The sequence below is a fragment of the Echiichthys vipera genome (assembly GCF_963691815.1).
Source record: "Echiichthys vipera genome assembly, chromosome: 9".
Classification (NCBI taxonomy): Eukaryota; Metazoa; Chordata; class Actinopteri; order Perciformes; family Trachinidae; genus Echiichthys; species Echiichthys vipera.
The window spans coordinates 11,112,432-11,256,610 of record NC_139834.1 but is presented as its reverse complement, the minus strand read 5'-3'; the positions used below and the strand labels follow the sequence as shown (position 1 = coordinate 11,256,610).

General features: G+C 40.1%; 7 protein-coding genes across 10 annotated transcripts in view; 3 read left to right on the top strand and 4 right to left on the bottom strand.

Moving 5' to 3' along the window:
* The window catches only part of LOC310951647 (adenylate cyclase type 6-like), a 28,585-nt gene extending 1,366 nt beyond the window's left edge, over positions 1–27,219 (top strand). The window contains exons 3-23 of the mRNA XM_083919969.1: positions 15,224–15,373; positions 16,827–16,948; positions 18,093–18,204; positions 18,505–18,632; positions 18,743–18,901; positions 19,351–19,492; positions 19,921–20,049; positions 20,144–20,172; positions 20,252–20,399; positions 20,498–20,595; positions 21,475–21,562; positions 21,667–21,783; positions 21,892–22,050; positions 22,197–22,372; positions 23,734–23,760; positions 23,881–23,910; positions 24,000–24,132; positions 24,318–24,581; positions 24,673–24,877; positions 25,032–25,156; positions 25,846–27,219. Of these exons, the coding sequence (XP_083776095.1) occupies positions 15,224–15,373; positions 16,827–16,948; positions 18,093–18,204; positions 18,505–18,632; positions 18,743–18,901; positions 19,351–19,492; positions 19,921–20,049; positions 20,144–20,172; positions 20,252–20,399; positions 20,498–20,595; positions 21,475–21,562; positions 21,667–21,783; positions 21,892–22,050; positions 22,197–22,372; positions 23,734–23,760; positions 23,881–23,910; positions 24,000–24,132; positions 24,318–24,581; positions 24,673–24,877; positions 25,032–25,156; positions 25,846–25,974 (2,670 nt within the window). The 3' untranslated portion in view covers positions 25,975–27,219. The remainder of the gene's footprint in view (positions 1–15,223; positions 15,374–16,826; positions 16,949–18,092; positions 18,205–18,504; positions 18,633–18,742; positions 18,902–19,350; positions 19,493–19,920; positions 20,050–20,143; positions 20,173–20,251; positions 20,400–20,497; positions 20,596–21,474; positions 21,563–21,666; positions 21,784–21,891; positions 22,051–22,196; positions 22,373–23,733; positions 23,761–23,880; positions 23,911–23,999; positions 24,133–24,317; positions 24,582–24,672; positions 24,878–25,031; positions 25,157–25,845) is intronic.
* A 3,069-nt stretch (positions 27,220–30,288) lies between these two features.
* spmip11 (sperm microtubule inner protein 11) lies at positions 30,289–32,070 on the bottom strand (the record flags this gene model as incomplete). The annotated part of the gene is made up of 4 exons (XM_083919617.1): positions 31,966–32,070; positions 30,642–30,818; positions 30,430–30,553; positions 30,289–30,337 (listed from the first exon to the last, which is right to left on the bottom strand). The coding sequence occupies exons 1-4, from the start codon at positions 32,054–32,056 to the stop codon at positions 30,289–30,291; spliced, it is 441 nt and encodes a 146-aa protein (XP_083775743.1). The 5' UTR covers positions 32,057–32,070.
* Positions 32,071–35,770: 3,700 nt separating this feature from the next.
* Positions 35,771–49,824, top strand: LOC310952188 (glucose-6-phosphate 1-dehydrogenase; the record flags this gene model as incomplete). Of its 4 annotated transcripts, XM_083920715.1 has the most annotated exons (14): positions 35,871–35,998; positions 38,976–39,050; positions 40,058–40,176; positions 42,755–42,792; positions 42,923–43,031; positions 43,683–43,900; positions 44,049–44,207; positions 44,855–44,980; positions 46,004–46,097; positions 46,709–46,895; positions 46,985–47,220; positions 47,365–47,441; positions 48,590–48,682; positions 48,763–49,824. In XM_083920715.1, 12 exons carry the CDS (start codon positions 40,063–40,065, stop codon positions 48,851–48,853), a joined length of 1,542 nt encoding a protein of 513 aa, XP_083776841.1. In that variant the 3' UTR covers positions 48,854–49,824. The 4 variants fall into 4 exon arrangements, with proteins under 4 accessions (XP_083776838.1, XP_083776839.1, XP_083776841.1 ...); XM_083920712.1 differs by lacking the exons at positions 35,871–35,998; positions 38,976–39,050 and adding an exon at positions 35,771–35,792; XM_083920713.1 differs by lacking the exon at positions 38,976–39,050 and having other exon boundaries at positions 35,858–35,998.
* A 322-nt stretch (positions 49,825–50,146) lies between these two features.
* Positions 50,147–56,949, bottom strand: LOC310952237 (glycerol-3-phosphate dehydrogenase [NAD(+)], cytoplasmic). The gene is made up of 8 exons (XM_083920794.1): positions 56,856–56,949; positions 55,346–55,523; positions 55,046–55,186; positions 54,699–54,837; positions 53,396–53,508; positions 52,394–52,630; positions 51,268–51,374; positions 50,147–51,174 (listed from the first exon to the last, which is right to left on the bottom strand). Exons 1-8 carry the CDS (start codon positions 56,897–56,899, stop codon positions 51,078–51,080), a joined length of 1,056 nt encoding a protein of 351 aa, XP_083776920.1. The 5' UTR covers positions 56,900–56,949; the 3' UTR covers positions 50,147–51,077.
* A 4,743-nt stretch (positions 56,950–61,692) lies between these two features.
* On the bottom strand, positions 61,693–113,201 carry LOC310951575 (acid-sensing ion channel 1-like; the record flags this gene model as incomplete). Its single annotated transcript, XM_083919871.1, has 10 exons — positions 112,834–113,201; positions 106,980–107,175; positions 65,486–65,636; positions 64,686–64,813; positions 64,119–64,269; positions 63,964–64,020; positions 63,476–63,629; positions 62,339–62,430; positions 62,167–62,246; positions 61,693–61,812 (listed from the first exon to the last, which is right to left on the bottom strand). Exons 1-10 carry the CDS (start codon positions 113,193–113,195, stop codon positions 61,693–61,695), a joined length of 1,491 nt encoding a protein of 496 aa, XP_083775997.1. The 5' UTR covers positions 113,196–113,201.
* A 4,815-nt stretch (positions 113,202–118,016) lies between these two features.
* spryd4 (SPRY domain containing 4) lies at positions 118,017–120,026 on the top strand (the record flags this gene model as incomplete). The annotated part of the gene is made up of 2 exons (XM_083920855.1): positions 118,017–118,149; positions 119,094–120,026. 2 exons carry the CDS (start codon positions 118,017–118,019, stop codon positions 119,633–119,635), a joined length of 675 nt encoding a protein of 224 aa, XP_083776981.1. The 3' UTR covers positions 119,636–120,026.
* Positions 120,027–120,062: 36 nt separating this feature from the next.
* On the bottom strand, positions 120,063–137,506 carry LOC310952146 (glutaminase liver isoform, mitochondrial-like). Its single transcript, XM_083920651.1, has 18 exons — positions 137,199–137,506; positions 135,805–135,892; positions 133,597–133,718; positions 130,108–130,237; positions 129,949–130,028; positions 129,646–129,809; positions 129,165–129,223; positions 125,956–125,988; positions 125,813–125,871; positions 125,664–125,730; positions 125,509–125,559; positions 124,379–124,555; positions 124,148–124,279; positions 123,955–124,047; positions 123,790–123,851; positions 121,510–121,586; positions 121,339–121,402; positions 120,063–121,207 (listed from the first exon to the last, which is right to left on the bottom strand). Exons 1-18 carry the CDS (start codon positions 137,411–137,413, stop codon positions 121,051–121,053), a joined length of 1,830 nt encoding a protein of 609 aa, XP_083776777.1. The 5' UTR covers positions 137,414–137,506; the 3' UTR covers positions 120,063–121,050.
* Positions 137,507–144,179: the final 6,673 nt, after the last annotated feature.

Below are 144,179 nucleotides of genomic sequence, written 5' to 3'. Positions count from 1 at the left end.
TAACCTTTTTACATTTCACACATAACTCAATCATATCAATGAGTATCCATAATCCTGTTAATTACTTCAGTACCAGTTTATATAGCCTACACTTCTAAACCCTGCAGAACCATTATCACTTGGTAAAACTCAACATGCACACAGTGAAGCTGACAGCAACCGCACGCTACAAAGATGGAGTCTGTGTTGCAGGTAAAAAGAAAACTGCTGCACCCCACCCTCATCACACCGTGCACCCATTCCCCATGTATTTTGGGTGCAACCGTAGTCTTTTTTTTCTATTGTTATTGTAGAAATTATGAGTAGTGCAGCTTTAAATCCCAAGGTTTTCTAAAATACCAAAAAAGTCATGCATTTTTCACTTAAAGTAACTTCTAACTTGATGTAGTCTCCAAACGGATAAAAAATATAGTGCATTGTATTGTTGCAATGTGGTTGAAAATGTGGAGCGGAAAAGATTAGTCAATTCATGGACAGGTATGTTATCTGCAACTGTTTTGATAATCATTGTTAAGTCATCAGGTCAGCAAAAATACCAATTACTTACTCTAACCTTACATTTGTGAGAATTTGCTGCTCGATCGAAAACAACACCTTTGAAGACCTTACGTTGGGCATTTTCTGACACTATTTTCTTTCAACAGATAATTGATGTAAACAAAACTAAATTGGGTTAAACAATAATGAAGATAATAATAAATAAAATAGGTGCACGCCTAAAAGAATTTTTCATCATATTTGAGGCTACTTAATTTGGAAAATTAGAAATATTAAAGTTAAAGTAGTTAAGTACGTCAGGTAACTAAAAATTGTGCTATATATGGATAAGTTATCACGGTATCACTACATGTCCTGGGGCTTTAAAAATGTCTTCTCTGTCACAATGTTTATCGTAGGGTGGTGTTATACTATGTGAACAGGAGTGGCTCTACTGTGTTGTATGTGCATATTTACATGTATTCTGGGGTTTATGGGTCTTTCTGTAAAGTGTGGTGTTAGTGCGTCATGCCATGGACCTAGGGGCTCTCTGAAGGTCAGTGGGCTGAATGAGTCGCCCCCGCTAGACAGCTGTATGTGTGTGAATGTGTGCTGTTGTGTGACAGTTGGAGAATACCATGATATAAAGCAGTATCACTCCGGTCTCTGTGCTCTCACACAAGGGACGCTTTGTACTCTTCTCCAAGGGTGGGGTGGCGAGGGTGAGGCTGACTGGTGGGCGGGGGGGCAGTATGGTGGCTTCTCGCGTAGCTGTTTAACAGACATTCTTCTCCTTGGGGAAAAGTTTTGGAAAACATAATAGGAAGGCCATTAAATTAAAAACAATAGGGGGATATAGGACTTATGGATGAATCACTGATTGTCACTTTAATGTCTCTACCATAACTGTGAGGTATGCATTCAGTAACATATCCTCTCAGTGAGAGCCGGACAACAGCAACAAAAACAAGACACTTAAAGACAGATTGCTTTGTTATAATATTTAGTGGTTTCTTGTAAATTAATTACAGAAGTACAGGACTAGGTTAGGGATTCGTGGGAACTGCTGTGTGCTCTGTATTATCCTGCATGATATACTATAGTACAACAATCCATCACAGGCTCCAACAGTGTTTGCCGTGATTAAGTGAATGAATGTCATGAGATAGCTGCAGCCTCGCAATGCTGTTTATTCCTAAGGTCGCCCGTGTTCTATATGTGACACAGTAAAACAGTATCATCAATCACTGCTTCACGCTTCTGTGCAAGTATTTCCTCTTTCTCCAATAACTCATTAACCTCACTGGGTTTCTGTTGGTGTTGAAAGGTAGAGATAATGATAAAGTTGTGTATGAGGAATGATGTGAATGCATACCTTCTTTTATGTCTGTCTTTTTGTTTGGTGGCGCTGCAGATTTAAACAGGGAACTGAGAAGGAATCTGTGCAGATGAGTTGGGTTTCTCCTCTGTCATGAGTGCAAGTCGATTCTGAAAAAGCAGCCGACTAATCTTATCATCCATGGAGTAAATGATATTTGTATTATTTGCATTCTTGAGTCCAATATGGATTTTTAGAGGGGAAATATTCACTGATTACTGATAAGAGTGAATTTTTGAGCTGGAAAATAGAACTTGTCTTTGTGAATTATATACTGATTTTATAATCAAAGCACACTCACACACTCCTGATGAAGCAGACTGGCTGAGTTTCTGACTCTTAAACACTGCCCCTTTAAAGGTAAACTACTACGACCATAATAAACATACAAAACATCTTTCACAAAATGGCTTGACGGGCCAGTTATTCATGTAGGACCATAAAGTCTTATTTTTAGAAACACAAAAGAAAAGACCAACTTCATTCATGACATCTGCAAAGAATATAACCTGAAAACCGAATAGTAGTAAAAGCAGTTTACTTTAGAACTATTAAAAAACCCAATGTCATATATTCTTGGTCAAAATATACCGTGATATCATAGACTTATTTTCGGGGTTCAGACCAGAGTTTACTGAGGCTCTCGCCTGCTACATGTCAACTATTTCATGTTGGCCTCTTGAAATTCATGGTCCTTAATCCCTTCAAACCTTTCAAAACACATGCAGTCCATCTGGTTGTTTCCTAAACTCTATTGCTCTTGGCGTCGGTTGGCATGTGTGTTTTTACAGCTGCATACAGTAGAGTCAAGGTGTTTGTTCTTAGCTTCACTTTGAGCGTCTTATAGTACACACTCACACCATGAAGTACAATACAGTATATAAGAGTTTGAACCACCTTGTTATACACAGGACTTAAGCTTTAAGATGTAAAAGTGGGGTTGTAATGGAGACGTCCTATTACATGTGAGCTTCACTGTGCTGTTATTCCTCACGTTTTTTGTGTCGCCATGTCTGTGATCCACAGACTCCTCAGCTGAAATCAATTAGCCATGGCAGTACATACACATGTGCATGTCCCACCCATCTATGCACACACACACACACGCACACACACACACACACACGCACACGCACGCACACGCACACACACACACACACACACACACACACACACACACACGCACACACACACACACGCACACACACACGCACGCACACGCACACACACACACACACACACACACACACACACACACACACACACACCAGCTCATGCTTTGTTATGGTTGTCACCTTCCCTTCGAGTCTCTATTGAATGTTTGTCAGAATTGCTGCTGTTTGTTTTTCTTTGTGAAGCACCATCACAAAACTATTGTCCTGCCTGTGTGTGTGGGTGTCTATTTGAGTGTGAACACTAACATGCACAGTGCGTGCTTTTGTTGAGGAATAAATAAAAAAAAAAAGCACCAGTAGAGCCCAAGCTTGTTTCATACACGCCACTCTGCTGCTTTGCACGCACACAGCATCGCTGCATACATGTTTGTCAATTGACTTTTTCAAATTTTGTCACTGAAACTCCTCATAATTCATACGTTCTTCATCCCAGCATTATTTGCTTTATTGTCCCCGACTAAGGCTAACATTGTTGTGTGGATGTTGTTGACACAAGTGCTGTGAGAGGTCAAAGACTGGTTCCTAAAAATATCCAGCCCTTGGCGTTTCTGTTAACTGTTGCGTCACATTGGACAGTCTTATCAGAGCCTGCGTCAGAGCAACAGGCAGGTCACTCTAACCCCCTTTTCTCTGCATACACATGGGCCTGCGTTTTCACACACCCTGAAGGCTGATGCTGTATATTCAGCTAGTCTAACCATTTCTTTATCTTCGTCTGCTGCAAGTTAATGAAGCGTAAGCTGCGATGGATCTTTGATCTTTGACCACAGCAGATTCGGTGGGTTAAGCCCCTAAAAGCTCATTAAACAGCACAGAGGGCAAATCAGGCCTCTTTGTGGACTCTGGGTCAGAGGACAGTCAATATGTTTCACAGGTCTCCTTGTCAAGCTTCCACTAAGTGTTTTGAGTGTGTTTTTTTTATTCAGCAAATAAGATAAGGGAATATAGTTTAAATAATAACGTGATGCTTGATGTCATAATGTGCTTAATCCACTCTAGTCTCACGTCAGACTTTCCAAATGGTTGTTTACTCTCAAATTTCCAGGATGTTACACCAAGGAAAAAATAATGCATTTTAATCAGAGCAAATCTCACACTGTATCAGCTGTTCACAGTTTCACAGCAGCTCCCAGGGCTGGAATAACCTTGAGTGCATCGTGCATCGAGATGTGGGAGTACTTGGATCCCAGTGGAGGAGCTGTCAGTGTGATGTGATCACCTGTGCAAAGCTGCAGCTATAGAATAAGACACCCTGTACAGGTGAAGGAGAAGGCAGAAAGACGTGCGATCGGAGGAGAATCCGATATTCTCTCCACGCAGTCCTTTTCCACTGCCTCCTTGATAAATAATTTGCGTGTTTAACGCGGCAGCAGCATTTTAACGAGGTTACCTGTCACATGTACACTTTGCTCATTGCCAGGACGGGTGCTGCTGACCGATGGGATCTTACACACACACACACACACACGCACGCACACACACACACACACACACACACACACACACACACACACACACACACACACACACACACACACACACACACACACACACACACACACACACACACACACACACACACACACACACACACACACACACACACAGCTTTACTCAGAGGTTCCAGATACAGTGTCAAATGTAAGCATTTATACACCTGATTGTGTAGTTGTTTCTCCATATAAATACATTTTACTTTGTTGTAGATTTACTTTGATACAGATTTATACACACACACACACACAACACTCAAGACACCCATACCACCACCAATCTGTGGACCAATAAGAGCGCTGGAAAACGAGTTATCAGTTTAGCATCACTTCTGAGAATGATGGGGAATAAACAGCATTGCTAAGTGTCTCCCTCAGTGCTTGTGATCAGTCGGTCCAGCGGTTGCTATGGAAACAACTACGACTCAAGCAGCCAGCAGAACCCAGTTCAGCCTGCTGTTGTAACCGTTGCTTCAAGTAAAAAATCAGGTCAAAATTGATTTCTGCTGTTTCTCCTTCTGAGAAGCCGGAGGCTCGGGGACCCTCAATGTTGGAGAGGGGTCCGAGCTTTCTAGACACGCTGCTGTTTGGCTGCTCGAATCGATTAATGCCGTGTGCCCCCCCGCTCTCGAAATGAGACAGTCCATAATTAAACATGGCGATGACAGAGGAGAGGTCATATGAGTGGAGGTGGTGTGGAGTCGAGAGGGAGGGATACACAGGATGTTGTTTGCCAGTTGTGCGGTTCAGGGAAGCTTATCTCTGGTGATGGTGCATGTCTGTAGCCACAGTGCAGGATGTGCTTTTAGGCCTTGAAGATGCACACTTTTCTAAAGAAAGCTCTCTGGCTTGAATAATTGACCTTGTACGGGTTTGTTTCTTTTTCTGTCACAGATAAATGTTGTTGTTTTTCTTTGTTATTACCACGCCTTTACATTCCTTTCCAGTCTTTTTGTTTAATCACCTATCATTTGTCCATATCATGAAAACTAGATATTGGGAACGTTGTGAACCCCCTACATTTTATGAAGATACAATTCAAAACGCTTTTGCATCTCCAAAACCCAAGTACTTTAATAGGCTCTCCACAGAAGTCACACCCTCCCGGTTGCCAACAGTAATGTGTGTGGTGTTTAGTTTTTCAGTGTTAGGACCCCCAGCATGTCCCTGCCCGTGTTTACAGAAACATGACGAAGGAAAAGCAAAAGGAGTTTGAACATGGTCAGAATGATCAGGATAACTGGCTTTACATTACAAGTAATTGTTCCAGATAAGGCTCTACGTTATTTATGTATCGTGTATTGTCTTGTGTTTCAGTGCACAGCCTCTAATATGCTCTTAAGATGTCTAAAACCATACAAGGAAATGCAGAAAAGACAACAACTACAACTATTTATAGAAATCCTTTTGTCATCAGTCATACTATTATGTTGATAAAACAATGACAAGTGTTGCAGTGTAATAAGTGTTTTTTTTTAGCTTAAAAAACACATTTGTTGTAATAAAATATATTATGACTGGCCTAAAATACACTTTGGGGAGAAGAAAAAATTGCTGAATATTTTCACCATTTCCTGTTTTAAAGGAAAATGGATACCAGCCACCAACTTTCTGCTCTTTCATGATTTATCTTATGCATCACATGTTTGTATGGACCCCTATCTTTAACTCAAATGCACACAAAATACACTACTTCCTCCCCAGGCTTCAAGCTCCCAGCTGCTAATGTAGCTTATAGTAAACTGCATATACTATATGAGTTGACAATACAATTAAATAAAGACGTTTTACTACTACTTTTTTTTTTCTACCGTTGGAACACATTTCTGTGTAGATTATTTCTGAATTTACAGTAAAGGAAAAGTCTGGCTCTGAAGTGCACTATAGTACTCTCTGTTTGAGTGTGAAATGTATACTCCATATAGTGCTTTTATGATGAAATGAAAAAAAGGTATTTATCCCACAATGCAAATCTCAATTTACTCATTATAAAATAAACTACTGTACAGAGTGAACTGTTTATTACAGGAAAAGGTTAATGTGTTGAAGCCGTGTTGGACACAGATCTGATAAATTTAATGAAACGTTTCCATGTTAACCTTTTTTTATTTGTTTATTTACCATAAATCAAAAGAAAGTTGTTTATTCACTGTAGTGGAAACAACTTATAAGTTTAATTGAAAGGAATAGCATATTCAAATATGTTGGAGTAAAAGTGATTTCATTTTGAGGCCTCACATCTGTGCAGTGCAGTTTTTTGTTTGAAAACACTGCTTCATCATGTCACTCGCAATGATGATAGATTTTAGAAACTAAGAATACCTTTAAATAGTTTGATTGATGTTATCCTGGAAATGATTTCCTGAGAAAGGAAAAAACGTTGCCCTGCAGTTCATCACAAATAACAGAAATGACAAGACTCTAAAGGTGCTTCGGCTCTAAATTATCTTTTCATCCGCAGCTTGAGAGTATTTTTTTTTTTTATGTGAAGTTTTTCCACTGTAAAACACAAATTTTTGATTGTAGTGCGACTCAGTTAGCAACATCCAGACAGAGTATAGAGTACAGACCACCCGGCAGAGCGAACCGGCGGGGCTTGACTCTTTATCTGTTGATGTGGTTCTGGTCATTTCAGATAAGGGCAGTGCGAGCCGTGTGTAGACATGAGGCTCAGGCTGAGTACACAAACCCAGCAGCTGCCTGGCACAGCACGCACACACACACACACACACACACACACACGGACGGACAGACTCTTTCACAAAGGCTAAAAGTGACAGTGAGAGCGAGTCACTGAACAGGAGGCAGCAAGAAAGAATAAATGAAATGAAAGGATATGGAAATAAATAACCAACGCTTTCAAGGAAAGATAAGGGGCAACCTACGGAGGAGACTCTTATGCTTTGTCACGAGTAAAGCACTGTCATTGTGTTTGGGGTGCTGCAGTGTGTTTTACAGAGCCTGATCTAACACAGATGTTCTAAGGAGTTCCAGATGCTCCTCAAAGGCCCATACGCTCTGGCTTGCGCTCTCCCTGGCTTCGTTTCAACAACAATATGCCGTCAGTCACTGCGTCCTCTGGGAAGAGGTCTTATTAATTCAGCGTCTTGTTCTCCACACAGTTTTCTGGACAATCATTCTTTCCATGTGAGCGTGAAATATTGTTATCAGTGAATTTAAGTGACCCCAGTAGTCCAAGACGGCGCCAAACCACTTGAAGCAAAAGCAGTGCTGAAAGGATTAGAAAATGAATTGACAGAACAGCGATTGTCCAATCATAGGTTAGCAACTTTAACTAGGCACAGCAGTCCTGTCAAGTTTTGAATTTCTCCACATGTTGAAGCGTTGAACCATGTGTTCATGGGTTTTAGTATGAGCGGTATTTGATATTTAAAGAGTTTAAAAAGGTGCTATATTTTTTTGCTGGTCCTGGATGCTAACAGTGTTAAGTGGCTCTATAACGTCTCCAGCAACCCCAGCCAATGAATGTTACCTGAGATAGCAATACGCTTGAGTAACACATTGGTTAGTTATCGTAGATATTTCCCTCTGCATACTGATGATGCAAGGATTATCTAGCTCAATACAAACACAAACACAGTGTTGTTTCTTAATTTCCATGTCATCTACATGGAACATCGACAGGTCGACATGCTGCCTTAGTCTTTGAGCACTGTCATCCATGTAGCCCATGCATTTACTGTTTTAAAATGAGTGGGCATTAAACATTAAGAAGTGCACATGGGAGAAGTTAGCCTTCAGAGCTTTCTGCCAAAGGTCTTAAGTTTAGGAAAAGTTCCTGTCAAGGAGCCAAAACATGTGTTAAACTGCCCTCTAGGAGCCAAAACATGTGCTAAAGTGCCCTCTTCAGTGTCGAGGACACAAATATAAGCAGCACAGCAGTAGTGCTGAGGTAAGTCGAGCAACAGGGCAGTTTAGCAGCAAACAAATTGTTTCAAAACGATGAAGGCGTCCAAACTAGTGCTGACAGATGTGGTGGCTTGTAAGCCATGTTTGAACTGTCTAGAAGAAGACCTGTAAGCGGTGAGTTCCCTGATGTGTATCCATTGATGTGCTGTTTTAATTGAAAAGGCAGATTGTTTGAAAGCAGATTTTCTTAGTGGGATAATGCAGTTCGCCTTTTGTGACTCCTCTTGTAATCTGATTTGTATTTGATCATTGCCTAACGAAGCAGTAGAGTGGAGGAGGAATAGTTTTATAGAAAAGACTAATATTTGCATGTTTAATCAGGTTTTCCCAGCTCAGGTAATGTTCTTCCGGTATGTTACAGTAGTGAAAACTACTAATTTTCTTATCAAGGGTTTTTTAATGGTTTGTTTATTTTAGTGGCCTCAAGGTTGAACTACTTGCCTGTGACCAGCTTGTTAAACAGTAGGATAGATGTGATAGGATCATGGCATTCATGTACATTCTAGCAGCCTCGGTTCACATGAAATCCCCTATGGTTCAGAAATTTGCTAGGTTGTACTTGACCCTGTTAGGAACCTTCCTAACCTGAGATTTGAAGGAGAGATTTGAGTCTATCCCCATCCCAAGATATCTGAATTCTTTGACCACTTATAATCTTTCTCCAAGTACAAGCATGTGTCCCTCAACAGTATCACTAGCTGTCTTTGTGAAATACATACTAGTGGTTTTCGACACACTTGCCTCTACCCCTATCCCCCTCTCCTCCTCAGCTGGTCCCCCACACTGCCCCCTCCCTGAACCTGGGTGTGGGACTGCAGGTCTTTGGAGGCAGGCTGTGGAATGTGGGTGATAGTTGCTAAGTGAAAAGCTGCGCTGCCATCTCTGATAATTCACAGTCTCCGTGGGTGTGAGTCTCGGGCCAACACTAAGCAGAACCTTTCACAAGACTGAGAAAGAAGCACAGAAAGAGAGAGAGAGAGGGAGAGAGACACCATAACAACATTGAGTTATATATATAATTACCACCATCACCACAGCAACATCTTCCACGCATAAGAGGTCTATGATGACGGCTGGCTTCAACATGAGCTCTCTGACAGGAATATTAAGTCAGAAAGGTGAACATAATACCTGCATACACATTAAACTGCATACACAGTTTGTTTTTGCACATAAACAACTTTTAATGCCTGGTGCACACTAGAGGATTTTAAAGTCTTAACTGATTATTAAAAGCCTGGGAGATCAGATCAGATTTTTAATATTCTTATTTTAAGAACACACACACTAGACGGTCAGCTGGGATCGGCTCCAGCCCCCCGCGACCCCGACAGGGACAAGTGGTTGAAGATGAATGAATGAACACACTAGCCGACTCAAGTCAAGATCCAGGACATAGACTCACAATCCAACATGGCGGCGCCCTTATTTGTGTCTCTATCCCACACACGGTACTGTCCATTTTCCATCCGTGGACATGTTGCTACAGCACAAAATACAGCATAATGCATTGTTATCAGCTGGTGTTGCTATCAAAGGCTAACCCAAATAAAAATAATGGTTGTTCGACTTTGTAACTGGAACGCAGTCGACTCTGGTGTGACGTCATTCCCAGTTCCGACTTCTGAGCTAAATGAGATATCACAGAAACTTGTGCGATGAAACGTAATTTCAGAAAGAAAAAAACGGTCTGCTCGCTCTCATCAGCTATTGCAGCTTTCTGCTCAATATTTCATAGCTGTTCCTTTTACACTACAATGATTTGAAATCGGGGAGACTCGATCTAGTCCGTAAGATTATGATTATGTCTGTTAAACGCCTCACACTGCAGGATCATTTGGGCAGATAATCTGTTCAGACCAGCCGCCAATCGTGAACACACCTGCGATTGTCGTGAGGGGTTAATTGGATCCAAAATCTGCCCAATTATCCTCTATTCCGGGACCAACATGAACTGACTTTCCAAATGATTGACGAGATAAAGTATGTGCAGATTCATTTCATTTCAGCCTCTGAACCTTTCATTCTGTCAACTGACTTGTAAGGGGTCAGAGAAAATGAAGCGTGCAGTCGTAATACCAGGCGCCTGGGGAAAATGTTAAGATCTTCCATGACCTGCTAATTTTGTGAATTTGCATGTATGCACACACACATACATACAAACCTTCCTGTGGTCGGTGCTGGGTGTTGGCTGAGTATTGTTAAGTGGGATGGAGAGCATTAAAGGCATGGCCAGGTCACCTACTGAACACGATGAGAAAAAAGTAAAGAGATACTTGGCTGACATTCTACAAGAAGGGCTGTGCACCATCGGGTAACCTCAGCCAGTGTGATTAAGACTGTTTGAAGTGAAATTGGACTATGAGTGCTGACTATTAGTCACATCCTACTGTCTGTTTTTAGAGAGGCTTGGTTAATTATTTCATTGCACGAACGGATTATATTTGGGACTTTATTTGTTTTTGCTGTTGATCATTTTTCCGTTTTGTTGGCCCTTTAACCTGCAATAACAGATTCTTTGGGGGGCCAGTTCGGGGCAGCGCAAACAAAATTGAGAACACAACATTGACCTATAAGAAACTTGGCGTTAGCAAACAGTTGTTTATTTATACATCCAACACTTACACAGCAACATTAGCATTCATGTAGCCACGTGACTCAAATAGTCACTCTCTTTTAACTCTTTTACTCCACTGGTCTCCACTAACTCCAGTGAAAAATATTTGGCTCTTTAGTTGCTAAATGCTTCACTGTGTTCACCTGCTGGACACTAACTTTGCCTGTCATTGAAACAGTTTCCTGCGGTGGCTAAAAAACAGTGAAGTTGTGGGCCACAAAACCAAAAGCAATGAGTTGAAAATATTGATCATAGCTGCTTTTAATAATCTTATCCAGTTACATTAGTGTCCGACACTTGTAGGATGCTGTTAAATGTCCCATTTGTCCACATTCTCCCGCATGGCTCACTCCTGCTCAGAGAGCACTCTTTCTCTGTCCTGATGGCCTTAAAAGTCAATGTTTATAGACTCACTGTCAGGACCAGAGACTTCCTGCTAAAGTAAATGGCAGCTGTGCTAAATCCATCATAAAAAGGGGGAAAAATTATAAATAAAGTTTCTGAATGTTCCATTAGCGCCTTCTCATCCTCGCTTGCTCGTCCAACACTGAGACAGCAGTTTCAGAGGGGTTTCATTAAGCGTAGTGGTGAAGCGTGTTGGGTATGGATGTGGAGAGAAGTTGCAGTGTTGCTGCTGAGGCATTACCATTGACAGGCAGGTGGATATCATTATTGCACTTGTTTGCTTAGACACCTGTATTTTCTTCTTACCTCACCACTAGCCACATTGGCAACGTGATTCTGGGGATTTACAAGTGGAAAGCATAAATATCTCAGATGATGATGTCTGACAGTAAAATAATGTGGGTTGTAGAAAAAAAAGTACATTGTTGGAGGTTTTTTTTTTACTTCGTTGTGGAGGTATTTCAGGTATGCAGCAGGACCTGCATTCCGGGGAGGTCATTTATTTAGCAATGCATCCATAGAGTCACGTTGATCATTTATTGATTAAACCGGCATATCCTCCCTAAGCTGTCGATGGCTTTTTGTGGAAAAATGAATTTTAATCTACGTTGTGTGCACTCCTGGGTTTTGCCTGTCCTTTCTAGATCAGAGCAGCTCTTACATAATGCCATTTTGATATCCTGGGATTAGGCCGAGGTCCTCTCCAAAGACTGGCCGGCTGCTTTTATGGCAAAAAACAAACAAACTATGTGATGTTACGCTGACGTGACGTTCAATTCCTGGTTTATTTTAGGCTCTGCAAACCGAATATAACCCTTTTTAGTCAGTCGTAATGCATAGTGCCATAATATGTACTGGTATGATCTTAACGGTGCTTGACCAAACCAGCACAGGAGAGGCTGGGCAGGTAATAAGTGATGAGTTTAGACAAATGAGTGTGTTGTTGAGCACAGAGGAGCAGGTGCAGTGGCCCTGCACTGGGAGCGTGGCAGCGTGTACAGGTAGCAGGTAAACGCTGCCAAGCAGAGCTCCTAAAGAGGTGGAGTGCTGCTGCGTAAACACAGGACCTTACTGTGTACTCTGTAAACCCACTAGCCCTTGCCCTCTTGAGAAAAGCAAGCAATTAGTTTGAGCCTGTGAGCTCAGACACATGGAGTGTGATACACACGTTGAGTGAATCTCAACAGATAAATAGTTGCAGTAGCTGCAGCTTATTGCATTTGAAGAAAACACATTAAAGTCTTGACTGCACACGCACACACACACACACACACACACACTGACAGGAGTCGTTCACCTTCAGACACCGTGCTGCAGGTTTCACTTGTGTCTCGTGGCTGTTTTTGCTTGATCAGTGAGAGTAATGTAAACAGAGCTGAGCGCTCTGAGCCATCTGCCTAATGTCACTGTGGCCCATATCTGTCTCTCTCTCTCTCTCTCTCTCTCTCTCTCTCTCTCTCTCTCTCTCTCTCTCTCCCCCTCTCTCTTTCTACTTTTTCATACTCTTGTCATCCTCACATTGTCTTTTTCCTTTCTCATCCTGCTCCTCTCCACTTATTTCCTTCCCAACATCAACACCTGTCAGTCTTCCATTTTATCTGTAGTGTCCTTTATGCTGATGGTCTATTATTTACCCCACGTCTTGTTTGCTTTTTTTTTTTTAAACTCATCTATCCATTACCCATCTGTTTCTATTCTTTTGTCTGTGAAACTCTGGAAACTTTGACATCTTGGGTCACCTTTAACCCTTTGTTGTTATTGTCATTATTCTCTTTGTAGCATACATTTCCATTCATTCATGCTCTTCTGTTCCATTTCCCCTTACACAACCTTAATATTGGTTCTTGTCATGGGCGATTTCAAGTTTGCACCATATTTTCTTTTTAGAAAGTATTTTGAATCATCACTTTTATACCATAAACACGATAATAACAGTAAGATGATTGATATTTGCAAAAGGAATGTAAAAGTGCAGGAAATCCACTGCACAAACAAGGACAAAACACAGACAAAGCTTATGCAAAGATATGCAGATCATTTCCAAAAACTGCTCAAACTGCTTCACGCACCTTAGGAATAACTTTAACTTTACTATTAAATTAATTAACTTCACTTGATTCTGATTGGAACATTCACTGAACCCCTGTGGTCTTTTGTGTATTTCCATTTGTCCCCAGGAGATGTCAGTGTGTAGGCGATGTGTGTATAAGTATGGCTCATAAATACTGGAGAACGAAAAGAAGTAGAACGATTCAAAAGGGAATTTTCTTTGTAAACTAATCTGGTGGAATAACTGCAGGGTAAAATAACGCCACCCTTCTCGAATTAAGTCTTCAAAGCCTTTTTCTTAGCTTCTCGTTGGTGTTTGATACGAGATGCATCATCTCTGGGCTTCCTTCTGCTGCACACTCGACTTGACATGTAATAATGTAACCATGGACTCTGAGTTTAATAGATTCATTATTAAGACGTGTTGTGTGACAAAGCACATTAAACTGGTGTGTTTAAAAGAGTGTGATTAATATTTTGTATAGAAAACTTTGACACAAATATTTGGATCAACATGTTTTCTCTCAGTAACTGACCTACAGCTGAATATACGTTGTCTTCTAATCCTGTTGATAGTGGATATGGTTTAAAGGCCTTTAGAGTGTGAAACAACAGTGTGTACATTTATTGCGTGTCACACTGTGTGAGTTATGTCAGACAGATGTTCTGAACACAATAATTTAACATGATTGACTTTGGAAACATTCAGTTGAATTTTAAAATAATTGAACTGATAAACAAACTGAGAAATTAAAGTAAAAAGAGGCGCACTGGATTTACAACACAGGACCAAAAAAAGAGCGTCACTGCGACAGAATGCACCACAATAATCTTTGTATCTCAACGATCTTGTTTTCATATTTGTTGGGAGACAAAATTGTAATTGTTAAATAATTATTATTAAATAAAATTTTAATAATCACCCAGCCCTAAGAGCTATGGTGAATATAAAAAGTACGAGAGCAGAGGCACGCCATCAGCTTACGTTAATCCATCTGAATATAAAGCAAAACAATAAACAAGATTTATCTCATTTCTCCTCCATCATTCCCCTAAATTTCATCAAAATAACTCTTATGAAATGTTGCACCGACCAGTGTCTTTCTGTCTTCCTGCCAAAACTCCAGACCGACAGTCGGTGGACGTGTCTCACAGTGTGATCTAGGACCGACGACCAAAGCTTTTACCATGTTTCTCTTACAATTGTCAGCTTTTGTCTCAGACGGCCTGAAATTACACAGTGTGAAGGGGCCTTAATGCACATACTGTTTGTCTTGAGAACAGAAATGTTTGAGAAAAAAGGTAAGCAGGACTGAAACTTAACACTTAAAAAGAGGGCAATAATAACCGGTCCCCAGATAAGGTTTTTATGTACTTTCATGTAAAGTTATTCAAGTAAAGTCATGCTCTTAATATGTACTGTATCTGTTTCTCTGTCAGCTGCTGTCAACAGACAGTTTTATGATTTAAACCTAATCCTTACACTATTTTACCTCTCAGTGAGGTTGATGCATGAACCCATTTTTCCTGGAAGCAATAAAAACAACATTGGTACACGAGAAATTAATTTGTACCTACTTAATTTGATGCTTAAATCATGATTCATTCACTCCCTCGGTTTTCCCTCACACGCATCCTCCTTTCTTCCTTGTATCTTAAGCTTGACGACCTCTTTCTCCCTCCTCTCTCGTCTCTCCAGGTGAGCGCTAATGTCCTGATCTTCCTGTGCACTAACATCATTGGTATCTGTACCCACTACCCCGCTGAGGTTTCCCAGAGACAAGCCTTCCAGGAGACCAGAGGATACATCCAGGCCAGACTACACCTGCAGCGGGAGAATCAACAACAGGTTGGCCTGTACACACACATGGACACGCATATTTATAGGATATAAGCTCTTTCCCGACACGTAGAAATCCCTCATTTGTGTAGCTCGTCCAAGTATGTTTTCAAGTGAAGCTAATTCTGCACATCAGTCTCATATCCGCACACTTTCCTGTCAGGCTCTTTGAGGCAGTTACTGGCAGTTGTCTGTTTGAGCTATTCGTCATGGCATTCAGTGATATATTTGGCTGTTGGACAGATGATTCAGTCCCTGGTAGGTTTCTGCAGTAAAGACATCAGGATTTATATTTCCTTCCTGGCAGCAAACATGACCACAAGCTGTCAGAAACTCTGGATTCATTTAAGAGACACACTTTTAAAACGACTTGAATTAACTAGCTAGCCTAGCAACATTAATGCTAAAAAATGACCCATAATGCAACACACAAAAACAATATCTGGTGTTGTTAGTTAGACCCTAACTTTTGCAAACATTCTTTATGGAACAAATATCATCATGTATTTGTAGATATTCTCTCCAGATCCCTAAATTCATAATACATGCAGAGTATATTCTCTCTTTTCCCCACTTCACTGCCTGAAAACTCCCAGGAATCATTTTAACCTGAGGGCAGGGATTGTTGCAGCACTAAACACTCAGTCACCGGCTCAACATCACTGAATGACTTTGATACTAGATCTGCTTTATAAGGTCATTTCAGTCAGCTCACTTAGAAACGTTTATTTATCTGTGAAAACAGCACAGCAAACATACTTTCTGACTTGCCTTTGCTGTCTGCTGCTCTCAAGCCCATCAATTCCTACAGAAGATTTGGATCTTGAATCTTTGAATCTGAATCACTGTTTAAAAATTGGTCAAAATAAAGTAACTTATTTTCAGTAATTTTCTGAAACAATGGGGCCAAAGTAAACTGAAAACAGAGAGAAGTAAATGGTGCTTCTGCTGTATTTTCAGCCACAAAGTAATTCACATCTGGTGAATTCAGAGCAGCAGCAGGACGGTATATTTTTAATCAAAATACAGCGCTAATGTTTATCAAAGTGAAGGAACATGTCAGCCAGTGCAACAGTGTGACTCACTGATGTGTTTTTAATAGTTTCTCAACAACAGTGGAGCTCTACGGCGCAGAGGAATAATATCAGGCTTTAGATACAGTACTTTGTTAGAGGATCAATTCATTGTTTTTTTTTATTTATTGACACAAATATAAATAAAGAAAAGCACCAAACTTATCCTTTTAACTTTTGCTTAAAACTAAACTTCATCCTAATTCTATATTCAGCCCAAAACACAATTTTTGAACTAGAAATAAGAAGAATTGTTCTAATAACTAAAGTTTAAAACTTTTTGTTTTGTGATTCAAATAAAAACAAACACACTTCACATATTGCACATAGACAATAATATTGTGAATGTCACAAACATTTTGTGTCTTTTTTCATGCTTTTTTCCCCAGGAACGTCTGTTGCTTTCAGTGTTGCCAAGACACGTTGCCATGGAGATGAAGGCTGACATCAATGCCAAGAAGGAAGACATGATGTTCCATAAAATCTATATCCAGAAACACGACAATGTCAGGTCAGCCGGGACACTTGGCCTCAGTGCTTTGTATTACGTCCCCCCATGAATTAAAATGTCACTTTCTGTATTTTGGTAGAAGTAGTATTTGTTTGTTAACATACCCCTAGAGTATCATGTCATGTCATCCTCAAAACATAAGAATACATGTGTCGCTTAATCCCATAAAAATAAACACCAAACAACAATTTTTTTTTTTGAGAATGATTCACAACATAATTAAGTACACACACATACGCACACGCGCACTCACAGAGTCATAAGAGGCTAGAGTGGTTTGGCAGAGTGAAGGCTAATTAACACTAGTGAGGGAATACTTAATCACCAGCAGCCAAGATAAGATAATCCCCAAAGATGGAGAGCTTCAGCACAAATTCAATTACAGCACTGAGCAAACACACTGCACACAGTCCCTCTGTCTGTCCCTCACACAAACACACACACACACACACACACACACACACACACACACACACACACACACACACACACACACACACACACACACACTGGCACAGATCTCCTTCAGAAGACTTTAAGGTCAAACTTCCCGCCTCGCTCAAGGTCAGCAGATAGTAACATACTGCAGTATAGTGCTGCCGCTGCTGTGAAGTGATGAAAATATTATCAGTTGCTGATGCTAAAACTTCAATACTGAACCTAAATGAAGAAGCTTGATGGGTTTAATCAAGATTAAAGGGATATTTCAGGGTTTTTCAAGTGGGGTTGGATGAGGTAGTTATTCAAACACAGTGCATCACAATAAATGATGATTTGGAGAAGCAGACAGGAGTCCCGGCACAGGAGCTAAGCAATGTACTGAACGGGGGCAGCAGCAAAAAACGTATTTAAGCCATCTAAAAAAAAAAAGACTCACCTAAAATAATCTATATCAGTGTACATGCTATAATTACAGTAGAATATTTTCAATGCTTTACCTTGCCACCAGACAGTCCTTTCCTTTGGGACTACATTTCCTCAGCCATAGAAATTTCGTGTTCCTATGCACAAGCACCACAGTCGATCTGTGGCGGTGCACAGCATAATTATGGAAGTACTGTAACTCATATAACTTGAAATTCCAAAAATATTCTGAAACATCCCTTTAAATCGTTTTTCTTTCCGGCTTGTATCTCGTCCTCAGTATTCTGTTTGCAGACATCGAGGGATTCACCAGCCTGGCGTCTCAGTGCACAGCTCAGGAGCTGGTCATGACACTCAATGAACTCTTCGCCCGCTTCGACAAACTGGCATCGGTAAGTGTCCACAGCATCCTTCCTCTGTTGTGTCGGTTGCGTTTTATCAGAGGAGTAGTTTGACATTTTGGGACGTGGCTTCAGAGGTGCTGTCAATCAGACTCTGTTATCAGACCCATGTTAACGGTTTCCCCTCTCTTCCAGTCTTTAGCTAATCTTGGCTGTAGCGTCATTCTTGACATACAGATGTGACCGTTCCCGAAAAGTCAAACAAATCCTTTTTTCTTTTTGGTACTCAGATACCTTTTGGACACTTCCAACTTGTAATCTTTTGTACTCCCTTTTCTCTCTTTTCCTCAGGAGAACCACTGTCTGCGTATCAAAATTTTGGGTGATTGTTATTATTGTGTGTCCGGGCTGCCTGAACCGCGGGCGGACCACGCCCACTGCTGTGTGGAGATGGGTGTCGACATGATAGAAGCGATCTCGTGAGTAGAAATAGTGTTTGCATATGTGTTTGTTTTGGAGTTGGTTTGTTTGTAGTCTTTTGCAAAGTTTTTTTGTCCTGGAGGAGAAGCTGATCTCCTGTTTTCTGCAGGCTGGTGCGCGAGGTGACGGGGGTCAACGTTAACATGCGCGTTGGGATTCACAGTGGGCGCGTGCACTGTGGTGTGCTTGGACTCAGGAAGTGGCAGTTTGACGTGTGGTCAAACGATGTCACGCTGGCCAATCACATGGAGGCAGGAGGCAAAGCAGGGTGAGGAAAATAAACACAGATTCAGACACACATGTGCAGTTTGCACATTAGAAATAAAACAGCACAATGGGGAAGAGCTGACAACCCAACACCATTTACTGGGGGTTAACAGAATTTCCTTTATTTTATGAAAAAATAAAAAGACTTTAAGATTCTTTATAATCAATTAAGTATACAGATAATATAAAGTTACTTCTCTGTATTCGAACAAAGCAAAAAATGTGAATCAGATATTATTTTTTATTATAATTCATGCAGTTTCTTCTTATAATGCCCTTTAATGACATGTTATATGGTAGGTTTTTCAGAAAAGAGTCTGGCATTCCCAAGTTCTGCTTATACCAATTAAGTAAAAAAACAAAACACACACCCACTTGCAGACTAAATAAATGACACTCACACACACACACACATGCTGGTTTTTAATCAAATCCTTTGTGTCTTTGTAGGCGGATCCACATCACTAAAGCCACCTTGCAGTATCTTAATGGAGACTATGAGGTGGAACCAGGTTTTGGAGGTGAGAGGAACGCGTATCTGAAGGAGAACAGCATCGAGACCTTCCTGGTCCTCGGCTGCAGCCAGAAACGGGTCAGTGCACTAAAACACACACAGCTAATTAAACATATGATAGGTTTATTATGGTCAGGGTAAAGGAGCTGACATTCTAGACTTATATCCACCAAAAAAGCCCCTTAAATTTGTGACCTCCCTATTTCCCACTGAGTAACTAAGCGGGGGCCTAGAGGCTTGAAGCTGGATGTGTTCATGTGCAGGACAACACTTAGATTAACGGCAATAAAAAGAATTGAGAAGGACGCATAACCTAAAGAAAGTGAGTGGACGGATTTGTGAATTAAGTAATATTTCTGGATACTGAACTGACTTTACGCTTCCCTCGTGGGCGTAATAAAAGAATGAAAGACCTCTTCTTCTAGTGTACTTAGTCACTTATATTGTCATTGACTGCATTGCATGAGAAAAGTTGGTCAAGCCATCATGTTCTTCCCTCTGAGCAGAAGGAGGAGAAGGCGGTGATGGCTAAGATGCAACGGACGAGAGCCAACTCTAATGAGGGGCTGATGCCACGCTGGGTCCCTGACAGAACTTTCTCCAGGACCAAAGACTCCAAAGTCTTCAGACAAATGGTGAGATTCAACACCGACACACTCCTGGGGATCGAGCCGGGCTGCAGCTTTTCTGTGAAAGTCATATTTTGCTTCTGCTTTCTTTCTTCTTCAGGGGATTGATGAGACCTCCAGTAAAGACAAGTGAGTACTGATTGTTGATGCTTCAAAATGCTGCCTCAGTACTTTACCTGATCTCATTAACACCTTTCTCTTTTTGCAGCCGTGGTGTTCAGGAGGCAATGAACCCGGAGGACGAGGTGGATGAATTTCTGGGGCGAGCCATTGATGCTCGCAGCATTGACCAGCTAAGAAAAGACCACGTTAAAAAGTTCCTGCTCACCTTCCAGACGTCTAGCCTGGAGAAAAAGGTTCACAATAAGACCCCTGAATATCGTCCATGCTTCTTCAGCTTAAATATAACTCTTGTATGGAGGACTGACTCTTCTTCTGCTGTTTCCTGTTGCAGTATTCCAAGAAGGTGGACGATCGTTTTGGAGGCTATGTTGCTTGCACTCTACTAGTATTCTGCTTCATATCCTTCATACAGATTGTTGTCTTTCCACAGTGAGTACTTCAGACATTCACATACTGTAAAGTATGCCCAGTATGTTTTTATGGTTGCTTTCACACCTTTGGTCTGGACTAGAGCTAAAAACCAGTGTGTGTGTGTGTGTTTATTTATTTTTAAAGAGATATAAGTTGATAATTATAAACTCAGACTGTTGATAATTATAAACTCAGACTCTTATTTATCTGTGTGTCCTCATAGAAACAGAACTAAACTAGGACACTCAAAGAGCGTAGACCTTCGCCAAGGCCATGCTCTATCTCGCAATGTCAACAAAACTGAAAAATAATTTGTGTATCCGCCTTGTGATTCAGATCAGTTCTTGGCTCATTCTACACCCTTCCACCGGGTTTCACGTAAAATTATAGATTTCTGTAATCCTGCTGACAGACAGACAAACCGAACCGAAAACAAAACCTACTTAGCAAAGGTAAAAGGGCGTCTTGTTCCATATAATTACAGGAGGAAATTTACCGTTTCTTACTGTTTCAACTGGTCCAGTCCCATCCTGGTCAGATGTGTACATGAACTGATGAAGCCTCTTGGATGAGAGGTGAAATGTCTTCCTAGACAAATAACCAAGTCCAGTTGCTTTTGACTTAAATTGCTTTGGGGATAACAATGACCTGGACAAATGAGAACATTCACAGACCTAACTCCTTTTCACTTTTAGAAAATAATCTTGCATAAATATACACATCACCTACATAGAAAACCTGCAAGATCTTAACATTTCACAACAGATGGATAAATATATGAAAATCATCTGCTCTAACACATTCACACGCAAAACCGTGTGATAGACAGCTTAGGGTTTGATGTGAAATCACCCTAAATGTTTCTCTATAACTGTGTTGATGTATTCTCCCTTGCAGCACGCCAGTCATGCTGGGAATCTACATCAGTATCTTCGTCATACTCGCCAACATCCTTTTCATCTGTGCCATATATTCGTGCATCAAGGTAGCGGAGCTTTTCAAAACAAACAGACAGACATTTTGCTAATATGTTTCCACTGTATGTTCAATTTGCAAATCATTTACCTTCCCTCTCCTTCCCTGCTGAAGCTCTTTCCAGCTGCAATGCAGACTGTTTCAAAGAAGATTGTCCAGTCTCGCACCAACAGCACCCTGGTGGGAGTATTTACCATTATCCTCGTTTTCATCTCTGCCTTTGTTAATATGGTAAGATTAAAGAGACAGAGTATGCACACAGTACTTTACACAAACCATACATGTTGAGAATCATGCTTAATGTGTGTGTGTGTGTGTGTGTGTGTGGTGTCACTGCAGTTTGCCTGTGAAACCCGGAGCTTGGAACAATGTGTTGCAGAGAAGCTGAACACCTCTACAGATCTGGTGACGCCCTGTTTGATCCGCAGCTTGAATGTGTCCATTGAAGGGGGTCTCGAGATCTGTCCTGACCAAGGCCCCTCCTGCCCCTTTCCTGAGGTGAGTGTATTGTTATGTCGTCACTTCACCGCCCGGGCTCCCTACGCAACGCGTCCAACCATTTCAAAAGTGAAAATGTCACATTAGCATTTGTGTTTTTCCGAGATCTATTGTTGATAATACCTCTTTGTGATGCTGCTCTCCAGTATTTCAGCTACAGTGTGCTGCTGACGCTGCTGGCCTGCTCAGTGTTCCTGCAGATCAGCAGCATAGGGAAGCTGGCCCTCATGCTGCTCATCCAGCTCACCTTCCTGCTGCTGGTGGAGTGGCCACAAGTAGCACTATTCGACAACGCAGACCTCTTTGTCACCTCCAATGCCATGTAAGTGGATGCTAATACAGGATAATTTTGTATGTAGAAAACCACACAGCTTTTTTTCATGTCTTGAATGTAGGGCTGGCTCAATACTTATTGAATACCTGACTGACTATCTGGATTATTTGTTTTTGCCATCATTGGAGTTGCATAATGTCCAAATTTCATAACTGCACAAATTTTAGAAGCTATGATATGTGTATATCATGTCCTGATTCCTGCATTGTTGCCCTGTGAAAACGTGTTTCCAAGTCACGTTGTTTGCGTCATGTATCTGCCAGAGGTGCCTTAAAGCCCCTGAACACCCACACAGGTGTTTTCAGTTAACTAGTTGATTCGACCTCTTCTCAGGACTGTGTGGGTGTGTCTACTGGGAATGATTGACATCCTCCAGAGTCTCCTGTTCGCCTTGTTTCACCTGTTAAGGCAGGACAAAGTGCACCTGTATCATTCTTAGTGGTGGATGGACATTTATGATCTCATAAATCCCCATCAAATTCTCATCAAAGCCCCGCCCACCTTCAACCCAAGCAGAGGTCTAATCAGCCAGAATAACTAAAAACACCTGTGTGGGTGTTCAGGGGCTTTACATTTACACTGTTGGAGCATTTTGGATATCTACAAAATGAGCAGGGAGTTGTTTTAAAAGATGTATATCCAATTTGCAAAGCGTGTCATCTGAAAGTGACTGTAAAGAGTCCAACACTTGGAATATGTTCCAACAAATTTGAGATGACCGACCATCCCTATATGCTCAAGTCAAGGTAAAGTCGTAACTGGAGAATGTGGCGTTACTGAGCTGGAACAAAACAGTTTAAAACAATCTGGTGTAGTTCACGTGTTCCTGTTTACTTTCTGAATCTTGCAGCATATGTAGTAGTTACCTGGGTGTAACTCCAATGAGTATGTGCGGATTCCTCTACTTTCAGTATGAAGCAGGCTGACATGTTTTATCTGCAGGACCAAAAGAATGTTTGTGTGTATTTTTTTCTTTCATAGCGATAAATAAATAATAACCTGGTTAATAATCGTGAAACGTGATATTTCCTCTGACAGCAATGGTGATATGAAATCTCATGTTGTGACATCCCTAATCAGGGGTATTGAAATTCTATTTTCACATATTTCCTCATTTAAATGAGTGAACTTTTTCAACTTTAGTCTTTATTTGAAGAAGTTTTCTTAATTGGCAGTGATTTGTTGATGGGTTTCGCGTATTTTGTTAAATAAAAAAACAGTATCAGTATTGAATCACATTGAAACCAATATCAAATGTTTTGAAACAATACCCAGCCTGGATGTTAAAGAATATATGTAGTTTTGTATATTTCATTATTGGTTCTAATGTTATTTTTTTTCCTTTTTAGTGATTTAAATGAAACCAGTGCTCAGTGGTAAGCATTTTAATTTGTATTTAGATTAAAAAGAAACATTTAATGAATTAATATTATAAGTATTATTTTCTATATTTGTATTGACCAGAATGTTTTGTTGTTTTATATCTGTACTTTTAGGTCCAGTTTAAATGAAACTTCAAACCAGTGGTAAGATTACATTCAGTGTCCCTTTCCCTATTCTGTCATTTCAAGGCTTTTTTTTCCATTAATGTGACCGTGTCTTCGTCACTTTGCAGCCCATTTGCTGTGACCAAAGTGTCCCTGAGGGTCATGACTCCAGTGATTCTCACAGTCTTTGTCCTGGCACTGTACCTGCACGCCCAGCAGGTTGAATCTACTGCACGCCTCGACTTCCTGTGGAAATTACAGGTAAGTGCAGCGTCCACTAGAGGGCGTCACCTCCCCATGTTAAATACACAATCTCTCCATATGTCTGCAAAAGCTGATGAAGATGATGAGCGGTCTAGTTTACTAACGTCTTCTAATAGAATAGCTGCAGTATTCTTCCAGACGTTCAAAACAGCTAGTATTTAATAAAGAACCTTCACTCACAGGCCACAGAGGAGAAGGAGGAGATGGAGGAACTGCAAGCCTACAATCGTCGCCTGCTCCACAATATTCTGCCTAAGGACGTGGCCGCTCACTTTTTGGCGCGTGAACGGCGTAACGATGAGCTGTACTACCAGTCGTGTGAGTGTGTGGCCGTCATGTTCGCCTCCATCAGCAATTTCTCTGAATTCTACGTGGAGCTGGAGGCCAACAACGAAGGAGTGGAGTGTCTCCGGTTGCTCAACGAGATCATTGCTGACTTTGACGAGGTAAAGTTTGTTTGTTAAGCACAGTGTGTCGTCTCCTTGACCTTTTGCTTACACCTGAAGTTGAACAAATGTCGTCACTATATGTTCTCAGATCATCAGTGAAGAGAAGTACAGGCAGCTAGAGAAGATCAAGACCATTGGTTCCACCTACATGGCGGCCTCCGGCCTCAACGACTCCACCTACGACAAGGAGGGTCGTTCACACATTCTTGCACTGGCTGACTACGCTATGAGACTGAGGGAGCAGATGAAGTACATCAACGAGCATTCCTTCAACAACTTCCAGATGAAGATAGGTAAGTGAAAGTAACAGAGACAGCATGCTCAATTGACTAAAACGATAGCTTTTCTTTTCCTGCTCATGATTCATATGTTTGTAAAGTTATTTAATATGGTAACTGGGTAACAGTGTTAGCTTTGTTGATGCAGTGAAGTGTCTTTAATTCCCAGGTCTCAACATTGGGCCGGTGGTAGCGGGGGTTATTGGTGCGCGGAAGCCTCAATATGATATTTGGGGAAACACAGTCAACGTGGCCAGTCGCATGGACAGCACAGGTGTACCTGACTGCATACAGGTAGGTGTCATGTGACATAATTCATGGGTTTTAGTATGTTTATATTTATTATGAATACATTTCAGAATCAAAATAAGATTGAAACAACAATATTTATGAAACATGCAGTAGTTGAATTAACATTGCACTCAGTGGCCTTTTTATTAGGTAAACCTGTTCAGTATATTGCAACTCAATACAACATAAATAAAATCTTCATGTAGTTTATAATGTTGATTTTTTTATTGTTGGAAAACTGTAAAACTGATATAATTTACCCTTTTTCTAAACTACCCAAGCAGTCAAAATATTGTGAAAATAGGCAGCAGCTGAGGACGTCTTCTGAATAACCATTTGTACTTTTGATGATGAATTTATCATAGAAATTAATCCCAATGACTTTATGTAAATATTGATTAGAGCAGCTTTTTACTATCATTATTTTGGAATAAAGGTTACTTTTCTAACCAAACTACAGGGGGAACTGTAGCTTCATCAGAGCTGAAATTAGCAGCCTTCTGTCAGCAAACTTTAAATGAAGATGAGGAAACGAAAAACATTTAAATAACGACCAGTCTCTAGGTTAAGACCGACCCTAAATTTGTGATATTTTCTTAATTTAAAAAAATGCATTGTGTTCCTTAATGTGATCAGATAATTATTTGCATCTTATATTACATATAAATGTATCTTTTCCGTTCTGCCCTCAGGTGACTACAGACCTCTACCAGGTGCTTGCAAACAAAGGGTACGTACTGGAGTGTCGTGGGGTGGTTAAGGTCAAAGGTAAAGGGGAGATGACAACCTACTTCCTGAACGAAGGACCGCCCAACAGTTAGCAGCTGTGACAGCAGCAGATGTCGGGATGATCCCAACTGCAAGGACACAGCACCACTGAGCGAGGACTCACAGTGTGAGCGAATGGCTAAAAAAACTAGAGACGCCATCACTTGAATCGAAAAGTAAAGAGGATAAAAACTTTAAAGACTTCAAAAGAAAAATGTTCTTGATGAGAGGAAAATGTTCTCGTTTGACAGCCACTTTGGCTCAAGTACATGTTGAAGGACACGTGTTTTTCTCATGTCTAGCCTCTCTCTCAGGCTTCTTGAAAGATGCAAAGTCTGTTTATTTAAAACAACGCCTTTTAGCCTGTGTCAAAAGAAGATTAACGCTGTACATAAGGCTACTTTTATTTTTGGGGGGGTCTGGTAATTTTTTATTTCACATGAATTATGAACAGGTACTCATATTTTGTTTCTTGATTAATTATTTATTTTGATCTTGATGTTTTGTGCAAAAGGTCCTTTATGAAATAGTGTGAATACATACGTGCACAAATATCCAGTTTATTACACGTTTATAAGTGTGTATGTACATGCATATTTGTGTGTGTATGAATATATGTATAAACTGAGGAGGGATATATTGACCAAAGACTAAAGTATTTACTAAAAGCAAGGCAAGACATGTTTGATATGTTCTCGCTAAAGTCAGCAATGATAACCGCCTCTGTTTTTAGGCAGAGGGCCTGAACCCTCTGTCTTTGTGGCCAACTGCTGGCAGCACAGGCTGCTTCATTGTTTTCATAAAATATGTACAATTAATTTATTTTGTCTGTCATTCAGGCAGTAAAGAGCTGATCACTTTAACTCTGAATTATGGTGTTGCCCTCAACCTCTTAACAAAATGACTAAAGACGACTAAGGATGTTACTAGAAGGCGATATCTGAAATCTATATTTTTATCTGTGAGGAGTAGCAGTAGCTTCAGCTGGGAATGGGATCCTCTTCATCCTCACTTCATGTCAGATTGGTTACTTGGAGCTTGAGCAGCCAGTGTTTAGCAGGTTTCAGCCATTACAGTATATTGTCATCGACGGCTCCTTTCCTTTCAGAGAAGTATTTTTTGGTGCAAACGGAAATGAAGGAACTTAGATCCAGAGCCATCAGGGGGAGAAACCCCGGATTTCAGCGCAGTGGTACCACACAGCCTGATTCTTCTATGAAGAAGAAATAGACGAAGGAAAGAAATATATATTGATTTTGACTGAAAACTGTGCTTTGTAATCCTGAAGGGGCATAACTATTTTCACTGTGAGGTTTTTATGATACAACAAAAACTGCTTTCTTGCCAAACATAACTGCTTTGAAGCATGTCTGATTGTGGTATCTTGTTTTCATTTTTGTTTGTTTGATCAGAGGGTATTTTGTATCACTTCTGTATCCATCATTTGTATATTCTTAATGTTGTTGTTATTATTATTATGATGATGATTATTCTGATTAATTATTATGCTTATTATGATCATTCCATTCCAATGAAAAGGATCAAAGACCAGCACGCTTTTCTTGCAAAATGCCAGTTGTAAAGCTCAAGCTCACTGGTACCAACTGATCAACTGCAGCCAATGAATTCTGCTGTTCAATCTTCATGTACAATACAGTATTTCAACTGGCGATAGGTGTGATCATGTATAGCAAGTAATAACCATTAGCTGCCTTTGCAGCAGAGCCCGAGTGGTGTATGCTCACATAAGCATAGCAGTAAACACACACACATACGGATGATTCACTGTGCTTTTTTTTATGCCACTACTGCAGTATTGTAAATCTGTCAGGCTTTAAGGTGACCTCTCCCTCCCACACACTCACTTCTCAGCAGAAACAAATGACATGTGGTGTTACACTAGGTGAAGAGGGAAGTACAAATAAACCTACATATATATTTATTGTATTATTTACCCTACACTCAGTAAAAGTACTAATAGCTGAGTTCAATTGCCTTAAGTTAATATAAAACAAATCATAGAATAACACCGAACAGGAACAGTGCCTGGACTGCTGATGTTTGGACGGAGAGAAATGGACGAGGGGTCGTCCAGAAGGATTTCCAGTGAGCATTTTCATCATAGCAACAATCTTGGCTTCTCCAGCTTCAGCTTTTTGTAATTGGGAGAATGAGCCCTGATTTAGCTCTTCCGCCACACTAAACAATGGCAGCCAACAGTTGATCATGTTTGTACCAAAGCGAGCTCACGCAACCTGTTGCTATCGGTCCCCCCTCCTGTGCAACGATATTTGGCCTCGGGGCGTGGTGGGAGCACCAGGGGACAGTAAAATAACGGAGCTCACCAACTATAAGTGAACTGTGACCAATGAAGAGTGATTCATATAAGCAAAGAGTTTATAGGACGGACATGAGTTTATAAAAATGTGCATTGTATGTATTCTATTTCTATTGGCTGTCCATAGACTTGTGTTGATTGTTAACTCTTGGGATGTTTTGGGGGGAACAGCAGAAGGGCGGAAGGTTGTCCCCCATACTACTGAAACAGTGTTTTGCTCAGGCCTGATGAATCCTTCCGTATTTGTTTTTGTTTTATTTGTATTTTCCCTGAGTTGGAGGAGTTGAAAGGGGAGTGGGTTTTTTTGCAAGTTGAAGGACGAGAAGAGTTGAGGACTATGACAAAGAGAAAAATAACATTTCCCCTTGAAGAAAAAAAAAATTAAAAAAAATCAATGGCTGCTTTGCGTGTTCATGTTTACCAATGTGGTCAGATGTACTGCATATATACATATTACCTGTGGCCACCAATCCGGCTGCCAAGTCTGACGTAACACCCTTTCAAAATACGATTTCATAGTCCAAAAGCTCCGTTGAAACAAAACAGACACAGCGGCCGAACATGTGAACAATTTCGATCACCTCTAACGTCAATTAGACACCTTTTTCATCCATAAGAAAGAGGCAAAATGACGATTACGTTTTTTTTTTCAAAAACTCAGATCCGTTTAAACAACGGGGAACACGGCACTGCTGCATTGTAGAAATACAAAGCTTGGACCGGCTATCATATTTTGAAAGGGCGTTACGTCACGACTTAACAGCCGGACACGAACAGAGGCTCATCATACATTAACATGCCATTACATAGTTATTTAACACTACTAGGAAGCAGTTTACTGGTAAATAGACACATTCTTAATAACTACATTTAGACTCTTCTTTAAATAATATTGTTTCATTAGTATATTCTAATACTGACTGTACCCAATGACCCCTAACTGGAAACAACTGCCCTGCTTTGGATGTTTACCCACAAACCACTAAGTTTCACTTATTTCATAGAATCGAACCTTAGCAACAACACTGGTAATTTGCTCTTATCCAGTCGCCTTTTTTTTTTTTTTTTTTACTGTGAAATAGATTGCTTAAGAATGCTTCAGTTGAGTTTTTTGCAGTGACCACCCTGTTTGGACTCACAGGGTCTGGACTACTCTGGACTACCTTTAAAACAAGGACATTGTCACTGATGGAAAACACATGAAACCATTATCATCCAGATGCAGAGCTGCAGTGCCACTTTGCACCATCCACAGGTAGGTTATGGTAGGTATCAGTCTTTGGAATTTAGACACTAATCTTACATCTCTGTAGAACTGAAAGCCATTCACAAAATGTATCCCCTCTCTATAATAAACACATTTTACCTGAAAACCGAGTGTTTTCACTTCAGATTATGCAAAATAATCGTGGTGACTATGGAGTAGTTTCTTCTTTCCTGACAATAGTTAGAAGCAGGATGAAAATTCTGTCGGACTCCCCTCCACAATAAAAAATAGTAGGATTTTTTAGGATAGAAGTCATGAGCTAAAAAAGAAAGTGAAAATATATTGTTCTAGATAGGCAGTTACTCATAGTCTGTGTTTAAAAGTATTTCTATATCCTGGACATATCTAGAATGGACATCATATAATTTCAATGTATACTCTATTTAAATAGTATTGGTTTATATTTGCTGTCATTTTGTTTTTTGCGATAAAAATTTTTATTTACTTTTTTTGTTTGTTTTTTATAACATTTATCAAAAAACAAAAGTACATATTCAGTATCCAAAAGATAAACTGACAACCAAAAAAACAATCATCCCACTTAAGGGTCACCTCCCTTATTTTACTTAAAAGTCAATCAAAGAACTTGTGAAGGAAAAGAAAAGCCTCTATCATAACACAAGATTTAAAAGAAAAAAACACAAGTGAAACAACCAAAAAGTGGATCTATTATCAGTTTAATCTCAAAAATTCACACAGCAAGTAATATTGCCTCTGGTGTGTGTGTGTGTGTGTGTGTGGGCATCTGTAGTAGAAAGGCTGTCAGAACAGGCTGAACTCCCGATCTGTTGCTGACATTTCTTTAACAAACCTGGGAAAGCAACACGTGGATTACACTCACAGATGTCTATTTTATATGTAAAAACAAAAAAATCCAGTATCAGATTTGGAAGCATGACCTACTTTGTCATCTCACTGTTCTTTCGGGGAAACCGTTTGACTTGGGTCCATGGTTCAGGGTTCCTGGACATCACCCATCCATACTGCTGGCTGTCAGTTAGAGGCATTATGTACAGCTGGTTAGGGGCTGAAGAAGAGAGGAGACAGACACTTGAATACATCTGTGATTCCAGCGAAGTACATCAGACACTTCTAATTCTTCTACGTCTGCTCACATCTCGGTGTTTGAACCCGTTTGACCATCTCCTTGTATTGCTTATGGCTCCCATGGTGTATGTCAGTGCTGTAGGGAACAGGCTGGTGGTAACTGTCGCATGTGTCTGTACATCTCAGGGCCCCTTGTTGTTCTTGAAGAGATGGAGGCAGTCCTGCTCTGACGTTAATCTCACCATCTGTAAAGAGATATGTTGCTATAGTGTCGACTGATCATAAAATGAATAAACCTGAGGCTATTATAAAAACCACGAGACTTATTAAAAAAAATGTCATTTAAAAATGCTAGAACATAGCATGTTTATACAGTATCAAGCGCCCTAAAGGCATGCATTCGTAGTATTTGATTGGTAAGCTAAATTGTTTCCTCCCCTTTACGAGTTTAAATCGTTACTATTTTTTTCACTTAATTGTTGGCCTTATACGTGTTGTTGTTTTATGGTGAAAGAAGTATTCAGATCGTTTACTTAAGCAAAAGTACAACAGTATGAGTAAAAGTTATCATTATATAGAATGTCTCACTTCAGAATCATATCATATTACTGCATATTAATGCATTAATGTGTGTTCATCACTTTAATGTGGCAGCTGATATATCAGAATTAATTAATTTGGATTTTTTTTTTTTAGATTTACATTTTCTATTAATATTCTAAATCTTAAAAATAACTTGTAACTAAAGATATAAAATAAACACAGTGGAGTAAAGAAAGTATTGCAATATTTGCCTTAGAGTGAAGCGCAGAAGTATGCTTTAATGTAACATACAATGGAAATACTCAAAGCCTACCTCAAAATGAGTAACTAGTACCTAAATTTGACAAAATACTAGCATATATCTATAAAATGATTTGGCTTAACAAAATACTCTCCTTTTATATTTTTAAAGATTCAGATTTGACCACTATGAAAAACTCAAAAATAATAAATTGGCTAAAACTACTACATTATTTTAACCTATTTTATAATTGTCTCAACATTTTTCTTTGGTATTGTGTGTAACTCTGGAACGTGGAAGAAAAGAAATGTTCATATTGAATCTTTTTTTAAAAAAACAATTATAAACGTTAATATATTTGAGTAAATGTACTTAGGAACGTTTCACCACAGCTTGTCTTACTAACGTTATATGATAATTGATTATTGTTCTCAGATGTCTCTTGAAAAAATATCTCAATGAGACCAATGTTACCTGAGTAAATATTATAAGTAACAGTTAGGATTTAAAGTCGGATTGAAGCTAGCAGCTAACATTAGCTACAGGTTCTGTTTTCACTGTGGGTAACGTTAGCTAACTTAGACCAGGTGAAGTCCAGCTCCTCTTACCCTGGGGTTGGGACGCTCCTCTGGCATTCACTAGCATTTTATCACCTATCGGGTTTTGGTAACCCAGGTGTGTAACACCGAAAAAGGCCATAATGTTGGACCGAGATTAACGCTACACCGAAAAACAAGTTTAGAGGTAACCATGGCAACAAACCCAGCCCTCTCGCGAGGTATCCTAACGGGAAAGTTGAAAACATAGAAATAAATGAATAAATCCTTCCTTACGGTATTTCTATTGTTGAAACACAGCTAAGCTAGAAATAAATACATTTATTAGTAAATAAATAAATAGTCTAAAACAATCAAGACAACAAATATATAAGTGTTTAATCACCCAAGTTACCATGGAAACACAATAAGATCAGTTCCAATCGGGCTGATTTCAATCATGGTAGTCCCCTGTTGACTAACGTTACTACTAGGAAATCTTACCTTTTACTATGTGAACTCGTTATTATGATTATGTGGGGTCATTTTAATTGATTATGCATAAATATGTTTATAAATGTAATTAATAAATGTGACCAGCTTATTATAGCTGCAGTGCTTTGAGTTTATTTATAGATTTCATGTCAAATATTACTATTATTTATAATTATAAGGCCTACACATAGGCCTGTCTACACACAGCTTGCAAACAGTAAGAAAGGGTCTTTAATCATGTAAAGTGAAAATACACTAACAAAGTTTTGTAAGTCATATAGATAATGTATGAATTTAACATTTTCCAAGATTGTTGGTGTAGCAGGATATATGTTCAGTTTTAGCAGGAAAGTTTATATATTAGCTTTATATTCATTCATTCATCTTCAACCGCTCAAGTTTCTTAATTTTTGTTAATTTTACAATATATATAATGTAACTTTCATAGAGATGTTTTTTAATTCTGTCTTTCTATATTGATGTATTTTATGTGGTCTCTTTTCACCTTTGTTACAGGCTGCTTCCCTGTGCATACCACTGACTCACCCTTCATGGAAAGGTTGGAGTTTCCTGCTTTGTATTCATACTTTTTATGCTACCATATGAGAAACATAGGATTCCTACAACCATCACGCCTACCTTTCCTGTACCTGTAACACCTGTAGACCTGCACCATGTGTGTTGAGTCAGGAGTCACCCTGCAGCATGCCGTCCCATATCACAACTGTCCTGCTTTTAACACTGAAGAGGAGTTCAAGCCTCACCTTAAGAGCCTTCTCAAGATCCCAGGGGACCAGGCACAAATGTTGAACTCTTTGTGTCACGTTGAATGACTCTTGAAGAAAATGACACATGGGTTTGATTAAAAAAAAAAAAACAGTTTTCCAGTGATCATATTTTCCTGCTCTGATCTGGGTAATAACACGTAAGCATGGCCAGTTCATTACCTCAGTACAGGGTCACTAACACTGACTTATGGATTTTAAGTTTCTAAACAGTGGAGTTAAAGGATGTAAAGTGTCATAAAATGGACATACTCAAGTACAGGTATTTGTAGTTAAAGTAGCTATAATTATTCATTTTTATTAATCTGTTGGCCGATTAATCGGTCTACCGCTAAAATGTATCATGCAATTTGGGATTCCTTTTTCCCATCTTAAACATACTATTGTACTATTGTTATTGTAGTGTTTTGAATAGACATTCCAGCAAGAGGTATGACTCATTGCTGGCATTGTTGTGTTGAGTTAACATGCAACCTCTGGAAAGCTCTGGTGTCTCTTGAACACTGCCAGTTGTGACCACAGCAGCACATGAGCAAGTTTGGATCTACACACAGGTCCAACATGTATTTCTACATCGACACAGCTGCAGCAATTCACGTTTCAACACTGACTCAAGCTAGAAAAGGAAATACTTGTCCATTTCCTCTTTCTTTTCACTCTACCTCTAAGTTTGTTTGATCTGAATGTAACCATGGGAAGTGTTTGACATTATCAGAAGGAATCAGGACCAGTGGGTCTTCATCTGATGCTCGTCATGCATCTGAATATGTAGATATTTAACTTACCATTCTCACATTACCTAATGTACATTCAAAGTGTTATTGTTCCTCCTGTCCGTACTGGCGGTGTGACCCTGCAGCAGATGCTGAGCCAAACTTGAACAAATCATGAAGTAAAGAAATAAATAGGTCTCTCACTGCAGGGCTCAAATGATCTACTTACACCTGGGTGAAGTTTCAAGCAAAGCTGTGTCAGTTGTACTCAAATCGACACCTAGGTGCAATAAGTCAGAGATAATTGGAGCTATTCATTTTGCTACTTTACTGTATAGAAAATACCACTTGGATTTGGTGAAATCATTTTAGCGACAGCTGAACTTTACAAGGCACTTGCATAACAACTTTGCAGAACCCCTGCTAATATATTTTTGCTTATCCTGCACAAAACTGCACAGCTTCTTGTTGTTGAACTGAATGATAATCACCTGCATTTTCCTTTAATATGTACCTTTTCTTTTTAAAAAAAAAAAGTTTTTCTGTTACAGGAAAATGCTTCAATAACTGAGAGATGGCATTTAAAGAAAGAAATAGATTGAAGATTGAATTTTCCCTTGTTTTTCTTGCTCACTTCTTCCTTTGTTTCCTCATGTTCACCCAAATTGCTGCGAAGAATGAGCTGCATTTTTGGAATGATTTTGAGTCTTTCCTAATTATTCATAGGAAAAGTATTTATACGGCTGATATACTACAAGATATTTTCAAAGAAATGTGATAATAAATCCTACCTATTTATTTCTTTTTTATATTGTGTATTTGATCACTCACTCTTTCTTTTTAAATGTCATCATAATGTAAGATTGCAATATTCATTGAAAGAAAAATGGCTGCCATATATAAGGTAGTCATCATCTACAACTGTTTCTGTCACATGATGTTTATGACAATTTGCAAATAAAGTTGTGGGGGAAAAAAGAACAGAAGAAGGATGAACTGCATTTCTTTCTACCTTTCATTTTATTATCGAAGTTCAAAGTTTTTATTAGTCACATTTGTAAAAAGAGAATTTACATACAGTGAAATTAAAAAAGGGTAATCACTCTGTCTGTCAAACAATGTGCAAATGACTCACATAGTAATTTGTGAGAAGAAATACTATTTATTTGTGTTTATTTAGCCTTTATATAACCAGGTAAGTCCCATATAGATCATAGATCTCCTTTACAGGGGAGACCAGGCCAAGACAGCAGCAATACAGTTACAGTATATATCAGAAGTGAAATAAAACACAAAAACATACTTACTTAAAACACTGGCATACAGAGATCCAGAGTTTTCACCAGAATTTTAAAATCAGTCAAGGGCACAAGGTTTTGAAGATGTAGTTCAGCTTAAAGACAGGACAGGTAGAAAGAAATGCAGTTCATTCTTTTTCTTTTCTTTTTTTTGATAGAATTTAAAAACATTGGAACCAGGATACAAGTACAGTACTAAAACCTCCTTGTACTACTGTACTATAAAAACGCTCAATAAAATCTGTATAATATAACAACAAAATGCATAGAAAATTTGATTAGGAGTCAAATTTTGAGATCAGAGTGCCAAAATCGTGTGTGTGTATGCGTGTGTGTGTGCGTGTTAGTGTGTGAGTGTCAGCGCGTGCGTGCGTGTGTGTGTGTTCACGTGTTGGTGTGTGTGTTAGTGTGCGTGCGTGCGTGTGTGTGTGTGTGTTCGCGTGTTAGTGTGTGTGTGTTGGCGTATTAGTGTGTGTGTTGGTTTGTGTTAGTGTGTGTGTTAGTGTGCGTGCGTGTGTGCGCGCAGGCTGTTCTGTTAAACCGCGCCCACCCGGCAGAGTCGATGACGTCAGCGCACCCTACAGTGATGGGAACTCGAGCGAGCGCTGGTGAGTTTTTCTCAAACCAATAAAATCTCTCAGTTTCTTTTTTGTGTCGCTTGAACAGGGAAGTAGGCAGGACTCAGACTAACGCGCAACACTCAAGCCTCGACTGTTGTGTCCTCTGTCGGGCGTGTTTGTGTGTGAAGTCCGTACCCTGTCGTCGGGTATCGCCAGGGTCTTAACTGCCCGGTTATCATCCCGTTAACGGCCGTGTGAGTAGCAGCAGTTTGACTCCCGTAGCGCCAACTGAACCGTTTGTTGGTGTTGCATGTAAGTTAGCTATGTCGTTAGCTAGGTGCTGTCTGCTAGCTGTTACTGTTGTTAAAGAGGCACTTTTGGATTTGTTGCTTGTCAGGTCATGTTGTAACAACAGCATGCGAAGCTAAGGGCTGTTGACAGGGCGGTTTAGTTAGCCCAGCATGCACTTAGCAAGACAAAAAAAACTATGTAACGTAAGTTTATAGCAGCATATTCCCGTAGTAGCTAACGTTAACTGTCCCAGCAACACAGTGTCAGCCGGTGTTATCTGGATGTGTTCTGTATCCAGCTTTATGACGGTGCTCTGCAGTAACGTTTAGCCTTGTAAATAGGGGATTTGGTGGAGGATTTTACTAATATCATTATAGTTTGTTGTGTGGCAGGTCAAGCCAGGGAGTAAGTGACCATCAGATAGAAATCCAGGCAAAGTATGTCAAGTGGTTTTAACATTTAATCAAACCACACTCCTATCTGTCATTTTAGATATCCATAAAACCATTTGTCCTTGTCAAAAATGAATTATTATCAGTCAGAATGATAATTTCAGATATCCATAACGTCATTTTTACTAGTACAAATGACGTGTGACCCTTTCTATTCATGTTTTGGGCTTTCAATTCTAGATATACACAATTACATTTTAGATATCTGAAATTAACATCCTGGATATCTGTGATGTAATCCATATCTGTAATGACATATTTACTAGCCAGAATTAATTTTGGAAAATCAAAATTACATTATGGAAATCTAAAGTGTTTTTTTGTAGATATCTGAAATGGGAGCTTTCTTTGTTAGTTAGAATTACATGACAGATGTTCATTTTAGATATCTAAAATGTAATTGTAGATGTCTAAAATTGAAGCCCAAAACACACGAATAGTGACGTCATTTGTACTAGTAAGAATGTCATTGTGGATATCTGAAATATACTTTATGAACAGGAAGAACTTAGTTACAAATATCTGCAACACATATCCAGTCTAGCTATTATATGTTAAAATTTCTTGCCATAAACAGTGTTTTTGTAGATGTCAGGGATGATGTGCAAATCTAACCTTACAATAAGTTACTGTTGATGTTTGTTAGTTGGGCTTTTCAGAAATGCGTTGCAAATTCATCATTATCAATGCAGCCTGAAGGGTTGTGAGACTAAAGAAGTCAATTGTGAAATGACTGAAAGAAAAAGAAGTACTTCCTGATTTGGCTCGTTAACCACATTAAATGAGTCACAAGGAAATCCAAGTTTGGCCTTTCTCTCACATATGTTGCTCCTTATCTTCAAATGTTGGCTAATGGAGGAAGTAAAGGACCAGTGTTTTTCCTGTTAGAGTCCATTTAGTTAAAAATACACCACAGATGACCATTTTTAATCAATAAAGCCGTTTTAATCTTTTATTTTCTACTGTTTCAGGTATCCATTGGTTTCTAGAGCTGCAACTAATCATTAGGATAGATATTCAGTTTGCAATCTTATACTTAAGGAAACCAGCAAATACTCACTTTGAAAAGTTGGAACAGAGTTTTTTTCTTTCTAAATTTCGTGTAAAAATTGATCCCGATTAATTTTCAATTGACTAATAATTGCAGCTCTAGATTAATCACGCAATTATAATTTTTATTCATGAATTGAAATTAATTGAATGAATGTGTATTTTGGGTCTGTGTACATTTTGACCGTTTGTTTGTTTGTTTGTTTGTTTAAACCAATGAACAAGAAACAGTGAAACAGAAGTACCATGTTTTTTTTTGCTATTTCGTTTTGAACTACAGACGAACAAAATCAAAATATGAGAAAACCAAAGTCAAAAAAAGGCCTAATATTGGTTTTAGATTATTTGTTTTGTCGTTACAACTATTGAAAAATGAAAAGAATTAACAGTAGACCTGGAAGTGGGTCACTCGTATTACAAAATAAAGGCAGAGGATATGTCCATACCAAATAGCCAATAAATAGATAAGATGTTCAGTTCTGCTGTCAGCTTGTTATCAGCTCTGACAGCTCACAAGTGTAAGAACGACTGAACATTGTCAAATGTAGACTTACTGGTTAAAAATGATTTACCGCTGTGCTATACTGAGTGAAGTTAACTGTATGAGATTGTATCAGTCTGAAACACGAGAGCAAATATTAGCAGAAAATACAGTCTTGCCTTTATTTGCCAAACTTCAAGCAAGTCATGAATATGTAGCTCAACAGAGACACCGCATATTGACTACTGTGTTTCATATCTAAACTTAGGTTGTTGTGAGTTGTTCGACATAATTCGAACCAGCCAGCTATAGGCTCAGGGCCTACTTTTACAAAAAAGAGACTTTTACACGTCTCAGGCCTCAGCCTCCAGGGTGACAGTTTTGTACTTGACCCATTCATCCACCATAACTTCTTCCAGCTTCCTATACTGTCACATTTCAGGAGGCGGGGGGGCATTTGATAGAAGCTGCTGTGTGAGTGTCCTCATCGGGGTACACAAGACTCTCACTGTCTTCATTCTCAATCATCAAACTAAGATCTCATCCAAGTCACTGAGGCCTTTTGAACTCTGAAACTTTACTGAGTGACAACACAAACTGACAGCACTCTTTAAACTCACTGTCAAAATCTCACGGCTATGACAGAGAAGTCAGTCAGTCATCCAGTCAGTCAGGAGTAATGATTAATATGCTGAAAACACATTAAGGGTTAAATTATGACCCTTATGTTTTTGGCTTGAGGGGATGAATGTGATACATTAAATGTGTTTCCTTGTTTATTCAAGGTTTCAGTCCTATATAACAGTTTTTCATTTAAATATATAACGGTAGTGAATATAGCGTGGCTGTTGATGTGATAAGGTGCTTTAAGTTTGGCAAGTGAGGGAATGCGTTTAACTTCTGTGGTTTGTATTTATTTTTTAAAGATCATTGTTGGGGCCTTTTTGCCTTTATTAGTTAGTACAGCTGAAGATCAACAGGAAATTGGGAGAGAGAGATGGGACAAGCATGACATTCAGCAAAGGACAGCAGGTGGGAGTCTTAACTTTTAGCCTCTGTATATGGGGCACCCACTCTACTACTGACCCCAACCTCTTTGTTTTTAGTTGTAGTGCCTAGATGTAATCGTGCTATTGTACAATATCAGCAAGAGTCAATAAAATGTCGGCATAAAGGCCTGGTTGATGTAACGTGAAGGCATTTTTATTTATTTTTATCGTTGAAAGCCCCTTTTATTTTATTTTAGACCTGTTGGTCATGAAGATGTTGTAAAATATTCTTCGCTTTTAGCATTCAAGTCAATGTTCTGCAGCCAAAGTAGTCCCTTAATTTATGTTAGTTTGTAGTAGGCTGTAATTATGTTGATATTATGAAATGCTAGAAAGTATGTCTACTGTATATATGTTGAATATGTTTTAGATCTGCATTCACCCACACAATGAAAGACAAATTACAGTTTAAACACAGTCAAAAAGCATTGCTTACAGTAACAACTCTGTACACAATAATTACTTGAATTTAACATAGTAAGATCTGTATTCCATCAAATATATATAAAGATAAACGCTATATATCTATCTTATCTATTTATTTGCTCTTTGGTATGGACATGTCCTCTAGGCTTTTATTTTGTAATACGAGTGACCCACTTACTTTCATTCTTCAGAAGTTGTTACGACAAAACAAATAATCAAAAAACAATATTAGGCCGTTTATTTAAATTTGGTTATCTCATTTCTTGTATTTTGATTTTGAAAAAAACGTTTTTTTTCCATTTCTAGTTTAAAACATGGTATCTAGTTTGCTCGTTCATTGGTTTGATCAAAGAAACAGATGGTCAAAATGTGCGCGGACCATTTTGTTACATTCAGTCTTCAAAATGTCACAAAATGGGGAAAAGTTCTGAGGTGGCAAAATGTTTTCAATTAATTGTTATGCAAGCCTGGAGGCACTGGTTCATTCCTGTTACGAAGAACAGTCTGAATACATTCTTGAAGGTTGTGTAATTTTTAATTAACTGGACTTTGTATTCTTTTTAGAGAAAATGACCATCCCCCTGTCTCGCTCCGAGGTGTTCGGGGAGCTGAGGAAGGAGCTGCACGAAGATGAAAAGTTCCATCAGTCCGACGCTCACATCTTCATCATCATGGGAGCATCGGTGAGAGTGATTTTATAAATAACACACCCAAATGGGAACTGATAATGCAGTGTACACTTGTGAAATGAACCAGAAGAGCTAATGACACACACTTTACTGTCTGATCAGAATAATGATGCTTTTGGAAGCATCCAGAAGCCTATAACGTTCTCTGTGTTCCCTTATTTTTATCTTTTGGCACATTTACAATGCAGGCCAATTAGGCAAGAATTGTTGGCAATTATTACAAAGAATTGTGTCGAAACCTTTACAAATGCTGCAATGTAATTGCACATAACGTGATTAGGGAAATGTTGAAACTGATTTCACCAAGCTTATGCAAACAAGCACCACACAGTCATCCAAGCTTTTCAAAGTATAAAATCACACAGGCAAAAGCCTCAATGTTCCTCTTTTCTTATTATTTTAATAGAGCGTGTGATATTTATGACTGGGATTTTTTTTTTAATTGTTTAAACGGCATCAATATGATACCTGAGTTTTGGTCCTGAAACTAATTTTCCTAATTAATTTCCTTCAAAAAAGTTTTTATTTATTCATCTAATGCACCATCAAATTCATAAATGTGTATTTATTGTATTAACACAAACTCTTTTGCACACATGAAATTCAACAACATTTTTATTGATATTGTGCAATTTTGCAACCATTAAGTAAACCGAGCGAACAATCTGACCGAGCACAAAATAGTACAGTGCAGTTAACAGTTGGTCTTAATTTGGGGTATTTTAAAATGATAGGAGTTTAATGCATGTCCAATCACGATCACTGATAATTTATTTTATTGCTAAAATAAATTGACTATTAAGTTTATCCATTCGAATAATTTGTTAAGAAATGTCCTCTTTTCACTCTTTCATTGTCTCCTCATACTTGTCAGGTGTTTAGTTCAGGAAGTAAAAAAACTTTTTAGACTTGTTTCCTCATTTCTTTGTTACATGATCTCCATTCTCCTTCTCTATCTGGGCTTCAGTCTATCCGCATATGTCTCTGAGAGTTAAATAAGACACGCCTAACACTATTGTAAATGAGAGTTTTACTGAAACATGGTTGTATCTATGAGGAAATGTTTGCTTTCACTGCTCAGATGGTATTTTCTGCTAAATGTTTTTTTTTTTTAAAGAACCTTTTTCATATCCTTTTGTTGACATGATGTGTGAAAAAAGATCTTTGTTCAGTATTTTGAACGTTGAGTTATTCATTGGCTGTGCCTGTTTGCTCAGAACAGAGTGGCGCTGTTGCTGATTTTTGCAGTGTCACTGACAGTCAGCATTTTTCTTTCAACGGGATACACAGACAAGACAGGGGGAGGGGAAGGCAGTGTGCAGTCACAATCTGGTTGTGCATGTTTTAAAGACGTGTTGCTGCAGCTGTTTGAAAGCTATTTTTTATGTTTATCACCAACTGAATACATAAAGTCACACCAAACATCTACTTACGGCTACTAATTCAATAGTTAAGGCAGTTCAGCTTTGTGACGATATGAAATGTTTGTTCAACAGGTTTGCCCTTTGCTAATGTTGAAGGACATTGTGCATGTCAGTTCATATGAATGACCAACTTCTTAACCCAAGTGTGTCATTAAAGACACCTAAATTTATTTTAAACAGAAAAGCAGGGTTACACGTTGAGTTGAATTCCCAGCTGAGAGATAGTGGCTTTAAAGGGAGATGTCAGATTGTGATTTAGGCCAACAGTATACTGTTATGGGAATTATTTTTTTGAAAGAAGTTTACTTCTAATGTCCTGACCTGTCTTGCCCTTGTATTGATTTGAGGTTTGGCTCTGGTCATCTCAGATTTCTGAGCGCCTTTTGTCAATGTCTCTGACACTGGAATACAAGTTGTTTATCTAGTGTACAGTAAAGAAAGGGACAGGCCGAGCCGACGATCGGCCGTTGATCAAAGTCAGTTTAGTTTTGCACTGTGTCCTACACCGTCGGCCTTCGTCTGCTGATTTTCGGCCAGTTGAGCATGTTGAATTGGCTGCGGAGCCATCTGCGCCCTTCTGTAAAAAAAAAAAATCACTCTGATTGACAGTTCAATCAGTGCACGAGAACAGAAATGGAAGTGAGAAAAGTAAACTAACTGAAGTCAAGAGGCTTTTCAATTACATCACAAACTTGTTATATCAGGTAGGATTATGTTTGTTAGCCAATCAGCTCTTTAGCAAAAAATGTTCATAATTGTTTGTTGTGTTTCACAAGACAACACAAGGCCTTTAAGGCAGAGTCTGACTGTTGAACAACAACACAGACACTATACAGTTTTACTCGTTAGCTTGAGTTAAACCAGTGAGCAACAGGTTCTTTAGCAGCAGGACGGTCTTCTGTCTCACAGTCACAGTCAGCGGTTGGCTCTCGTGCTCTCTGGGATTACTCAAGTTGCACAATTCTTAAATAAGCCAAAGCAGCCTACTTACCTGTTGCCAGACAGTGAGACATGTAGTCTTCTTTTGTCTTTAAAAAAATATTACCACTGAGACGAGTTCAATAAGCTGCACAGTAACTTAATGATTGTGATGTTGACCTACATTTTTAAGGTGAATCATATTTGTGATTGTGTGTTTGCACCTGTAGGGGGATCTGGCTAAGAAGAAAATCTACCCAACTCTATGGTGAGTGAACTTCTGACCCCAGTGAAAGGCTTTTACATCAGTAACTCAGCAGAGTCTGAGGAAAGACACTCTTCTTAAGTGGACTGGAGCGTTTGACGTTTAAACCATATGTTTCTCTGTTCCCTCCCAGGTGGCTGTACAGAGATGGCCTCCTCCCTGAGCAGACGTATTTTGTGGGCTTTGCCCGCTCTGACTTGACAGTTGATGCCATTCGGGCTAATTGCTTGCCGTACCTGAAGGTAAAACTTTAAAAAAAAGCTGTTATTTGAATTTTTTTTTGAGTGAACATTTACATCAGGTAGAAGAAAATTAATATACCAACCCATGTAAATAAAACCTTTCAAAGTAAAAGTAATGTGTGCATCTTCCCCTCTGTTCTTCTTCTCTGGCTTAATCCTTAAACTGATTAACCTATAGATGATTATCACCTTAATCTGTTGTTCCACTCGGTATTACGGAGCTATATAATTACTTTTAGCTCATTAGCATTTAGCTGTCGACCGTCAATTTTACTGTTTTTGTTCCCTCATTTCCTCTCATAGCATCGTTTTCGGCCATAGCAGAGCAGCCGTTTTTAACAAAAAAGCTCTTAAAAAACCCAGTTATAAGTTTGCTTAAAAAATGTCAGTGTTGTGTTAACAGATTGTTTCTGCTGCCACCAAGTGGCCATACTAGTTCAGCTCCTAGTGGAATAATATAATCAGTCCATTTAGACCACATGTCTTTTTAGAAACACAATAAATATTTCCATTCTATGCATTTCATGCATGGTCCAGTATTCAGTTCCTGGTGCCTTTTAGATGAAACCATTGATTCAAACAACTGACTGTGTTTTTTAAATATCCTTATTAAATCCATTCACATGTAAATGTTCCCACCCTCTGACCCAGGTGACCGATAAAGACGCAGAGCGCTTGTCAGCCTTCTTCAGCAGGAACACGTACATCAGTGGGAAATACACAGATGACGCTTCCTTCTCCAAACTTGACACACACATCCTGTCTTTGCCCGGAGGAACCGAGGCCAACCGTCTCTTCTACCTGGCGCTGCCACCCACCGTCTACCACGATGTTACCAAGAACATCAAGCACTGCTGTATGAGCAGAAAGTCAGTACACACGTTGTACGCTGTTTACTTGTTGTTTTGCACGTGTCTGTTTTTCCTGTTATGTCTGAATGTATGTACACACATAGAAGTGAAACTCAGCATGCAGTGATCTCTAATTTTGGTGTGTGTGCGTGTGTGTGTGTGATAGAGGCTGGACCAGGGTGATCGTAGAGAAGCCATTTGGACACGACCTTCAGAGCTCTGAGGAGCTGTCCACTCACCTCTCCTCCCTCTTCACTGAAGATCAGATCTACCGTATAGATCACTATCTGGGCAAAGAAATGGTGCAGAACCTCATGGTGCTCAGGTGAGGAAACTCTGGATAAGGTTGCTTTTTTTTCTACTTGCATTTATGTTTTATCCGATGCCTTGTTAAGATTGTCGGCTAGGATATTGTCAAATAATGTAGAGGAAGTAGGGAGAGTTAAGGAGCTACACTCACTAATAGGTTATATAATGAGACGGTCCAGTAGAGTGAGAAAACAATTAGATGGGGCAAATTGTCAAACCAAAGCATGTATCAGTTGGGAAAAAGAACTAAATGTTACATTTCCACCAGAAATATAGATAGGTAGTTGTTCGGATTTTCTTCGATTTCTTAGAAAGAACTTATGTTAATGTGGTTTAAACTGAGTGTCTAATATAGCATCCTAATGAATAAAACTCAAAATCCACAATACTTACAGCATATCTTTCTTGAGTTGGTGTGGACAAAAGAGAGAGAGAGAACTTAAAAAAAAAAAAGTAGTTTGAACAACACTTCAGTTTCAGCTGGTCTGTGGTTTGGAAAAGCCTCTGTGAATATCATACAAAAAAAAACATAAGTCGTTCTCTAACCAACAACAAAACAGAAGAAAACTGTTCACGCATGTTGTCACGAACAGCCGTCTTTTCTCTGTGTGTGTGTTTGTGTGTGTGTGTGTGTGTGTAATAATTTTGTGATGCTCGTTGCAGGTTTGGGAACCGAATCTTTGGGCCGATCTGGAACAGGGACAGCCTGGCCTGTGTTGTTCTGACTTTTAAGGAACCGTTTGGTACTCAAGGACGAGGAGGCTACTTCGATGATTTTGGCATCATCCGGTGAGTGCAGAAAAAAACCCCCAGAATCTCGTCTCTGTACTGTAATATTAAAGCTTCATGCTTTAGTACCCAGGTTTAAAGTGACTTGTATAAGAATGAGCAGAGAGCAGTAACTGGAGCTTTTATACTCAAACACTGCATTTTTAGTTTAACTGTATATAGTAAACAGTACGTTCATCGTAAATAATTTTACTTTAACACCCCCCATATAAGCGGTATATAACATGTAATAAATGGTTTATAACTAGCTAGGACTGCAACTATTTACTTTATGAGCTCTCTGGGTTTGTTTAGTTGCCTCCAACTAAGCTTCATTCCCTTTTGTTTACACATTTTCTCCAGGTTTATTGAAGTTACTTTCATTATCGATTCATCTGCTGATTATTTTCTAGATGAATCTTAATTCATAAAATGTTGGAAAATGGAAAATGTCTATAAAGTCCAAGTCTTTAAAATGTTTTGTTTTGTCGTTCAGACATTCCGTTTAGTTGGATAAAAAACAGAAAGGAAGAAATTCTCCATGTTTGAGGCTGAAAACAGCCTTTTCTGACATGTTTGCATGAAAATTACTGAAACGATTAATTGATTATGAAAAAAGATGATGACGTTTTGATAAATCAAACAATCATTGCACTCTTTGTAAGCAGCAACTATAACTCCTCCTGTGTGCACGGATATGTGGGGGTTAGTTTATAAACAGTTCTAATAATATAAAATAAGTCTTTGAGACTTTAAAATGGTTGAAAATTACTGTTCATTAAGAAGCACTTAAAAATGTCCTTATCTATGTACAACTGCATTATAGAGGGTTATAAACAAAGCAAGAACACACCTGACACCACTTATTCTATCAACTGAATTGCCTTAACACAGTTGATTTGTTGGATCAGGTGTCTTCTTTGTTGGTTGGAATGAAAACCTGCAGCCCAGACAACTGCTTTAGAGGATGGATAGATTTTAACGCATCAGTTGTAATTTTAATGACCATGATCACATTCTCCTCTGTGTCTCTTGTGTGACCAGTGATGTTATGCAGAACCACTTGCTCCAGATGCTCTGCCTGGTTGCCATGGAAAAACCAGCTTCCACCAGCTCTGATGATGTCCGGGATGAAAAGGTACAAAATTGTCTCCCAGAGACCTCAACACTCATACCTGAGATCAGACACAATTGCTTACCAGTTGCATTCCGGTTCCACCTTCGGTCTGACATTGCCTACACTCTTAAACTGACTTTTCATGGGTGAGAGGATTTAATTTCCCCGAACCAATCACAAGAGATGTCCGGCCCAAGTCGAATGGGGATAAAATAATTCAATCATGAGACTCTTCTAGACTTTCCAAATGTTATCGGACCAAAACGAACTGATTCTGACAGTGAAACGAGTCTTTTCACAGAGGTCGCAACACTCAAGCCATCATTTTACAGCCACAGCAGTACTGACCATAGCTTGTAAGGTAGTGACGGAGTTAGCTACAGCGGAGCCTATTACCAGTGAGTGCTGTCTATATAAACACACAGCATGGCAACGGCCTTAGACCCACCCGTGGTGCTGATTGTCTTCAATCAAAACACAGCAGTTTTATGACACGATGCTAGATGAATTGGTCAACTTGGTGGAGGTTGGAGGATTCAAAGACCTGGACCCCAAAACAGCTGCTCCTCAAACACTACTACAAACAAGGAGAGATATGGTTAATCTTTCTAATGGAGGATCTGTTCTTGTAGGTGAAGGTGCTGAAGTGCATCGCTCCCGTGTCCATGTCAGACGTGGTGCTGGGTCAGTACGTGGGGGATCCAGAGGGTGAGGGAGACGCCAAACTGGGTTATCTTGATGATCCCACAGTTCCTAAAGGGTCGACTCAGGCCACCTTCACCGCCGCTGTACTCTATGTTCACAACGAACGCTGGGATGGTAAACACAACAAGACCCAAATCCTACTGATCTCTCATTTTCCCTGGCTCCTTTGTAAAGCATTGGTATTAAAATGTTTCGCTCCTCAGGTGTTCCTTTCATCCTTCGCTGCGGAAAAGCTCTGAATGAGAGGAAAGCTGAGGTGCGGCTGCAGTTCACAGATGTCCCAGGGGACATTTTTGGAAATCAGTGCCGCAGAAACGAGCTAGTGGTGCGCGTGCAGCCCAACGAGGCCGTCTACGCCAAGATGATGAGCAAGAAACCTGGCGTCTACTTCAGCCCTGAAGAAACTGAGCTGGACCTAACCTACAAGAGTAGATACAAGGCAGGTTCAAGAAAGAGTAAAATTGCATAGAGCTAGTGATTTAAATAACACAACAAAGAAAAATAGCAAAACTTTGTATATAACGTTTTCAATTTCTTAAATTCATAAAAAAGCAACGATGTAAAATCTGTGTCTTGTTATCAGGATGTGAAGCTTCCTGACGCCTACGAACGTCTCATCCTGGACGTCTTCTGTGGGAGTCAGATGCACTTTGTACGCAGGTTCGTCTTTGTTTTTCACTACTAAACTATACTGACATAGCATCCTAAAACAATTTCCAGCAAAATTGTATATATTTAGGTTTTAAAATACAGGAAAACCCGACCCCCCCCCCCCCCCCCCTTCTTATTGCCTGTAGACGAGACCTGTTTGTTTATTTTTTTAAGCACTGAATCAGGGTTCCTACGCAGTCTGGAATTTAATTTGAGTAATTTCCAGGTCTGGATAAGTATAGAAAAAGGGAAAATAGTATGGAAAAATGTTTGTGTTGTTTCCAAACTAGTATCTCACTTTCTAAAATAAAATATATTCATATATACAAATCAATATAAGTTTACTAACACAATATAGCCGACCTGTGATATGAAATTAATCAAGCTGGCTGTAGAATGGTGTCAAGTTACCATGGATACCAGTATGTTCACCGTGTGACTTTGATTCTCATTTATTGATTTTTTTCCATACGTGTCGTCATTTTATTCATGATTTATTAGACGTGTGTTTTCTTTTGTAGTTCCTGGTTAATTGTTCATACCTACTGTTTCTGTCTGTAGGGGTTACAGGTTCGCAGTTATTAATTGAATTATTTTAGCATTAGTTTGAATAAAATGCTGTGCATTGAACATGTCTTGGTTTGGAGTTCATTCACTTATGAGCTACAGTACGTATGTAAAAATGTCTTGTCATGACTTGGCAACATAATGGCATAGTCAGAATTTAACAAATTTGTTAAAAGTTGGATTTTAAAAACATTTATTTACATCAGCACCTAACAATTGGTATTCAGATGTTTAATATCGACTGAAAAATCCTCAGAGAAGTCTGGAAATTTGAGTCTGGAAAAGTCTTGAATTTTGAAATGGAAAATTTGAAGGAACCCTGCTGAATGATTTAATGTGGATTGGTACCCTGTAGTACAGACCTAAGTTCGGTATCCAACCTAGTTGTTAGTGGATTTTTTTTATCCGGTGTGAAAGGAGGTACCAGTTTTTCACACTAGATGGCGACATTTAGTGTGATGAAGTCTGGCTGCATTTTCTCTGCCTCAGCAAAGGGAAACATTGGTTTCCTTTTCCATATTTCGTTTTTACGTGACATCTGACTCTGTTGTCATGTCCTCCTTCACATGTTGAATTGTTTGTCTCTGCAGTGATGAACTAAGGGAAGCATGGAGGATCTTCACACCTCTTCTTCATCACATAGACAAAGAGAAGCCCAAACCTATTCCTTACAAATATGGAAGGTAGGAAATGTTGTTCAGTATTCCCTCAATTGTAAGAGGAGTTTATGATTGAGTATTGATTGTTTGTCTTTTCTTCTCAGCCGGGGTCCAGCTGAAGCAGACGACCTTGCAAAGAGAGTTGGATTTCGCTATGAAGGCACTTATAAATGGGTCAACCCTCACAGACTGTGAATTGTGATGAGATGAGGGAGAAGTAGAGGTAGCATAGTAGGAGGGGTGCAGCCGGGTAAGTGAGCCCTGTTCCAATACTGGAGTGTCTTTTGAGGAAGCAGAGGTTTCCACCATGTGGATCCATCGCAGTAGCACAAACAAGCTATTATTTCTCAGGTATGGCAATTATTCCTCGAAGCCAGTTCATCAGATATTCAAAAAAGAATTATGAATTTATGCGGACATCATGAGCTTATACCAGATATATTGGTAGTGTATTTTTCTTTCTTCATACATTCACAGAAACTTTTTGTTTCAGTGAAAGTCAGAAAATGATATTTATGTGAACAAAATAACTGTCTGATGAACTCGCTCCATGTCCCTGTCTCTGTTAATTAGGTTTTAATTTGTAAGGATGTTAAATGGAATAACTGAGGAGCAGAGTAACAACAAAACACTCAGCTGAGTCATTCTCACTCAGCGTAAGCAGCACTGTACCAAAGATGGTAACTGAGCGCAGCAGAGACGAGGAACAACAGGAATGACCACCAGCTGTCACTCTTAATAACCATTGTGATTGTAATACCATTATGCTTTGACTGCAGTTCTTAATCACACTTAGTGGAACTTCCTTTTATATCTTCCATACTCTCTTTAGGACAAATAGACTCTGTGGTTTACTAAAGGTGATGCAGTCGGTTTCTCTTCAAAGCTTTCATACTGGAATAGTCTTAAGTGTCCTTATTGACACAAACAATTCCCTATCTTGTTTAGTAGCCTCCAACTGAGCTTCATTCCCTTTTGTTTACATTTTTCAAGTTTATTTGAGTTACTGATGTTCATTCCATATTTCAAAATATTCAGACAGCAGCGGTGTCTACCACAGGTCAACAGTGAATGTCTTTTGTTATGACGTACTGAATACAGCTGCCAACTGCACACTTGCATGTAAAGCAAGCTACATTTCCACTTCTTGTAATAAACTAGTTTTGCTTCTGTTAACACGTTTCATGCTTTGTGATTATGTTGTCATAGGTGTATCAGCATTTAAATAAAGAATCTTAAAAGCAGGGTTCCTAGGGGTGCTGGAAATCCTTGAAAACACTTCTCATGTAAGCAAGAACACGGACATAAAGTAAAGGGCAAAATTTGGGGTATTTAGTCGACAAAGAAAATTGATCATAAACAGAATAGGCAATGGCATTATCAATAAAAACGATTGCCTTCCTAATGCCTAATTGAGTGAAAAATGATTCCAGCGATGATTTGATGACAGAATTAGTTTATTCACAGACAAATGTTTATACAATTCCCAACAATCATTAGCCATAACTAAGGAAAAACGGGCTCAGGCAGGGTCACACTACCAAATGGAAAAGTGGACAGGCGTTAAGTAGTTAAGTCTTTGGTTTTACAAAACAAAACAAAAAAGACAATGGACAAGACAAGCAACCGTGCGTTCTAAGGCACTTGCATTTTGTTTGTTAAAAACAGTTGCTGTGTGATCGACTGTTTTAATATACAGTACAAGACAGGAAATATCATAGGGAATTATGTGAGACACTGAACAGAGAAAATTAAATGAGGTATTACATCTATAATTAAATAACTTGTCACGATGGACAGGCATTCACCGGACGGTCACATTAATGTCAAGATAGCGATAATTCCCTCTACAGAAGGCTGTCAATAGGTCTTTGCCCTGAGTGGTTGGCTCAGCCAAAATCTGAATGCATGATGTAGTGTCATAAACATTGTGCAAACATTTTACTTACTTACTAAACTTTTTTTATAAATATTGAGCTCTGATCATTTTGATGTCCAGTAAAGTCTGGATTTCTTTATCAGCTGCTGTCTAGAAAACTGACACCATGCACTCTGATTTTGAAAAAAGAAATAATAATAAAAAATAACTCCGGCATAAAGAGCTATCTGACCGTCACACAGGGGGAATTAAAACCATACAAGAGTTATCCTTCAAGTTTCATGTATGTGTCAGGAAATTAACGAAAGCACTTAAAATAAACTGAGTGTTAAGGACAAAGTGGTAAAACTGGAGCACACAAACGTTATGCGCCCTCTCCAAAGAGTGAACATGGATTGCACTCACTGGCTGGAGCAGTTTAGTATCATAACAGCTGTGGAGTGAATGGTCGTCGCCCCCGTCTATTTCTGATGGTTAACAGGCGAGAAATGGTAGTGTTCTCCATTTAGTAGGCACTTGGTCAGTTTGTCAGGTTTTTTTTTACATGTGCTCTGGGTGGTTCTGCAAGCAGCCTATGAACTCTGTGACTGGATGGTCCTTATAGCAGATCTCATACACAGCATTGAACAGGGGGAACCTGGGAGGAAGGAGGAGGTTTTGTTGAGTGTAAAAAGTATTTTCTAACGAGTGCACATGACGACGGCGTTTGCTTTGTTGCTGCTTAACTTACTTGTCGAGGAGGTTTTTGTGCCTGAGGATTTGATGGACTTCAGCTGCTGTCGCTGGTCCCTGCAGCTTCTGGCCGTTCAGCATCTCCTTCTCCAGCTCCTCAATGGACTGACGAGAAACATGACATGCAGGCGTGTGTGTGGGAGACTCTAAATTACCTTTAGTATTGTCCAGCGTGCTTAAATAATTTACTATTTTTCACCTTTATCCATTTCATAAATATTTTTCTCAGGGCAGGGTTATTACTGCTCCTTTAGTTATGAAACAACAGTTGAAGCTTTTATTTTGAAAGTTACGCCAGAAGAAAGCGAGTGTCTTCATGATAAAATAGTCTCCAAAGCGAAGGAAAATGTACCTTTTCCTTATTTAGCACCTTGCTGATAAAGGCACAAGCTTTGTCAGTATTTCTTTAATATTGTATTTAATAAGTCACATAATATATATTTGTGTGTTTAACTGAGTTTGAAAGTTACAAGACTGATATATTAGCCTTATTCACAGCAATGTTGCTGTTCAGAAGCAGTCGTTACATGTTTCAGTCTCAAGACATAGTGTAAATGTACTATTTACAGTTAAGTGTTAAGTGCAAAACAAATGCAGTATAAAAAAAGGTGAAATGCGTTTAGACTTTGTGGGCTTAGGATAGAATAGAAATACTTTATTGCAGTTTTAAGCTGCATTTCATGTGATTTTGTAGTATGTTCTAATGTTTGATAGTGATTGTAGCCTAAAGAGGTGACAAAGACATTCACTTGAAAGGTTGCAATTCCTAATTGGAATATAAGGATTCATTTAGGTTATTTTACCTAGTTTAATGTTTTATATTTGAGATGTTATTTATTCTTTTTATTTCTTTACTTTGACTATTTCCTTTATTGAAGGAAATATTGAATACTGAAGTTTCTATTTTCAATTTGAGGAATAATATTGAAAGAAGGACTAATCTCAGCGCTCATGGACCTAGAAAAGTGTATTTTGCTCTGCGATAAAGCTTTTGTGAGTAAACAAATCAAGAGCAATCCTCAGTTTTGCCTGCTGAATCTGAATGTTTCTTAAAACCAAAAATAGTGGGACATATATCCTTTTCTTAAAAAGGGGTAAAAGTATTTGAAAATCGAGGCTCTTACCTTCCCCGTCTTCACAAAAGCTTCGGCTACTTTGCGGTTGCGGCCGCCGTAGCAGGTTGTGATGAGGTCAGCCACGCCGCAGCTCTCCAGGAAGGTTGCAGAGGACACGGGACCAGCAGTACAGAAAATGCGGGCGAAGGCGATCATCTCCATCAGGCCCAACCTGATCACTGCTGCCTTCGTGTTGTCTCCGAAGCCCAGACCGTCACAGAAACCGGCTCCGACCGCAACAATGTTCTGAAGGACGGACGTGGAGGGAAAGGAAATTCAACTTGTTTCCCAAAGTAACTGAGCTGGAACTATGTTAAATTTGCTTTATTGAACCAGAATCAGTAGGAATCAGGATATTTTGGCAGTTTTGCTTAAAAAAAAAAGAAGGATTTATCAATTATTACATTACAGTTTCAGCTCTAATTCGATCCACGCACATTACCGATAAATTACATCTTATAACACTAATTGGTATTAAAATGTGTGAAGCCTATGAGAGGATAAGTGTCTAATGTTTTTTTAACTCACAAGCTAACACCAAGTAAAAAATATCCCATCTTTAATATGCACGCCAAATTAAATATGAATCTGTTAATGCTGGAGTTTTAAAAATTGAAAGTACACCGCTTTATGTTTTATTAAATATTTAGAGCTTGCTGTGTTTCTTATTTATTCAGTCGAAGTTGCTGCTTAGAAGATAAATTACACGTCACTTTCTGTGAATGTCAGCACTCTTTTAATGGCGGTATATTCTTGTATATAATCAACTAGTTTTACCGTCACAAGGATGCATTATATTTGACAAGACTGCAGTAACGGGTGTAATTAAGTAGTTTCTGTCTGACTCCTGCTCAGCTGCAGAGAGCTGTCATGCTCTTCGAATGGACACTTGTTAAACTTGGTTAAACTAGTTTCCATGTGGCCTAATGGTAATTTAGCAAGATGATACAGTGTAAGACAGAACAGTTATTATCTCCACTTTTGCAGCTTTGTTTTGTAATAAAAGCTCACCTTCAGGGCGCCACAGATTTCCACCACGTCATACTCCTCTACTACAGTGACTCGGAAGTTGTTGGTCTGCATGAGTTCCTTCAGGAGAGCGCCGTGGTTTTTATTCTTACACCCTGTAAAACGGGAAAAAAGAAAGAACCTGGTCTTTTTTTGGAATCTGTACAAAATGAATTATTCTCACCAGTATTCAAATTGGTAGACTTATCATCTACCTACTGTATAAAGCAAAAAAGTGTGTGTGTGTGTGTGTGTGTGTGTGTGTGTGTGTGTGTATGTGTGTGTGTGAGTGAGATTTGGATATCTTGCGAAACATTCATCTAATCTACTTCACATACGCTGACATCCTTTATGTCAAATTTGGCCAGATGGTGGTGCTATAACAACAAACTTTACCTAGTACCCTGTCACTTTTGATCTTAAGTCACAGAAACAATTTTCCCCTGGATTTGTTCAGACAACATCTATGATCCATGTAAGCCACGCCCATTCAGAGCGATTTTCCACCCCCTTGATTTGTGTTTGAATGGTTTTTGTTTTTTTCTATTCCTTCTACGAATTTTGAGCACCAAATTGCAGTACAGAACATCTCTGGACCAAGCTGGAAGAAGTGCCTTTTTTGGGCACGCCCCCCCTGACAACGCTGCAAGCAGAAATACCAGGGGCCTGTTCCATAAAGCGAGTTTACTAATTAAGTCAGTATTATTTCCGTTAGTCTCTTATTTTCAGTTGTTTCGGTTCCATTGAGCAAATTCAACAAGTTTCCCAGCATAAGTTGCCATAGTAACTGAGCTTTAACAATGTTGAATTTGCTTTGATTTTCAACCAGCCAGTTCTGACACACACGCACTGGAGCACAGCACTAGTCATTAAAGCACAGTGACTTTGCATCTTTTAGAGTGCAGCTGTAATGCTCAAAGGCCTCAAACATTTGCAAGCACTGATCCAACAAATATTAATCCTGTCACACACTAATAAAAATGAAGTCATGTGGTGCATACAAAAATGTGAAGAAAGCAAATGTCAAACTGAACCAGCCCAGTCTGTTGTTTACACAGCAACTACAAGGCGAGTAAACTGTCAGCCTCCTTCTGCTGATAATGCACAAAGCTGGAGAACACAGACCACAACAAACACGCTTCCTGTTTCACGACTAAAACCTGCTTATCGAAGCTGTGAATCTTGATCAAAGTGCACCTTTGTCCTGACTAAACGACAGTCCTCTCTTTCAAGACAACACCCCCGTGCTAAGCAATCAAAAAATGTCAGAGCAAGATTTTTAAAAAAGCACGGCAATCAGACTAACCGATGGTGGTCTCGCAGAACTTCTCATCAGCAACCTCATTGGCAATGTTGGCTCCCATCAGCACACTCATGGTGATACCCAGCTTCTCCTGGATCACATCAGAGATGAGTTTAAGTCCTTCAGGCCCCTCGTCTACGCCCTGGAAGAACGAAAACACATACAGAAGCAGTGTATTTACATCAAGCCACCGCAAGCTGGTATTTGGGGCGAAGACCGCCCTGCTCAACTGACTGACAGCTGCTTTAACCTGGACACAAACTTTAAGAGTGGTATGGTAAAAACCATATTCAGAGACAAAAAGGTGAAACATTCATTATGATAATGCAGCACAAACAGCAAAGCCGAACCTTGATAAGGGAGATCCCCAGTGCATCAGTCTTTATCTTGCCCTTTATGGTGTCACACGTTCTCCCAACAAACTGGTGCGGGATCACAAACACCAAAATATCTGCGTCACTGGACGCCTCCACCAGGTCCGGGACGGCCAGCTGAGGAGGAAGGTGAGGTTGATGTTGTAAGAGGCATGACATACACGACAATCTATTATGAAAACGGTGATGGAGGTAGCCATTTAAGACAACAAACACAAATACAAATAATAAACATTTTGGTGACCATGTATTACTGTTAAAAAGACAGTTTCTTACCACATTTGCTGGCAGCTTGTGACCAGGAAGGTACTTCACATTTTCATGGTCAGTGTTGATTATTTCCGTCAGTTTGCGCCCATCAACCATCTCCTCAAACACCCACATTTTTACAGTGGTGTCGAAGTTTGGATTCTGAGCAGTGTTGGCACCAACGATCTTGGCAATGGCAGAACCCCTGTATAGTTAATGGTTGCAGGTTAGTGATGGGTTTACATTGCAAATCATGTTTAAAAATGCATGCATTTAAAATCTGTGAAACTAGAAAATGAGGTCATTAATATAAATAGTTCCTCATGTGTTTCCAACTGGTTCAGTAAGGTGCTGCACTTTGATCACCAACAGCTGTTTTCTGAGCAGAGTGACCCGGCAGGCTGCACTCAAGATAAATGTGGGGCCATATATTCAGACTGCAGCTCATAATTTGATAGAATAACCAGCATGTTTTTTTAAAATTACCATGGCACTTCAACAAAAACCTTTATTTTGTGAAAAAAAACAGTGAGCAAAATTAGAGAACAGTAAGCACTGTGTCAGAGATGAAAACAATGTTTTCTTCTATAGGATTAAAAAATAATAGGAAGTGTAGAGGCCCTTTGCTTTGAATGACTTCAGCTCATCTGCGCCCACAGGACATCACTAGTTTCTCTCACTGCTCTGGTTTGATCTTGGTCTTCAGTCTCTTCCACAGTTCAGTAACTGTAGTGGGTTTCATAGTCATCATTTTTTTTTTTGCCAAGGATTTTCCAGAGATTCTCTATTAGGTTTAGATCTGAAGTTATAGATCAAACATCTGTTTTACAAGGGAGACCCTAAACCTCCGTACTGGTGTGGAGACAACACTTGGCCAGACTCCATTGAGAACTCTGCTGATTTTACGTTTGTTTACTCGCCTGTGATGCTACTTTATTGTTTAATATCATTTTAGGACATTCTTCTAATAATTCGGGACCACCGAATTAATTCGGCAATAGATACATCAAAGAGTTTAACACAATTTAAACTTGGTTTCTTTCCAACAATAGCTACAATCCAAAACAAAACACAATCTATAAAAGCAAATATTTCAAATCGATAAATGTGATTGGTCGGGAAGTTTAGCTATGTGCCGAATTTAGTAGATGTTCTCATTTCCCAGAAAATGCAGTGATGGCTTGAAAATGAATAACGTGAGGGCAAAAGCCCAGTAACGTTGACCGTGACTGACATATGGCCAGTTTTCTGTCCACTCAGCCGGTTTCTTATCACTCTAATCGAGACTAAACTGTGCGGAATGTTCCAGATGAACTCATCGTTACACAGTAGTTAACGGCACGATTCGAACTTCTCTGACGTTACCATGGGAATCGTGGCTAACTGCTAGTTAACGCTCACTGGCTGGTTGCCCTAGTGATGCTAAATTGGCTAGCAACGGCTCACCGGGGTTAACGGGAAAACACACGAAGACAGCAGCGTACTCCAGAAGTTAGCCACGGTTAACAGCGTACACGTGAATACACACACAACGTACCAGTTTCCAGAGCCGATGAGGCACACTTTCTTCGGAGCTGCCATTGTGAAGAGGTAAGCCGATGACTGGAGCTTGAACCGACCGACTGAGCACCGCTGTGGACCTGCAGTGTGGTTATGCAACACACACACACAGAGCAGCAACAGCAGGACTGTTATTGGCCGATCCGAGGGGGAGACTCTGACCCGCCCTTTAGAACCAGCTCCAGCTCCATGTCTGGCGTCCACCCAGCCTACTGGAGGTTAGTAGGCTCAAAGTAAAGGGGACAAAAGGCTCCCTGTGTGAACCCTGCAGGTCATTGATTAACGTTTCATGGGGTAAACACCCTGTTCATGCACTGATAACTGTGTGCGCGAATGCAAGAAAACACAACCTGGGAAGTTATTGAGGCCCCTGAAGTAAGCTTATCATCCAGCAGCGGTGGGAAGTAGCCTTCTTTTACTTTTACTGGAGAGTTTCCATTATCTGCTTCTTTATAGTTCTACTAAACAACCATGCAGATTAAAAGAAAATGGTGTTTTTTTACTCCATTACCTGTTTTTACTTTGCAGAGCCATATGAATAATAGAAAATATAATTCACCTATAAGTTATGGAGCATTATATTTTTCATCACTGCATTTCAGGGGAAAAATTTTACTTTTTTTTTAACCTAAACTCCAGAGATTCAAATCAATCATACACATTTTTTATAGAATAGTAGGGAAGACGAAAAAGTAGACAGAAGAAGCTACAACAATGCTATTTGCATCAAAGAAAATGACCAAAAATATAATAAGTGTTAACAAGCTTCTGAAATGGACCATTCTGCAATTTGAATACTTTTGATACTTTAATATTTCTGATAATAGTTTCCAACTTAAGTATATGTTTGAATGCAGGACTTTTAAGAATATCATACTTATATTTCAGTAATTTACATTATTGTAGTATTACAATGATCTACATACCTTATGAATGTGGGGATTTTAATGCATTATTTTTTATTGAATTGCTATTTTAAGTGAAATTAAGCACTGTGGATTTGCCTTACCAAGCCTTTCTATATTACATGTCATCTCCCTGCTGCCTCCACTAACAGGATGTATAATGTGTTGAATTTGCACTGTGCAAAATATAGCCAGCACATTAAAAGTCACGAGAGCGACCACAGAAAACTCACTGTGGGAGAAATGATATGGTCTGGAGGGCTCAAACAAAAGGGGAACTTGTTGCATAAGAGTTGGAACTAAGAGAAGAGAAGGAAGGAACTCAAATCCACACTCAGCAGTCTGGTTTCTATAAACAAAATCCAGCTTTCTCTAGTGAAAAGTGGGTTTACAGCCAGAGTTTTCATGATTATATCTCCACCAAACATTATAGCATCATAAAGTCAAATATTTCAACATGCTACATGCACATTGTTACATTTCTACATGAAAAGTTGCTGATGGTTCAACCTTTACTTATCTGGTTAAAGAAAAACAGCACTGCATTTGTATTTTATTTACAAAACACTGCAAAACTACCTGGTTATCTTACATGTCTAATCATTTTCACACTGCACCAGGTCCCAAGACTATTTGATCCTTGATGTCATCAAGTAAACACTGAGATTGTAAACACTTGCTGCAGCGTCTTAAAGCTAAATGCTAATTGTGTTTAGCAGGTCTAATGTTTACCATGTTCACCAGCTTAATTTAGTGTGTAAGCATGCTAATATTTGCTTTTTAAACACAAAGTACAGCTGAGGATTTTTGAAAGTTACTTGTATTTGAATGAAAAACTGAAATTTCGACACAATAATATATAAAAGAATATATATTATTACTTTGTATACTACTAACCCTTTATGGATGTGATAAGATTGCTATCATTGTGTATGACCTGGCTCCACATGAACAAATGCATGCAGGGACTTAATACCAGTCAGTTATAACGGAAAGAGAACATAAATAAACTACTTTAAAGCCATTTCTTTCTGGCTAAATTATGTGGCATCAGATCAGTTCATAGAGTTATGCACTCAACAATACAGATACAGATACTGATGCCGACACCCACATTTTAGGTCGTATCAGAGACATTTTTGACACTGGTATCAGTATCATAACAAATCTTATTCAGTTCGGACCAAAGTGGTAAACGACCGACATCCCCAGAAAAGAAAGATGTTTGTATCGTTAATCTCGATTATAAATAACGACACAGAACACTTCGAAGTGAATAAAAGTTAGCATTTAATTTAGCTTTAATATAACAACTGCTTCAAGTTCATTATTTATTTATACACCAACAGACTAAAATAATCCTCCTTTCATATCTCAAAATGGAACTATCAAATGGAGGCAAAAATATTATATTAAAACCTAAAAAGCATGGCGGCTGAAGGACTACTAACTTTTATTTACTGATGAATACAGTAGAAGCAGCCGTGACTGTAGCAATAAAAACAAAATAAATACCGGTAGCTTCATACTTTAATATTTGATAAATATAGTTTTGATAAATAAACCTACGATCATATATACAGTAAACACTCACAGCTATTCTATATTAAATAAATACAAGTACAACATTACACAGATCCGACTAATACAATGAGATTATTATTCAGTATATACAGTTGATGGGATGATTGTGCTTGATAATAACACTACACAGCTACACGCTATACAATTCCCGTTTCCTCTTAACACCGACAGAATATTGTTTGATTTTTGTAAACAGGACAGTATTAAACATGCACCGCCAGAGCCGACATGTTTACAGACTAACTGATAACAGATACATTGTTTTGGGATATGAGGGCAACATTTCCAGTTTATTAGCTTCTAAAAACACACACGCTCAGGACAGATGACGACACAAACGGCACACTGACTTGTTCATCAATGGTCCACATACTGTACAGTGCTACATGCAACGTAGAGCCCTATAAGATGGCAAAACACATTCAACATATTAATTCTATCTGCCATGTTAACACGTAGCAAAGATAAATTCCCTTAAATGTGATGGAACAGTATCTACATGTAAAAATGTACGTCACTCCCTGAAAGTGAACTGAAAATCGAGCTCCTCTTTATGTTTCTTATGTTCACTCCAGTATACAGTGATTGTCATTGAAAGGGAATTTGAAGGCAAGTCATACTGCATGTAGCACCTGACACAGTTCATTATATATGTGTTCATTACATTTTGTTGCTGTGTATCCATCCAAATACACACGTTTGCTTCCAAAATAAACGTTTATGTGTTTATTTAACTACACTTTGTGTATTCGATTGTGCAGATTTCTCCTAAACTCACCAAGAGTTAGCATTAATGCATAATTTGCATATTTAAACATAACTTAATGTAATATTGGGATCGAAGAGTTTGGCCCTATGGTCCAGCTCTAGCTATGCTCCCAGAGGGGTCATCCCTATGTTCCCCGGTCGCATAAGTCTTCGCTGATTTAATTCAGCATTTTCTTGAAGTTAGAGGTTACGGCTAGGGTCAGGGTTAGTGGGTAGGATTAGAGTCTACATAAGCCTATTTGCTTGGGAATTCGGCACTATTTGTGGAGAAAATAACAGACAGAGGAACATTGGACCTTTTTTAAAAAAAGGGTCACATACAGAGCAGGGGACATAGGACCCTGGGAACATAGGTACGCTCCCCTCCCAGATTAGCTCAGCTTCAAGACTGGAAGTGGGGGAAACAGTTAGCCTGTCCAAAGGAACTCCAATTAAAGAGTGATAACGACATTTGTTGTTTATAGAGGAATTACAGGTGGATTTTGTTGTCACTTGACGCAGTGTCCATCCATTTACAGTCTTTGTGCAAAGCTAAGCTAACCAGCTGCTGGCTGTAGATTCATATTTCACAGAGTAGTATCAATCTTCATAAAGCTTATTTTCCAAAAGTAATTTCAGTTCAGTACACTCGGGGTGCTACAGCTTCACTTGGTCTCTATCTTGACTTGTCATAGCAGGAAATGCACAGGTGTTTTTATTAATACTATTAATAATGACTCAATCTGATATACACAATATAAGGACCCTAAAAACAAAGCAGCTAAGTTCAGCCATCATTAAATTAATTATTTACACCTTAGATGTTCCAACTGTCACGTGAAAATGTTATGACCTATGATTGCTGCTGTTACGTAGGCTTGCTTTCGGGACAGATTATTTCTTTTCAACCTGTTCTACGCATTTCTATACATGGAAATTACCTTTTTAATTTATTATTCATTTTCTTGGCTTGTGAATTTTTAAGGGCACCCTGCAAGATGAGGTAGTACAGTGTGTTGGCAAAATGCTCAGATTTTAACAAGGGAAGACGTATCATAGATGAGGTTGGACATGAATATAAAAATGGAAAGTTGGTGGAGAAGTCAAGAACAAAAGAGTGTTGAAAGACAACTTTAAAGGACAAAAGCGCAGCACTGAATTGCAAATACCTTAAAAAACTCATATAGTAAATAACACTTCATGAGTGAGAACACACCTGTCACATCAATTATTTCACAAAGAACTCCCTCAGATTGACAGATGCCAGCAGGGATTCACTGAACACAACTTCAGCTCAGTTCATGCCCTCCTTTACTGTATCTGTCACAATGTCTTGAGAAGGTGTTTACGGATGACCATGCAGTTATTCTGACATTTTTAAATTCATAACATGTTTGACCTCTGCTGTCCTGCGGTCTGTGTGTGGCGTCTCGTCCCTTCAGCCGTACCGTGTTCACCTCACAAAACTTGACCAGGCACAGTTAAGACACTTTTCCCCGTTTGCTCCTGCAGTCTGGAAAACTGCAACGAACAAAGTCCATGAGAGTGCAGCGGCTCCCTCCTCGCGGCCGCGCAAGCCTAGTGAAAGTTACTGACGTGGCACTTGACGTCGTCTAAGCTCAGAACCGTTCCCTGGTCGTTGTTGTTGTTGTTCTTGTGCTTCTTATTTGAGCAGCGACACAACTTGTACTTTATCACCTGAGAGGGTTAAAAACAGAGCAGGTCATCATGTCAACCGAACACCTTTGGTCTTAAAGGAATAGTTCAGATTTTTTGAAGTGAGGTTGTATGAGGTACTTGTCCATAGTCAGTGTATTACCCACAGGAGTATTTAGCTGCTCCCCTTGCCCACAGCTGTACATTATTTCACTTACTTACTTACTTGATATTTACATCTGGTCTAGTAAATAAAGTTAATGGAATCTGCAGCTAAAATACGACCGCGAGTACATTTTATAGCTGCCCTAAAGCTGTCAGAACCCCCAAACACGTAAATACTTCCATGCAGCAGGATTACTTTTCTGTCTAATCACTTTCCTGAAGAAGGCTCACCTCATAAAGGTAGTCAAACAGCTCCAGAATGGTGAGTATGCTCGCACCGATAAAAAGTCCCATCTGACCACCGATATCACCTGGAATAATAAGATGCAGGCTGATGAAAAACATCCCCTACCATGAAGACAGAAACATAAACCGCCTACAGTATGTAATGAAACCAATGTACCTAAAAGTCCAGCCACTTCATAAGCCTTCTTCTGTTCAATAGTTTCATAGTTGAGAGCTTCAAAAAAGATGTCTAGAACCAGAATATTCTCTCTGCGGAGGAAATCAAGCAAGTCAACACATTAATATTCACCCTGTTCAGCATTAACAAGAATTTAACAAATGGTTTATGACCGAACTATAAGTAGCTTTAAGCAGATGTCAGTGTTTATTAATGTATTTGTAGTACTGTTATACCTCTCTTTTGGCTTGGAGGCTGCTGTGTTAACCGATAATGAACGACAATACAGTCAAACAAAAATAAATTAGGTCTTTTATGACAAATTATAACTGTTGACAAATGATCCTCAAATATCCTTGTAACTACATTCCAGAGAAACCCTCTATTAAATGTCTTTACACCATTTGACCCGCTTTTTAATTTGCTTTGATTAATGAATATTATTATCATTATTCATTAAGTTCACTTTTTGGTTACGCCTTTGCATTATTAGTATGTTCCTTTTTTTATTTTAGATATTTGTATAATTAAATATATAATTATGTATGTAACATTATTTTCCTTCAAAGGAAAATCTTGTAAAAAATATTTTAAGATGTAAGCAACTGCAAACTTAACTTGTGCGCTCTTGCAATAAAATATATTTATTTATACATAAAAAAAAGAAACGTTTGCAATTTTGCAGAAATGCAGATGGTTGATACTAATCTCTTTAAACAGATCCTGCAGAGGAATATAGAATCCGTAGGCAACGGGACAAAATGTAGGCAGCGGAAGCGATGTGGTTTCCGTTTATAGTCCAAGTCGTATTTAACACTTTGGTTGCATGCAAGTCAGTGCGGAGAGAAAATGAGATGTAGCATCTGCTATTGTCTGACGACGATTCAGCTTTTCATTTGCTTTGTTTTTATTATTTATCTGCATTCATATGCAGATATCTTCTGATAGAGATGCCGTCATTTAACCCCAACTCGATTCACAGTCTCAAGTTTCTAATCGGACCGCAAACAATGACTGTCACTCAGAAGAGCAATGTTTGCCCGGATATCCTACACTGGAAATATCAGCCATTGCCCCAGAGGCTAGATTGTCGTCAGACAGATAGATGATGGGTTCTGAGACTGGGCTGATACTAACTTAATATACTGCTCAGATTTGTTGTATTTCTTTGCCAGATATTTAGCGGAGGCCTTGCTGGGGATCTTGACGAAGGACAGCTCTTTGCTGTATCTGGTCATGTTGCACGGCGTCTCACACACACAGAAATCATTGTCTCTCTCCACCAGGAAGTCTGCAGAGAAGAAAACCAGAGCTCAGTTGGACCTTTTTGTAACAGATTGATGCAGCTGATGTCATGGGATGATGTGTGTGTGTGTGTGTGTGTGTGTGTGTGTGTGTGTGTGTGTGTGTGTGTGTGTGTGTGTGTGTGTGTGTGTGTGTGTGTGTGTGTGTGTGTGTGTGTGTGTGTGTGTGTGTGTGTGTGTGTGTGTGTGTGTGTGTGTGTGTGTGTGTGTGTGTGTGTGTGTGTGTGACGTGGATGAAGCGTGTGTGTGTGTGTGTGTATGTATGTGTGTGTGTGTGTGTGTGTGTTTGTGTGTGTGACGTGGATGAAGCTTTTTTCTTACCAAGAGCTGGGTCAGCACATTCTTTGTACAGCTCGGGGGTGCAGTAGGGAGCATCGCCTGCAGCCAAAACAACACACAAAACACAGCAGTTTTTTAACTTACAACATCACTGATGTAACTCTGATACAACACACAGTCAGTAAGTAGTTTCCTACCAGGCATGTGCACCATGCGGCAGTTGCAGTTGTCCACCAGGTAGCGAGTTTCACAGTCGATGCGACAGGCTGTGATGCTGTAACTGTCAAAGAAGTCTGAATCCATCGCCGTCACCTTACAGTCTCCCCAGGGAGGGGGAAGATAAATCAGCTGCGACAAACACACGTCATATGCATATTAGTCACCAACAGTTTCCACACTTCTACTGTAAATAGTATTACCGACACTTTTTTGTATATTACGTGGAACAATAAATACAGTTAAAGCAAATAAATGACAAACATCTATGATTCAAGAACAGGATGTTGTCAGCTGTATATAAGAATAAACCATGCAGATAAAAGTCAGCTAAATCACACCTATTTATGTATAAACAAAGAGTGATTTAAAATTACTTTAATTCTGGTTTATCACAACTTAGTTCGTTTTCATAGTTTTGGCTATTCCATACAGTGATGATTCACCCAGTTAATTCCTGAGATCGAGAACCAACAAAATATTGGTAAAGAACACAAGTCCTAAGTAGGGCAACACCATGGCAAAAAATGAAGGGCAACAGTTTGTACCCTCTGTTCCTGGCAGGAAACGAACGTCTGAAACCCGGGTGCCACTCCAAACCCCAGCTGGTCGATGAAGGACGGCTCGTCCTGACTGTGGATCTGAACTTTGACCCCCGCTTCAAATGAAGTCTCATCTGCAGGAGGTCAACGGTGTTCACATTGTGAAAAAGGTTAATTAATCCAGAAAGTTTTGTTTCTGAGTTGCAGTGGTGTTACGTAAGTAAGCACAAAGTGCTATACGTCAGTACAGTTTGGAGAAACTTGTACAACTTTATACTTTACACTACATCTCAGAGGCAACGTTGAACTTTTTATTCCAAGACATTTAATTTTTCACATTTCCAGTGAAAACGATGTATCTCCAAATTTACAACAGCTAATACAAACGGCTTATTGTCATGATTCGACTTTTTAGAGCTACGTGGTTCTCACAAGACAGCAAGATACACATTTATGATGACCTAGAATACAATACAATGCATTGCTGTAGATCAAACTACCAAACAGGATATGAAGGACTTAAAATGAGCACAACCTTAAACATCTACAGCAGTAAAATGCAACATAATGCAGCAGTAATGTTAATCCCCCCAAAATTCCTGCACCACCACAGAATATTTTACTTTTTAAATTATGCTGATATGTGCTTACTTTAATTTAAGCAAGGTTTTAAATGCCTGAGTATTTTCACATTACATAATACTTCTTCCGGGGCTGCAAGTTTGAGTCTGACACCTGCCCACACACACTGTGACAGATGACCAGATCTGTCAGCCACTAAATGAAGTGAATGATGTTCCCCTCACCTGTTTCCCCCCAGATCGGCAGGTATTCGTCCTGCTGAATGTCCAGCATGAGCTCCAGTCCATTACCCATACCTCCCTTGGTGGTGATGAGACGAGGGCGTCCATCATCGCCGGCGTTAAAGGTGTAACACTTCCCGTAGCGGGTGAAAACCTGACAGACACACAGGAGAGATTTGTTTTTATTTTATTAGTAGCTCTGCAAAACGGCTAAAGGTTTCTTAACGATGCTTAACCACTAGGGGTCAGTGTTTGACTCTATTTCTGATGTGTGTGTGTGTGTGTGTGTGTGTGTGTGTGTGTGTGTGTGTGTGTGTGTGTGTGTGTGTGTGTGTGCGTGCGTGTGCGTGAACATGTGTGTATCCCAATTTTGTGTATACAACAGAGATAGTAGGAGAGAAAAGGAGGCGAAAGAGGTGACAGAAGAAGAGTGTATGAGTAAAAGAAGCAAGATGAGGGGAAAGGGAGTTCTCCCTGTGAGGTGTGTGGGTTACACAATCAACACAGTGAGGTGACGGAGACGGGCAGACTGGTGATTTAACATTCCCTCACATCATGCTCTTTATGGCACTTTAAAATGGACCTGATGTTACCATGGAGACCAAGCATCCCAGCCAGGAAAATTGTAGTCTTTATTTTTAAATTGTAAGAGAAGCCAAGATGTTGGATTGATAGAGATATCAGCAAATAGACGGATGAATGTTGAGCTTTCTTTGGCGAATAGTTAATCTTGCATTAGAGCGTTTAGCGTTGAATGAGTCACATAACCCATGCAAGGAGAATAAGGGAGGGAGTGGGAGAGCAGAGAGCAACAGAGAGCAGGGACGTAAAGTGAAAGAGACAGAAAGAGAGGGAGAGGGGGAGAAAGGGGGAGTTTTGCTGCTAACGCTTGGAGCAGGCTATTGTTCAGTGTTATGGTACAGAATGTCATATCTATGATTAGAAAGAACAAGTAATTGTTGAGAAAGAGTTTGGGTCCTGCCAAGGGCAATTTAAACATTTCGGCCATCTATCATCGTGTCAAGTCAGAGACTGCAGAAGCCAGACATCAATCTGAGTGGGAAAAAAATCGTTTAGTGCCATCAAGAAAGGCAAACAAAATGCACAGCAAGCCATAAACAATATGTGTAGGTAAGTGTCTTTGAGAGGAAATAATAAATACACTTTATTTATAGAGCACTTTTCATTCAGGAGATGTAGCTTAGAGTGCTTTACAAAAATGCAGCACATTTAAACAAGGGCCAGCAGACCATAAAAAGAAAGTAGATGATCAAATCTGTAACCTAAGTGAAGGTAAAAAGCAGAGGCCATTAAGAATAATAAAATGGGAGACTTGTTTAAAAAAAAGGTGAGAATGACAATTAAAAGCCAAATTAAATTAATAGCTTCACAGAGCTCACATCTCTTATTGGTATTCCAACATTTTGAAGCATAATTAAGAAAAAGAAAGACGAAAAACTGCTGCGTGTATAATTGTGTGTATTTAAGGGCCCAGCAGTAGAAGATCTGAGAGCTCAATAAGGATAATACACAACAGTCAGAAATGTAAGCCAGACTAAAAGCCATTACAAGCTTAAAAAACAGGTAAAATAAAATATAAAAATATATTCTAAAAGATACTGGGAGCCAGTGGAGTGTAGTTAAAATCTGGGTTATATCATGGATGTGATGAGAATGACAACTGGCTTATACGCCAAAAAGGTCTATTTCTGCCCGTCTCATAGACTTTACATTGGGATGACATCACAGGTTTTTAAGCAGCTTTTCTGGGCTTGAGGAAAGTTTGACAAATGTAAAAAGTCCTTTGGTTACAAATTCAGAATAGACAAAGATTCATAATCTACCTTGATTGCAGTTGAGGGTGTTCACTATGAGAGACTGTATGAAATGTGTGCTGATAGCCCACTATTTAAATAAAATGAGATATTGTGCCCACCCCCACCCCACCCCTCCTGCAAACTCTGATTTATTAGGCGTTGAATATGGAGTACGAGCAGAACACCACCATCTAGTGTCTCAAGGTCGTCGTCGCATCAACAGAAAATAATTCCAAAACTCAGGTTGCCAGGTTGGTCAGACCCGGCCCAGCAGCCTACAGGAGACCAGAGTCTCCTATTCTCCCAGTGCCAGCCTACAGTAGCTGCACCTAACAACAGACAACCCTGGCAACCAGCAATGCCGGCCGCTATTGGCTGCTACAATGTTAACAGGACTTGACGCAAAGTCATTGTCAAACCCGTAGAAAACATTTAAAGTATTAATTCAGACTAAATATATTTTTTTATGGAAAAGCAATACTTTCATTCTGTATTATTATTATCATTATTATTATTATTATTATTATTAAATACAGCTTTTAATGAAGATTCTACATATTCAACCTTTAATTTTTTTATTACTATTCATACTGAAAGTGAACATATGTCGCTAAGTAAAATGAAATCAAAACAAATAAATAATGATAATAATAATAAACCCTGGTCATATTTTCTCAAGGTCGCATGATGTGAAGTAGCCCATGGTCATTGGTCTGGCGCTTGACCTCTGACCCACTGGTTGCCACGGAGACTAAAGTGAGTGACCATGGACTGTATTGCGACTCAGATAACTTTTTAATTTTTCTTTATTTTTAACGTCAGATATTTGATTGAGAGTGAAAATAAGGAATTATACAGTAAAAGACGGACATCAGACAACGCCTACATGGTTCTTCCAGGCCTCTCCCAGCGCTGAAAGAGGGCGATCCTTCCAGCCCCAGCACCATGGCCAAGCACAGCCACCGGTCTGCGGCCAACAGGCACCCGACCGCTCCCGCTAGAATAAGTGCTAACATTAGTTGTAGAAGACAACCTTGGGACTGAAAGGTAACTGCTTTCAGACATGCATTAACATCCGTGGCCTCTAAAAAACCTCGTAAAAAACGTGTTCTCGGAGGAATGTAGGCCCAGGGGAGGGACTACTTAACCTGCACAAGTGGAAGGATACTGTTCCCAGGAGGTTCAGCACCATCACTCTCCGCCTGCAACCATTTTAAAGGTAAGCCAGCCTTGGCTTCCATGATTTATGACGCAAAATGTTTGATGATTTTCAGGTCTGTCTGAATTTGTACGCTCAGAGTAATGCTATCGCTTCTTGAAATGGCACGATCAAGATACTTTTCAGCATGTTTGGGTAAAATTTGAGTTGTGTTGGTTGTTGACGTGGTTCATGTCCCCTGATTAGATTTTTTCTGACCCAAACTCTGACAATTCACACTAAACACAAAGTATAGTTGAAGCTGTTTTGGTCATAAACCAAAAATGTTGACCCGATGCTGGTGCAAGGTGAAAATTCATGGCATCACCAAAATGATTATGTCTATCTTGAGGGAAACATGAACATCTACTCTATACCACATTTCACGGCAATCCATTCAATAGCTATTGAGGTGTTAAACTCAGAACCACCAGTGTAAACGCCATGGTGAGAATAGATGAAAAGCCAGTCATTAGAAATCCTCCTCTGGGGACCATGAAGGTCTGTAAAACCTTTCATGGCAATCCAATTTCATGGTCTGGAGGAAGCGGTGGACGTACCGACCAACAGACCGACGCTGCCATCCCAGGAGCTAAGCAGCTAGCCTGGTTAACAAACATTGAGTAAACACACCCTTGATTAAAAAACCCAGTCTTTCCATTCTTCTCTTCTTTCATCAACCCACTGCAGGTGGCCTTCGCTGCACATGCATTCACACTTATTGATTTGTGAACGCTGCTGGCTCCTTAAACATCCGTAAGAACCAACCCCAGCTGTGAGAGAGGCTCTGCCCTTTCTCCTCAAATGAAAGCATAAATGTGTCGGATCATACAGCGAGTGCACTTAATGTACTTCATGAATAAATCAATCATTGCATAAATGTAAAATCCATGTGCATGACGGGAGCATGATGTTCACCAGCATCTCGATCGATACACAGCAGTGAGGCGATGTCGGGTAACACTTGTTCTCTGCCTCTTGTTGAATAGTTGATGTGGCAGAGGTGATAAAAATGAAAACATCAAACATGTATAATGCACACAGTCTGCACAGGATGCATACTAGGGCTGCTTGTTATAAGGAATGAATAAATGATTGTGCATATATGAGAAAGGTTTTCTGCAGCAGAAATCAAATGGAAGATATGAAAAATTGAAATTATGAGTGAAAGTTCAGTTTATCAGTTAACTGTGACGTGTGCACACTTTTAACACTTTTCCTGTTATTAAGATACTTCAAAAAATCAATCCTTGTTTCCCCACAGAATGCAATACATTACTCAGTGACTGCAGTTTACGCGGCTATAATCTTCAGAGCTCTGTGATCAATAAAACTGTCACTCAAACTAAATTTCCCATGTATTGAAAAGCACTCAACAGAGCTCTGCTGTTATTAATCATTATGCATACAATTATACATATTTGTTTTTGAAAACCACAAAGATTTTAAAAGAATCTCTAAATTACAAATCCATGCACTTTCCCCTCCATTTAGCAAAGTCTTGCAATCTGTGAGTTGCTTAAAAAATGTTCCAGCGGGGTAAGTTCAATCCATTAGTCCTCTGTTGTTTTATGGAATTTTTTTTGGAAGACTTTAAAGCCGTCACCGTTAAGTGCCAACACTTTCACTGTTATTATGCTGTACGCTTAAACAGCTATCACTGGGAAATGCTGTTTAAATACAACGAGCAGACAGCAGCCCACGGTGACCAGCACTTAAATACATCCACATTTGTAGCGTCCTATTGTGCAGCTTGTGTATAGGACTCTTAATCCGACAAAGATTTCAGTTGACCTGGAAAAACTGTACTGGGTGCTTTCACACATGAATAAACTTTATGAAAATAAATAAAGGGGATTAATATTAATAAGACTTAGAGTGTGCCACCAGCTCTGTTAGGCTGTACTTAGAAAAGAAAAACGTCAGCATAATATGCTGATGTTTAACAATGATATTGTTAGCTTAGCGTGTTAGCATGAGTACAGCAGAGGTTGATAAATGTCTAGCTCTACAGGTATTTGATTAAAAAGATAGATTTTGATCTGATTAAAAATACATTTAAAAAAACATTTACAAGTGAAAAGTTTTAATACTGTGTCTGTTAATTGGAAACAATCAAACAATCATTTTTGAGTTTTTTCAATGTCAAAATCTTCTGTTTTTTTTTCATTTAAACCTAAAAATATTCTGATGACTCATCTTAAACGGTAACAAAAATGTATCAGAAAGATCAATTTGGGGGGACAAGCTAAACCCCACCCATCATTTAAAACCTCACTTTATCAATATCATAGTTGTGTTTGGATTTCGGCTAACAGGTTGTCGTTAAGGTCTAATTTATTCAGAGACAGAAGGAGAGGGAGCTGGGGGGATTTAATTTAAATTAAATTTTTAATTTAATTTTGCATTTACTCATTGTCCAATGGCATGTGATGATCACACCATTTCCCACATCTGACAGGGCTCCAGAGCTCGTCCACCTTGAGATCACGACAATGATAAAGAAATCCTCAAACGGTTTGGTCTTTTAAATATAAATGTAAACATATGGCCAAGTCAACAAACTCCAACACTTATTCTGTTGCGCCTTCCAAGAATGTATTTATTCTCACTCCCCTCCTACAAGTCACCTGTTCCTGCCCCATAAATAAAATAGAAACACAGTGTTTGACATTGATTTTACCAAACCACAGCAGGGTCGTGGCCGGTGTAGATTGAAAAAACATGCAAAAACTCTTGTGAGACTTGCTTCTCAAACACCTGTAGTAATGTTAACCATTGGATTTCAATAACAAACCTTAACCTTTCATGGTTAATGTCCAACCTGAACCATCTTTCAGAATATTTGAGTATTAGAGTGCAGGTGTCCCAGTTATCCTCCTGATCTAACATGGGCTGTTTTCACATCTTAGAATATCTGTACCAATGTCCATGGCGATCCATCCAATCAAGGGTTTTTTACTTATAACTGTCAACCTCTTGGTAGCGCTAGAGGGGGAGAAAAATCAGGGAATCACCTTTGTCATCAGATTTCATCTTCTGGAAACCATAAATGTTTGTACAAAATTTCATAGCAGTCCATCCAAAAGTTGTTGAGATATTTCAGTCAACCGACGTGTGATGTTTCAGATAGCCGGCTGTGTTTGAAACCAAAGAAAATCAGCTAAGCTTCAAGCCAACAAAGCCTAGTGCGGCCTGCGTAGTGATAACAGTTTATCTTCTTTGTGATGGGTGATCTTGGAGTCAGATCACAAACGTTTGCAGCACAAAGGTAGAAATAAAAGCATCAGAGCCAAATCAACCCCCTCCTCTGTTTGGTTCTGGATGAATAGCTGACTCACCACACTAATAAACTGTCTTGGGTGGAACAAAGAGCCTCTCCAAAGAGAAAATAAACTACAGGAAGGGGATTGAAGGCCGGAGGGTGTGTGTGTGTGTGTGTGTGTGTGTGTGTGTGTGTGTGTGTGTGTGTGTGTGTGTGTGTGTGTGTGTGTGTGTGTGTGTGTGTGTGTGTGTCTGTGTGTCTGTGTGTGTGTGTGTGTGTGTGTGTGTGTGTGTGTGTGTGTGTGTGTGTGTGTGTGTGTGTGTGTGTCAGTCATACTGGTGCCCTGAACACGGACTCAGACCCTGAGTCACTGGTATTCAAGAGAGGCCAAAAAAGAATAGATAGAAAGAAACCAAAGGGCTCTTCTGGGACTAAGGATAATGAAAAGGCTTCATACAGAAACTCTTTCTGTTAATTAGAGAGAGTAGACCAAAAACTGTCCTGCAGTGACAAATGACTACTGAGATCTGCTGACTTTGTACCTGTAGTTTCAAAATGGTCAGAACAATTTAATCGTACAAGTGACTGCTTTACATAGATCTATATTTAACTTGGATTTTAAGCCTCATTGTGGTCAGTCCACCACTTTGGCCCAGACTGAAATATCTCAACAACTATTGTATGGATTGCTGTGACATTTTGTACAGACATTCATGACCCCAAGAGGATAAAGCTGAGTGACTTTTTTTCTGGGGCCATGGTGAGTTTGAAATTTTAACAACTACTAGATGGATTGCCATAAAAAATGTTAAAGACATGTATGGTCTCCAGAGGATGGATTGTAATAACCTTGGTGGGTGGAAGAGCCAAATATGTTATTATAAATTATTCAAAGATTGGATGTTGTTTTTCTGTTTGTAGTGTTGCTCTGCCATAATCCTGCGCTCAGGGACAGTAGATAGGAAGGCCACGGTTTTCATCAGGTGTTAAATGTTTTTGACTGCTGTGGCGCTAAAATGTTTTGCGTGCTGTAACTAGAACGTAAATTTGACCGATTACAGTGGATAAAATGTATATTTTTCATGTTCCATTGTGAACATGATTAAATGAAGGTTATTGTGGTGTTTAAAAAAGCTCTTGGTAATCCCTCAAAGGTCCCGTACTGTAAAAAGTTATGTAGCCACACTGTTCTAATATGTAATGTGATTTATTCTTATGTCAGTGATGGCCAGTTATGGAAATATTGATTTTTTATTAATGTTGTTTATTATCATTCACCTGTGTGGTGAGGGTGCCAAATGTTGCTGTGGTTGGTTGAAAGTGGGGGGGGTTAAGGAGGGACCTGTGGTGGCTGTTGTTCATAATTTGGGAAGTTAAAGTTTTCATTTTTGTTGAACATTTAACTGAAACGGGAAACGTGAAAGGACCCTTACATGAATGTCTGCACAAAATTTGATGGTATTGATGTCATCACTAGAGGTCAGGTCAGCCAATGAACTAACAGGGTGTGACCTGTGGGGGAGAGTGCATGGCCTTTGTCTGTGACCATGCCCTCAGAGACAAAGGCTCCCAGGCTTTCGGCCTAGTCATTCCTTTTGTTTGAGCAGGCCGAGGCCTTCTCATGCTCAAACTGAAAGTTCACGTTAATCCAGAAATGAACACTCATCTTTGGGATGCCGGTTGCACCTACAGCCAACACTAGCTAACTAAATAAGCATTTCCTAAAACAGCTGGGCATTGTAGTTTTTAGCAAAGAGGAGTAAACAGTGTATTTGTTAATGGTTATTTTGAGGAAGTAGCTGTATCAGGCTTTGTCTACAGAGCCAAATTATACCTTGAATTATCGACAAGTATTCCGCATCTGTAAAGAGGCCGAAGTATTGTATTTTTTTCTGGAGGTCAAAGTCAGATTAATGAGTGAGAATTGATCATGCAAATCAAGACCATCATGTCCAGAGCATTGACTGTTGGATGACACCTTGGGGCGGTGTAATGATCACCTAATCAGTTTAGACGGACGGTCCTCCTTTTGACGTTATTGACAACAGGGGAGAGAACAGGGGACATGAGCTGTTAGCTAAACCTTTCCAGTGCTTCAGGAAAATCAGTTTAAATGTCAGAATTCAATATTTCTAAGACAACATCATCAATCTCTATCTAACCTTGCCTGCTGCTTTAGAGATGAAATACCATAAAAAACCTCCTCCACTGTTGAGAGGGGATTTTTACATTTCACATTTGGGATCTCAATCACCAGCTCCCACACAATAAAAATATTTCTTTCCCTCCTACATTTCCTCCCTCCCTGGTCTGCATCCCTCTCCCTTGTGTCTCCTGCACTATGATGTTCTTTCCCCTGTGGTCTCCTCTCCATCTCCTGCCGCACTTCCCCACCCGCCCCTACTTCATTTGATGAATATTTCACAGGCCAGTAGAGACAGTCCTACTCTCTCATCCTATTCTCAGATGTCCGGGCTCTCAGTACCTATCACCTTCAGAGACGATAGCATCATAATGCCGGGTAAGGGGCACCTCAGGAGATCAGAGGAGAGCGTGGAGCATATCATGCAAAAAAAAAAATGGAAGTATGTATTCACTTAAGTTATATATGCCTCAGATAACTGCCTCTATCTTAAAATCAGGACTGTGCTGATCTTAGCACTATTGCAGCATGAGTGAATTTGAGAAACAGGTTTAATCAGACGGAGACTAAGATATAAGACTGCAACATCCAGCAGGTGAGAGAAGGGGTCAAGAGGTTGTTGTAGCCTGTGTGGATGCATAATGATTCTTTAAGTGAGTAAAAGCAACGCATTCTCATCCCAACTCGTCACATACGGACGTTTGGTCAGGACCTCTTGGTGTCACTTTCTAACGCATTGGGTAGCCCTGTGTGTCAAACTATGATGCCCATCTGCAGTCACTGTTTTAAACACACTGAACATGCGGTCAACATGTGAATTAAAATAAATCTACTTGGTTAGGGTTAGGAAAAGATTGTGTTTGGGGTTAAAATAAGTACATTTGTTATGTAACCTAAGTCACTTGTGATACACACAGGACATGAATGGAACCATTAGAGTCAATAGTCATAATCCGAAAATTAATCAGTAACTAATTTGATAATCATTAAATTGACCAATTCATTTTTTTAAGGAAAAAAATCCACAAAACCCCAGCCTCTCAAATGTGAATATTTTCTGGGTTTCTTAGTCTCCTCCTATGATATTAAATTCAACATCTTTAGGTTTTAGACAGTTTAAACATGTCACACTTTTATAGACCAAATCATAAAATAATAGAACCAGAAAATAATAGGCGGATTAATCAGCTATGAAAATAGAAATCATCCACAAAGTTGCACCAACATTTCCTATGGCACACTGGCATCGAAATCCGCAGAGAATTGAAGAGGGACCCTGCCTGAGGAAAACAGAGAAGATTCACAACATAAAAGCCGATCAAGCGGAGGCACCAGAGCCTGCGGGGCCGTCCCTGAGGACAACTAATTGTGGGTTTAATGCAATCCCTGGTCTCTACAGTGGGTGGACGTGCAGTGGCGCCACATACTGAGAAGAAATAACTCCCTGGGGGAAGGTTCCCTGTGATTCCTCCCACCTGCTATTTACCGAAACGAAGAGAGGGATTTTAAAAAATTGAGTTAAGGCTACTTTAAACTAGAGACCATCTTGGGATCATGGGATCACACCGCTGCAAAACCAAATCAGGCCAGGGGGATAAAGTAGGCTCTACCCCTCTACTTCTGGCACCCTTGATCGGACCACAACAATCTTTAAACAAATACTCAAAACAGTCTCTGTGGTATTTCCCACTGCAGTAGGTGTCTGCAGGACCACATTTTGCCAGGATGACAAACGTGCACCGGGCTATGCCAATTTGACATAGTGGCGAAATAGAATAGAATAGAATAGAAATACTTTATTTATCCCAAGCTGGGAAATTGCAGAAATGGTTGAATTGCGATTGGGCCCAAAAAGACTTTTCCCCATTGACTTAAATGGCAAAAGAGATGGCTGTAAATCTGTAGATTATTTTTTTTCAAGCTTCCCTGCAAAATGACTAATTTCACTATCAGAATTTGATTTGTTTGGTCCGATAACATTTTGAAACTCTCGAAGAGACGCACGATTAAACCAAAAAGCTGTATTCAAGTTAGCCAGAGCGCTAAACTGTAAATACTAGATGTAAATAGCCAGTTCGGCCGGCAGAAGTCTCTAGTGCGCCTGCTCTATGGACCACACAGTGCGGAAGCAGAGTGGAGGCAGTGCGGATTATCCGTGTATTTTCAGATGCAGCCGTTGAACTTTGGCTCTGTGCGTCACTGAGCAGCGTTTATAGGAATGAAGGTTGAAAAACAATACCAGTGTTGCTATCGTGGCTGGCAATTACTGTTGAAAAATTATACTTTCAAATCCCTCCACTGCAGGAGCCTCCTGCTGAATTTGGATGGGGGACATAAATGTCTTAGATTTGTCAGTTCACATTCATTCAGAGCTGTTCAATTTTCTATAGAGGCTCTTGCAGTTAGCAGCCTCCCTCTTATTCTCTTCCAAGTAAGCAAAAGTAAATCAGGAGTAGAGTGAGATGGTAAATGGCTGCTTTGGAGGACAAAGACATTCACCATCAGCCAGTTATGTGATGCAGTTATACAGTACATTTTATGATATAATTATATATAAAATTAAATGGCAGTTTATAAGTACTTGCACTGCTTGCAGATTTTGACGTGCAACATTAATCTCAGCATCATCACCCCCCCCCCCCCCCTCCTTCCTCTCTCCCCATCCCTTGTGCCAAACCTTGTTGTGCATCAGATCCATATGGGATGTTAAAAACCTCCTCTGCATGTCTCAATCCTCACAGTCGCCTACAAATCTCCTGCCTGCCTGCTTGTGCCAGCCGTGTGCAGAACCCACGCTCAGAGCGACCGTCACATCAGCCGCAGGAACTACAGAAGCTGCCCTATGACTTCAGTGTGCACCGCCCTCTCATCACACACAGCTGAGTAAACATCGAGGGATAAACAGCCCTGGGCCCAGTCAGAGGGGCAGGGGCCTTACTACAGCTGAGGGCACTTTGAGCAGACAGCAGGGTAAACTAGGATTAAATCCTCATGTGTCAAGTGGGATGTGGGTATGCAAGAAAAGATATGTACAAAATGTAGTACAAGTATGTGCAATGCAAACAAAACAAAAATATATAATAAGAGAGTTTAAAAAAAGAGTGAGGAGTGAAGTGGCGAAGGAGCACCAAATGAAGAATGAGACATTATACCATGTGAATTTGAGACCAAACATGACAATACGATGAGCACAATAATAAAAACAAAATTGTATATAAAATGAACAGCTGACCCAGGGAACAAAAACATTTATTTGAATAAAATAGACCTGATATTGTGGCTGAAAACAAGGTCTCAAAGGAAGGTCCATGTAAAGTTGATGGGTGCAGAAGTGCTTCTGCCAGCAGCAGAGAGAAGAGACCACTGATGGGTTGACTGGTGTCCCAGTCCCAACCCTCCTTGCTTTCGTCTTGTCATGTTTATGGTGAATGTGGTAATGCAGCCCGGATGTTGCAATTATTACTGATGAGTTAGGATTGTCTCCACATGGCTCTCAACCCAATACGTGTAATACCTCTGTTTTTCTTCACGGCCACATGCAATACTAATATGGACACGTGGCTGTACTGTCTATCACAACAGAGAAACTTTGATTACAAAACACATTACTCCACTACATCTTTACGTAGAAAGTAGTTGTTTTCTGCTAATTGTAATAGTATTTTTTTAACCTTTCTGTGTGTGTGTGTGTGTGTATGTGTGTGTGTGTGTGTGTGTGTGTGTGTGTGTGTGTGTGTGTGTGTGTGTGTGTGTGTGTGTGTGTGTGTGTGTGTTGTGTGTGTGTGTATGTGTGTGTGTGTGTGTGTGTGTGTGTGTGTGTGTGTGTGTATATGTGTGTGTGTGTGTGTGTGTGTGTATGTGTATGTGTGTGGGGCCAGATTTTGGCACTGCAATCGCATCGTAACCTTGGCTGTGATCTGAACAAGGGTGCCAGAAGTAGAGCCTTGGCACCCCGGCCCTGACCTGCTGACAGTGCAAGATACAGTAGTCACAGGCAAAGATGGGTATGGTCCGAGCAAGGGTGCCAGAAGTAAGGGGGTAGGAAGAAGGGAAGGGGCCATTGCCCCGCCCCCACGTATGTTCCCAACTTGAGGAAATGAATAATGTATGTATGTATTTAGCCAGCAATAGCAACCAGAAGTTCAGAGACAAGACTGGCCAGGAAAGGCCAATTAAACCACACCTGCTGTTACTAGGGAAACCAAACCAAGTAGGACTGAAATAGATTCTGTGCTTCAGTTGCAAGTTTTGTGACAAATATATTTTCTCATCAGTAGACATCTATTGGTATAGCAGGAAAACGAAATGGACACCACAGCCCAGATGGATCTCTATGAGCCTCGTAATGACGGGTCATTTCATGTGAGTTTAAATGAGTCTCCGGAGTCAGATGATTGCGTGTCTGTCTGGCTGCAGAGCTCAAGACGAAAGGTCTTCTGTGAATGACATATTATTAGCTGTAATAGGTGGTGAAGATATATTTCTGGCTTACAGTGGGTAGATGTTGGAAGGTATAGTATTTATGCACGCGTATATGTCAGTCTTTATGTCTCTGTATGTGTGATCATTTCAATATTTGAAAATTTGTGTGGATGTCTCCTCGTTGCATGTGTAATAATATGCATTGAATAATAATGAGCCATAATCGCCTTCCAGCAGGATGGAGGAAAATTCATTTAGGAAAGCTGAAAGGCTGCCAGCGAGCACTTCACCTGACACCTGACTTGAACTCTCTAATGGCCCCAGAAGGCTCTCGAAATTGCATGTTTCACTTCATCCTAACTTTTCCCATAATTCACAGGGTTTAAATCGATACAGTCTTCACTCACTTAATTAAATTGCGTATCATGCTTAAAGTTACTTTTTACTTCCGTGTTTTTGTATCATCTGAATCAGATACAATAAGTTAGGAATTCACAACCTCTTTCTTCACAGAGCTGAGGTGCAGTGATGCCATTGTGCTCCTAATGTGCGCTGTGAGAGCTTGACAAAACATCTCCCTTTAGGAAATGCTGTGGATGCTGTGCAACAGTCAGAAGACTTCCTTGGAAAAGCCACATAAATAAGTAAAACACAATATGTTCTATGATGAGATGAAGACCGTAAGTAAGAATGGACATACGATAAAATGTCAGAGGCTAACAGTACACATATGCAGAGATGCACAATGGAGATGCGCTGACGGATGATGCGTGACATACATGCATCTCTATTCCCTCTGGACACCCCTCGTAAAACACACACACATAGTTCTGCTACACAATAGAGTACTCATAGATTTATTTTAGGAATAACTCCATGATTCAACATCTGAGTGGCTGCGATAAAGTAGTTGAGCTCCTCAGGGGGATAAGCTGGGACCAGCTCGTACTGTACATCTGCCCCAGAATGGAAACTGGACAGGAAGAGTCACTGCAGCCCAAGGCTTTTGTTAACTGGCCAATTTGATCACCGGGGACTGCATCCCAGAGGAGAAGGAGGAGGAGGAAGCCATCACCCTCATTAGGTAGAAAACATCAAAAGACAGATAGAGGTGCTACTGGAGAGGAGCAGCTTCTGTGCAGCTATCAAACCCCTCTTTCATCAACTCTCTTTCATTTTGCTATTCCCAAAATACCATCCAGCAAAGGTGGGACAAACCTCAATTAATGAATGCATTCATTACGGGACTCCTGTCACTTTCTGGTGCAGCAGAGAGGGCGGTAAAACTGTCAGGAGGGAAATAAGGCCCTGCAGCTCTTCCCCTGGAGTGAACCTCCTACGTGTGACAAATTTCACACTCTGCTGAGAGAAATCCGCAGAGGCTTTAGATTCTGCAGCCTGTCACATGCTGTTTTAGAATACCGAGAGATTAATTCATTTCACAGATGGTGCATGTAAGCGACTGAGACACCCAATCAATGCAACATTCACGCGGCCACTACCTGGCCCAATCTTTAAGCGACGAGGGAAGATTCACGCTGGGAGACAAGTTAAGAAAGAGCACATGCAAAGATCAACATGTTGAAGAAAATGCCCAGTTTGTCAAATTAATCCTGTATAATATACGATTACAAGGCCACAACATGTTGGTCAAACTAGAGTCGGCCAATTGAAATTCCTCCAGTGACGATATTGGTTTAAGAAAACCAATATTATTGTACCCAAAAAAAAGCTGAGCGATTGTCCTGTTATCGTTGCCAACCATTATCTCGTTGAACGATAATATCATCATATTGCCCAAGCCTAGGTCAAACTATAATTAAATTAATGAAAAGTGCTTTATAGTGGCTAGAATCAATGTATAAAAAGACAATATGAAAATACTGCTAAAACTAACCGATTGGTGCAGTAAAACAAAAGTTCCCCTGTTCAGTGAGGTAAACTTAAACAGGACTAAAGCGGTAAAAAATAATCTAGATACAGTTGACACTTAAACTGTATATTAACCGTATTTTGCTTTGCTTCCATGTCTACCCAAAAAAAGGCTGAGGGATTGTCCTGTTATCGTGGTCAACCAATATGGTGTATTATTATAAGTCATTATCATTATCAGTATTTTGCTTTGCTTCCATGCCTGCCCCCCTGCCTGCTTCTTCAAACTGGGGGTGTGCAGACCCCCATCTTCTGTAGGCTGACTATGGATATACAACCACACTTAAAGAAAAGCCAAACTATCCCTTTAATCCCTTCAAAGGAATAACACTGAGCCATTGGTTCAGATATGTGGTCGACACATGGGTTAAAATCAAACCCAAAGAGGTGCAAACTTTTACTGAACATATAAAGTCAGTGGACAGAAACATCAAGTTCACCAGAGAAGAAGTCAAGGACAACATTTCCTTTCGTAGACTGTGACGTGGATATGGAGAATGACAGGCGCCTCCACATTGGGGTGTACAGAAAACCCACTCACACAGATCAATATCTACTGTTTGACTCCCACCACCCCCTGGAACACAAGCTTGGAGTCAGAACACTGCAACGCAGAGCTGATAACGTACCCACCATCTCACAGGCCCGAGGGGAAGAACGCAAGCACCTGAGGGGCGCCTTCACAACTTGTGATTACTCCAGCTGGACCTTTGTGAAAACGGCAGCTGCTTCCAGAAAGAAAACCAAAGTGGTCAAAAAAGAAAAAGAAACAAGAGAAACAACATATGTGGCTGGGGTATCAGAGAAACACACTGTCCATCCGTACCGTGCCCAAGCGCGTTTCACGGCTAAAGTCTAGTTCATTTGACCAGTGTCACAGTCATCGGCCTTGTGAGAGGTTAAATACCTGGATCTTCACACCAGATAGTTGGACCAGTCCCAGCCTGGTCAGATGCGTACATGAACTGATGAAGCCTCTTGGATGAGAGGTGAAACATCTTCCAAGACAAATAACCAAGTCCAGTTGCTTTTGACTGAAATTGCTTTGGGGATAACAATGACCTGGACAAATGAGAACATTCACAGGGTTATCCCTTTAATAGTGATAATATAATGTGTTCACAACTGCACCCGCTGTCCCCAAGTGGCCAAAACAAAAATCAGTTATTGCAAGTTTAAATGTACCATTTTTAACTCTTGCAGTTGCAGCAATAATACACACAGCATACATTTACGCCCTGTCTCTTATGAGAGCCACAAGGAGTTTTATTAAATACTTCATCATGCTTTTCAGAGACACAGAGCTCACACGGCGATCAAAGTTTATTAGAAGATACGCTGTAGAAGTCGCTGGATGAATGTTTAATCTTTTTAAAGATCAACACGTCCAAACCCTTGGGCCATCTATGATTTCTTGCTGCTTCTATTTGAAAGAAACAGAAAGAAAATGGGTTATACTTTCAAAAGGCATGAGCCACATTCAGTCCGTTCATTTTTGTGTTGTGCACAGTGTTTCAAAGAATCCATCCTTTAATATTTGCCCCACGCTGTGTTTGTTTCTTTGGTTGTTTAGTTGGATGTGAGGGGGAGAGATAAACACTCAGAGGTGGAATAGGCCACCCTGCTGTGTCCTGTCAGAGAAAAAAGAACAGCAGGCAATGACACAAACAGCAAACATGGACGACTGAAATGCTTTTTTTTCGCCTCAGTTGGCTGGAAGGCTGCGTCTGTGTTTGATGACAACAGAAAAAGTCAACAAACTTGTGCTGTAGTTTACAAGCCATGCACAGACAGTGTGGTATCGAAGAGTGAAGACAACACTAGCATCTAAATGGAGCAGCGTGACATTTTTCAGTTAGTTTCTCTCGTGTTGTGAAGCAGGATGCCGTCTGACTGTTAGGCCGCAACTGCCACAGGTTGTCTGGCCGTTTGTGTGATGCCCTGTGGTGTTCTTCAACCCCCTAATGTAGCACAAGTAGACTTTATATTTCATAATTATTGTTTTCCGTCAGATCGCACTTGAAGGCAGTTTTATTTCACAGAGAAAGAGAAGAGACAAACTCCAGGGATGTAAAGCACTTGTTTTCCTTTTTTTTTTGTCCTCATAGTTTTTTAACAACCTTTCTTGTGGCAGTGATAGACTGTACAGGACACCGCCTCAAACAGACTGTGACAAGTCTGATCGCATTGGCCACAACTGCACTGCACGACTCACAAAGAAAGTCAAAATAGTTGCCAAAAAAAGAAAGCTAAAGCTGAACCCTGATGTGAAATTAACTCTAACAAGTAGTGTAGGACATCAAAAAAAAATATTTGGAGGCCAACTTTTGCCCCCACTGTCCAAACAATCAGGGTGTTTTCAACATTTGGGGAGCACTTATATCAAAAATATTAATTAGTCCATATTAGGGGTGTCCCAGACTCAAAATGATAGTCAAATCTGAATCACGTCTTTTTTCCTCATGAAAAACCCTCTGATCCGGTGTGGGGAGCCATGGACATGAAGCAGACAGTGGCGGGTGCATGTGAGTCCAGGGCTGTGCTATCACGCGTGTCAGGCAGAGGGTTACTGAGAGATGTGATTTGTGATTTGTGAGGAGCATCTTATTAAAGGTATTTGTTGTTATAACATTGAGCGTCTATAATGAAAAACAACGAATGACAGATGTTCGAATGAAACGATGCTGATGATTAAACAGTAGCAGACTGTTGTATTTCTGGCGCCCAAATAGATTTAAAGCCCAGCCAAGATGCGCTCTGACGGTGCCGGATCCTGGATAGTACAACTTAGTGTAAGAGGGGGAGGGGGTTATACCCGGACGCTAAGGAGATAGATTAAAAGCACGTGAGTCATTTTCACATTTTTAGCAACAGTATTTACTAATAGGCTTATATTTACATCCAAATAGGCTATTTATCATGGTTTATTGGGAGAAAACAAGCCTCTATATGTAAAATGAGACATTCAGCACCCCCAGAGCCAGAATGGAATAATCCATTATTTCATAAGCACATTTTGCGATTCGAATATCAAATTGACAGTCGAATCAGGCTGCTCGGGGCAAAACTTCGAATAATCGACTATTCGGGCTCACCCCTAGACCAAATATCTGCTGTGTAATGTGAAATGAAATCAGATTAAGAGGCAGACAGTAATCAGCACCTTGGGCGAACATGTTTGTCTGTTAGAGATGGAAATGAAATTAATTGAATGGAAATAAAATGTCCCCATTTTTGCCCCCTCCATCATGTTTCTTGGATCATTTTTGCCTTTTGCCTGCCCTAATTTCTGACAGTGAACAAGAAAGTCCATTAAGAAAAACACTGCAGGTGTGAATGCAGGTGTGAAAAGATTGAGTGCAAACTGAATTGCCATAACTATCTGAGACAATTTGCAAAACATTCAATAATAATTGGAAGCAGTTGAAAATGAGGGAAATCATTTCAAACAATATTCACACGACCAGTAAATGATAGAGGGGAGCAATGATAGACAGAGCCATACCATTCTGTGACAAATGGACATGAAATGTATTTGCATCTGTAAATGATTGTTTATAAATTATTTTTTTTCTCTGTCAAATGGCTTTTATGGATTTCAGTTATTTTCTTATCACTTAGAAACGGTGCATGAAAAACATGCTTTCAGCTTCCATGCTTCTCTCTTTTCCATTTTTACTGGGAAGTGGTTCATTTTAGAAATCCCACTGAGCTTACAGCGAGTGAGTAGTGTCGGTGAAAGTTGAGGGTCAGGTCTGTGCAGCCACTTAACAGGCTGAGGTTGCCATGGTGACCCAAAAAAATGAGATATTGGGAGGCTAGCAGCTTATTTCTATCATCCTAAACACTGACATAACAACAGGTGTCAGATTATTGGGAGAGTATATATATATATATATATATACACCGTATATTCATGTATATAGATGTGTTTATTCGTTTTCTGTCAGTAAATATTATTTTGGTAACCTCCAGGGACAGAAAACAAAAGAAAAACAAATGCTGCAGTCATCTTCGTCAGGTCTGAGGCGCAGCTAATAAGATATAAGAGGTATCATTCAAGGGGATGGCATATTTTTTTATTGAAATACACAATGCAGTCAGCGAAACACACACACAGACACACACACACACACACACACACACACACGCACGCACGCACGCACGCACACACACACACACACACACACACACAGGAGGAGAAGATTAAATTCGACTCTCTGTTTTTCTGTGCTATTTATCTGTTGTTAGTACTTGGTTGTTTTTACGTAAGTACTGTTGTACTTACTATTCTAGTATTATTATTCTAGGTGTTTGCTTTATTTAGATCAGCCTAGGTTTTCATTTTTCTTTTGCTAGTTATTTGTGTAGTTTCATTCATTTCCTGTTGATTATATTTAGTTTTTGCACAGGTAGTATTTTTTTTTGAGTGGTAAATGGTCAAAACTGTGGGCACCTGAGGTTTATAAGCAGGTAGGGGACCAGCATGCACCTGGGTGGGCCTATGTTTTTTTTTTTTTTACCAGAGCAAGGGAGGCAGCATGAGCCATGATTTGTTTGTCCCTTTCAATTTTGCCTGTGTAAAGCACATACCCATGGTGTGTCAGTGACAGCTTGATGTTGAGCTTGATGATTTTCCCCACAAATGACCATTACAGGCAGCAGCGTGAAAACGAGCTCAACACTGGTGAGGATTGGATGAGAGGAAAGGAGGATGAAAGAGGAGAGATTTAGAAAACATAGTTGTTGTCCATCAGTGATTTTATAGGTCTGACTGCATATAAACTAATCACAGCTATAAAGCCACAACTGGCACGAGTGGCGCCTTCACATCCTAACTGCTGCTCACTTTAACCACATTGATATTCTCTGAGCGTTCGAGAGCAGCGGTGCCCAGTATCCTTGGTGAGTGCAAATCTAAACCAGTGGGTGATGAGCTGGTTTGAGTAGTTGTTTACAGGAACTGAAAAGGAAACTTTCCTGAAACAAAATGAAAAGTCCTGCTCCATTTGTTCTTTTTTGGATTGCTGTGAGGTGCTTTTTTCAATAATGTTCTGCGCAGTATTGGGGCTCACATAAAGAAGGTCCTGAGGGTATCCCTGTGCATGCTGGGATATACTGTAGGTCCTGTCCTTTCAGTGACCCTGAACAAGATAATAATAATAATAATAAGATGGTACAGTATAAAAAAGGGACATAAAGGAATTGTTCAGGTATTCTTAACCTTCGGTTTAATCCTCTTTTTTATTTAAAGGTCCTGCACATTTACACAGGTACTTTCAATTATTCCAGCTATGACATACAGACATCAGACTCCATAATGGAGTTGCTTGAGCCACTTTCATACATGCACTGCAAAGCTGACATTGTCTAGACATTACCCACAGTGTATGTGAGAACGCAATCAGTTAGATCAGACTCTAAGCAGAGCTCCTTAGTACTAAGTCTTTGTAATGTGCAAATCAGCCATGTGTGAATAGAGGTCACTGTCTGAAGAATTCACCACTGACCATGTTTCTGTCATGGGGTGCATGTTATGAAAAGAAATCAAAACTTGCGAAGGTGAAGAAGAAGGGTAATTTAAATAAAGATGTCTTTGAAGAGACAACAAGATTCCTGTCAGTAAAGGCTGATGCTGGCTATTTAAGACTAAATTACAAACCGGATATGTTGCCACGGTGTAATCCGTGCCATGTCCTGCCTTCAGCGTGCTCGACTCAGCCCTCGTCTAAACCAAACAGAGTGTTTCCAGTAAGTGAGAATGTGTCTGACACGGAGAACCTCCTGTTGTGTGCTGCATGTGTGAAAGGTCAACTCCAGACTGTTGCACCTGATTTTCTCAGACGTTGTCCGGAATTCATGTGAGAAACCAGCTTAAGTGGGATATGTTGGGGAACTCCGGTTGTGCAAGTCTCATTCATTTTCTTTATGGACAACATTTGATGACTAAAAATTGGGGACTCATCAGTACAGAAGATGAATGAAATTAATGAAAGGTTACGACCGCAAACGTGCATTTTGGTAAGAAACATATAATCCCTGACCTTTAGGTGCCCCCGGTGGAAGCTAAATATTACATTGTTGACCAAACTGAGGAGTCTGCAGCTTGCATAAATTACTGCAACTGACACCATCTTGCCACTGTCAAGAGTATAAATTTTAAATTGAAAAAGAAAGATGTTGCTTTGCCACAAAGGACAGTGACAGTAAGATAAATGACTGATTAAAGAAGCTGTTAAGTTTATCTTTGTGCTTCTGTAAGCCTGCTAGCCCTGTTAGCTCCTACAGTTCCAAATTCACCAGTGTGTCTTTTACAAGTCAGAGAGACATTTTTATTGTACAGATTTTATCTAAAAGGTAAAACTGCATTTTACAGCAGGGACCATCTGACCTTTTCTCTCAGGTCACTTCTCTCTCTATTTACCCTTTCTCCCGATGTCTCTCTGTCATCCTCTGCTAATTATAATGCAATCCGCTCTCTCCCTTTTCCTATCTGTACCTGCACAGCCCACTTTCACAAAGTGGAACTCATTTGTCTGTCTTCAAATGCTGATAGAACACATAATGAACACCCCTCAAAATTATCTCCACCCACTGATATCAGTGTATAATTAAAACAACAGTGTCCTTAATAAGTTGTCAGAGGTGATAACGCAGGGCGCTGATAACTCTTTAAAGACGCACACGCACACATGCATGTTCCCAATCACTCCCTTGTTACCAAGCGACAATACAGTTATAATGAGAGAGACCATCGGGCCAAAATTAATTTCCAAGTATAAGGACTAATGCTCTGATTGATTGCTCAGTGGCCTTTCATAAGTAGATTATTGTCTTTAGTTATTTACTATTTTAATTAACCTTTTCTTCTCCACACACGTGATGTCTCTAAAGAATACTTTACATTATGCCGTAGCTAATTTCAAATTGTGAGTACTCGTATGTGAAAGAGGTCACTCGTAATGACAAACCCACAGAGAATTATCACCAGACTCTGCAGGTCCTCTATACAGAACTTTTCAGTGTCTTTCGGCTCATTGTTTTCGTCTGCAACATCATTGTTTTGGTCCACTCTCATAGCGTTGTTTTAGTTCAGGAGTAAGCATAGAGGAAAAGGAGCTAAAAAGAAGAGGGAATATATATATATATATATATATATATATATATATATATATATATATATATATATATGCCTGGGAACGCCTCGGGATCCCCCAGTTAGAGCTGGTTAATGTGGCCCGGGAAAGGAAAGTTTGGGGTCCCCTGCTAAAGCTGCTGCCCGACCCCGGACCCGACCCCGGATTAGCGGATGAAGATGAGATGAGTTATATATATATGTATATATATATATATATATATATATATATATATATAACCATTCACACCTACGGGCAATGTGTCCTGTTATAGACTGGCGTCCTGTCCAGGGTGTACCCCGCCTCACGCCCAATGTCAGCTGGGATCGGCTCCAGCACCCCCGCGACCCCGACCCCGGGATAAGCGGTTGAAGATGAATGAATGAATGATATATATATATATATATACATAATGTGCCCCGGATAGACGTCCTGTCCAGGGTGTACCCCGCCTCACGCCCGATGTCAGCAAGATGGATGGATGGTATATATATATATATATGCTGAATGTGTAAATAATAGTAAACTGTATGCCCTAAAGTTCTCTGATATAAAAGTGTGTACAGAGTTTGTTTCCACTTTCCAAAAAGTGAAGACATGGAAGTGAAGTTATTCTGTTCGAGCAGCAAAAGACAGGCCTGAATAATAAATGTGGAAGAGCCATGAGCATAAGTCAGATTGTCTATGTATTGTCTAATTCAGAAGTCAATGAGAAAATTTCCTGACATCCCACTTTATTATATTACCTCGGTATACAACATCTTCTTCAAAGGTTTATGTTCTCCAACACTAGTTTGACAAAGCAGAAGTGCCTTAATCCTGCATTCTTTCTTATTTCCAGGAGGGAGCAGTTCCACTGGTAAAAAGAAGTCTGTTTGTATAAGAGTCAATGAGAAAATGAGCCTACTTCTCACTTGATTTATAACCTCCGTAAACATTTTCCTAATGAGTTTATGGTCTCAATCGTTTCAAGTCTCCTTCAATACAACATGATGTTCACTTTGTAAATATGGTAGAGTAAAATAGACGATAAAGCAGGGTGCGCTTTAGGGCGTGGCCACCCTCTGACTACCACGTCACTACCACGCCGCCATGCATAGTGTCCTTGGGTTGTCCGTCAAAGCCACCTCGCTCTCTTCCCCAGCTCCACCCTCTCATCCAAATAGGGTCACCTGTGGCTCCAAAAAAACTATGGCAACAACCAAAATGCCAAATTCAAGGCATCAACGGATGACATCATGGTGGCTACATCCACTTCTTTTACTGTGAAAGGACTATGATTCTGTTCCAGAAGTTAAAAAATCTCATTTACTCTAATAAAGACTAATAACTTGTAATTTAGGCTTGAGATAGTATGTCCGGTGGTTAATTCCATGTGTTTAGACAATAATAGTAATAAAAAAAGTAGTAGAAATTGAAAAAAACAACAAAAAACCCCAGATGAAATCAAGTTACAATAACGTAACGTAAGGCGCTGCCACCCTGTGAGAATAAGTTAAACAACGTTAAACAAAGGTTTCAACTTCTGATGGGAACTGCTGAAGTATAACAGATACCAAAGAAAAACAACATTTTCCAAAAGACCTAAGCAGGAAATGCCAAATAAGAGACTCTATAGCCTTCTTCTCATCTCAGATAATTTTGGTTGTAATAATTTTGTTGCATCGCTTTGATGACAAACACTCACGCTGTGATTTGAATGCTGCTCACAAGATTTTAAAGGCAGAAGTTCTGACTCTGCCTGAAAACATATTGCCTGATGCCTTAATTGAGCCTGAAGTGTCATCGAGGTTGAGAGGACGGTGAGTAGCTGGGCCGGTGCGGTCTTGCGGGGCAGACAGCGGCATCTGCACCCAGCGAGGTCTGACGACTGGAGGAGCATAATAAGTTTTTGCTGCTGCTGCTCCAAACAGGTGTGTCCCTGTCAACGGGAGGACGCTGAACGAGGGAGAGTGAGAGAGACGGGCCAGACAGCACGCCTGACAACACGGCCTCGGCTTCAACTTCAGCTCCGCTCCACTTATCAGAGCAGCAGAGACACAATGACCGGCAGAGAGTAAACAACAAACGCAAAGCCAATTTAGCTTTTCCAGATATACCTGTCATTCCCCACGCTGCAGTGACTGATGTCCTCAGCTCTGGGTGGTGGTCTGAACATCACTCAGTAAGTGATGATGCCTGTTTTACCTAATCAATGCATAATAAAAAAAGATAACATTTGCAGCAAATTTACTGTGAATGTGTGGGAGGTGAAAAATGTTAATTCATCCCAATGATGTGTTTGATATTCAGACATAAAAGGACCAATCTTTTCTTCACTCCCTGTTTGTATCTCACCGTGATGAAAGAAGTGATCGTTTGGATCGTTTCATACTTCTGATGAGCATATTTGTCCTCCTTGTCAATCCAGAGCCATTCAGCTCCTTACATCTGACACAAATAATGAGGAAGTGTAGCTTGTTATAATGCTTTTATACAGATGAAGGTTAAAGAGATACTTTACCCATTTTAATCCAGGTCTGTGTCATGGCAATGCGGGCATTGTGTGCCATGGGGACGTGCAAAACACTGTTTTATGCCCACATTGCCGCGACACAGACAAAATATGTGGTGCGATTTATCATGTTTCAATGGAATCATGAGTAACTCATATCGAGATATTGTGATACACAATTATGTCGTCTATATTGATAATAAGCAAAAACTAACTCAGAAATTCTGATGTGAAAGATTTTGAGGGAATGTAATTTGAAGATTTATGTTTTATTTGTATATATATATATATATATAGTTAGAGATATGAAATGACCGGTCGAGGTGGTATATATGTAAATACTGTGAAAGTATCAAAATGCGCAGGTTTACGGGACCTTTAAACCTGAACGAATTGATTTACAAGCTGTATTGATTAGTGAGTGCTTTTCTTAGACAGTCTCGTTTAAAAATGCAGCACAGCCAAAGCAGAGAGCACTTACTTTAAAAAGGGAAAATCAGGAAAACACATTATAGCCCTAAGGCTTATTTCCATAGTGGTCCCAAGGGATGTGGAATGCAAACATGACATTGACATTTTATCACCTCAAAAAGTTAAAACTTGTTAGTTGCCTACAGTATTTACACATCCAGAAGACACAGAGCAACATTAGCATTCATTTGCAGTTGTGTTTGTGTCCACCTGACCAATGTAAGTCCAATATTTACTCTCTTTTAGTGCAGATTTTTCTCTTCACCAACTCCTGAGGGAAATATCTGGTTCCCTATTGCTAAATGCTCCACTATGTTCAGCAGCTAGTCCTTAGCTGTGTCTCTGCTGTTTGGTGCTGGACAGTTGGTTTTCAGTTGGTATTTTAAAACGTTTTATAGCTGAAAGCAGCTGCCTGCTGCAGCCCAAGAACGACCTTGATGAGCTATGTTGCAGACCAGTGAGATGAAAGCTGAGGGGAAATGCAAAATTGAATGGTAATTCACTGGTTTGTCACTACAAGCAGCATCTTTCTCATTATACATGGGCATTTGATCCTATATGAATGTAGAAATACTGATTAGAGCAGCTTTAAGCAAGAAAAAAAGTCTCATTTAGATGAAAATGTCGGACACCCGGCCAAGAGTGGAGCATGAGGACATTGTTACAACAGTGAATCCAATACACACCGAGACAAAATGTTGCACACTATCAAAGAAATAACTATTTTTAGCCGAAGTTTCTGAGCACAAGCAGGAACAGTTAAGTCTGTGATTTAATTTGTTTGGTAAAACTCTGTAACTTTTAGTTTGGAGTCTGCTTAACTTAATGAGAAAGAAACCTTATTACACTTCTTCTTGGGAGATGATTTTGAATTGGTAAAAAGTAAGTGAACTTCAGACACCTAACTGAAATGGAGGGAGTCTCCGTCTGTCTGTCTGTCCTTCGATTTTCTCTACAAATGTTCATGCGATCGACTTCACAAGGAAGTGCAGGGTCAAGTGCGAGCTCTTGATATCTACAGGTTATATTTATAAGTAGTAGTGCGTTATGTACACACTGTGCAATGTATTGAGAGAGGTCCACTCATTAACTGTTACATAAAATAAAGAAGCCAATGCAGAAGTGCCTTAAACCTGCATTATTTCTAACTACTAGTTGCAAAAGAAGTCTGTTTCTACAGAAGTTAATGAGAAAATGACCGTACTTCTAACTTGATTTATTACCTCAGTAAACATTGTCCTAATAGTTTCAAGTCTTTGTCAATATAGTTTGATGTTCATGTTCATTATGGTCCCATTTAGAGGAAAAAAACAGACAATAAAGCAGGGTATGCTTTAGGGCGTGGCTACCTTGTGACTGACAGGTCGCAATGCTAACAGAGGTTTAGGGATACATATACACGGCACTCTTTACATTAAGATAGCTGACAACTTCTTTTTGGGTGTTAGTGCTATATTCTGAGGACTTTGAACCTCTCAGTGTTTTCACTTTATTTAAGTTGATTGTAACGTTGTGGTCGCCTGAAAGTGTCTTGAGGAAAAACCATCAGTTTTCCTAGTTAGCATGTAGCTTGGCATAGCGTCATATAAATGACAGATAAAAAACAGCTTGTAGCTGCTTAGATGGTACATTGTAGCAAACATTTCAAGCATCAGCGCTGCAACTATCAGAATGAATGCTTTTGTTCCCAGAAGCATTCTGGTGCCAATTAGCTAGCCGCTAACAAATGAAGTAGTTAGTCTTGCATTAGGGGACGCATCTATTTCATGGCAGGTTTATTGTTCAGGACAAAAGGAAGCGCAGCGTCGAGTGTGGAGTTGTTTGGATGAGCGGTTCTCAGGAAAGCTGCGGCAATCTGTAGCAATACTAAAGGCTGAGCTATCGGCCCGTTTGGGGTACAAATTATTAATAGTTATTGAACAGACTCCCACAGCCATTATATCCTTTTCCCTTTCCTCCTTTCTGTCAGCCTGCAAATGTATTTCTATCCATCTCAGTCAGTCTGCATTGTATTCTGTGCAATAATCACAAAATGTCACAATGATAATCTTTCAAGAAACTCCAGCATCCAGAGGAGTCAAGGACTCAACCAATAAACAATATACCACACACACATCGGCCAGTGAACTGTGGCTCCTGCAGAAGTGCTGTTATTTCCCACAGACACATTAAAAAGAAACAACAGAAAGAAATGCTTCCTAAACTCAGGCTGCAGGCCAGCGCCAGTTAACTGATTAGCTCAGTAATTGCGGTGAAAATGCCAGTCTGAGGTTGATATAAAAGTGCAATAGCACATCCAGGAAATACTAATCAGTCTCCCGGCTGTTCTCACAGGAGGCTGCTGCTCTTGTTGCTGTAAATGCCACAGCCTCTGGCAACAGCACTTTATCTGTGTGTAGGTTTGTGTTTTTGTGTGTGTTGCATGTGTACACCTGCATCTACCCTCAGACAATAATAAAAATGAATATGAGCAGAGCAAATTTGAGCAGGATCGTTCCTGCACATTAAAATAAATTACTCATTATGCTGGTGTCAGAGGAAGACAAGCGGTGAGCCTTCCTCGTTCCCTACTTGTTCCTGTCTCCCGCCGCTTTCTCTTTCTATTCAAAAGATCTTCATTATAACCCTCCTTTTTTGTTCTAAATAACATGCCTCCAGCTCATTTTCTTTTCTTCACTCCCCTTCCTTTCATCCGTTTGTCCTTGACTCCTCCAGTTAATTTGCGAGCCATGTTTCACACCTATAGTGACTACAGTCTACATCCTCACCTGTCACTACAACTGCTCCCATCTGTCTTTTCTCACTTTGTTCTGCCCTGCGTCCATCTCCCCCACCTCGTCACACATTGAGCCCACGTCTGTCTGCACACAGTTTTTTTTGCAGTTTCCAAAATAAGAAAAAAAAAGAACAGAAAAAAAACGCAGCTTATTTTACAGCTGCCTCTCTCTCCTTCTGTGTGTTTGTGCCTCTGTCAGCACTGTTTGTACAGTGGCAGGATGATTTGATTGTTTACAGGTTTTGCCCTTGTTTGCTACCATTCAGCTGTGTTTACAGTGCATATTCCCCAACAATACAGGATTATTAGGAACATGTGTGTGTGTGTGTGTGTGTGTGCATTCCTGTGCATCGGACTGGATAACCTATTTTGAAGCATTAAAATGTTCTGAATGTCTCTATTAAATTCCTGTTATGTGGCTTATTTTTTCTACTCTATTTAACAATATCTCATATATTCTGCATCTGCTTGTTACTGTGCTTGCAATCACATTCATAGTGAGAGAAATATTAGAGTCCAATATGTCGTGTTCAAAATGAAAAAGTCTTGTGATTGAGTCTGACATGGTAACCGTGGAACCATTCAATTCTGTCCAAAACTCAACATAAACATCAGTGGGTTTAAACAATAATTGTCTGCATGTCACGATGCATCATGTCAAAAATTTTGCCCCAGCGATCCACCTGATACAAACACACAGCACTAGTCGTGGTACTCAGCTCCTTTCTTTTGGCAAAAGTACCAACACGACAATCTAAAATTACAACTTTACAAGTAAAGCCCCATTCTGTGCCTCAATTTGCACTAACACTTGCTACTATTTTTTTAAGATAATTTTTGGCAGTTTTTCAAGCCTTTATTATATAGGACAGACAGGAAATGGGGTGAGAGAGAGGGGGAGACATGCAGCAAAGAGCTGCAGGTCGCAGTTGAACCCCCGGCCGCTTGATCGAGGACCTTCACACTTGCTAAACTGCTACTATTTTGAGTGCAAAAATGCGCTTACACTGAGATGGCAAAATGCAGTGCACTATGAGAACCTGGAAGCTACACTCATAACAGTCAAAAAGCTGAGTGTGAAACACTGGACACCCTCAATGTTCGCCATCTTGGCTGCATGGCGGAAGGGGTGGGACAACCAAACGTCAAACACTGGAGGACACAGCGGCATAATCTCCACCTCGCGTGAAACAGAAGGCACACACAAGCAACAGCACGTTCATTTTTAATAAAATTGAAGTGAGAAAACAAGCTAGAAGGGCTGACAGTACTGTTGGCGGTTTGAATGCTCTGCCTGGTTGCAAATCACCATCAACAAAGAAGAAGAAGAAGCCATCAAAATTTGCGATCGTGTACAATTTGACGATACTACCCTGTAGTATCCCCAAAGCAGTTTCAGTCAAAACCAACTGGACTTGGTTATTTGTCTAGGAAGACGTTTCACCTCTCATCCAAGAGGCTTCATCAGTTCATGTACACATCTGACCAGGCTGGGACTGGTCCAACTACCTGGTGTGGAGATCCAGGTATTTAACCTCTCACAAGGCCGATGATGTCACTGGAACCCTTTGTGCTCCAAGTGCCAACGACCGTCGTTATAATGACAGTCGTTGGTGGGAAGTAGGTTTCGACTTTGTTAGTGCTCTATTGAGTCTTAAAGACAGTCGTTGGAGTCAAAGGAGGCCATGCCGTAATTCACAAACTGCACAAGTAAGTACATTCTGTACACAGTGTAAACCACTGTATCTGATTTGAGACACAGCATCAAAATCCTACCTAAACGTCCAGTCGGAAACATTTGTTTGATCATATTCACTGGAGCCGACACTATGCTCTAATAGAACAACATAAATCATCAGATTTTCGTAAAAAAATAAACGTGCCTCTAGAGCACGTAGAGCCTGTTGTTTGTTTTGCAAAAATACACTGTGCCCGTATCATCCTGTTCACTCAGCGTAGTTCACAGTTCGTTCACACGCCACAGACCCCCCCCCCCCCCCCCCCGCGGGCATGTTACAATATCACAGGCACTCGCCTCAAGCTAGGCATATGCTCAATGACGTTAGCAGTTGATATCTATGAGTAAGTTAGCCAGCATGCCATGAGAGAAGAGACAGGAGCGTTCACAGGAATCTGGTGCACACGCACTGACAACACTCTATGGGAGGGAGAGGAGGAGCTCTGTGGTAGAGGGCGAAATTTGAAATAGTCAACTCGATCCGCTAGACTTGCCGACTGCAGCTTTAAGTAAAAGTAAAGAGGTATCATTAAGTATCTTTATACTTAAAAATCTGATTTGGCAGAAAAAGATATGCTTGTTATTGATGTATTATTATATATTACATTATTTAGATTATTAGTACAATACTTCAAAGTAAGTAGTACGTAAGTAGTATTTTACTGTGGTAGATAGAATTAGGTCGTTGATATGAAATAAAATTGAGGATTCTTGTGGTCTTATGTTTGTCAGGATCCTAGTCGTGGCAGTTTTCCTTTTTTCACTTTTCCTTTTGTGCTTGTGTTTGTCTCCCTTTGTCTCTGTTTTCCTGTATTTGTCTCCCCTCTCTGTGTTTGTCTGTTGGAGATGGGAGGCGTGGTTCCGGACAAGCTGATTTCTATTCCACTAATCACCTCCCCTGCAGTATAAGAAGCCGGATGTGGGACGCATTTGGCACCAAATCGTTTCATCATCTACGTGGTATCGTGTCTTGATCATTGGCTCCCCTTTGTTCGTTAAGATTGCAATTCAGCTCCGTGTTTCGATGTTCATGGTTTCTTTTTGTTTTAGTTACCCGTGATCCTGTTCCCCTTTTTGCATCCTAGTATGCTTGCCTACCACCTGCTCGTGTTTTTCCCGTGATTGTCTCGCTGTTGTTTGATTCCTCATCCACACTGGACACGCTCTGGAGAGCAGCACCTTCACTTGGACCCCACTTCTATTTCCCCTGCTCACTGGACACTCTTGTAAATAGTTTATTCATTAAAGACTCGCTATAACCTGCTTGTGTTTCCGTGTCTGCATTTGGGTCCCAGTTCTCCGTGTTTTTCCTAGTGCCGTTCATGACAATGTTTTATGTTATTTTTTGTTAAATATTAGATGATTTGACCTCTTTGGGCCTAAAACAGTTATTTATATGAAACCATCTGTGAAGTTAAAAGGGAAAATGTCTTTGTTGGAGCTGCTAACGACTCATATTTTAAATGCGACAAGGAGCTTCAATTAGACACATTTTTTGTAAGGGGTCACAAGCTAAAAAGGTTGCATTGTATTTTATAAACTTATTTGTTTTTTAAATGTAAAATCGTATTCTGAAAAATAACTAGTAACTGTAGCTGTCATACTATACTATATATTATATATATATACTAAATATTTCCCTCTGAATTGCAGTCAAATAGACGCACTGAGTAAATGTACTCAGTTACTTTTCACCACTGACTTTCCAGCCTCTCTGTCACATCTATCAGACGCCTTTGTGTCTCCCAGCCAGCCTCTGGAAACGTACTGATTTGGGGTCAGCTGAGTACAGCGCAGCTTGGTGGTCTGAACTGCGGCATCATTCTCCATCATCCTCCTGAGTCTCCTCCTCCTAAACCTCATCTGTCTGAGTCAGAGCTAGTTCTCTGCTAGCCTGCCTACAGCCCACACGAAGCCCAGCCCTTGAGTCACCTGCACTAAACCTCAGGATAAATAAACCATGTGCAGAGCATAGCAGCCAACCCGGGCTATTTTCAGCTCTGCTGTGCTTCTTCTTCTTTCTTTTTTTTATCTTCCTTCTTCTTCCCCGGTCGGAAATGTCTTCATAAAAAGTGTTTCCCCCTCTTAGGCCTGAGCAAATAGAGCGTGCCTGAGCAGCATTACTGATCTGTCTAGAAACCAGCCGGAGTCATGGAGACGCTTTGTGGCGGTCCACCCTTTAACAAAATGGTATAAGATGTCTCTGGGTTTAAGATGAGCAGATTAGCTTTAGGTTATTAAAGGGGGAGTTACAGATGAAGCATTGAAAGATATGATTTAGGATGTTTTGAAGCTTGAGATGTTTGATTGCAGATGATCAGTCTGGCCATCCTTCTCCAGTGAAAGCAGATTTTTGCCCTTTGTGACAAAAATCACACACCTTGGGTGCTTGTCATTATACAAACATGTCCCCTCACTTTCCTCACTCATGTTTCCCAGTCATTGCTGTAACTGTCATGTGGAGGTGCTACTACATACTACTCGATGAAAGACTTGCACGAAGGATGCACGTGTGTTCCTCGCTGTAAGCTCCTCATCACTCACATCACTCTCATGTCCTTGTGTATGTAGTCTTCAACCAACCCCCCCACCCCCCCATACCTCAGTGTCAGACTGTGTGACTGTCTCCTCGTTTCAAGGGTTTTCAATGCTTCCAGTGTTTTGTTACATCTAGTGTTTTGCATTCCCATTTTTTTGGATTCCCTTCTTTCCGGTTTGCTTATGGACACTCAAACTGTGACATAAGTGTGTTTCCTTTAACGGTTTTATGTGCATTTAACATTTGTACATTTAAAAGAACAGTGTGAAACACACACAAAAAAAAAAAATGTCTAAATATATCTGTTTTTACATTTGGCTGAGGTGGAAAAGTTGGTGTATCAATAAAGAAGTGTGACCAGATGCAATGCAGTGTTTCCCACAGACCAGGTAGCAATGTGTGGTGCAGTGGCTCTGACCTCTCCCCTGTACAGAGACTCTGACAACAGACAATGATAGATAGCACGATGACATTCAGCCAAAACGTTCTGAAATTCACTGTTCTGCAGGAAAGGGAGCCTGGCGTTGGCCACAGTTTGGAATGAAAGTGAGAAAACAGGACAGAGCAACACGGCTCACATTTTTTTTTAAAGCTACAGGAAGCATTTAAAATTATTCAGCTAGATCTTAATTCCTTAAAGCAGTTTCAAAAGGTCATATTCTACTTGCTTGAATGTCATGTTCACTTGCCCGAATAAAAACAAAAACCTGTTAAATAATGAGTATAATTTGATGACACCTTTTAGCGGCTTATTTCAGAAAGGCTGTGGCAACAAATGTGCTTCTTTTTTTTTTAAATGTATTGATTGTCAAAGAGACAGTGACAATTGTTAGAGAACTGCTATAAAAAAAGATAAACACATTTCATTTCCTATATATTCTTCACAATAAACGTCCCCCAATAATGTTGTTATGTAAAAGCTTTTATTGTGGAGCAGCAACATCAGGAAATGAAACACGCCTCAAAAACAGCTGCTCGCAAACATGAAAGTAAAATATAAGATAAGAAGAACGAGAGAAACTATGTTTGTAAACTTCAGGCCACAGAGGTTTAATTAGAAGCTACAAGAGTCCTGCGGCCTGAAAAGAGGGACTTTAAAAACCTCTTTATCTCTGTTGTCCTGCTGCACAGACGTGAGATGAGTTGTACGTGATGGGTTTAATCTAATCTAAGGGAGGTGAATGTTTATTAAAGTTCTTGTTTTAAAACACACTCGATAAAGTTTCACCTGAGCTCTCCTGCTGCGTTTGGAAGTCCCTCTGCTGACAGGTGTCTTTTGTCTGCAGGATTACTCTCCATTATGAGCCCTGAGTATTCACCTGCTGATCCTGGGAATGTGGTTACTCTGCCCCTCAATCAGTCTTCAGAGGCGGTCAGCACTAAATACACCTCATTCAGCACTGTGGGGCAAATATTAATTTAATCCTCTAAGTGTGTTCACATGTGTATCACAGTGGGAATACATTTAAGAGAGTGTCTTCTTGTGTATGCCACTCCTCCACCTGTCCTTTCTTTAGCAGGATTTCTTTGTCTTGTTTTTTTGTTTTTGAAAACCCGGGTCAGCTAAGCCAGAGGGTGAGAAGGAGATGTCGAGAGAAGATGGGTGAGAGAACAAAGAAAGAGCACTAAAGTGAGGGAGGGAAAGGAAAGAGAGAGAGTGAGAGATGGAGAGAGACGGAGAGAGAGGGAGAGAGAGAGAGAGAGAGAGAGAGGGAGAAAGAGAGCACACAACATGAAATCGTAATGAGGATTGTCATGCCCATGGGGGCTGATGTGAGGGATGTACTGCACAGGGCTTGAGATGAAGGAGGAATGCAGGAAATTGCTTAAGAAAGGAGAGAGAGAGATAGAGGCAAGTAAGGACAAACACTGTGACTGAGAGGTGACATAACTTTGCTGGCTCAGCGCAGGAGGATGCGACAGGTTCAGGAGCCAGAAAGTGGAGCGCAGCTGTGCTGACCCACACGCGGTGTGGGTGGTGGCTGTGCTTCACATCTGTCGCTTCACGCCACAAAACCCAGAGGAAATGCAAGCCTAAGTATATTCTTGCCAGAGAAAGGAAGAGCTCCCCCAGAAGTCTGGTTCTTTTCCAGCTGCCAACAGGGCCGGAGTTGTCAGAGAAATGTGAGCTCATCATCACCCTCTGAGTTGCTGTTAAATAGTTCAGGTTGGCTCAAGACCATCACCAGAAACCAAATATTTTAAAAGCACACTGGATGTGTTTGCAACGGCTATCCTGCACTCCAATGACAGTGCAGAAAAGTAACGGTATTTGGGATTCCAAGGGTGAACATGGTGGGTTTGTATGTTTTATTATATACCTGGAGGGTATATAAATAAACACTTATATTTTGTGTTACATACTGGCGTCCTGTCCAGGGTGTACCCCGCCTCACGCCTGATGTCAGCTTGGATCGGCTCCAGCCCCCCCACGACCCCGATAGGGACAAGCGGTTGAAGATAGATGGATGGATTAGTAGATTCACAGTGCATCTCCCAGAAGCAACGTATAAATAAAATTGAAAGGAGACTAGCTTTTTCCTTCTGCTCCAGACATTTGATTTTCGTTTAGCTCGTCTGCTCTCCTACGGTGGATGGCAGACACAACATTCAGTAAATTTTGCTACAGCAGACAGCTCCACAAAAGTGAAGCCAAACCATCTTGGTCCTCCCCTGGTGGCTAGCTGCTAGTTTAGGAAGCACTGGATTTGATACGCAGCAGAACTGGCACGCATTTAAAATGTCAATATCGCAGTCGATCGTCTTCATTTCATTGTGGCCAAAATCGTGATCACGATTAATATTCCATTAATTGTGCAGCGCTAATTTATTTATCATCACAGCTACTTTATCTCAGCTGCGTGCATTATGCAACTGAAAGCAGTGACTGCTTTTAAAACTGCTTTGGGAAATGGTAGTAAGTAATGTAATTAAGATATACAAGATTTATAGCGAACAGGCTTAAACATGCAAAAATTGTCCTTTTTAAGGGTTATTTTTATCTTAAGTTCTTAAACAGAATTCCTTATAGATTTACAGCCGCAGAGCTTCCTTATGATAAGTGATACAACACTCAATGATTCTCATACCCCCAAGCTGCAGCATGTCTCACATTCATGTCTACAAAAATCTACAAATGCATGTTGCCTTCTTGAGACATGACAGCAGCGATCAGGATACTGAAATTAAAACACAACTGCCAAGACAGTAGTGTGCTGGGAGCTCGCAGACTCACAACTATTCCCTGGGTAGAGCTGTCAAAGCCTGAGTTTGATGAACAAAAAAGCACCAAGTATCAGACCAAGGGAAGTGCTTGTCACGATGGGACTCTTGCTCTCTGTTCTACTTTACTGGAGTTCACTGGTTAGTGGGTTTTTAAATACAGACTTTGCGGACTACTTCAGAAATGCCTCTGAGTCCAATTATCAGTAATGATTCTCTGCAACTGTTGAGGAGCAGAAGGGGCGCGCTGGGTGCTTCAAATAACTCCGTAATAACTGCTGAAGGCATTTATCCGTTTCTCAAAGCGCTTCTCTGAGTGAAGAAACACAACGACTTTCAGGTCTGATTGTTTTTCTTTTTTCTTATACATTCAAAATGAAATTAACGGAGGCACATCATGTAAAAATGATCATCAACAATGAGAGAAAACCTGTTCTGCCTCTTTTTTTTAACATTACACTTTCTGGTGGAGAGTTAGATGAGAAGACTGACACCACCCTTGTGTATAGTAAAAATCAGGCTCCACTTAGAAGCCGGTTGGATTAACTAAACACTAAAATGTTTTTTAAAGTTAAACAAACAGGATCGGTGGTAATTGGTGAGTTTTAGAGATGATAGTAGGCTGATTTTGTTATCTTTGGGCAGAGCAAGGTAAGCTGTTTCCCCATGTTTTCAGTCTTTGTGCCAAACAGCAGGGCCACACTACTAGTGTCTACCTTGCTGAAACTGCCGTGGCTCGCCTGCACGTGTGTCCACACATGAAGCTGTTGCTGCTGCAGTGCTGCCTGTCTTTCTACATTGAGTTTTGCCTATGATAATGTTTCATTCCATTACAAATGTAATTTATTTGTTTCAGACAGAGAAGGTTGAGATTGTGTCCACAGAAACAAAACAGAAAGTGTTGAATTTAGTACAAACATCTACATTTTGTTCATGTCTGAACAAATATATACAATATGATATATTCTACATATATAAACATTGTGACTGTAGTGAAAGCTTCCCAGCGCGTCCATAATGTTGAATGTCACACCACGCTACTACACGCAAGAAAAAAAAAACAGAAACAGAAAGGTCTACAAATCTACTGGCAATGTGAAAATAATTGATCTCCTATTTCTTGCTTGTTTTCCTGCATTTAAAAAACATACACACGCTCATTTTGGTGGGAAAAAGGCTCAGCTCCACTTCGCTCCACCTCTTTCCCCTTTGGATTAGCTGGAGGCAGGTGGAGTCAGGCACTGCCAAGATGGCAACGGCCAGGGCCACCAGGAGTCGCCACTTTGAGCTTTGCTTTGGCTCTTCAGAAACCTGTGGGTGACGTCACGGAGACAACGTCTATATTTTACACAGTTTATGTAAATGAGTCACTAATAGTGATGAACCTAAAGAGAACTCTCAACTGAATCTGCAGCTCGGTTCAGCTTTACAGAGCTTTGAAGCAAGTTTCAGCTCTTGTTTCCCCCAAAATTGGCAAAAAAACATTTATTGCAGGATTAAACATTTGGTTAAGGAGAATAAAGGATTCTTCAGATGAAGACCTCAGATTTTAATCAATCTGAAATTTAAAATCTCCATAAAATCCTGACAAATTGAACCTTGGTTTAAATTGGATACAATCATGTTTAAGACCTTTTATGCAAATAACTGTTCAAAAAACTACTTATAATTCCCTTTTGAGAGCCACTGCTCATCACACTGGTACATTATTGAAACACTACCTCAGCAGAGGTGGAAATATTAGCTGTGAAATATAAAAATGAACAGGCACATTTGTAATTCCTTGACAGGAGACGTATCACGGCAGTTGACAACGTATTGTCAACTTTACGTACGTGGCATCAATTAGGTAAGTCTCCCCTCGATGTGACTTACAGGTGCGGAATCACTTAATAATAATATGGTAAGAGGTTATTGTAAAAAAAAAAGAGGGAATCAGGTCAATTCAGTTGAGTGCTGAATCTGTATTCTGATCACAAACTGGCCTGAAATAGTTTCTTATCAGCTCCTTTTTCTCTTCTTTTGATCTTTTCACAAAGAACAGTCAGTTGGGATATACCCCTTTCCCTTATTCATCAAGCACTTTGCAATGAAACAATGAAAAGATTAACAATGCAACGCATCAAAGACGGTCTTCAAAGGAAGTGCGTTTTCCAGTTTTCTGCAGCTGTGCGATGATGTAGATAACAGAGGGGAAGTTGAGAGGAGAGAAATAAAGGCCTTAAACCTCTCCAGGGGGAACACCTCTCTACTGCCATTATTTTCTGGCCAGATGCAATTTCTTGAATGCCACACTGCTCTTCATAGAAAAGAGAAATTGCTCCATCACAGCAGAGAGCTGGGGGGCAGGGTGGGGAGTTTAAGAAACAGTTTTAGTTTTGCGAGCTACATAAATTAACGACAGCATAAATTATCCATCGTCCTCAAAGTAGACTAAAACATGGAAAGGTCAATAAGATGCTTGAGTGGGTGTTAGGACTGCACACACACACACACACATGCACACACACAGACACACACACACACGCATTTACGCACGCACGCACACACACACACACACACACACACACTCACCCTAAACAGCTATTTACATGCCTAATATGTGTACATTTCATATCCCACTTCTGAAATGAATTATTGATGCAGCACTAACCAAATGTTTGAGAGCATGTGCTCAAATCCAGAATCCTATCAGTGGAAAAGTCACAATGCGATGTTTGGGTTTAGGAGAAGAGCACTTGGGGGATATAATTTTTTCTCTTCTTGTATTGAGGACAACACTCATTAAAGGCCTTGTTGTGTTTCTGAGAGCTGGTTTTGGCCCACGTTATCTAAATATACATTTTTCACAGCAGACACTTTGACGTCTTCTCCTAGTGGAACAACTCATTAACGATGGCTCTGTTCCCAGTCAGTGAGCCAGCATGCACAGGACCAGGACCCTGAAACTGAAGCAGCTAAATGGAGTTTAGCCAACATTAACTTTATTAAACATTTACACATACTGTGACATGTCAAAATGTCTGCTGTATAAAAAAGTCTATTACCGGATTAAAGACAAAAGCAAGAGACTGAATCGAGGGTCTGAGGATGGAGCGTGCACAAATCGTAAAGCCCACTGACGTAAAACTGTGATTTTAGGGTTTATAAATACAATTGTGTTAGCATATATTACCAACACAGTGTATAAAGAGAAGTGCTGTCAGAACAGAGCCCTGGCAGTAAACATGAAGAAAACCAATGCCATGATTTTTCAAAAACGCCCCAGGTGTCAGGAGAAAAAACACAAATTTACCATAAACAATCATTGGTGGTGGCTGCAGGTTGTAACACGACTTTTTAATTCTAAGAAATGTTTTTGTGGATTAACTCCGTTTTACAGATCTGTCAATTAAATCAATGAATTGTTTGGGCGACAAAATTGTATGAGTATATGTCAACAAACACATTATTTAATCAGGGATAGTCCTAGTTTTGTCTTTACATATACTGACATGGCTGTACCATAAGTTCCGTAATATTTTTCACAATGATGGGAAGATATGAGGGCCTGTCTGTCAGGTTATCAGATTATAACACTGAGGACGATCTACTGTAACTAAGTTATTCAATCCCGTTTGTAACCAGTACTGATGACATCATCTTCGCTTCACGTGAACATGTGTGTGTGTTGACTATGCCAACTGCTCGCAGAGCGGCTGTTGCAACACCGGCTCCACCAGGCGTGAGAGCAGAGCCATAGTGGTGCGAATGCGCAATGGAGATCCGCTGAATAAATGTAATTCATTGTGCTGCTGCCTCGTTAGGTGCACGCATGCATGCCTCCCTTTGTGTGCGGCAAGTTTTTAAAAACAGTGTCAATGTCTTTTTTTGAAAGGCTGAACACCAACAAATGTGGATTGAATCAGAATATTTGGTGGAAAAAAATGTGCTGTGCGTGTTGGAAATGATTACATCCCTCTTTTGTCAAACATTTTTTTGCTTTTAAATATGTTTGAATCACACAAGTCGGAAACAATCCTTCTGGGCCGGATCGGGCCTATATTTCTCACAGCAGAAAAAAATATGATGACGTCACTCATTCATTCATTTAGATGGCAGCTCCCCCTATTTAAAACATTTTCCCACGTGCCTGCATGGAGGTAGGCGGGCTAACTCACTCATAGATAGCAGCTGCTAACATCATTTAGCGTATGCCTAGCTTGAGGCGTGTTTCTGGGGATCTGTGGCGTGTGTACGAACTGTGCCTGACAGTCAGCTTTCACAGCCCTGCGCTGAGTGGACAGGATGATGTCCGGTTGATTTTTGCAAAACAAACAACAAGCTCTAGGTGCATGTAGAGGTCCAGAGGGGGAGTATAAAATATTGACATAGTCTCCGTGACATCACCCATAGGTTTCTGAATAGCCATGTGAAGCTCAGTATGGAGTGTGGATGGAGCTGACGCGGGCCGAATGAAACCTGCAGTCTTACTTTAGGCATTAATTAATTCATTTGGCACATCTGTTGGATTAATTTTCAGCCCAGGTTAATCCTGGCTGGCACTAAGTATAATATTTATCCATCAATATGTATTTCTTCCTTTAGGGGAGTATAATATTTGTTTCAGTTTGTGCATCATGTTTTTAGTTGGAGAGGTTAGGCAAAGCGCATCGACACAAATGTATTATTAAGGGCTTAGTTGTTTAAAAGAGGGAAAACGACTGTATTTGTATCAGTTGTGGTATCAGCCATTAAAAAAGTGGTATTGAGCCATCCCTCCATCTAATAATTGAGTTGAGACAGACTAATACCACCAATAAGCTGAGACTATCACTTCAAAGCTACTTCAGTGCAGCTGCTACACTAAGTGGCAGCATGTAGAGCTCCTCTTTAGTGTCATTGTGCAGATAATGTGCAAGTTCCACCACCAAAAATAAATCTCTCAGGCCACCCTGTTCTTCTTTAACTCTCCCGGTTAAATCAAGGTGGGAACCACTTGATGCTATAATACTGTATGTATAAGAGGATCTACGACAACAGACGTCCACTGTAGATAAACAGGAATCTTCTTGGGGAGAGATAAACTACCATTAAACTTAATCCAATCTATTCAGTGAGACTGCTGTGTGGAATGATCTACGCTCAGCTCCAAATTAAAAACCAAGTCTGATGCCAGTGACCATTGGCAACAGCGTCTAGGTGCGCCCGTAGCAACAGCAGGCTTTTAAAGCAGAGACATTACAGCCTCTGATTTGTGCTGCAGGGGAAATGTATAGGAACATCAGTCACTCACACATACTAAAATTGTCAGAAGACTGTCTGAACACGTTTCTTTGACCAGCTCCGCTGCATTATTCCAGAAAGGTTTAATTTGGAAGGACACTGTTGTTCAGTTCCACCCCTTACTTGTTTTGCCAGTAGAAAATGATAATAAAAAGATGAAAGGTAGTTGTAAACATTTATTCAGAGCTGTGGGGATTAAATGAAATAAATAAAAAGCTAAAAAAAAGTTTGATCATACATTATAACAAGGTCTTGTCAGCACACATTCAAAATATAAAAAAGAATATAAAATATGAAAAGAAATATAAAATAGGGATCAGTCACTGAAGTGTATTTCTGATTTTTGTTAGACATACAAGTTGACACAACAACGCGTACTGTGACATATTTACACCAGAGATGGTTTCTATCTAAACCAGCAGCATCCACAGACAAAGACACAGCAGGTATCCCCAGGTCAGAAAACAACATGTTTTTCTTCATTTTGCTCAGAGGTTTGCTCTCTCTCTTTGCTGTGGGGGGTTCATCATTCTTTAACTCACTATAAATAGATAATCCTATGATTTATACAGAGTGTGTGCTGTCTGCACTTTGCTACTCAAACACAGAATAAAATGCACAATGTTTTTTTGGTTGTTTTAAATGCCTTAATTTTAAAGGAGGAGGCTGGTGATAGTCTTTATTTGATTATAAATGATCCCATCTCTGACGATCGTAGGCCCCAGAATTTGATCTAATTAAAATCGTATCGTGGCAGACTTTGTCATATCAGCAAAAACATTTTTATAAGAATCAATTTTGTGATTTGCACCCCTACATGCGGCCAGAAGTTTGGACACTGTTTCCACAAATATATCAAAAAACGTAATCAGCAGCTGCAGTGTTTCCTTTCAGAAAATGTTTGCAAAATTCAAATGTTAGTTCGACTTTACTAATAGGAATAAGAGGCTACGTCACGCTTCGGCTGCACAGACAACACTTATTAGCAGAATGAATGAATTGTTTTGGTCTTTGGATTTGTTAACCAGACTTTTTTCTTTAATCATGACCGCAGCAAACCTTCTCGGGAGACAACTCACCACTTTGAAGTCCTCCGCTCTGCACTCGGTGCCATGAAAGTGGCAGGCGAGCAGCATGTCGTTGATGTCGTGGCCGGTGCGGTCGTAGAATTCCCGCATGTTGAAGGGTCGCGGCTTGAAATTATGGAAATCGGCTTTGACCTTTAGGCTCTCCAGGACGCTCTCCTCTACAAGATGTATGTCCCTGATCTCATACCTGAAAAAACAAACAGACAGACGGACAGAAAGAAAGGTTGAAGACATATATCACATATTTCAAGATTAAATTGTGTGCACGGTACGTTGGTATGGATGGATGCATTTCCTTGAACAGGACGTCTTCACAAGGAATTATCACTGCCTGATGATAAAGTAGACTTCATACAGAGTGAATTTCAGCCTTGGAACATTTTTTGCACATTTCAGGATGGTTTATGAGTCTTTATCTGTGAACTTTTGCTCCCTTCAACCAAAGCTAAACAAATAACAGTCCAGAATGAATCACAAGAGACAAAAAACAGACAGTAAAAATGTACAGGATGGTTTTCTGTGGCATTTTCTGGCTTTGAACTGATGGTGCTACCAGAGTGTAACACTTTATTGTACAGTACATAAAAAAGTTGCTGTTTGGGCCCATAAAGCTAGTCGTCCATTTACTGTCGATGCAGCAGCTTCAGGCTACACATCAACTCCAGCCTTACTGAACTGAAGTCAGACTGAGAAAATGTGTGTTTATGTTGATTGGATTGTTTTGGTCATGAGAACATTTGGTTAAACTTTCATACGAATTCTCCAACTTAAGAGCAAGTGTGACTAAAATATTAAAAAGGAATGTCAAGAAGAAAGGGAATTTTCAAGAGTCGCAAGTTTTCGAGTGAATTCCCTCATTAGAAGTACCCCTGCTCATTATTTTTGTCACTTGTTTCAATTCAAGAGAATTCCATGAATTAAAGCACGCTCTACTTTGATCAAATTCAACATGAAACGACTAACTAAGAGCTTGCAGCATTAGACATGCTTTTTCATGCTGATGTTTTTGTGTGTGCATCATTGGAGATTTTTAGCGTGGGTCCATGATGGCACTGTCGGTCGTGACTATGTGACGGGCTGATATGAGGTTTGGTACAAACATTTATATTCCTCAGATGATGAATCCTAGAGACGTTGGTGATATGGTTTTTCCTCTAGCGCCATCAGCAGCTCAGAGTTCCACTTATTCGGAGGCATCTCAACATTTGCATAAATTCCCCCACATATTTTGTACAGGCATTCATGTTTCCTAGACGTTGTTTTTTTAAGTACTTTTATGATGCTTTAACTTCACCTCTAGTGCCACATCATTGGCTCATTTGTCTGGATTGTTTTCCTATAGTGCAATAATCAGGTCAAAAGGTCTTTGTTGAATACTTTCACGACCAAATACCTGCAAACTACCGACGTTCCCATCAGTCTGAGCTGTATCATGTGTTTAAACTTGCAATAAGCTGTTTTTTGGCCACTTGGGGGCAGGGGAACACAACATTGATATATCATTACTTTTTGAGTTTATATTGGGAATTTGTTAGCAAATGGGTGCCTATCTACACATCAAGCAGTTATGGAGCAACATTATCATTCATTTGGAGTCGTTTCTGGTCACCTGGCATTTGTAAATTCAATATTCACTCTCTTTTAGCTCCGCTTTTGGTCTCTACCAAATCCTGGGGGAAATAGCTGGCTCTTTAGCTGCTAAATGCTCCACAATGTAAACTTTGTCTGTCTGCTGTTTGGTGATGAGCAGGTACACTCATACACTTTTTAGAGCTTTTTGGCTGAAATGACGCCTTGAGAGCGTTGACAGTGAACCGAAACAGTGAAATTGAGGCCAAACAACTAAAGCATGAGTTGGAACTCACTTTTTCGACGTAAAGCCGAGGGAGCTGCAGATTCAGGTGATAATTCCACCATTGACTCCTTTCACATTGTCACGTTATTTTCACTGTAATTTGATAAATTGTTATGATAAAAAATAAAATAGAGATATGTAAAATAGAATACAGCCACTTTAAGCTAATTAGTAAAAGTTAGCATGCTAGCACCAGGGATCGACAGTAACAGTTGCCAGGTTGCCATTGACTGTCATTGATTCTTGGCCACTTTTTAAAAAATGGGGACAACAAAACATGCACCCCAAAATAAAAACATGTTTAATATTTGTTGCATTAGTAATATTGCTGTCCCAGGCATAACCGGAACTAGACAACTGCACGGGGAAATGCTGCCTGTGCGTTGGTGCATTGACTGGCGCTTGCACAAGCATCTGTTTTTTAGAGTAAATGACGAAGAAAAACTAATCCGCACAAAATTTGAAATGGCGAAAAAAGCACATGTCTAACTGCATAGTATCTTAATTACTCAAAATACAAGGGGACTAAAAATGACAACAATATTTCAGTTTCGGCAACCACTTATAAAAGTTAGTGTTGAGCCCAGTACCACTCTAAAAAAGGTTTGTTGTTTATATTTATAATACATCATTATATTGAGATGTTAAGGTTGTATTTCCTGGTCTTACACTAAAGATTGGATTACAGTGAAATCATTTGATGTTGTAAATTCAACAGATTGTTCAGTGGAATGAACAAATGTTTCCTTGTGTTTCATCATATATTATCACTAATGATACTCTCTGAAATGTTTTCTTGGGTAGCAACAGCTCAGCCCCCGTTATCACCGCATTATTGATGCTTTGGTGTTCAGTTACATAATATACGTAATATTTCATTATCTCAGTATCACCAGTCATGGTCTTCTCTTTTCTTTTTTACTACATTAAGAATAAAAGGCATGTGAGTAACAGAGTGTGGAGCCAGACAACCCACATCACACAGGCATTATCGGTGGCACTGGGAAATTTCCTTTCATTTAATGGAGCTCACAAAAATTTGACCACGCTGCCTCATATCAGAATAGAGCAGAATAGCTGTAAATGCACCCAGCCTCTACCCTCGCTGTGATCCCCCACTGTGCCATTATTAAAAATGTCACCATTTTAATGGACTCAAAGAGCAAATTGCATAGAGTTTCTTTTTTCAGAACACTGCCTCAAATGAAATTTTCTCATATGAATGGAGCTGCTCTTGTCAGAACATGGTCCTTTATTGATCTTTTGTGTAAAGTACTATTACTGCAGCCCATGTGTTTTTTTATGCATTACATGAATATGAATGAGATTTACCTTTATTTAAAATAAAATCTGCTATTATGTGATGTAATAACAGCTTCACTTTTACTTTTTTTTATAAAAATGTGCAAGTAAGTGCAGCAACCCTTTCATTTTCATGAGGGCAAAGGGACATTTAACGCCCTAACCAGCCTCATTCCAGTTTAGAAATTAGTTCATTCATTATCTTCCTGACATTAAGATTAAACTAATCCTCATCATGGCAGAGGCGAGGAGTGTTTTTGTTTGATTGAAAGAGAACTTAATTGAAGAGAGGCACTCGCTCCCCACTGTTTGTGCTGTGGACAAACCTGCCAAGAAGGCACTTATGAGATAAAATCCCACAAGAAAGAGCCGACGGGATCGGCGAAGGCTGACACTTCAAGATGTGTGTGCAGCTTAAATATCATGCCACAAGACATTTCCCAGACCACTGACTCCAAACATGGGAAGAGGGCAGAGAACAGTTTTAAATGGATTTCATGCCACAAGCACTTTCATTTCTGTCCGGGGGTAAAGCAGCTAAATGTGCCGTTGCATCACCTCTACCTTGCCAAGGGAGGCAGGATAATGAGCACTAAACCCACTTCAGAGAGTCAGAGTTGAGATGAGAACATGGTGGATGAAACTCAGCCCCTTTTATGCTTTGGTCTCCAATCGTGAGAAATCTTTCTTGTGAACCACTGCCTGGAAACGGGAGATTAGGATATATTAATTTTAAAAAATCATGATGGAAAGCGTTGATCACCAGTCACACCAGCAACACGGAAAAAGGCTAATTTTAGCAGTCAGTCTGAGATCTTCATTAAAAATTTAGGATAGAAGTTGGCTGTATATCTTCATAAAAGCAAAGCCACCAGAGGCATTCAGCCTTCATCTCCTTAACTGACAGTCCGTCAGAGGTTCACATCATTTGAGTTGAGTTATTGATCAGTCAGATGACAAACACTGATCACTAAATGTGGCGAATGGAACCATCTTGCTGATTTCTTTCTAATCGCTGTCTATGTTGACACTTGGAACAATATTACAAAACCATGTGGAGCGCAACATGTTCATCAAACAACTTTTAAAGCCAGGATCAGTCACAGTCTCCTTCTCTCTGTGAGATCTTCCCTCTTTCACTTCTGCCTTTTGGAAAGTCATGTGCATGGCCCTAATCAACGTAAACTATCCAGAGAATGTAAATCTTTCACAGCACAGAATGATTGAGGATTTAAATGAATAACTGACAAACATACTCGAAGCGTCTGCCATTTCTTGTAATCAAATGAAGCAGACTTCCTGGATCTTTTTCTCCTGTGCATACATGAGTACCTTCGGTTGCCAGCTCCAGTATCCAGAGCCCTCAGCTGCACCGACAACACGGCTGCCGCTCTCTGATTATAATGGCTCAGTTAATTCAAGCCTGACAAGCCTGCTCTCCAAGCACTGAATGTCTCTACAAGGTAGAAACTATTAGAGCCTGTTGGATGAATGAGACACAATTAGCAGTGGATAAAGTATCCAGATCATTTAAAGGGACAGTACACCTACACCCACCAATCCTATCACCGTGCAGAAGGAAGCGTACTCATGGACGAGAGGCTTGTTCTCGAGACAGTGCGAGAGATGTAAACATTAAGGCGTCCTCCTTGGCTGAGCTGTGGCGTCACAGTTAGCTACAGTTACATGTGAGCCGAGGATGACAAACCTCATGAGTACGTACATCCTTCGTATGTTGGTGAATGTAGTTTGATATAGAAATAACTTTTTCCTACATGAAACAGATCAGAACCAGATTTGTAAATGATCTATAGCTTGGTAATGATTTCTGGAAAGAGACATTCAGCACCACAGGGTGAGTACCATCTAGTTCCATAATATTCAAGAGAAGACAGACATCCATACAGCAGATCTCCAATACTGGGCAACTCACCAAATCAATCTACACTGATAAAAAGCACTACAGGTAAGAGGAAACATATGTATTTTTGATTTTGTGGTGAACTGTCTCTTTTATTAAAAATGGAAAAAAAACACTGTGGAAATACTCCATTACAAGTAAAAGCACTGCATTGAAAATAATACTTTAATATGTAAGTATTATTAGCAAAATGTACATAGGCCTGTGAATGTTCTCATTTGTCCAGGTCACCGTTATCCCCAAAGCAATATCAGTCAAAAGCAACTGGACTTGGTGATTTGTCTAGGAAACAAAGACAAATAACCAAGTCCAGTTGCTTTTGACTGAAATTGCTTTGGGGACAAAATGTAAAGTGAACTATATCCCTCTGAAGTATAGTGGAGTGCAGAGTGGCATAAAATGGAAACAGCCCACTAAAGAACAGCACAGTTCTAATTCACTTTTTTGTCCCCTGGCCAGATGGCTGGTGAATGCTCAAATGTTACCAGCCACTCAATAGATTACCATTGTTTTTCTAGCTGGTGAGTGAAGCAAATCTACCAGCAACACATACTGTATATTTAACCAGCATCTGGCTGGTGGATGGTGCTAATTGTGTAGCCTGTATGTACTGTACCTCAGGTTTGTGTATTTAATCACATTCCACCACTGACATTTGCAACTAATGCAATTAATGTATTGGCAGCGAGCAGGGTGACTATATAAAAGTTTCAAACTATATGAAACGCTTTCCATATGAATGAAGCAGATTTAAACGGTGGTCCTACCTCTGGTTGAGCAGGGCCAGCAGCTCCCCTGCGTGGTACAGGTCATTGCGCGTCACCCGGCTGAAGCGGAACGCGTTCAGGTTGCAAAAGGTGACCGCGGGGAACGTCATGATCGGGGTCGTGACCTCATCCAATTTGGTGACGTGCGGGTACTCGAGGTAGAAGTGGATCCTGTCCACGGACACGTACAGCAAGAAGGTCAGCGAGCCCAAGAAAAACACGACCCAGAGGCACCGTTTGATGCAGAAGCGGTCGTATGTGAAAATGTGAGAGATTCCGTGCAGAGTCGACCTGTGCGCGAAAACTTCCATGGGTGGAGGTTGGTTCGTGTCCATTTCTTCGGTTTCTTCTTTGAGATCCATTATTACAACTGTGCAACAAGCTCGAGCGCAATGTCAGTCAGAAAACAGCTTTCAAAACACTCGCTATTAAGAGAAACTGAGCCGATGTTCATTCACCTGTGGCATAAGCTGGCGTCATCCACCCGAACATGCGCGGCCGTGTAGGTGAGCTCTCTTGGACTCTCGGGTCGGTCGCCATCCCTCACGCAGACAGATGGGGAAACATTTTGAGCAGCTGCCGCTCTTTAGAAAAGTCAGCCGAGCAGGAATCGCGAGCAGAAGTGGTGTTATTCCCAAAAGCAGGCACGCAAAAGCAGGGTGACCGAAGAGCGTGCATCACCAAAATGTCAACACGAAGGTCCATCACCACCGCACCGTGTGATGTTTTGCAGGTTCCTCACTGGGGTGCGGTAAAGCGGAGAAGAAAGGACTGACAAAGTGTTTCATCAGCCTGCGAATTTGCTGGTCGAGTCCAGTGAAGCACGCATCCTCCCTGCACGCCAACCAGACGCAACCCGGAGACCATAAAGAGAGAGCAATCCTTTGGACACTTCAGCTCATTTGTTAAGGGTTCATCTGTGGCTGCGCTGAAATCCGTCAGATTTCCAGGTTTAAGTCGGGAGATTTTCTCTACTCAGGAATCAGAAACCGTGTTTGGGAGTCAGACGGTTGGTTCTTCGTGGTGAGTCGTGAGCTTTTCCTCCAGTCGTGTTTGCGTCTGCCAGGCAGTGGACTGGAGAGCAGAGGAGGGTGGACTGGCGCGCTGCTGTTCACCTGAGTTAGTATACACACGAACACACACACACGCACGCACGCACGCACACACACACACGCACACACACACACACACACACACACACACACACACATTTACGTAGTAGAGAGATTACCATCATTTTCTATGAGGTGAAAACATCCACTATTACAACTACAATATTTTTTCATAAGAGAGACCACCACCGGGCATAAACCCCGCTATATTTAACACAGGAAGAAAACTGAACTATACATTAAACGGGTAAAACAGCTATTTTTTGTTGCACTTCCATAAAGTTTAGTCGTCCAATATGAGGCGAGCTCCAAAAACAATGGGTCCTATTGCAATAAACATGTGTCCACTTCCTCCCACTTTACAAAACCCGAAAATATCCCGGATGCTGGTGCTGCCATCTTGCTTATTTGGAGGGTTCTAGTTAGAAACGATAAATCTTGTGTAAAACTCTCACAAGAGTTTGTGCGAGAGTTTAATGTGTTAACGTTCAGGAGGCAGCCTTTAGTGACTCCGAGAAATAGCATCATAAAACTGAACAGTGGAACATACGTCAGTGTGATAAACGCTTAAAATGACAGATACCATCTATGGGAAACATTTACCTGACATTTACATGGTACATTTAGTCCCATCTGCTAACCCAGAGGGGTGGTATGTATGACCATTACTGCAGTCAGCCACCAGGGGGCGATTGAGCTTTTTTGGCTTCACTTTTGAGGAGCTGTCACGTCATCCATCTTTATATTCAGTGTATGCTTTCCACCAAGTCATTAATACGTGTCTGGGCTAGCCTCTGATCCACTAGCTTCTGTAACTCAATGCAACCTCTCATTCAGCAGCTCTTTCATCCGTCTGAAAATCTTGAGTGTGAAGCGCCTGACATGGAAACATTGGTGTGTAAAATTGGTGGAGTATCCCTTAATCAAATACAGATTGAGTGAGCACTACCACACCACTGAAACTGGTGGACCCAGATAAAATCTGGCAACTCTGAGTAAACAGACTGTGTCAACATATGTCAACATAAAGAGACAGAGCAACACTTCCTGCAGCCTGTACAGTATAAAGACACAAAATAAAACTCAAATAGCAAGAATTTGACGCATGGTCTGTCAGTTCAAAAAACAATATCCATAAATTTAAGTATTTCGTGGCATGTGCCTGAGTGAAAGACAACACATGAAACTAGTGCCGTAGACAGAGATTGTATTTTTGGGTGGGACAGAAAAAATGACTTATTACATTTGAAAAGTAAAAAACAGAGGACAAACTGAGACAGAATGGCTATTTTACTTTCCAACATTTGGTGGTACAAAGGCAGTAACACTGCATATACAAGATGCAACATCAACCAACAGAGCTCAGTCGTTTACAGCTGCACACAACAGTTTAGACAAAAACCTCTATTACAGTAAATCCCATCAGGCTAAAATATATTCACACCTGCAGAACCAGCAGTTAACTGGCTCTACAGTGCATGACAGTGATATTTCACCATTTTATTGCACAAAGTGGCAGCTAAACATAAAACCAAACAGCAGAGAAGGTGTAAACACGCTGCATGACATAGCTTAACATCAGAAATCGAGTATTTAACATATCCCCCGTGCATTCATTACAGCCGTTGTTGCTTCAGTACCATGGGGAGCTCACGAATAACAGAAAATGGCAAGCAGCTGCCTACGCAAATCAGCAGTAAGGAGAAATCAAAGAATGGAAACACCCAACCGAGCATTGTTTGGGTGAAGAGAGAACAACAGACTCCTTCATTTTCATTAAATCATCCACATACAATGAAATCTAGTTCAAATCTAGCTTCTGTGCAGAAAAAATAGCACTTTCAACAGGAAGGGTCGTGCCAAACTCACACATCTCTCAAGTGTGAAGAGGAGAGTTTGTCTGAACAGCGACTCCCAAACAAAGTCATCATCACACACCACAAAGGAAAATAATGATATGCCAAATGTTTAGATTGGACCGTGAATAAACAGTGACATTTCGTCCCCAGCTGGATACTGGCGTGATAAATGGATCTGGCTGAGTAACAAGGCTAAATCAAGCTTTGTTAATATATCATAATATTTATTACACGTCATGAAAGATTTATCACCCATCTTGGATGGCTCAGCGTGAAAAAGATATTCTTATCAGTGGCATTAAAAGTCCTATTTTAACACGTTGCCCATCAGTTCTTATCTCAAATCCAGCATAAGTGGCTCGAGCACAATGCCGCGATGTGAATTCAATTTGATATATAAGTAGAAAACCTTTCCACAAAGGAGAATGGTTTCATGTGACTGTAATCAAGTCATTTAGTCAAGTTAATCAAGTTATCTGAGTATGTGCTCCGCCAGTGTTATATATTGCAATATGAGTTGATATTATTAGACAATTTCATTTGAAAAAAAGACACCTGCTCATCCAGGGCAGAGAGTGTTTCAATAAAAGGAAGAGCCAGGATTACACAATCATTTGTTTTTATGTAATCATAAACTGGATATGTCTGGTTGCAAAATAATAAAGATACTGTGATGGGCACTTTTCACATGTATCTGATGTTTAGAAGAAAAAGAAGAAGAATTCCTTTATTAGTCCCGCGAATGGGGAAATTCAATTTTCACTCTATTATTTTTTTCATATTACACACACAAACAGGCCCGAAATACACACACATGCTCAGACAGGACCTATATACATGCAACCAATGGAGAGATGTTAGGGCGAGGGGGCTGCCAGTGACGGGCGGTGCCTTGCTCAACAGCCCCTCGGCAGTGCCCAGGAGATGAACTGGCACCTCTCCAGCCACCAGTCCACACTCCATTCATGGTCCACACAGGGACTCGAACCAGCAACCCACTGGTTTAATCCAGTTTAATAGACCACAAAAATATCAAGGAATACACTTGGCAGATTAATAACGGTTTATTGCAGCCCATATGTTTACATTAAGTGAATTATTCAAACCCAAAGACGCATGGACGGATTATGAGACAATGGGCTCCTGGGCACAAATATGTGAGAGAGCCCCCCACTCTGTCTCCGTAGGAACAAGACACCCACATTCAAAGAGTCTACTTTTAGTCGTTTTGTTGTAATTTTGTGTATCTTGGTGGTCTTGCATTTAATTTTATACCGTTTTCTGTGGTAATTTAATAATAATAATAATTCATTTATTTTGTATAGCGCTTTTCAGAGACCCAAAGTCGCTTACAGAGTAGGACAGGTAATGCATAATTTGACATCCATTTTTAGTTGTTTTGTATGTCTTTGGGATTGTTTTACATCTCTGTGTCATTCAGTCATTTTGCATCTTTTTTCTGGTGGTTTGCATCTATTTTTAGACATTTAATGTCTCGATGTTGTTTTGTTTATCTCTGTGGTCATTTTACATCTATTTTGAATCATTTTGCATGTCTGTCATTTACAGTAGCATCTCTCTGTGAACATTTTTGGTCGTTTTGCGTACACTTGTGGTCATTTAGCATCTCTCTGTGAACATTTTTGGTCGTTTTGCGTACACTTGTGGTCATTTAGCACATCTTTGTGAACATTTTTGGTCGTTTTGCGTACACTTGTGGTCATTTAGCATCTCTTTGTGAACATTTTTGGTCATTTTGCGTACACTTGTGGTCATTTAGCATCTCTTTGTGGACATTTTTGGTCCCTTTGCGTACACTTGTGGTCATTTAGCATCTCTCTGTGAACATTTTTGGTCCCTTTGCGTACACTTGTGGTCATTTAGTATCTCTTTGTGAACATTTTTGGTCGTTTTGCATACACTTATGGTCATTTAGCATCTCTTTGTGGACATTTTAGGTGTTTTTATCTGCAACATTTCATGAATCAGGACTTTATGGGCCCTTGGGCCTGTGCCCGGTAGGCCCGTCCACTAACCCATTCATGCAAAAAGGTATTACTGTATAGCAACTTTGCAAATATTGAGACTTTACATTTTTGGTGGGTCCGGGTCTTCTCCTCCAGGACTGGAGGGGGCAGCAGAGCGCGTTAATGCCACATTTTGAAAACCAGGAAGAACCGAAACATGTGAGTACCAGCAGCAGCGAAGAAACATGGCGATGCCCGTCAAAGCAGCCCGTCTCTGCCGCCTGGTCGTACGGACTGTCACCGGCCTGTCAGTCACACACAGGCGGGCTGTCAGCCTGCAGGGGAGGAGGTGCTACGTTACCGCCTCGATGAGGAACAGTGAGTGATTCTTTTGTGAATAAAAAAAGTTATGAGTGAGCTCAGAGGTCAATGTCCCAGCAGGAGCAGCTCCTGACAGATCATGACTTATGTTTGTTCCTGTTTCCCAGTTTATAAACTGTGACTCGGTGACTGTTGCTGGGCTGTTGTCATGGTAACGCTGCTGTCCATGTTTGGCCATCCCCTCAGATACAAAAGATGCTGAATGTCCGCTCTTGACCGGTAACGTTACTATCCCCAGAGGTGATTGTAGAGTCTGTTGGGGCCCGGGACAACATTTCACAGGGGCCCCCTTGAACCAGTGTTCATCGCTATCATGAATAAAATGACACCAACAAAAAAAATGCAAAATGTGACTTTTATTTATCTCAAAAGTTCACATTGTAGTTATATTTCATTTAGTTATTTTTAAAATATGAATATAAACACAAAACCTTTTAATTCAAACATATTAATATGAAGAACATCCCAGGTTTAGGGGGAAATTATTTAAGTGACCTGCACAAATCATTTGTGGATATCTGCAATCATGTTTTATTCATAATTCTAATTGTAGATGTATGAAATTGCCTTTTTACTAATCATAATGTATTTGTGGAAGTTCAAATTACATTATAGATATCTGTAGAAGCCTGGTTTTCTTTTTAAACACTTGAGTTACAATGTTATGAAAGATTATTATTATTATATTATAAGACCAAGAACGCCAAAAATAAACTGTCAACCCCAGGTTTAAAGGATTGTTATCGAATTAACTTGATTGTCATTGTGCTAACAAATACACAATACCACCACATCACCACCGCCTCACCAAAAATTAAAATGTATCCAATTTTTTTTGACACAGACGAGCACAAGCATGAAGCCAGATTTCTGTGCAAATGGAGACATCAGTAATGTCAGTCAAAAAAAATCAAACCTTTATTTCCTCTTATTCTCTGTAGATCTTCAGTTCAGGCTCGATAATCGGACGGCTCACAGCAGTCTGGACATCTTCAAGAAAGACACTGCCGTCATCTACCGCATGCTGGGTCTGGACCCCAGCCACGTGCAGGACAATCCAGAGCGTTTCCGAGACTGGGCCGTCGTGTTTGGCGATGAGAAGATCAGCAGCGGGCGACACTACTGGGAGGTGACGGTCAAAAAGTCTCAAGAGTTTCGTCTGGGTGTGGCCGAGGCGCTGATGTCCAGAGAGGACTGCGTTGGCACTAACAGCTCCTCCTGGGTGTTTGGCTACGCTCAGCGCAAGTGGTTTGCCATGACCAGCAATAAGATAGTTCCTGTGACACTGGTCGGCAAACCAGACCGCGTGGGCATCCTGCTTGATTACGAAGCGGGCCTTCTGGGGCTGGTGGACGTTGAAAAACCCACAACCATTCACACCATCAGGGCCCAGTTCAAGGCTCCCCTCTGCCCTGCGTTTGGACTTTGGGACGGGGAATTGCTCACACACTCTGGTCTGGAGGAGCCTGAAGGCCTGAAGTGAATTAACTCTAATGCTGATTGAGACGGCTGTTGCGATGCTTACATGTTTAACAGTGCAGAAAAGAAAGCTGTATCTATGCAGTAAACATGTATGGCTTAATTACAGGGGATGGTTACATTTCTGTGGTCCAGATGGTTCATAGTAAGGACTCCTAATGCAACTTTATACTTTGTGTATGTCATCCAGCCTCAGGGTTTCAAATGACAGAAGCTGTTTTTGTGTGTACCTCATGTTTTATTACCTCTCAGACTAACTGATGTGAAACGGATGTGTGGGTGTTTTTGAGAGGAACAATAACTGCTAAGTTTTTTTTTTTTTTTAAGCTGTGTTCTGCTATTACCCACACAGTTACAAAGCTCAAATCGACACAAACCTTTTTTCATTCTCATGTTCCTACGGTATTGTTTAATAAAATAACAGAAACTGCTTTTACGTTTCTCTTTTATTTACAGCAAGATGGAACATATTTACAGTGACAGACTGAAGCTTAAGTCATGCTGAGGAATCCTTTCACCGAGTTAACTGAAATAAAACAGTGAATAAAATGCATTCATTTGAGGTGATTCAACTGTATGATATTACATTTTTATCACATGACGTAGATGTGTCTGAGTTTCTAAGCACACTGCATACTAACCAGAAAAAGCTTTCATTTCCTTGTCAAATAGTATCACTTCAAACACATCTGTGTGTCTATTCTGCAACAGTCATTTGCATAAATTAAATTATATATTTTATTTTGCAGTAACTCGAATGTTAAGAGATGCAGATGTTTCTGTGATACACAGTGACCAATAAAAAGAAGACAATGACCACATCAACAGGTATGTAGGTGAGCTATCAGCAGAGAATAAACTGGCTTAAACTACAATGAAACAGTCTTTCCAGTGTTACAGTGCAACTGATTCACCTCCTGTAGAGTTAGAATAATTAATGAAGCAGCTTTGGGAATATTTATGCGGCTATTACACGGGGCACACAATCCCTTGATTAAATGGGGAATCAAAATATATTTCAATATTTTAACAATAAATAGGCACAATGTATTAGATATTTACATCACAGTGACATTTTCAATCAGAAGCTGAGCACAAAAACAGTTCATTAGCATTGCAACACCAGCCAAATCATGGTTTGAATTAATGCAATTTTTCTCCACACAAACAACAGATCGCCTGGTTATATAGTGCTTTGTTGATACTTTTCATTGTGGAACAATTTCTCCAGTCTGCAGAAAAAAGGGACTGAATCCTGCACTGAATTGCTCTTCCACACAATACAATATGATATAACATCTATTATCCTAGTAAGATAAACTCATTCATTCATCAGGTCTCTCACTCATCCTGTGTCCATTCAGTCCTCATAATAAAATAGATTCATTTCCAATACTAACATTTATGATCGCTTGTTTTTCAGACGATGCTCTTCAACGTATCCAGCGTTGTCTTCTGCTCCTCTGTGTCGCACGGCGCGTCACTCTCAGTGCTCTCACGCTGGTACTCTTGCAGGACTGAAACAATGACATCATGGCCAAACTGTCTGGCGTCATCTAGAGGTGTGTTCCCCCATCTGAGAGATATATGAAGATGGATTGTTATGGTAAGTTATATGTAGGTGGAAATATTTTTCTTCCATTATTAACCAAACAAAGGAATCATACAGTGTATCGCAAAGTATTTATTTAGATTTCAAATCCCTACCTGTCTTTCATGTGGGGATTCACTTTACATACTTCAGTTAGGAAGGCAACAGCCTCCACGTGACCTGAAAGACAAAAGAGAGCAACCCCTGATGCCGTAGTTCGTTCATCCTTGTTTGACTATCAGAGTGGAGATTACTGAAGAATGAATGAATTAATAATGAAGTGTCACCTTCTGAGGCAGCAACGTGGAGCGCCGTGCGAGAGTCGTAGTCTCTCTGCTCCATGTTCACAGCTGAAAGGGCAAACCTGGAGGGACAACAAAGGAACAGAGGAGAGGGAGCACACAAGGTGAGTCGAGCGATGGCAAACGGCCAGAAACTCAAGGACACCATTACAGAAGTGGTTAAGGATGAACTCTGAACAAAAAGTTCAATATTTTGGGGACTATGCTTATTTGTATTCTTGACTTAAACTAACAATTGTTTTCGTGGTTGATTAATTGATTAGTTTGTTCTATAAATTGGAGAAAATGTCGACCAGTGTTTTCAAAATAAGTCCTCAACAGATTATTTTGTCCCTTACTCAAAGATACTCAGTTTACTCTCATAGAGGAGTAAGAAAAGATTTCTTAGAAAATGATTGATTATCGAAATAGTTGGGGATTCATTTAATAGTTGACAACCAATCGATTAATCTTTACAGCTCTAGCCTGTACTGTAAATACTGTACCTGTAAATACTGCATGAAGCTTGAAGCTACAGCGAGGAGACGATTAGCTTAGCGTAGCATAAAGACTGGAAGTAAAATCAAGCTATGATTTTCTAGGGGTGTAAACTTGTCATTTTTAAACTTCATTTGTATGGACTAAACAAACAAGATATAATAGATTTAGTTGTACCTTTAATCAGAACCCTGCCCCTTCATATTTATTGATCTTCTCCTCTAACTATCAAGATTGCATCATCTGGCTGTTGTGTATTCGTCAGGGGCCTGTTTCACAAAGCAGGTTTAGTGAAAACTCTGAGTCTGTTAACCCTGAAATGAGGGAAACTCTGAGTTTTCCGTTTCACAAAGGGAGGTAACTCAAACCAGAGACAGAGGGGTAACTCTAGCCTGTTTCACAAAGAGAGGTAACTTAAACTCTCGGTCAGTTACCATGGTAACATGCTCTCTGAAACTAACCTGGTCGGGACCAGGTTTTTCTCAGAAAACCTTGAGTTTCTCTCTGTCTCCGCCCTCTTTCAGCCACACACGGTGTTTCATTTCCTCATTCATTCAGTCAGCGGGCGAGTTTTGGCGAAGTATAGTTCTGCTATAGTTCCGTCTGTTTTTTCAGAAAATCACTGCAAACATCAGACATTAGAAGTTATATGAGGTGGTGACTATTTCACTACCATGGCGTGTCATTTTGATAACGATCCCGTGAATGAAGGTGACGCATTTCGCAAAGAGAATTAAATATTCGTCGGGAGATGATTATCAGACGTCCTTAATATGCTGCAGCCATAATTACAAAATGAATGAAATGGATCTTTTGAGCAAGTTGAATGTATTTGACTCAGCGTTTCTAAATATAATTCCAGCTTTTCTTGCAATTCATAGGTTCAAAAGTGTGTGCTTTTAGTTGGGTTACCGGTATATTAACTACTCCTATACAGCCTTCTGATCCAGAATATCACCTATAATGCGAGGGGGCTGAATACGGCACAACACCGTTTCATGTCACAGTCCATCTCACCCCTCCTTACATTTCCAACATTAACAACCAGTAATGCTCTCATATCACAGCAGATATTGTGTGTTGCGCTGCGTTTTTTTGCAAATGGGAGTTTTTTATACAACATTGATATGTTGTATAAAAAACAGCCACTTACGGTAATATTTACTTTACGATGTAAAACCTGCTCAAAATGAGGCGTCACCATGAGACTGTGCAGAGGTTTTACCTGTTTGAACAATGTTTTTATGTTTCATCTTAAGCTGCGCTTCTCCCCCGCGGGGTTGCACTTAAATGAAATAAACTTATAGGCTCCCACTCATGCAGTTCCCCCTGTGATATTACTGTGATTGCAACTGGACTACATTTAAACTTATGCACTGACCCGAGCCGCAATGTCCTCCAGCACCGTCTCTCTCTCTTTTGCTGCTGCAGCGGTGTAAACCTGCTCAAACTCACCGTATGAGCGCATTAATGTTTCCATTTCCAGTTGTAGCGTAGCCCGTCGCTTCCCCGTTGCCATGGTGACTCGTCGAATCAGGGCTCCATTGATGCTGTCTTTTTATACTTGTGGTGCACGCGCTTAACTCCAGGTCAAACTACTCTGAGTTGATCAACCTAACGCAAATCTGCTGTTCTGGAACCGAAAACTCAGAGTTTCCTATCTCAGAGTAGATCAACTCAGAGTTCCGGGTTAGACTCAGAGTTTTTTGAACCTGCTTTGTGAAACAGGCCCCTGGTGTCGGAGCTTTGTGATGAAAAATGAAAGGCAATGTTCCTGTTTTTACTGACCTCCTCAGAGCAGTGAGGTCTCCACTGAAGGCTGCAAACATCAGGTTTACCACTGACTTGTTCTAATGGATCAAAAGGCAAACATTACTGCATGATAGTGGACTGTTTCTTTAACATTTAACATAAAAAAGCTTCAGCTTTTTCTAACCTGTACACTGAACTTACTGGATCTTCATCTGATCTTCTCCTGGGGTCGTGTTTCTTGGTGAAATGTCTCAGGTTGTCGTAATTGTGGAAGTTGAAATGAGACACCAGTTCCTAGTGGGTCAACAAGTTCATTAAGCTGGAATATTTGAAGCACGAAGACGGACAAATTAGAACGAGACAACTCAATGAAAATGTGATGGTGACTGCATACCTGACAGAAGTGAATGCCACGGACGCTGTTTCCGAGCCGATCTAAAGGTGGAGACCAACACATCATACCCATGACGTTGGGGACGACCAGCAGAACAGCACCAGAAACACCAGATTTAGCGGGCAAGCCCACCTGGACAAGAAGAGCGAACAAAACGTCTCAACCTGGATTCAACATCTCATGACGTGCAACACAAGAAACAAACAGTTCCTTGAATTCTTGAGGACTCACATGGAAGGCAAACTGTCCGGAGAAGTCGTACATGCCGCAGGAATGCATGAGGCTCAGGGTGTTGCGAACGGCTTCAGCGCTCAGCACGCGCTCGCCTGTTATTGGACAAATACCCCCGTTGGCCAGTGTGGCAGCCATGACACTTCCTGACTCACAGGTCACCTCAATGGAGCACAACTTAAAAAAAAACAGTTATGTAGTTTGACATTTTTAGAAATGCACTTGTTCGCTTTATTGCCCAGAGTTTGATGGGAAGAGCATTACCAAAAATCACACTGCATAGTTTACATTTCTATTTCTTGGCTGGGTGCAGTGACCTCTGAGGTTTTCCGAGTTAGTTGAATAATAGCACCTGTAGAAAACTGTACTATAAGATTTTACTCTTTTTTTGGTGCCATTTCGGTTCAGTTTGATGTTCAATTTGTTCAATAAAAGAATGTAGAATAGAATAGTTTCCTTTGATTTCTTTATCTGTTATATTTTAGCAGTATGCTGTATACTGAAAGCAGCAGAACTGAGCAGACTTTAACATCTGTTTATGAATCTCAAGTAATATCATTATTGTGATATTCACTAACATTATTGCATAACACCAGGCCCACAAGGAGTGACACCTCCACAGATTTTAAACAAATCAAAATAACAAAAATTGGGGCGGCTGGTGGCACAGTGGTAAGGGCAGTCGCCCCATGTAACGAGGCTGAAGGTCCTCGAGGCAGCGGCCGCGGGTTTGACTCCAACCTGCAGCCCTTTGCTGCATGTCTCCCCCTCTTGCTCTGTCTCACTCCGTTTCCTGTCTGTCCTATATAATAAAAAAGCTTGAAAACACTGCCAAAAAATAGTGTTTAAAAAATAAATAAAACTCAGTCTGCCAAATTCTCCAGATTTCCTTCTGGAAACAAAAAACTGTGATAAATAAATAAATAACTGAATGAATTTGGGTCTGCGTATCACATTATCACATATTTTCATATAGTCAGAAGATTAGAAAAGCGCTATATAAGAACAAGTCCATTTACCATTTACCATATCATGATGTCAATCTTCTCATTTAACAACCGACAATGAAAAAAAACCTCCCCAACTCTCCCAAAATGTCGAACTGTTCCTTGAAAGGCAAAGAGTCTTACTTGAAAGTAGAAGTCGAGGGCCGCTGTCATATCTGCACTGTCAGGAAAGCACTGCAAGGGTTAAAATCAGAGTCAACACAAACACACACACACACACACACGACATTCACTTTCCCTGAAAATCTGCGCACTGAACAAACACACACAAAACTCACTTTTTTCTCTTTGAGGTAATAACCAATCGCATAATTCCTGTCACCAGTCTCCCTCTCCGACTGGAAACTGGAGATAACTAGTATTTAGAAAGTTGCATTTCACATGACACGGGACAATACTGTTGCGTCTCTTGAAGAACAGTACTCACGTTGCGTTGCTGAAGCCCACAAACTCTGAACCAGATAAGCTTTTCAAGAACTCCATCACCTGCAATATCATCATGTTTACACTCGGCTCAGTAGGAAGAACAAACAAATACGTGGCATCAAAAAAAAGTTTGCATTTACTCACATGGTCAAACCTCTCTGCCTTATTTGAATTAGGCTGTGGATAAAGGAAGAAAAAAATCACTTTCTGATGCCACTTTAAAGTCAGTAAGTCCCTACAGATGGCAGTAGCATATTTTTGAGTCCAGTGTTGGGTGGGTGTCAAAGTATGACGTGTACATGGCGTTCTTGTGCCTGTCAGTCCATGTAGCAATGTGCACACCGTGGCCCGGGGGCTGTTTTACGGCTGTGCTTGAATTTCAAGGAGCAGTAAGGGATAAGTACCCAGTAGTAAAGTTACCAAATAGGGATGGTAATCACATTCACTTTTAATGACTATACCCATAAAGGTTAAGGATGATATCAAATATTACTGTATCCAACGGATGACCTCATTCTATCATGGCCAATGAAGGAACAGGTTTTTCTTTATTTCCCCTCTTGCTCTCTGGTTCTCTTGCTTTTTGGAAAATAAAGTAATATAAAACAATTAATGACATTTAAACTTTTGTAAGCAGAGTCCCACTGGGGTATGAATATTGCAGAAAGTAATTTATTCAATTCAATATATATATATATATATATATATATATATACATATATTTTTTCTCACTACAGTAATCACGATAATGACTTCATTAAAATAATATAAAGACCGGGGATGGGCCGGACTGGAACCCTCCCAAGGGCCTGGAAGTTGCCCAGACCAGGAAGTGGCACAGGAGGCCAGATTGACAGCTGGGCAGGGAATTATCTGTGTATGTATGTATGTATATACATATATATATATACATATATATCAATATATATATATATATATATATATATATATATATATATATATATATATATATATACATACATATATATATATATATATATCAATATATATATATATATATATATATACATACATATATATATATATATATATATATATAAAACGTATGTGTGTGTGTATGTGTATAAATACTGTATGTATATACGTGTGTGTGTTTATATGGGTGGGGGACCCCCTGCTTACCCCTGGATGCCCTGGCCTGTCCTCACCTCTCATTGCAAAATATTATCACTGCAATATGTAATTAATAATAATACTTATGATAGTCATAATCGTGATATATTCGTTCACATTAGGTTATTTATTCATTTATTTATTTATTTTTATTATTCATTACCTTATTTACTTTTTATTTGTATTCTATCAACTGTCTATGCCATGTTATGTGTTTATAAATACTGTAGCACCTGCCTCCCATTCACATGCACGCATACACACGCACACGCACACACACACACACACACACACACACACACACACACACACACACACACACACACACACACACACACACACACACACACACACACACACACACACACACACACACACACACACACACACACACACACACACACACACACACACAGAGAAGCGAGGGTGGCTAACACACCTTCTGCTCTGGGGGCTGTAATTGGCCAGAAGGACACACACGCCCCTGCTGTCAGGCCCCCACACACAAAGTCCCTCCCTCTGCTGAACCTGACCCACATATGATAAAAGGTCTAGAGTACCTCGTCAGTCAGCTGGGAAACTTCAGAAAAACTCCACTGAGGAAAAATACACAACCATGTAGGGCTAAGCTCCACCCATGCACGTCTTACAAAAAGGGCAAAGCTCACAGATAAGTTTGATGTGTGGTCAGTCAGATGTTGATGATCATAGTCCAGCAAGTGACCGGCCAATAGATGAGTGATTATTAGATAGTGCAACATCACAAATACTTTCAGCTTTAGGAAACGCTCTGTGGGTCGGAGCCAGAAATCCCACAGACATGCAATAAACTGTCTTTGTAATGTATGTTTCACTGAAAAAAAAGTGCTATGGTGCAGTAGCAACCAATAACATAACATTTCCAACACCTGAAATTGTACCAAAATTTGCACTTGAACCTGATTGAAAACATAATAAAACCCAATAATGTCATAAAATGTTATGACTGATATTAAATAACATTTTTTACCGATAATGTGACAACCTAGTGAAACACTACATACAACAGATTTCATGTTTGAAAATGTAAAAGCTAGGCTTTGTATACAGTTGGCAACAAGGGATACATTTACAGGCAAAAATGCATTAAACTGAAATCCTTTTCATCGGGAAACGAACCTGCTTGACTCTGATTGGTCGTTGTGCAAGAATCGTCCAATGATTAGACGCCTTCAGAATATGACAAAAGCTGCAGAAGATGGCTGACATTACATAAACTGATTGAATCTCTATGAAATGTTCTTTTTCATCTGAGTCAACAGTGAGTTTTGTCATATAAAAAAAGTTATTATAATATCACACATGTTCTATCAGGGTAATGGCAGATTTTATTACATTTTCAGGCGTTTCAGGAAATGATTACACTATTGGGTGCTACAGGGCTCTCTGCATGGCTCGCATGTACAGCATTTGTGTCAAAATGAGCAACAGAGCAAGTTATCTCCTTTTGCCCATTGCAGCCTTCATTCAACAAATGTTGTAAAACAGTTCCCTGTACTTTTGATAAATGGTCTTGTACTTACAAAGCCCTTTTATAGTCTTCTGACCACTCAAAGCGGTTTTACCCTACTTGCCACATTCACCCTTTTACACTGCCATGCAAGCTGCCACGTTGATCATCAGGAGCTTATCTAATCATTTAGACGCGCATTCACACACCAAGGGCAATTCACACACCTTCAGGAGCAGTTTGGGGTCGAGTGTCTAAGTAAGGAGACATGCAGACTGGAGGAGCTGGATCCAGCTGCTGATCAGTGGACAACCAGCTCTACCTCCTGAGCCCACCCGACCACAGCACTTTTAAAATGTTTTTACAACTCCCTGCTTCTACTGAGGATGTAGCTAAGAGCAATGTCTTAAAAAAACTGATATAGCATCATTAGTGGACCTCTTTTGTTGGAACACGGAGACATGCCTGGCTATCCTGTATAGTTTCTTGTTTTTCATCATTATCTTTGAAGGTCTGTGATTGACCCTGTGAACTGTGTTCAAGCACAACTCTACACTGCACAGTAATAATTGAAGTGGGGATTTTGTAAGGTTTGTGTTTAAAAACAGAGAACCATCCTCATTAATGACAACCAACTGTGTAGTACGTTTTCTGTGTATATTCTAAAATAAAACCTCTGCATCGACTATCCTATCAGTGTATCCGTTGCTGATCAGCCTTAATATTTTACCTTAATTAAAGAACTGATGACGATAGCTCCGGCATTCACCATCGGGTTGTGTGGCTTATCTGCACAAGAAACGAGAGCATGTTATCACTCATTCGCCCCCTAACCACAAGAGCAATAAACTGCAGAAATTAGAGGCGTTATTTCATTGGGGGAACTTAGAACAACATCAGCTAATAAACTGAACACATAAAGTACAATGCTGCCTGCTTCAGTGGGGAGTAAATGGCCTCAAAGGTGAAGTGATAAAATAGTACACAATTTGGCTAAAAGTCCATCCAGACAGGCCTGTTCTTGCATTATCTTTGCTCTGCCAACAATCTGTTGAAATGACTGATCAAGAGTTGCCAAGATTTCTCAATTACGTACTCGGGAAGAAGATGTATTTCGTCTAGTTAGATTAATCATATGTACACTCTTTATTATTCTTAGTACTTGTTCTTGTGTAGAGAGGAGAGCTGGACTGATTACGCTAATCGCTTACCTTCATCATTTAGTGACAGTTTGTTGAACTTGAATCCACTGGGCTCTTTGCCGACAAACTTGTGAACGTGCTCGCTGCCGAGCTCATGCACAGCGATGGCGTACTCCAGAGGCTTCACACATGACTGCAGACAAAAGGGAACCTTGGTGTCACCCACAGAGTGTCTGCATGGCATGGGGATGTAATGGAGGAGCATGGAAACAAAAACAAAAAAAAAGATGGAGGAGTGTTAGTGAGGGAAAACACACGGTGGAGGTTTTTTTCAGGATGGAAGCATACATTCACGTGAAGATGTTACTATACCTCTGTCCGTCGGTTGTGCACAGAGAAACACCCCAGAGATCAGAGCTGAACTTAGCCAGCTGGGGAATGTAATCAGCTACCTGCATGAAGACACGTCTAAGTGTTACTGTAATGAACGAGCAGACGATATATCAGGTTGTCTGTTAGTTTATTACTCACTTGTCCTGCCTCCTGCTGTTGTGCACTGTCATACATCTTGTCGACGTGCAGGGTCAAATCTTCAAAGTTCGGAATGATGAACTTTTTCCTGAAAGCCTTAGTCAGCAGCATAATGTTGTTGCCCACACACCTACAAGACAGCACATTATTAAAAGGACATCACAGGGAGAACGTCAACAGTCTTCAAATACAGATGCTGCAATTAAAAAGATAACGCAGATCAAAACAAATAAAACCCCAACCTTTTTTATTATATTTCTGGGACAGGGGGGAAAACACTGGCGCTTGTTTGTACTTTTAATCACAATTGTTTTGTGTCTGAAAAAGGTGGCCAATGGTGGGCTTTATAACAACAGTTTAATCTAGTCTAATGTGCATTTAAAATGTCTTGCGATGTAATTTCCCTGGTTACAAGTCCTCATAAACGACACACGATTATTTTATGTTTCAAAACAGCTCGGCTCCAGCCCCCCGCCACCCCGACATTGAATTAATGAATGAATGTGTTGGCGCGCGGCTGCAGCAAGACGCACTGCAGAGCCAAAGTCATCTCCTCGGTTAGTGGCTACCCTCGATAAATTGCATTAAATCAAACAAGGTATCAGATGATTAACATCTTGGTGTGGTTCTTTTAGATGACAAAGGTATTCTCTTACGGAATACCTAATAACCCCGCTGGCAAACCCCCGCTACAGGGCAAGAGAGCAGGTGTTGAGCCGTATTCAGCACCCCTGCCGTGAAATGCACCCCTCGCATTAAAGGTGATATTCCGCATCAGAAGGCTGTTGTTTGGACCTATAGGAGTAGTTTATATAAAGGTAACCCACAACGGTCAGAACATTGGTTACTTACAGTCTTTAAACTATTTTAAAGACTTTAAAATCACAAACTTGGGTAATAGCGAACACAAAACAACACCTTTTTGTATGTTCTGTGGAAATCTACTGCAGCCATAATTACAAAATGAATGAAATGGATCTTTTGAGCCGGTTGAATGTATTTGACTCAGTGTTTCCTAAATATGATCCCAGCTTTTCTTGCAATTCATAGGTTCAAAAGTGTGAGATTTTAATTGGGTTACCTGTATATAAACTACTCCTATAGGTGGAAACAACAGCCTTCTGATCCAGAATATCACCTTTAATGCGAGGGGCTGCATTTCACGGCAGGGGTGCTGAATACGGCACAACAACGGCACAACACTGCGCACACGCGTCTCAGTCAAGCGCTGCTTCGGGTTGACTGCCTCCGTTATTCTTTCCCATACAGCGTTTTTATGGGCCCCTTTTATTCCACTCTTAAGACTGCCAAAAAGCACATCTTTATTTTGCTCCATCTCGGATGTCAGGATGCCGATCTGTGTGTCGGAAAGGTTTCTTTTCGTACCAGTGTATCGTCTCTCCATGTTTGACCTCAGTGGGCGAGGCCTCCGAACCAGGAATATTTATGGGCGTAACATGTTAATGACGATCGAATTCAGCCGCCGCATTTATCAAGGCCCGCTCATTCATACGCTGAAATTGGTCCGATACGAATGTTTCATAAATCACACGTGGGTCCTGTCATACGACCAATTCTGCGCTCAGATCTGCGCCCGTTTTCACGCAAGATTGATAAAATGAGGCCCATGGAGTCTTCTTTTGGTTGTTTTATTGTTATTGTTATTTTATTGTTTCTATGTTGGCATTTTGTTTTGTCTTTGTGGTCATTTTATGTCAAATTTTAATTGTTTTGGTTTTCTTTGTAATTGTTTTGCATCTATTTTTAGACGTTTTACGTTTCTAAGTTGTCGTTTTGTTTCTCTCTGTGGTGTTTTTACTTCTATTTTTAATCGTTTTGCATGTCTTTGTTGTCTTTTTTGTCTTTTTTGTCATTTTTGGTCGTTTTGTGTATACTTTGTGATCTTTTTTTTAATTTTCCCCCAGCAACCTGACTTTATGGGGCCCTGACCTTATGGGGCCCTGGGCCTGTGCTCAGTAATCCATCCATGCCTGTACTGTAAGTACGGTAATAGCTATGTTAAAGGGATGAGTTTGCCCCCAGTTTGGAGAAGCAGACAGGAGTTTAGCCACCAAAGCTGTACTTTAAGTGTACGCTATATGAGAATATAGGTAACAATTCAAAAAATACAGCATACATTTAAACTGGACACCTGCCTGCTTCTCCAAACTGACGACTGGCATCTACTGTAAGTAATACAATCACAATGGAAAAGTACCTCATTCAACCCTACAAAAAAATCTGGAGTTATAGTTATATGTCTAGATAGCATTTTTTATAATCAGCAAGAATACCAGGCTTTGTGATATGAGCCTCTTGATTTACACTTGCCCTTTTCAGTCCAACCATCTGTAAAGAAATGTTCTTTGACTCAAACACAACAGCCTCAGTCACAATTTCTATCTAATTGAAATGCTCAACTCCTCACTGGGCTTTCATCATTTTTTCTCATCATACTGGACTCAAATTGAACTGCTTCAGGCTAATAAATACCCAGCTAAAAGGGCAAACAAACACACCTGCATATATCAGCAGATCCTAACGGTTATTATAGATTTTCTTTTTCTGTAATTGTTGAGCAATGCTGTACGCTCTCAAGGAAAGGCACAGCTGGTCTGAACCCTCACTGATCCAAGGCATGAGGTTTGGGACACCAGGAGAAGAGAGTGGAGAGAGCCTGCATTATTCATATGGGTCATTTCCTAAAAAAAAAAAAAAATCTGAGATAGCTCTCTCTACTTCTAGTAGCATATTTATAGTCAGCTCTTGAGTGTTTTTCAGGAAAGGATAACCACACAAATCAAGGAAAACAAGCAAAGAAAGATGGACACGGCCAATTAAGTTTGACAAAGACTACCAGACTGTGTAACCCTCTGCTGTTCCAGGCCACAGGATTAGAGTCAATTACCCTTACAAATGATCTGCATGGTCTGTTTACAGATCTGTTGAGTCTACTAATTGCCACAGTCTGGAGCTCAACCAGAATGATTCTTTTATTAACACCCCCCAGAGACCCCTGTGTGCTTCTGCACTGTCTACTGCTTTGGCTGCCATGTGTGCATGTGAATTTTAGTTAGTAGCAGCTGTCAGCCTGTCTCTGTCAGTCTCTTGGACTCAAATAGCGCTGACCTCAGATTACGCCTCGTCTTACTTCTTTGCTTAACCACAATAAAAAAGTTTGAAAGACCCTTAACCTCACACAACCTTGCACACCTCTTTTCCCATGCTTCATTGCGGCACCTCCTCAGATTAATTTGCAGTTTTCCCAAATAATTTTAAATATGCAATTTCTAAGTAATATGACTTGTTTTGGAGTCAACATTAGAATTAACACCAGATAAGACTGGTGATGCAGTGGTAAAAACCGAGTGTTTGCTTAAACAACTACAGAAGATGTTCTGTCTGCTTTTCACATGCAGGTAAAAGTTCCCCCTGGGAATAACTGTGGGCGTAACCATGTCTCCATAAATAAACAAAAGCTTTTCACACCTTCTGAAGAGCTTCTTGTCCATCATGACTGGCCCGACAGAGTCACGTGCGGATTGTCGCATCTGACGGACACAGTCACGCAGCCGAGGGTCAGACGTCAATAAACCTGTTTTTCTCAAAGCCTGGAGAGCAGGAAAATTAATACACAAGGGGAGAAAAAGAGTTACAAATGTCAGACATGATCAAACATCTTGGGTGAAGCACACAGCAGCAGTGTTTATGTAATGTCAGTTAGCAGGATATCAAACGTGTAAATGGATATTGTTAGGGGATTTCAAAGGCTCAGGGGTTGCAACATTGTGGAGGAAATACAGGCGACTTGAATCCCTCTCGTAAGTCACAAGCCAAGCTGGCAGTCTCTGTATGAACCACGTGCGTCTATTTTTGGGGACACTATGTGCATGACCCTCCTGACCAGACAAGAGAGGCTCCAGAGTCATCTCCTCTGAGAGCTCGCTGTTGCTGTTGTCTGTGAGTGATTCTTAGTATCAGGGCAGGAAAAACTAAATTATTTATTATTATTGTTTATTTGAATAACAACACAAAACAGACGCAGATAGGCCTGTTAATGATAAATGTAGTGTTTATTATATCTTACCTGATGCAATAATTAAGTACCCTATATGCCTGAATCTGTATGTAATTAATACACACTGTTAATAAATATACACTGTCACGTAGAGCTGAAACAAAAAGCCAATTATTTGATAAGTCAATCAAGTAAAGTTAATCAGCAACAATTTTCATAATCAATTAATTGTTAAAGTCATTTTTATAAACCAAGATGATACAAATTCATTGCAGCAAATGTGAATATTAGTCTTCTATGCTCCTAATCTTAATATGTTTTGGGTTTTTCTCACTGTTCTGTAAGCAACTTGGGCTTCTGGAGGATTTGATTGACTTTTGACATTTTCTGATGCTTTATAGAGAAATACTTATTCTCCAGGAACATTTTCAGTTACAGTGTGTCAGGGTACTGTATTTATACAATATAAAGACACATATTACATTGTTATGTCTAAGCTCACCGACAGTCTCCACACACTTCCAGGTATCTCCATCTTAAACGATTGCAATAGGAAAAAATGTCTCTTTTGTATTTTTTTGATGTGTTAAAGGAGTACAGAACTATTCAGCTTTTTCCAATACATATCAGCTTGTTTCCAAAACGTTCAGTATTATTATCTTGATACTAGTGCAAGGATTTTTTTTTATCCAAGGTCGTCATTTCTACAACATAGAAACTTGAATTAGCAAAACCTAACTTCAGCTTTAAAAACATTTTTTTTGACAACTATCATTCTTGTAAGCTGACTCTGAGTCCAAGTAGGATGAATGTTTGTGCTGTTATCTTCACGCATAGATACTAACTGACACTTTCACCATCGATGTCCTAACCCAGTCACCGCTACAAACACATCCAGTCATCCGTGGCGTGACAACAAGCCACTTGTGTTGACACACGTCTCTTCTCCTAAATGCATGCTCCTTTTTCAAACGACCGAGTTGCCATAGACACTGAGGTAACCAGATGTCCCTGTCTGCCTTTTTTTTTTTTTATGTGACGGTCTTAAAGGTCGCGCCAGAAGAAGCTAAGTGAGGGTGTGATGATTTTCAAAAGCTTGTTATCAGAGAGCACACGAACACCATGCAGTCTATGCCCTGTTCATTTATTCCACTATATACAACATAGGACTTTTGAAGGTTCACAGAAGCTTGGCATCTCTTCAGTAATGTGTGGGTGTGTGTCTTACAATCTATCTTGGTCACTCAGTGAGCCCTTATTCTGTTGATTAAATGATGTGCCATTAATCTAATGAGGTTTATCATCACATCTGCTGGTACAAGCTCAACATTTAAGATATTATTGTAATTAAACTACCCAAAATAACTACACCTCAAAGTTAAAAATGCATGTTGGCTGATTGCGATTACCTCATACCTTACACCTACTATATTTAGTCCTGCTACAGGCGAACGTCGCTAAACACCTTTTAAACTTGACCCTGCATTCAGCCGGAGATGCTCTGGATTCCTGTAGGCTCCTATATCACCCCCCAAGGGTGATTTCACTAAAGTCATAGGTGCTTTTCAGAAATACAATACTGCTGTAGGGAACAGTGTGTTTGTGTGTATGGCCATGTATGTCATGGAAAGTCAAAACAGTCCATAGCGTGACAGAGGAAGTGTTTGTTGTTGACTCACAGAGGTGAACTGGGACAGGGGGATTGTCTCTTTGCCTTCAGTGATGGTGTAGAAAAGTAGGTCCTCCATACTGGACATGAGCCTGTTTCTGCCAAAACAAACCACACCAGAATATGTGATCTTTGAATTTGGACTGGCTCCAGTGTATCAAGGTAAAACCATGAGCAGTTTATGTTGACACACTGCTCAACATTTCTGTTGACATCAAATATCCAGCTATTGACCTAGTGAGGGGCCATGGCCTCTTTGTCACCATGACTGTATGTATAAAATAATGATGATTTCTTCATACACTATACAGCATGTTTTCCCAGGCCCATTTACTGTTCGGGTCATACATTAAACATACAAATGTGTACTTCAAAATATTTTAATAAGTGCTGGAAAATACAATAAAAAATAAGTAAAATGCTAGAATCAAACAACCAAGTACTAACTGCCATAACCTCTTGTTAACAAGTTGTAAGTTAATTACTTAATTTGTTGTACTTAATAATAATAAATAAATAAAAGAAATATATATATATATATATGAAGTGGCCACTTCATTTGGTATACCTGTGTAATCTAATGCAAATCAATACAAGAGCTTTGCCATAAATTCTCCCCCTGCAAATTTTAGAACGATCAGTTTTTGTCAGAAATGTGGGAATTCAGTTATATGTTTATTACTTGGGTCATGGTCAATGGTGGTGTTGTACTGGACTATAGTGGGAGGTGTTTTCAAAATGTTCTCCTCCCTATTTACACCACCTATCTGGATATAATGTAGTTGGGTACAACAACACCACTAACCATGGACTAGTCAGTGTTAAAACATATCACATACAGTATATCACCTCTCTGACAGTGTCAACAAAGTGAACATTATAGGCAGAACCATATTGGATTGCACAAGGTTACACAGATGTACCTAATAAAGTGTATATATATATATATATAGTGTATATATATATATATCTTGTTTTCTTAACCGTTACAAAATCTGAAGTGTAAAAAAACGTTAAGTTGTTTTTTTACGGGCAGCACTTACCGGACTATTTCTTTGCTCTAGGTGCAGTAAAGCTTGAGGTTGCCATGCAACCAGACCAGCTGACATCCAGGAAATTACTCCATCAGCCACAAACCTCAACTTGTTTTACACTTAAGTTTGTTTATGAATTAAACAATAACTATATTAAGTGGTAATTGTTGAGCTTTAGAGGTGCTGGTATTCATTTTTCTTTTAAAATCTTCTCCTTTTTTAACCATTGGATTGAACCATGCTGTTTAACACAAAAATTGAAATTATAATTAATGCTGCACTTCAGAGACACTGTAGCCTAAATACTGCACAGTTATTAAGGATTTTATGATAGTATCCATTGGTTTAGAGATAGCCTACTGTGACCTACTTGAGGGGTCCTCGGTCCACATCAGGGTCTTTCTGGTTGTGAAATTCTCTGTGGCTGTGCGGTGATGATGCTGCGGCCCAGCAGGGGAGAGGAACAGGTTGCTGTGTCCTGGACAAAACAACGTTGTCGGCTCCATATCTGGCGGAGATCCCTGCATTTTTAAATAGCTGCAAGATTCCCGGGTTAGCTGTCCTCAGACTTTTCAGGCAGTGCATTATTGTGATAAGTAGAGCTTAATATTTAATAATTCAGGAGAGTCTTCCCCCCCTAGAAGCTGATCAAGAGAGATATTTGTGACCAATGCCTCTTGGTCCTCAGAGCTTTAATAGCAGCAGCTGTCTTTACAGACTGGGTCAAGTACAGGCTGTTACTCGGGGGCGTGACTGTGTGTTGACTGTGGGGTCAATAACCACCAGCTACTGAAACCAAACTGATGTTTGAGTTAGTGACTTTCTGTCCCTTCTTCAGTTATGATCCTACTTGGACTAGTCTCTGATTATAGGGTATTCAGCTTTTTGCCCACACTTAATGCTCTTTCAGAAAAACTTATTTTCCAAATTCAAAGGACAGGTGGATAATGTCACTCCAGAGAGTCAGAGAGTAGCAACATAAATCACTGTAGTGATTCTTTCCCCCTAAATTCGAGTGTAGACTGAGTTTAAATTGACTTAAAAGGCCGGGCTGAGCTCATTCACAAACAAGCTTTATTCTACAAACATAATTATGACAGTAATAATAATACTGATAATGATTATTTTTACTATTAGCTCTTAAGAAGAATATATTTCAAGATCTACATCTGTGCTCCAGTGTGGTGAACAGAAATAGAATTTTTTATTTCTATTTCTATATTTTCTATATTTTCTATTTTCTATATTTATAATATATTTATAAATATATATTTCTAAACATTTTAAACACTTCATGCATAGTGTTACCAAACTCTGACTCTACTGACTTTGTCTTTGTGTTTCTGATTTTGTTAATTGTCTTAAAATGTGTGAGGGAGGACACCATATGAAATTTCATTGTACTGAGTATAATGACAATAAAGATGAATTTGGTTCTGATCATTCTAAAATCCTCTATGATAAAATCTGTCATTAATTAGATGTAATCTGTTATTAGTCATTTAATCTAAACATGGACTGGTGTAAATGTGTGTTGTTGTCTAGTCTAGTAAATAATGTAAATAGGTAATAAGTCAGGTTTACACTACAGAATAAGCTCTGCTGTTAAGTGGCGACACCCCATGGTGACTTTCCCACACTGACGCACTAAAACCTTACTATCCTGTCCTCTAGGTGGCGTACTCACTCCAGGACCCTATGCTCAGGTCAGTCTCTGTTGCTGTCCTCTGACTTTGTTGTTTTGTTGGGAGGACACATTAAAGTCATGTGTCTGAGATCTTTCCTCTTCAGAGAGATTTTTTGGCAGGTTTCCTGGTGCTTCAAACACAATTTATCGTATATTTTGTGATCTCAGATCAGATCTAGGACCTGACTTCCTGTCTTTGATGTCAGCCGCTGGGGGAGATGCTCTTCAGTAACACAGTGGCTGACTGTGATGAACATACTAATCAGTTGGAAATTTGAATATTTTTCTTTGAATCTTACTTTTTTGAACTACAGTAGGCTATTTTTCATTGCCCTCCTGCTCTGTTCAAGGCAGTTCTTATGGAGGCAATTCAAATCAATCAGGGGATCAAGGATCCTGGTCATGGCCCACCACGCCCATCTTTCACAGCACACATGCTAAACATTCACATTCTACCCTTTTAGTGCTTGCAGACTGTGCAGTATTAATTTCCAATCAAAAACCATGGTATTATCTCCATTACCAAATAAACAAGGCTTCACTAGGTTCTGGTGGTTTCTAGGTGTGCGTCTTCTCCAACGGGGCGCATGCTAACCCATGGCCTCTCTGCACTACCTCTGCCGGTTGTAGCTTCTCTGTTTTCAGACGAAAATGTTTTCCATTCCTGGGCCAATGAATGCCACCTTTGTCCCTTCATCCTCCATCTTGTGTGAGAAAGCCCCCCTCGCTGCACTCACCAAGCCTGCACAAACTTAACCTCTTCCCCCCTCCACCTCACACAGGAAAAGAAACATACCGGGTCTGGTGCTTTGATTCAGGCTCAATAATCTGGAGGTCTAGATAAAGCCTTGGCTTAGAGACCACTTTGGACAGCTAGTCTTTGGGACGTGGGGAAGGAAAAAGGTGTAATAGCTGCTGAAATGTGATTGGAACAGCATTTGGATTAATCAGATATAGATCATAAAAAAAAAATATATCACACAGACTGGATAACAGCATCTAAGAACTTAAAAAATGACGATGAGACTATCAATCATTACTTAAGAGTTCATTTACAACAGTTTATGCTAGAAAATGTGTGATAATAAACAACACACGATATTTATTAGTTCTACAGCACCGGGACACATTACTTATCCACATTACACCAATTACACTGCCATTGTCATCCGATTGATGCTTATTTTTCCTCAAAGTCCCTCTGGACCTCGAAACACTACTCAGGCTTCCACACACCCTCTCATGTCGGACTTGATGTTTTATTATCACAGAGGCAAAGTGCCTAAAACACCTTAATTTAATCCATTTCCATTTCAGTTAAGCATAAAACCTGCTCCACTGTCCTACATAAGACTGTATGCATGGTAATTATAGAGCTTTAGCATGAAATGGGAACAGTAAAACGGTAAAACTAAGCTGCTTGTTAGAAAACTGTTAAATGCTTTTAGAGATTTTATGCGTCATTTATTGCATCTTTCAAATCAAGGGGTAAGAGCCATTATCCCTGCACCACCCAGGGCGAAAGGAATTCCAAACTTTTCTGAACCTCACCCACATTAGTGACACACACACACACACACACACACACACACACACACACACACACACATGAATATCTATCTATCTATCCTTATAGAAGATGCAGCGTTTGTTCATTGCTATTTGTAAGTACATAACATTTCACCACATGGAAAAATAATGTTGAAAAACACTTTCATTAACGACATTATTGTATTGTGTTTTTAAAGGTGTCAAAACATAAGAAATGATTTCAAACATCACCATATTACTTTCAACAGTGTCAAATATGCAGCTATGATGAAACCAAGACTGATGACGACAACTCTACCTTCCAATAAAACAAAATAAATACAATTAGCATACTTTCAATCTATGTTTATTATAAGTTCAGTATTTATCTGTAATCCACACAGCAGCACAGCCTCAAAGGAACTGCTCTAATGTCAAAATCACCAAAAGCAGCTATACCAACATTTTCACAATAACAATTTTTCATGACAGTGTCGATTTGAGAGCTTTATGGTAAGTTTCATTTCGATGTTAAGCTGTCAGCTTGCAAACTAGGCCAGACAGCAGAACTACTGTTTTGGGTCACTCTCATCGCTCTCACAGCAGCAGGCAGCATTTTTTAGGGAAAAGGCTCTAAAACCCCACTGTACTCTCCCTACTCAGCGGATGGCAGACAGACTAGCTGCTGAACATAGTGGAGCATTTATCAGGTAAAGAGCCAGATATTTCCTTCAGGACTTGAGCTGAAAGTTGAGCCAAGTCTGACAAGTGAAAGCTCAGGCTGACAAACCGAGTATGAGATGTGTAAAGGATAAACTTTATATGCGTTTTGTGTGTCTGTGTGTGCCATCATGGCAAAATGTGGTCCTGGAGACACCTACAGTAGTGGGAACTACCACAGAGGCAGTTTGGAGGATTCTGCTGTTTATATGTCTGTCCGTCTATCAACAGCCAGATTTTGTCACTGTGATAGCATCACAACTGGGGAAGATACAGTCACAAAACTTTACACGTGTGTAGGTGAGATCAAGATGAAGGCTGAGTTCAAAAGTGGGTGTGGTCTAAGCCACGAGAGTTTGGCGGAAGTATGCACGATTTGGCGTTGTGGCTGGCGTTATCCCCTCGTAGTATAATAGTTTGATTTAGGTAATAACGTGGACCAACCTTTAATTTTCTGCCCCAGCAAAGAGACAAAAGTAGCAAAGTTGATTTGCATTTTCAAGTTTTCATCGGACTAGCAATTTCATTTTAGGTGTGTAATGAGCATTACAGCCGCATAGGGGTGCTGGTGTGGCTATTTCTCCTGGTTACATTAGTAATTAAATCACAGCATGCATTCACCTTTTTTCTTTTTTTTTCCCTCATGAAAATGTGGTTGTATTTTATGAAGGTTCTTCTTTTCCAGTGATTTTGTTAATTACAACTGGATCATGTAGACACGAGGGAAGGGATACACTGTAAGATGCTGTCTGTCCTCTCCTCCCCCCGGGTGACGGCTGACTCCCGTCCCGTCACCAGTTTGTGTACACAGAGGACCACAGCCACCCCTCTGCCGCCGTCACTGTGCCGAAACCTAGACACCCTCTAGACCCCTGGAGCCCGTGTGCACCCGTACAGTTGTGAAAGGTCAGCCCCCCCATCACCACCCTCCTTCTGTCACTGCCATCTCTTCTCCTTCCCCTACCCTCAAACCAACCCCCTCACCCCTCCCCTCCTCCTTCATCCTCCTAGCTTCCACACCCTTCCTCACCCACCAACCCCCATCCTCACCATGCAGCTATCCCACTGCCCTGCCATCTCGCAGCATTCCGCGGACCGTGCACACAGAGGCCTATTGTGTGTGCTGGGAGACGGCAGAAGGCAGTATACAGTCAGAGCTCCAGAGAAAAAGGATGTGAAGAGCTGAAATGAACTCAGTATTCCTGCTGTACATCGATACAGATCTGTAGTCGAAGTCACACTTAATGACAATGCTGGTTTTAAATGAAGCAGCGGCGGATGAATGTTGAATGATGCTCTACAGCTCTCAGCTGTGCTCTTGTTTTTAAGATTATATATCCTTGCAACTTGCAGGAAGCTATGCATGGAGGCAATAATCTTTAAGCGTCTCTTGATTCATCTTGATTTCTGTTTTCCCCGAGTGCTGCTTCTTCTGACGAGGCATAATCAACTCTTCTTTGTAGTCTCCTTTTACTCTATTTCTATCATTTCAGGGTGGTTTGGTTTCTCTTGCTGTTTTTGCTATTTCTGCTATTTTTGCCGTCTTGATTTTTTTTCTCCAAGAGGAGCTGTTAAAGCCGACCTATGTTAACATCTGTGATATAACAGGCTCTCAGTCATGCCCCAAGTTAAAGCCCCTTACAGCAGTATCTTTCTGTACGTGACACAGCAACAGTGACTTGACCAGTCACAGCAAACTAGACCGAATGGCACCGTATCCTGCCTCTTTTGTCTAAGGGCCACTGATTATTTATTCAGCTGGGTAACTGGTTGTGTAAATTCCTGAAATGTTTTTGTCGCAGGACTCAGTATCATCACCGGTAAAGTGACCTGGTAAACTGGATATTACTAAAACCAAAAGATCCTTGGAAAGTAGTACTGTACTGAGCTCTTCATAGGCACAGAGGATATATATACACTGGCTTATGATTAATAAGTCATAGAGTGTGGTCTCTACCTACTCTGTAAAGTGTCCTGAGATAACTTTTGTTATGATTTGGCACTATAAATAAAATTGAATTGAATTGAATTGAATTAGAGGATGAGGAAGAAAGTAGAATAAACTTTCTACCAACATCTTCCTTAAACATTATTCTAATAAGCCAAACAGCTCATAGATCTGGCAGTCGAGAGCTAAGATGACGGCTTCAATTCTTTCTTTCCTGTATGTGGAATGAAGGGGGCTCTCCAAAAGGTCATAACCCTGGAATTACTGTGCCTCTCCTCATGACAAAGACCCCCTTTCAAGCCTACTCACCTGGGCTATTTAGAGAGAGGTACATGATAAAGATCACACAGAAGTTTCATCACCCTTCTGGCTCCGCTTCACAATAGATATTTCTGTCATATATGTGCAGTTTTGTCAGGAATGTTTCTACGGAGGTGAATAAATCCTGTTACAGACCTACTGGACATTTAAACTGCGTTTGGGGAAATGATATAACGACATGAATGCAGAACATGTTACTGCTATCTCAAGGGATATTTCCTTGTCCTTTTTAACTGGATCTCACAACCTCTTGTCAATGGTTTTTGTCCAAACAGACAAGGCTCTCAGAAAGTTTGACCGCCATGTGACCATGACATAACCGCACTGTTGATTGGTCAGCTCAACACTTTAAGGTTGTCTAAATTCTGCAGATTAATCCATAATCCAAGAGACCGGATCGAAACAAACAACCCTGCTGACCCCGGTGTTCGAGTTCCCAAAACTGCACATGGCACCTCATTATTCTAACAAAAAAAAAAAAAAGACTCCTGCTAGAGTATTTGAGACCTCTGGCATAATTACACAACAATTAGAGGAAAACTGTGTTTAATCACACAATGATCTTGTGTCTGTAATGATTTTACCAATATTAGTTACAGATATGTTTTTGGAGAACACACAGGACTGGAAAGAATTATGACTTACAACATAGTTTAGATCATTAGATGAAGACAATACCATAGTTGGTAGGGCGATATGTATCATAAATGTCTATCCTATATATTTATCTATATGGATTCTACTGTGATGTCGAAAAACCAATAGCTGAACCACGTTACAGCAATGTGTACGTCATTTGGACAATGTTTTTTGTTCTGATCTTCCACGTTATGTTCATTTTGCACTAAAATGTTCTTAATAAAAGGAGAAAATAGTCAGTGCTCTTCATTTCTGTCAAGTATTTAATTTACACATAAATAGGCTTTACTGTGTGATTATTTCATTTAGACTAATCTACTTAATAAATTACCAGAAAACATGCTATATTGTGATATTATATTGTTATATGAAATGACCGATTTCGGGATAGAAGATTTTGGTCATATCGTCCACCTCTACATAATTTAGCTCATTTGCTGAAGACACTACTATAGTAGGTCTGGAATCAAGATGGTGAAGCAGTAAATCAGACTATTCTGTACCTC

Bases quoted from the DNA above. Each gene is read 5' to 3' on its own strand.
- LOC310952237 (XM_083920794.1), bottom strand. From the start codon at position 56,899: ATGGCAGCTCCGAAGAAAGTGTGCCTCATCGGCTCTGGAAACTG. The intron at 55,524-56,855 runs GTACGTTGTGTG...TTAACTATACAG, and splicing joins CTCATCGGCTCTGGAAACTG to GGGTTCTGCCATTGCCAAGA. The intron at 51,375-52,393 runs GTAAGAGCCTCG...GTTTCTCGTCAG, and splicing joins CTTTTGTGAAGACGGGGAAG to TCCATTGAGGAGCTGGAGAA.
- LOC310952146 (XM_083920651.1), bottom strand. From the start codon at position 137,413: ATGCACTGCCTGAAAAGTCTGAGGACAGCTAACCCGGGAATCTTGCAG. The intron at 135,893-137,198 runs GTAGGTCACAGT...TTGTTTTGGCAG, and splicing joins GTGGACCGAGGACCCCTCAA to AAACAGGCTCATGTCCAGTA. The intron at 125,989-129,164 runs GTAAAATATTAA...CTTTATCCACAG, and splicing joins TCATCAGTTCTTTAATTAAG to CCTAATTCAAATAAGGCAGA.